The sequence below is a fragment of the Macaca nemestrina genome, chromosome 3 (genome assembly GCF_043159975.1).
Source record: "Macaca nemestrina isolate mMacNem1 chromosome 3, mMacNem.hap1, whole genome shotgun sequence".
Classification (NCBI taxonomy): domain Eukaryota; kingdom Metazoa; phylum Chordata; class Mammalia; order Primates; family Cercopithecidae; genus Macaca; species Macaca nemestrina.
The window spans coordinates 126,743,776-126,887,954 of record NC_092127.1 but is presented as its reverse complement, the minus strand read 5'-3'; the positions used below and the strand labels follow the sequence as shown (position 1 = coordinate 126,887,954).

General features: G+C 33.7%; 1 non-coding gene across 1 annotated transcript; it reads left to right on the top strand.

The window, feature by feature from the left end:
• Positions 1-91,622: 91,622 nt before the first annotated feature.
• Positions 91,623-91,729, top strand: LOC139362471 (U6 spliceosomal RNA). The gene has a single exon (XR_011621583.1). It is a non-coding gene; the product is annotated as a U6 spliceosomal RNA (small nuclear RNA).
• The last annotated feature ends 52,450 nt before the right edge of the window (positions 91,730-144,179 follow it).

Genomic DNA, 144,179 nt, shown 5'->3' with positions numbered 1-144,179 from the left:
AAAGTAGCTAATTTTAAGGGATCTGAAATTATCTAGATTATTTAGCTAATTAGGGAGTTACAAAAATTAAATGGTAAAAATGAGGCAATTTTTTACTACAATTTTTTTTGGGGGGAGTTAAGCCATATATATATATATATATATATATATATACACACACACACACACACACACACATATATATGTATGTATATCTGTGAGAAATATTCAAAATAAAGCAATCAAATGATAAATTTAGAGTACCAAGAAAGGGAATTTGGGAAGTAAATAAAAGAAAGAGAAATACCAAATACCAAGGTAAAATGTTGTCAAATTATTATTTATTTTCCAAGTTATGTAATGATTGGCATATCAAACTATTGCTCTAGGATAAAAAATCAAAATCACATTCTCTGCATTAATTTTTCTTAATAGTGTCATATGAAAATAATTTAATTTTGACATTTTGGAGCGTCTGATCCATTTGTAAGATAGTCCAACAACAAAACATAATTAAGGCAACACAGGCAAAAATCATCTGTGTAGAGTTTAGCAGATACCAGAAAAGATAGGCTCATCCTCCAAAAACAGCTAAAACTGATATAGGAGGCTTGTATCACAGCGATTGTGAGGTCCATCGTATGCATTTAGAAAATGGCATGGAGAACATGGAATCAAGTTGCTGAATATTAAAAACCTAGTATTTAGCATGGATAAATGTAAGAAACTTGAATTTTTGATTCATTTTATAGATGAATCCAGGATGATTTGCTGATGTATTAAATGCAAGGAAGAATGATAATTTTAAATAAAAGTAAAGTATAGCTTTGAATATTTTTGTCTTTCATATATATAAGGAGAAATCTGTTTACTAAGATGAACTATATGAGATTTGCAGGATGTAGGGGCATGTGGAAATGGAGTTTATTTTTAGACACATTTACTTTGTAATGCCTAATACACAAAAATATTTGATGATTAGATAACAACAAATATACAAATTTTGGAACTATCAGCATAAACATGGTAAATAAAAGCACACAACTGATGAGATCATTTCTAAATTGAGCAAAGGCAATTGAGTGGAGAAAATGAAGATAAGAGTTTGAAGGCTTACCCTTGAGCCTTCCCATCATTTTGAGAAATAACCAGCAAAATGGTTGAAAGTGATGTCCTGTGAAGGACATGAACAAGAAATCTTCATGGATTCTAAAGACAGATTTCTAAAAGAATGTAATTACAAAGAGTATCAAATGCTGATGATATATTGTGAGAATAAATTACCCATAAAATTTTCTTATGTGGAAGTCAAATTAAGACATATATACACAATGTCACTGGATTGAAGGAAGCAAATTTTTTATTGCAGGGGAGTCAATGGGAAGAACAAGTGCAGACAGGCATTATAGCAACCCTTTAAAAGAGTAATGCAGAAAAAAAAAAAAAAGAAGAAGAAGAGAAGAGAATGGAGTGGAAGTAATTGCTTGAAATAAGTGAGTGGAGAAACAAGATTTTTTAATGGCAATGTAAATGATCTAAAGGAGAGGGAAAAAATAATGATGTTCACAAGAACATGTATAAATACACAAGTAATTCACTTGGAATCTCTATATTTTCACTTTTTAAAAATCCGTATGCTTTTCTGCAATAATTATAAATTATTATCTGCCCACTTAAATGCAAGAATTTGAAATACATCTGTTGCACAATATGTTTGTAATAGATTTGTGCAGGTGAAAAAATCTGAACAGTTTATTTAAAATAACAAGCCTTAATAATACTTGGCAATGGAACTGGCACGGAGTGTGCATTTTAAAACAAGCTGCAAGATGAAAATTCATTAGAGAAATAAGTAACCTAGTATGGCAGAGTTTCTCAAGATGTAGCTCATTGCACGAGGCCTTAATAAACACTTTAGATAATTCTACATAAACAGGTTTGGAATAAACCATTATTCATACTTTGAGTTTAAAATTCATATTTGAATGCCTCAGCCTAAAATTTTGTTGGTTAAGTTTCAAAGCAAACTCTTTCTATGTTGAGAAATATACTAGATACATGATTATGAGTATACATTTATTGATTGATTTAGAAATTCATAACGAAATAGAACTAGCCACAACTTTACACAGAACATTTTAGTAATTATTTTGTATTAGATATTTCTGTTTTCTCAACCTCATAAAATATCATTTATCTAAAAGATGACCTTACATAAAATGTTTATAAAAACCTGTGCAAACCTTATGTAAACCTCATCTAAATTTTTTTTTGTTTTATTCTATTTTTGTTTTGTTTTAAAATATTACCTAAAGAATATAAGGTTTTGGTTAGAGCAAGCCAGTTGTTGATGAAGTTTGGTGTAGGCTTCCTCAACTGTCTTTAATACATTGCTCATTAGCATTTAATACGTAGCTCATCAGCACCTGCTCCTGAATGTATGAAATTATCTCTGTCACCCTGAACCGTTAAGGTCACATGGTTACAAGCACCGCTTGTCCTTTCATGTCACTTCCTTCCCCCTTTGTTTTTTGTTATCTGCTTTCTAATATTAAGAAAACACTTTTTTTCAAGACGGAAAACTAAAATTTATCTTTAAAACTTGTGAATATCCGTTGAAATTCCTTCTCCCTTCTTTTTAATTTTCTGATGTATGCAAGCATTCGTTCATTTAATGGGTATTTAGTGATGCTTAGATGAAGACGTGCTGGTATTTTAGAGTCTGCCAGACTTAGAAATTCCTCTACTGTCTGACTAGGACAATATTTTCATCCCTCTATCCTGTGATTCAAATTTGAAAATACTGAATGAGAGCGGCAATCAGTTTCACATTATCTGTATTTTCTTAAACTCAGAACACATATAATATCTAAATCATTTGCATTCTTTTAATTCTCTGACTTAAGTTGGAAATTGTCAATAGTTTGAATGGTTCTGAACCACAAAATGAATGTAACTTGCTTGGTTATACCAGAGGTAAATGGCTGTAATTTGGATCAAGGACTTACATACCCAGGCCTCATCTTCCTGTATGGTAGATAGGTAGCTAGCTGTCTTATAGAAAGTTGTACATCAATGCTGACCTATTTTGTGAAAAAGCTATTGTTTTCATAATAAAGAAAACTATCTTTACTGGGCTAGAGACTTTAGATTTTAAAAGGGAGATTTTTTTGACCCATAGCCAAGAAATGCAGGTACAAATTAGCCTTAGGGAATAATGATTAAAATATAGTTCTTGGTACGAATCTTTTTAATTTAATAGGTTGAGAAGATGTAAATACGTAATTAACAACAGACCTTTCTGAATATTAAAACAGATATATGTATATATCTAAAATTAGAGATGTTGTACTTCACAAGTTTCATGATAATTAAGTTAGACTTGAAGTTAGTCAATATTTATTAAGAAACAGGATAAAGGATGCTATTAAATACAAGGAAAGAGTTGGCTTGTTCAAATATCCAAGAGATAGTCAGGGGAGGTCTTGATGAATGCAAGCAAGAGTAGTGGAACAGCTACTAACTGCAGGTGAAAAGTTTGAGTGTGGGCTATGTTATCAGAGACAAAAGGAGATGAAATACTACTTAACTAGAAGGATTTTAAGATCTTCAGACAGTCAAAAGGAAGATTCTTTTTTTGCATCAGATTATAAACATGTTTATTTTGAAATATAACACACATACATAAAGGTATATAACATTAAAATGTATAATACACCAAACAAATAAAAAACATTCATATGTCCACCACTGAGGTCAGGAAATAAAACATTGTCAGAAGCCATCACCATCTCTTTGGTAAACATGACCTCTTCCATCAAGAGATAATCAATATCTTGAATTTGATGACAATCATATGCTTGTCTTTCTGTTTAATTTTATCATCTATGTATATATTCTTAAATTTCTTAAATAGAATGGTTTAATTTACACTTTTTCACATTTTATGTACATTAAATTACATGTATTTTCGTCTTGCTGTTTTAATATTTTATTTTTCTGTTAGCATTGTCCACATGTTGTAACAAACTCTGTTTTACTCCTGGTTTTTTTTTTTTTTTTTGAGTTGGAGTCTCACTCTGTCTCCCAGGCTGGAGTGCAGTGGCCGGATCTCAGCTCACTGCAAGCTCCGCCTCCCGGGTTCACACCATTCTCCTGCCTCAGCCTCCCAAGTAGCTGGGTAGTTGGGACTACAGGTGTCTGCCACCATGCCCGGCTAGTTTTTTTTGTATTTTTTTAGTAGAGACGGGGTTTCACCGTGTTAGCCAGGATGGTCTCGATCTCCTGACCTCGTGATCCACCCGTCTCGGCCTCCCAAAGTGCTGAGATTACAGGCTTGAGCCACCGCGCCCAGCCTTTTTTTTTTTTTTTTTTTTTTTTTTTTGGCTGTGTAACATTTTATTGTTTGAGTACACCACAATTTAATCAGCCATTCCACTTCTGATGGACAGCTGGTTTCCACTACAGGATATATGATGCTGCTTTGAATATTCTTTTATGTGTATCCATGTACATATGTGAGCAAATTATTTGGGTTTATGGATACAGAAATGCAATTTCGGGGTCATGCATTATAAGTTTATTTGATTTTAATATAAGGGAATGTTTTTCCTAGTTTACATTACTATATAAAATTGAAATAGAGTTAACTTTTTATAATAGTATTAGACATTTCTTTTTTTTCTCATTGTGGTTTTTAATTGGCTTTTTGGTGATGTTTAGACATATTGGGCATTTTTTCATATATATCTGTTGGCCATTAGTATTTCTTAAGAAATGTCTATTTTGATCCTTTGCTCATTTTTATTTTTGTTTTAAATTATACTTTAAGTTCTGGGGCACGTGTGCAGGATGTGCAATTTTATTACATAGGTATACACATGCCTTGGTAGTTTGTTGAACCCATCAAACCATCACCTACATTAGGTATTTCTCCTAATGCTATCCCTCTTCTAGTCCCCCACCCCCCAATAGGCCCCAGGGTGTGATGTTCCCCTCCCTGTGCCCATGTGTTTTCATTGCTCAACTCCCATTTATGAGTGAGAACATGCAGTGTTTGATTTTCCGTTCTTGTGATAGTTTGCTGAGAATGATGGTTCCCAGCTTCATCCATGTGCCTGCAAAGGACACAAACTCATTCTTTTTTATGGCTGTGTAGTATTCCATGGTGTATATGTGCCACATTTTCTTTATCCAGTCTGTCATTGATGGACATTTGGGTCAGTTCCAAGTCTTTGCTATTGTGAATAGCACCACCATAAACATACGTGTGCATGTGTTTTTATAGTAGAATGATGTATAATCCTCTGGGTGTACACCCAGTAATGGGATTGCTGAGTCAAATGATATTTCCAGTTCTAGTTCCTTGAGAAATTGCCACACTGTCTTCCACAAGGGTTGAACTAATTTACACTCCCACCAACACCATAAAAACATTCCTATTTCTCCACATTCTCTCCAACATCAGTTGTTTCCTGACTTGATGATCGCCATTCTAACTGGCATGAGATGGAGGAATATTTACCAAGCAAATGGAAAGCAGAAAAGCTGGAGTTGCAATCCTAATCTCTGATAAAAACAGACTTTAAATCAACAAAGATCAAAAGAGACAAAGAAGCGCATTACATAATGGTAAAGGTATCAATGCAGCAAGAAGAGCTAACTATCCTAAGTAGATATGCACCCAATACTGGAGCACCCAGATTCATAAAGCAAGTTCTTAGAGACCTACAAAGAGCCTTAGACTGCCACACAATAATATTGGGAGATTTTAACACCCTACTGCCAATATTAGACAGATCAACGAGACAGAAAGTTAACAAAGATATTCAGGACTTGAACTGAGCTCTGGACCAAGTGGACCTAATAGACATCTACAGAACTCTCCACCCCAAATCAACAGAATGTACATTATTCTCAGCACCTCATTACACTTATTCTAAAATTGACCACATAATTGGAAGTAAAACACTCCTCAGTAAATGCAAAGAATAGAAATCATAACAGTCTCTCAGACCATAGTGCAATCAAATTAGAACTCAGAATTAATAAATTCACTCCAAACCACACAACTACATGGAAACTGAACTACATGGAAGCTGAACAACCTGCTCTCAAATGACTGCTGGGTAAATAATGAAATGAAAGCAGAAATAAGAGTGTTCTTTGAAACCAATGAGAACAATGACACAACGTACCAGAATCTCTGGGACACATTTAAAGCAATATTTAGAGGGAAATTTATAGTACTAAATGCCCACAAGAAAAAGCAGGAAAGATCTAAAATTGATTTCCTAACATCAAAATTATAAGAACTAGAGAAGCAACAGCAAACAAATTCAAAAACTAGCAGAAGACAAGAAATAACTAAGATCAGAGCAGAACTGAAGGAGACAGAGATACAAAAATGTCCTTCAAAAAATTAATGAATCGAGGAGCTCTTTTTTTGAAAAGAGCAACAAAATAGACCACTATCCAGATTAATGAAGAAGAAAAGAGAGAAGAATCAAATAGACACAATAAAAAAATTATAAAGGGGATATCACCACTGATCCCACAGAAATACAAACCACCATCAGAGAATACTATAAACACCTCCACGCAAATAAACTAGAAAATTTAGAAGAACTGGATAAATTCCTGGACACTTATACTCTCCCGTGTCTAAACCAGGAGAAGTCGAATCCCTGAACAGACCAATAATAAGTTTTGTTTTTTTTTTTTATACTTTAAGTTCTAGGGTACATGTGCACAACATGCAGGTTTGTTACATATGTATACATGTGCCATGTTGGTGTGCTGCACCTTGAAATTGAGTCAGTAATTAATAGCCTACCAACCAAATCAAGTCCAGGACCAGACGGATTCACAGCCGAATTCTACCAGAGGCACAAAGAGGAGCTGGTGCCATTCCTTCTGAAACTATTGTCAGACATTTCAGTTGTTTCTCTGTAATTGTCTAATCATTCCTCAAATTGCTATATGTATTTGCCTTTCCTGATTACTGATGGAATTGAAACCATTTTTGTTTATATCAATGATTTGTTGACCATTTAAATTTTATGAGATGAATATAAAAGTTCTTTGTCCATTTCTATTTTGGGTTTTATGTATTTTTAGTAATTACTTAAATAATGTTTTATAAATTCTGAATATTAATATTTTATTGGTTATATATATTGTACTAGCTTTTTTCGCTTTATGTATTTTATTTTTCTACTTCTTTCACAGCTTTCACAAGCAGATGTTCTTTATTTTAATATTGGCAAATTAACTGAGAATTTCCGTTACAAATAATTTTATTTAGTGCTTGAAAATAAAATAAACTGTATCATAGCTATTTTAGAAAATGTCTAAAGTATAGGAAGGGTAATGAAAATCCTCAGGATCACATATCTAGAGCACAAATTTGAGTCTGCTTTGTTCACTACGTCCTAGATACATATGTGTTTCTATATGTTACCTCTTTCATGGTTTAAAAAAATGTCAAAGTAATCATCATTAAATCCACTTTATTATATCACAAAAACTATGCTCAGATCTAATAACTTTTGTAAGCTCATGTGGTATTAGATATTATCTTAGTCCATTCAGATTGCATTAAGATACACTAAACTGGGTGGCTTACAAACAAATTTTTTTCTTACAGTTTTAGAGGCCAGAAAGTTCAAGATGAAGGTCCCATCAGGTTCTGTGTCTGATGAATGTTCACTCACTGCTTCACAGATAGTGCCTTCCTGCTCTGTTCTCTCATGGTAGAAAGGGGAATAAGCTTCCCGGTACCACTTTTATATGGGAACTCATCTCGTTCATGAGGACTCCATCCCGTGACCTAATCACCTTCTAAAGGCCTTGTCTCTCAATATTATTGCATTGAGGATTACATTTTGACGAAAGAATTTTGGGGGGACACAAATATTTAGACCATAGGAGTATGTTATAATATTAGATATATAGTAGTAGTATAATCATAACTTTTGTAAGTGCTATATTAAGCGTTTTGTGAAGTGCCATATTAGTAGTGTAACCATGGTGACCATAAGTTAATTCAACTTTGTTGAGCACCAAACAGTTAAAAAGTATTCCATTAAAGGTCATTTCTGGGGCACACTACCACTTTCTAATATTTTACTGAGCATCCAAATAAAATCATGAAGGGAGACATTTTATTATGTATCTTTCCAGAACAGTAACTTCTACATATATTTTATCCAAATTTTTAACCCAGCAGGTACTCAATAAGCATTTAGTGAATAAATGAATGAACAACTCTGCTTTGTATAAAGGATCAGGACTGGATTGGAACAATAGGAGACAAGATGGCAATTCACATTTTTTTAAATGACATGCTGAATTACTCTTGGGTGAGTTTGCTGTTGCACATTATTCATCTGTAAAACTACAATATACTGTGATCTCTTAAAGAAAATAGCTTGAGATAACTCTTAGAAATAAAGCATTCTCTCATGAATACAGTGTGCTGTTTCTGCTTTATTTTCATGTTTTAAATACGTTGGAAAAATGCATAGCCTTTCATAGCATAGCAGTAAAATAAATATTGAGGAGGATAAACTCTTAATTCAACTTTGTATTTCAGTGAAAATATACAATTTATACTACTAAACACTGAATATTTAAAAATAATATAAATTGGTTGGGATTGTCTATTCCTAAGAAAATCTCAAAATGAAGGTTACTTTTAAGGATTTGAGAAACTCATTAAATTGATTATTAAATTTATCTCCACATATCTTATTAACAAACCAAGGAAAATCTTGTACAGAAAGACATAAGTATACTTTGCAGATCAATCATAATTGAATTTTTAGCTTTGTAAGTTTCAGTATTTGATGAATGCAAACATTTAAAAATATTGAGCAAAATTTGAGTTTTACTTTTATGCTAGATATATGTGTCCCCAATGAGTGTCTGAAGAATACCTTATCTTTGATCTTGCCAAAAACAAGTAGTTAAAACTACAATGTCTTTTCTATTTAGAGAGTCTGTATCCATGGAAACGCAACACTATATGAGTTTGTGTTATTCTGATATTTTCCTATAAGAAATAAAATACACACAAAAAATGCGTGTGTAGGATTGTAAGTCAATGCATAACTAATTTCAATCTCATTTATTGTAGTTTTACATCTATATTAAAAATATGCCTATTCCTCCATTGAACATTTATTATTAACAGATATTTAGCATAAGTAGGCACTTGCCTATGTATTCATGATAAAATAGTGAACATTACTGACAACATGCACTGCTCTCATAGTTGACATTATAGTGTTATATTTATGTTGTTATACTATGTATATATAAATATATACAAATAGAATTTTATTATATTTATAGTATATGTATATAAGATTATTTATGTTAAGAGGCTGAGGTGGGAAGACATCAATAAACAAATACTAAAGTATTTATTGTGCAATATATTAGTTCCTTAAAGGAGAAATCTCCACACAAGGAGTGTGTGCCAATCAGTAAAATATTTTATGCTCTCACTCTTTCTTCATACTAATATTTATGCAGTGCAACCCTAACCTGCTCTAGCAAGCTGAAATTTGAAGGGAGAAGAAGAATCTTAAGGAGAATGAATGACGTAGTCGAGAAATTGAAATCATACTCCCATTACAGAGTTTTCAACCTGAAACATTCCAAGTCAGGGAAGGGCAAAATGTTAAACCATGTTCAGAGATTTAACTGTTGAACTGTCCTGAATATTTTAATTGCTAAAGTGAGGCAATTACTGAAACTAAATTGGGTAGAACTTTATAACCAGAAAAATCATAGGGTCCTCTTTAAATGTCAACAAAGGAGTGAATAATTACTGTGTCTCATGGTAAGAGACAAATAAAATTGTTTTCTGCTTACTTGCTACATGGCCCACCTATTCAATGTAAAGCTAATGGGTGAAAATTAATATAGAGGATTTGATCGTACAAACTATGACTGTCCAAGTAAAAATAATGATAAGAAACATAGAAAATCATCTGAATAAAAGTCATAAAAGGCAGAAAAATTAAAAGAATATATGAAACTTGTAGAAAGTGTAAAACCACAAAAAGAGTTAAAAACAGTAAGTAGTGGTGGAGTACAGTGTTTGGTAAAGTAACATATTCATTCTAAATTGTTGCCAGAGTCCACATTTTAGTCCAGTGAGCCTAGGTGTGCAGTGTGGTCATTGGGTTATTTGTCATATCGACCAAGTAATTTCAGATAGGGGTTCCAACAGTTAGACCTACTATAATATCTGATCATCTAATATGGCAGATAAATCAGAGTGGGGCTACGCTGGTCTGTATACACTCAAAAAAATAAAGGTATTGTTGGGGGTTTCTCTACTTGCATTTATAATGCACATAATGGTTATATTCTGCATTAAGCAGGATAGTCAAGGTAGGTAGAGAACAAAAGATATGGTTTTATTAATAAGCAGAAGGGATACCATATATACCCTAAATAAAGGAAATAGTATATCACAATCAAATCAGAGCAAAAGACAGCGGAAATCATATGGCTAAAATAAACATTGAGATGCTGCAGTTGAGTAAACAGTTTCTCACACTAAAACATGCATGTTATATAACAGGAGTCAGTGTTGTGGAAACAAGCAAGAAAAAAATAGAAAACAATTTATGGCAAAAATGAGAAAGATACTACACATATATATGTGTATATTTACATACATACATGGAAATCTGTGAATTCTGTGGAAAAGTAATGTAATTATAATAAATTTTAAATCACAAAATAAATGCAGATATTCTGATGTCCATCAAAGTTACTTAAAATGAAGTTATCTTCAATTCTATCTTTTTATGTGTTTCCAGCCATTTATGTCCTGGAAAATAATTGACAATAGAAGAGAAAAACCTCACTGATGAAGAACATATCAAATTTATGTTTATATTAAATGATTAATTACATATATTAATATTTCTGAATACTTATGGTATTTTTAAAACACCATTCAGTTTTTAAAAAGATGGAATTCCTGCCTTTTGTGACAACACGGATGAATCTGGAGAACACTTGCTAAATAAAACAAGCCAGTCACAGAAGGGCAAATCTGCAGTATTCCAATTACATGAGGTGTCTGTAAGTGTCAAACTCATAGAAGCAGAGAGTACAACAGTGGTTTCCAGGGTTTGGAATCTAGGAAAAATGAAGAATTGTTATTCAAAGGCTATAAAGTTTCAGTTATGCTGGATGAATAAGTTATAGAGATCTGTCTGACAGCACAATGTCTACAGCTTATAACACAGCATGGTCACTTCGACATTTGTTAAGAGAGTTAACCTAATGTTAAGTGTTCTTAGTACACACACACATAGAAAATGAGACAAAAGCATACTTTGGGAGGTATTGGGTATATCTACTACCTTGATTGTGGTGTATATATGGTATCCTGGATATTTGCATTTGTCCAAATTCATCAGATTTTACAAATTAAATAAATGTAGATTTTGTATATCAAATATGAAAGCTGATAAAAATAAATTAAAGTGTTAAAAATATGGTGGATTAATAAAAATGACTGAATGAAGTAAAATAAATATAGTACTTATGGAAGGAGCAGGATTAAAAAAGAAAAAATACAAACAAGACTCATAGTCTTAGAATAGAAAAATAGATATTTAGGAATAGCATTTATATGACTATCTGAATTTCTTGTCAAAGTGCCTTCTAAAAATAATTACTATATGCAGAATAAAGCAGTTTTTTGAGATGAGTCATTTCTTATAATTAGAGAATATCTTTCTTTTGAACAGCTCAGTGGGATACGCAATTTGTAAATTCATATAAATTTAAAATTAGGAGAATTATTAATATGAAAAATGACTTTAGTAATGCTAAATAAACTCTTTAAACAATGGAAAATTATTTACTGCTATTTTCTAAAGTAGTACATTATTCTTATAAAGGCTGCATGCAATGATAGAGCAAATTTACTGGCTGTTATGAGACTCAGGTACCAGATATGTTTATGTCACCATCAACTGAATTCTCTGCACTACATTTTCCCTGTCTATAAAAGTATGAACTGTATAATACTTAATTTCTTCATGATTCTGACATTCAAATACCAGTCAGCTGAAAATAACTCTGATTATTTCTTTTACATGGATTATTATTCAATAATATTTAAAACCTATGCCTCTTTTCCAATAATATTTAAATGCATATTTTTAGTGCTACAGATTAACTAAATTCCAGTTAATTACTTAAATCAGTTAAAAAAAAAAAGCTGAATTTTATTAAATCCAAGTGGTATTTTTACTGAATTATTTTGATTAAAGAACTAATTCTCATATTTTATTAGATTTGTTAAATATTGTGGTTTTCATAGTTGACTACTAGGTAGTAGTTGCAAATATAATGTAATTCTGTTTAATTTCATTAAGTCTACAATATTAATACAGTTATTGATCTCAAATAACTCTACATTCTTTATTCATAAATTTTGCCAATTAAGCAATGTCCAGTGTTTTATATTTTTGGTAAGATATTCTAGATTTAGTTTTCCTTTAATTTAACTTTATATTCATAACCTGAATAATCATGTTTTGCTAAAACATGTAACCATAGGTGGCAATATCTGTAGTAGCTAAGGTTTTACATCTTCCAATTGATTTCTTCAAAAACAATATTTGGGTGGAGCATGGTGGCTCATGCCTATAATCCCAGCACTTTGAGAGGCCAAGAGGGAGAATCACTTGAAGTCAAAATTTCAGGGCCAGCCTGGGCCACGTGGCAAGACCCTGTCTCTAAAACACAAAACAAAACAAAATGCCACATGTGTGGTGGTGTGCACCTGTAGTCTTGGCTACCTGGGAGTCTGTGGCAAGAGGATCACTTGATCCCAGGAGTTTAAGGCTGTAGTGAGCTGTAATCATGCCACTACATGTTAGCCTGAGGAACTGAGTAAGACTCTGTCTCTAAAATATAATAATAATGTTTTTAACTTTTATTTTAAGTTTAGGGGTACATGTGCAGGATGTGCTTGTTTGTTACATAGGTAAATGTGTGCCATGGGGTTTGTTGTAAAGATCATTTCATTACCCAGGGATTATACCTAGTATCCATTAGTTATTTTTCCTGATCCTCTCCCTCCTCTCAACCACCACTCTTCAAAAGGCTTCAGTGTGTGTTTGTCTCCTCTATGTGTCCATGAGTTCTCTTCATTGAGCTCCCATTTATAAGTGAGAACAGACAGCACCTAGTTTTCTGTTCCTGTGTTAGCTTGCTAAAGATAATGGCTTCCAGATCCCTCCATGCCCCTGCAAAGGACATGATCTTGTTCATTTTTATAGCTGCATAGTATTCCATGGTGTATATGTACCACATTTTCTTTATCCAGTCTCTCATTGATGGGCATTTAGATTGATGTTAGGTCTTTGCTATTGTGAATAGTGCTGAAATGAACATATGTGTGCATGTATCTTTATAATAGAATGATTTGTATTCCTTTGGGTACATACCCAGTAATGAGATTGCTGAGTCGAATGGTATTTTTGCCTCTAGATCTTTGAGGAATCACCACACTGTCTTTCACAATGGTTGAACAATTTACACTCTCACTAACAGTGTAAAATGTTCCTTTTTTTCTCTGCAACCTCACCAGTATCTGTCATTTTTTGGCTTTATAATAACAACTATTCTGACTGGTATGAGTTAGTATTTCATTGTGGTTTTGATTTACATTTCTCTAATGATCAGTAATGTTGAGCTTGGACAAACCTGACAAAACAAGGAATGGTTAAAAAAAATTTTGGTGCGGTGGCTCACGCCTGTAATCCCAACACTTTGGGAGGCTGAGGCGGGTGGAACACTAGGTCAAGAGATTGAGACAATTCTGGCTAACATGGTGAAAAACCGTCTCTAGTAAAAATACAAAAAATTAGCCTGGTATGGTGGCGGGCGCCTGTAGCCCCAGCTACTCGGGAGGCTGAGGCAGGAGAATGGCGTGAACCCAGGAGGTGGAGCTTGCAGTGAGCTGAAATCGCGCCACTGCACTCCAGCCTGGGTAATGGAGCCAGACTCAAACTCAAAATAATAAAAAAAAAAATTATCTATTCAATAAGTGGTGCCGGGAAAACTGACTAGCCCTACACAGAAAATTGAAAGTGGACTCCTTTCTTACACCATACACAAAAATTAACTCAAGATGGATTGAAGACTTTAGTGTAAAACTATAAAAATCCTGGAAGACAACCTAGGCAGTACCATTTAAAACATAGGCACAGGTAAAGATTTCAAGACAAATATGCCAAAGGCAATTGCAACAAAAACCAAAAGTGACAAGTGAGATCTAATTAAATGAAGTAACTTCTGCACAGCAAAAGAGAAACTATCAACAGAGTAAATAGACAATCTACAGAAAGGGAGAAAAGTTTTACAAACTATGTATCTTACAAAAGTCTAATATCCAGGATCTATAAAGAACTTAAACAAATTTACAAGAATAAAACAACCCCATTAAAAAGTGGGCATACCATGGACATAAGTGCGGCCAATAAGTATATGAAAAAATAATTATTAATAATAACATTGGACAGAGTGACGTCAGAAGGATTGCAGTGGCAGAGTAGGAATCCATATATACTCTTTCCCTACCATAAACACAGTGATGTAACAAAACAATCATGTAAAAATACCTTTTGTGAGGAATCCAGAAATGAGTCAAGAGGCTGCGACACCCTGAGTGAATGCAAAAGTACCCACATTGAAAGCAGGAGGAAAACGTAAGACTATTTTTGCTACAATCGTTACCCCATATATAGTGCCATATTATCAGGTAGAAATCTTCAGCTCTAGCTTTTCCCTGGGGGAGAGAAGGTGTACCTCTTATCCAATGACTCAACACTTCCAGGGCCTACCTAGAATACTAGCTTCTGTATAGTCTGTCTTGGAATGCTGACAGGACTCAGCATAATGTATTCACCTGGACAAGTGAGAACATGGATTGCAGTTTCAGTTGACAGTAGTCAGAACTCCTCTCCCAGGTCATTAAAGAGAAAATTAATAAAAATCCCCAGCTTCCATCTTCTCCCAATGTAAGGAGAGATGTACTCTGTGTCCAAAATTCCGACTTTTCCAGGGGCTAGCCCTATGATTGGATTCTGTCTAGCTTGTCTTGGAGTGCTGATAGGACCTGGAATAATCTAGCCAACTGGGTTCTAGTGACAACAGGGGCAGTGGTTGATATAACATGCAACAATTCCCTGGAAATCCCTCCACCTTGCTCAGCACAGGCTGATAGGCCAAAAACAATGAGATCTGTGCTTCTCCATGTAAAGGAAAAGAGCCTTACAGAAAAACCAATAATATCAATTTTCTCAAGACTGGTTGGGGAAATGGCTTCAGTCTCGCTTGTGAGTGTTTTCTGATGTGACTTGGCACACAATAGACCCAGGGTTTCTAAAGATAAAGTGAGTCGAAGCACTAAGTTTGAAGAGGTCCCCATAATTTTTGACTGTGCGGATTAGTAAGAATCTTTTCATAAATAAGGCAAGCTCATAAAGACTGGAAGAGGTCTTTGGATGGAAGAGGAAGAGGTGGAAGAGGTGGATGTTCTGTCAGTTGATCTGACATTAACACAGAGATTCAAGAAAAATAAAGAAATTGTACAATATATTCTAAACAAAGGAATAAGGTAAAACTTTAGGAAATTACCCTAATTAAATCGAGTTTTATGACTTATGTGACAGAGAATTCAAAATAAACCTCATATAGTTCTTGTTTGCTGAGATAAGAAGAACAATGCATACATAAACAGAAAACATAAATAAAGAGAGAAAATATTTTAAGGTACCAAACAGAAATCATGGAGTCGAAGAAGAATATAATAACTGAGAAAAAAAATCACTAAAGGGTCTAACGGGAGCCTAGATCTGCAAAGCAGGAGAGAATGACAAACTTCAAAAATAGGTAACTGACAGGGAGCAGTGGCTCACACCTGTAATCCCAGCACTTTGGGAGGCCGAGGCAGGCGGATCACAAGGTCAGGAGATCGAGACCATCCAGGTTAACACGGTGAAACCCCGTTTCTGCTAAAAATACAAACAATTAGCCAGGCATAGTGGCGGGCACCTGTAGTCCCAGCTACTAGGGAGGCTGAAGCAAGAGAATGGCATGAATCTGGGAGGCAGAGATTGCAGTGAGCCGAGATCTCACCACTGCAGTCCAGTCTGGGCGACAGTGTGAGACTCCGTGTCGAAAGAAAAAAAAAAAAAGTTTGTTTGGGTTAGTAAATCAATAACTAATTTCTCAGTATTATTTTGAGATTATATAACTAATCTGCAAAAATTTCTCCCTTTACTTTTGCCATTATTTGATGATTTTCTAATTCTACTAATCTGCTACATTCGTCAAGAAACAACCTATTGTAAACAAGAATTGTATTTTCTCTATTTACATGTTTATTGAGTTGTGTATTATTGTATGAATTTATAAATCTTTATTTAATAAACCATATATTTTTCATTTTTTTAATGTTTTGATTTTCTCTGACTTGGCAAGTACATGTCAGATGGCTATCTATGCTTTTCATGTTCTTTCACTCTTTGAGTAATTTCCTATTTTACTCTTTTTTTCTCTCTGTCTCTGTCACATGCATACACACAGAAACACACATATGTACACCAAAATAATACATATGTATCTAAATATAAACAGATATACATATATACATATATTTATGTATATTTTTATAGTGTATCTTTGTCTTTGTAGCTGTATCTATATCATATCTATACATGCATATATACACACTCTCTATTTTTATTATTTATTTATATATTTACCTTTCTATATCAATGACCAGCATTCCATAATTGTGTAGTGCAATTCTAATAGCTCAGGGTCTATTCTAGCTTCCATTACTTCTAATTCTGTAGTTCCCTCATAGTCAGATAGTGAACTCATATTTTCCTCAAAATTCTACTCATGTGCTCATGACAAAAGATATTGAAAGCAGTTTCAAAAATGCTAACAGGACTGAGTGGAGTAGTACATGCCTGTAGTCCCAGTTATTTGGGAGTCTGAGGTGAGAGGATCACTTGAGCCCAAGATTTAGAAGCTACAGTGAGCTATGATGATCCCACTGCACTTCAGCGTGGATGACAGAGAAAGACCCTGTTTTAAAAAGAAAAAAAATGCAAATGCACAACATTGTGAATATGTGACGTCAGTTTATAGGTCTTTGTTTACAAAGCTATAAACACATACAGTGACATTCAATAATCTTGAGTGTACAATTTCAATTACATTTTGTTTATCTCCTTTTCCAGTGAATTCCCAGCCTCATGAACTCCTCTACAGTATTTTCCCAATTTTTATATCACTGATTATTTTTCACCATTGTAGATTTCATGTACGTGATATCATACTATATGCACTCTTTTGTGTTCATTTTCCTTAAAACTTCAGTATGATATCTGTGATAAATATGTTGTAATATCTATCAGTTGATCATTTTTATTCATGACCAATTATTATCTTCTTGGTGTGACGACATAACATTTGCTTATTTATTCTTCTGTTGATGAACATTTAGGTTGCTTCTAGTTTTTCTCTCTTATGAATTAAGATGACCTAAGTATTATTATAGGTTTTGGTAAATATCTATGCTAAATTGCTGCTTTCTAGAATGAATGTATATTTAACATTGTAAGAAATTGTCAGATTATAATTTGTTCTCCTACTAGAAATGTATAAGAGTTCCAATAGATTGATTTCCTCATCAAGATTTTATTTTGATGGTTTCATAAAAATTTTGTAACTATTTTAGCAACTATGTACTGATATATCATTGTTTAAATCTGCATTTCCTTAATGACTAATATGGAACATTTTTTAAATGTCCTTACTGGCCATTTACACTTTTGTTTTGTTTTGTTTTGTTTTGACAAGTGTTCAATTGGCCTAATTTTCAAAGATACTTTGTGTTTTTTATTGAGTGTAGAAGTTTCTTATCTTTTAAAATAGATCTTAGATCTTTTGTCAGAAATATTCATATATACATATATATATATTTCACTTATATATACACACATATACGAATATTATATACGCATGCATACAAATACATGACAAAAAAATTCTCTTAATCTGTTGATTGCCTGCTTTCTTATTTAATGATGATGAATTCTAATACACTACTTGTTTTTTTTTGTGTGACATCCTATCCAAGAAACAAGACCTTACCACTAGGTTTCAAAACAATTCTTCTAGATTTTTGTATAAATTTAAGAACATTTATACTTTTATTTTCTCCTTTTTTTTTGAGTCGGAGTGCTGTGGCACGATCTCGACTCCCTGCAACCACTGCCTTCAGAGGTCAAGTGGAGATTCTCCTGCCCAAGCCTCCGAAATAGCTGGGACAACAGGCGTGCACCATCACGCCCGACTTATTTTTGTATTTTTTAGTAGAGACGGGGTTTCTCCATGTTGGCCAGGCTGTTCTCAAACTCCCGACTTCAAGTGATCCTCTCACCTCGGTCTGCCAAACTGCTGGTTTTACAGATGTGAGCCACCACACCCAAACCTTTCTCCATTTCTGTATTTAAAGCCTTCAGCAAATTTATGAGTAGAGTATGAAATCAAATTTAATGTTCATTATTTCTACATTTTTTCCAGTTGGTTAGTGACTCTTACTTTAATAGCCTTTTCTTTTCACAATGAATTATATGGTATTTTTTTTGAAAACGGAATTATCAATGTATTGTTTCAGTATGGTTATACTCCTGAAACATCTATTATGTCTTATTAATCTATTTTCTAAGCATTTTGAGTATCACAAGGTATTGATATCTTTAGTTTTTATTTTTATAGTAAGAATTGAAGTCAAGTAATGTAAGTCTTTGAACTTTACACCTTTCTAAGATTGTTTTGATTATTCATGTCAATTAATATTCATATGCCCTGGAGATAAATCTGAAAGATTTTGGGCTTAAAATAAGATAGGAACTATCATTTAGCTTAGTGTGCTATTTTTGAATTGCATACTATAGTTATCTTAGTTACAACAGAACTGGTTTGTTTATTTGTTACTGTAAAAGGAGAATATTACTTTAAGATATACTTCCAAAAAACCATTTCTGGATTTTCTCCAAGGAATCACCTGTCAACAGACTTTTACCCAATCTTACATTTTTATTCTTCCAATATTTTAACATACCTCAAATTATTCTACACAGTCATTTAATCTATAGCTTGAGGTAGATGATTCAGGAATGAGATTTACTGTCATCTCCTCTTCACTTTCCATTTACAGTAAGAACTAATAATTTATTTTTTCTTTAGAACATCTTAAAAGCATTGCCCAAATGCATTTCTTTAGGTTTGTGCATTTGATTTTAAAGGGTGTTCTTATTTTGATCAATATTTCATTTTTCTGAGACATATTTTATAGTATGCTTTACATTTAAAATGAGTAGTATTCCATATCAAGAAACTTCTCTGAGACATCATAGATATCCACTGCTGTTGGCTTAATTAGAATATATCTATACAACCATAAATTATATTTCTCTAGGAGCTGAATCATTTCCTACCCATTGTGACAACAGAAGTGAGAAAAGAAGCAAATTTACTCTAGAGAAAATAATAAAGGAAAAAATTAGCTTTTTAAATATAAAGTTTTAGTATGAAAAGTAATAATCTCCCTCAGATTTAGTTTATATTATATACTATTTGAGTATTTATATGATAATGTTAATCATTATGCAAATTACAGCTTGAATGATTATTATATAACATATAATATTCATCTGCTAATGAATTTCCAAGCATTACATTATTTTGAACCTGTTATGTGATAGAAATTGATACTCAATGCTAATGAAGAATATTATTTTTCCTCAATAGAAGTCATCAAGCTAGAAACTGTATTCTAACCTACTTTGAAGACATCAAATTTTCTCAGACTTTGTGTAGAATTACAAAGGCGATTTAGTCATAATAAATGTCAATGTTAAAATCATGTGATACTTGAAATCTGGAAAACCCAAGTTTGAATTTTACTTCTGCATACCCTTTCTGAGCCCTAATAATCACATTAAGAAGTAAATGGAGTATGGTATCCTTATCTTGGGAAAGTGAAAACTACCTGACATGAACTTGTCGATCAGAACTTTTTTCTCTTTCTCTTCCCTGTTTCAATTTGTTTGCAGAATCCACTCCTGTGTTCAATTATATTCAAAATGTAGAGCTCTCCTTGTTGTTCATAATCATTTGAAACTGAATGTATTAGTCAAGTTTTTTATTATAATAAATCACTTACTGAAAGGAATGTAAGAAAAATATCTATACAGCAAAGACTATACAGAAACTGAAATTACTTCACATCAATTTAGAATCAAGTAGTTATTTTTTTTCATTATGGATCATGATTTATTTCAGTACTGATTCCTCAACATGTTTAAACTAGCAACCTCAACTTCAAATGTCACATGTAAAATTCACAAATCAATGAAACAATTCCAAGAATTCTGTTGCTCTGTGTCCTGAGACAATCTTCCACTGAGTATACATGGCTAAGAAATTTCAGTAACTTCTTTAAAAAGCTCTGGCCACCTGTCTGGTCTTGTATCCGTGAACTTGATACATTTCACTCACATAAGCTGGGAAGGAGAATGGGTGGTTTCCACAACAGAAGCAGATTCAGTTAACAGAAGAAGGAACAATGCAGGCTTACAATAAACAGAAAAAAAAAAATCTTCAAAACCAAGTTTATAATCAGCTTAGTTGTTGAGAATGAGATTTGGTAATATATTTTCTCTGAAAATTTAACAGATATTTTCTTGAACCCATGTTTTATCTTCAAACATTTTGACTCTTTCCCAGACATGTGGAAATTGAATACTTTCAGCTCCGAATATCAGAAAATATTGATTACCCTTTCTTTGTATTTTTTATAAAACATACTACCATCTAAATTTTCTATGTTTTTAAAAAAAAATTCAGTTAACTCTTACTCCTCTCTAGCTTATCTTTGCATTTTTCAAATACGTTTTATTTTGAAATAGAACGTATTAAAGCAATTCTTATAATTTTAGAATATAGGGGTATTTCTTTACCATCATCATTTTTTTTTTTTTTTGTGGAGATCTCTTTTTATTACGCTTCATTTCTGCACTTGTGATACAAAAGGTTTAAGATCACAGTTATTTAATTTTATTTATGACTACATTAAAAATTGGAAAATTTATTTATTCTCTAATGTACATTCTCAGAAACTTTACTCTTGGCTTTTAAGGATGACAGATTCTTATTTTTGTAGTTAAAGTCCAGGATGTAGAGCAGAAAAATTCTAGTTGTATATAAAGAAGGGATTTAACATAACAAAATAAATACAAAATTATCAGAAAAGACTACATGAACGGAAGCAAGGGTTGGAAGAAGAAGAAGTAGATTTCTACATCAAAAATAACCTCACTGGCCTTCCAATCTAGAAGTAAGAAATATGCAACAATGAAAAAAGGCCTAAGCAGTCAAAGCAATCCTAAGCAAAGAGAGTAAAGCCAGAGACATCATATTACCTGACTTCAAAAAATACTACACGGCTATAATAAGCAAAACATCATAGTACTGGTATAAAAACAGACACATAAAACAAAGGAATAGAATATAGAACCCAGAAATGAAAACACGTACCTACAGCCAACTGACTTTTGACAGAGTTGACAAAAACATACACTGGAAAAGGACATCTTATTCAATAAAGGGTGCTTAGAAAATTGGATTTCTACATGCAGAAGAATGAAACTGTTTCCTTGCCTCTTACCACATACAAAAAATAACACAAAATGTATTAAAGACTTAAGTGTAAAAGTTGAGACTATAAAAATTTTTGGAAAAAAACTAAGGAAATCATTTCTGGACATTGGTCTAGGCAAAGAATTAATGACTAAGATCACAGAAGCAAACAAAACAAAAACAAAAAACAGACAAATGGGACTTATTTAAACAAAAAGGCTTCAGTGCAGCAAAATAAATATTAAAGCAAACAGACAACCTGCAGAATGGAGAAAATATTTGCTAGCTATGTGCCTGACAAAGGACTAATATCTAAATCTACAAGAAAATCAAACAACAACAACAACAACACAATGCCATACAAAAGTAGGCAAAAGGAGCCACAAGAATGGTCCACAAGCATATGAAAAAAAAATTCCCAACATCACTAATCATCAGAGAAATGCAAAATAAAACTGCAATGAGATACTATGTTACACTAATTAGAACTGCTATTACTAAAAATTAAAAAAAAAAAAAAAAACGTATTTGGTGAGGATGTGAAGGAAATACAACCACTGCATACTTTTGGTAGGAATGTACATTAGTGCAACCTTTATGAAAAACAACATGACAATTTCTTGAAGAACTTAAAATAGATCTACATATAAAATGGAATACTACTCAGCCATGAAAAAGAATGAAATAATATCTTTTGAAGCAAAATGGATGGAACTGTAGGGTATCATCTTAAATGTAATAGCTTAGGAAGAGAAAGTCAAATACTGCACGTTCTCACTTATAAATGGGAGCTTAAAAGTGTGTACAATCGGACATGGATGGTAGAATAACAGACATTGGAAACTTATAAGCCTAGTGAGGAGGGATAATAAATTACTTAACAGGTACAATGTGCATTATTTGGGCAATGGCTATACTAGAAGCCCATGCTTCACCACTACACAATATATCCATGTAACAAAATGACACTTGTACCTCCTAAATCTATGAAAATAAAAATTAAAAAAGAAACAGCTGTCACATCCCATTACCTTATTGTTTCTACCATAGCAACTCTTTGCTCTTGAAGCTTGTAAGTGAATAGTGTAATGTAAGGCTGGCTTGCTTCAAACACTCATGCACATCAACATTTTAGCATGGTATCATTTTTATTTTCTGCTTATTTGTACCTTCCAAAATAATATAAGTATTTTTCATTACAGAACCTACAGAAAAGCCGTTTCTTCACTTCAAAGATGTCTGGAAAATGAAATATTTTATTTTTAAGCCCATGAGATATGGGAGAGGACAGTTGGAGCATAGAAGGAAGTAAGGAAGGAAGCGGAGTACCAATAGAAGAATCTAGCACAGAAAGGTTTGAAAGTCATTGTGCAAGGCAACCAGAAACACAGGTTAAGATGAATTCCAAAACCTTGAGCATACTAAATAGTAAACACAGTCTGTAGAATCATATTACAGAGTGAGTTCTCAGGCATTTACAAACTGTATCATTGCTTCCATGAAAGATACATATTAAATTGACATCCAAGGATAAACAGATGAAATTCAACAGCAGAACCAATTATCTCAAATAGTGTGTGAAATTTTCTGTTAATATTTACAGGCACTTTTTTACTTCAAGTAATAAATTTAATAAATAACATAAAGTATACTAAGATCACACAAAAGTTTAAGAACAATTGAAAGAGAAAGAATTAAAATTTCAGCCAAAATTTGCATGCAATGTTGCAGGCAAAATAAATAATGCTTGTAATAATTAACTGGTGACTCTCTATTAATGGCACATATATGTTGCAATCATTTTCTGTTGGGACATATTGCTGCAGGAAGTCAGGGACCCCCAACGGAGGGACCGACTGAAGCCATGGTAGAAGAACATAAATTCTGAAGATTTCATGGATATTTATTAGTTCCCCAAATTAATACTTTTATAATTTCTTACACCTGTCTTTACTGCAATCTCTGAACATCAATTGTGAAGATTTCATGGACACTTATCACTTCCCCAATCAATATCCTGGTGATTTCCTATGCCTGTCTTTAATATCTTAATCCTGTCATCTTCTTCATACACTGAGGAGGATGAATGTCACCTCAGGACCCTGTGAGGATTGTGTCAACTGCACAAATCATTTGTAGAGCATGTGTGTTTGAACAATATGAAATCTGGGCATCTTAAAAAAAGAACAGGATAACAGTGATGTTCGGGGAACAAGGGAGATAACTTTGAACTGGACGTCAGTGAGCCGGATGGAACAGAGCCATATTTCTCCACTTTCAAAAGCAATTAGGAGAAATATCCCTGAATTATTTTTCTCAGCAAGGAACACCCCAGAGAAAGAGAATGTGCCCTGAGGGTAGGCCTATGAATGGCCCCCTTAGAAGCGTGTGCCGTCTTTCATGGTGGAAGCCAAAGGGATGAAATAAGCCCCGGTCTCCTGTAGCACTCCCAGGCTTATTAGGATGAGGAAAATTCCCGCCTAATAAATTTTGGTCAGACAGGTTGTCTGCTCTCAAACCCGGTTTCCTGATAAGATGTTATCAATGACAATGAGTGCCTGAAACTTCATTAGCAATTTTAATTTCACCCCATCCTGTGGTTCTGATCTCGCCCTGCCTCCATTTGCTTTTGATATTTTATTACCTTGTGAAGTATGTGATCTCTGTGACCCACACCCTATTCGTGCACTCCCTCCCCTTTTGAAAATCGCTAATAAAAACTTGTTGGTTTTCCAATCCTGCCGACATGTGATGTCTCCCCCAGACACCCAGCTTTAAATGCATCTCTCTTGTGCTCTTTCCCTTTATTTCTCAACCCAACTGAGACACTTAGGAAATAGAAAAGAACCCACGTTAAACATGGAGAGCGGGTTCTCCCAATAACATATGCTACCTTTCTAGAGTATGTTTCAAAGAAATTATAAGGAAACTATAAAAAATGATGTTATTCGTTGCCTATTGAACAACTAGACTCATGTCTTTCTTGCTCACAGTGTCTGACTCCTCTAAATACAGAAAATGGAGCAACCCTTTCTGCGTAGGAATAAGTATTTACCTAAATTTTTCCTAGAGACCTAAGAATGGTTTCAATAAGTTGATTTAAAACAAACACAAAATATATAATTATAATACCCCTCCTATCTTTGGATGAAATCATCTAGGAATGTGAAGTATGTGAAATCACCTATCTGTGGCCAGAATTAGTAAATACTGGGTGTAATTTTATATACCAAAGAAGGCACACTGAGTTTGACTCCTGCTTTCTATATGGTGGAAATCATTTCTGGAATCACCCAATCTCTAGATCCCCTTTCATGTGAACTAGCAAATACATTCTTAATTTAAGCCCTTTCAAATTGTGTCTTTTACTAATTTTAGAAAAATCCTTGTAATTGATAAACTGAAATCTCTAGGAATGACTTACGTAGTCACCAGAAGCCTGTAATATAACTACAATTCCCAGAATTTTATTGCAAAAAGCTGAAATATTTGAGGTTAAATATATTCTCTTTTCTCACAGCTAGCAATTATTATTTCATTAAATACAAGGTGTAGAATGAGAACAGTTAATTGCGCATTAATTGTCTAAAAATAATATTTTGTTTTTTGCTGGATCATGACACATAGCATTAAAATAATGAAATACTAGGGAGATTCACATATGATATATATTTTGTTCCTAATCATAACAGTATTAATGAAAATGAAGTAACAAATGTAATCAAGTGAGTGTGCTAATGGAATTTCAGATAATAAAGGGAAATACTTAGAAATATATTTAATGACAGAGAGGTAAAAACGACAGATAGGTGGCAGGACTAACTTGCAGCTCTCACTCGGATGGACAGAACAGCATGTGGAGACACATGATGAACTTTTGCTCCAAGAACTACCACATGTACATACCAGGAAAGCTGAGAGGACCCACAGACCCTTTGAAGGAGGTGGATTGCCACTGTAGGCTCTGTGGGAAAGCTGACGAGCTATGAGTCAGCTTGCTTTCTCAACTGGGAGGCTTGTAGCCTGGGGAAAGTTCTCAGCTCTGCTTACCTGCTACCTGGAAATAAACTCAGTGCTATTGGGTGGGGCACATGGTGGGAGTGAGACCAGCCTTTTGGGCTGCATGGAAACTGGGTAAGGCTTGTGGCTTCCAGTTTTCTCTTACTTCTCTGGAGACCTGTGTGATACAGCAGATGAAGCTATCATGCCCTGGAAACATAACTCCATTGGCATGGGGCCCATATCCCCATCCCCCACAGCAGTTGCAGCAAGACTTATCCAAGGAGAGTCTGAACTCAAGCACACTTAACCCTGCCCCCACTTGATGGTTCTTCTCTACCTGTCCTGGCAGCCAAAGACAAAGGACATAATCTCTTGGGAGCTCTATGGCCTCATCCACTACTTGACCACACGGCAAGCTTGCATCCCCTCTATACTATTGTAACTTATATGTTCTTTAAAGTGCCACCTCCTAGCTGGAGGCAAACTGACACAAAATCAGTGTACTTAACAAAAACACAACCAAGATCCCTCAGAGTCCACTTCACTTCCCTGCTACCTCAACTGGAGCAGGTGTTGGTATCCAGGGCTGAGAGGTCTGAAGATGGATCACATCACAGGACTCTTTTCAGATACTCCTCAGTACTGGCCTGAAGCCCAGTAACTCTGCTGGGTGTCTCAATGCAGAAAAGAAGTAACAATCACTGCAGTTTGGATATCTGGAAGCCCCATCTCTAGGGGAAGAGGAGAGCATCAAATCAAGGGAATACACTGTGGGACACAAGAGTCTGAACAGTAGTCCTTGAGCCCCAGATCTTCCCACTGACACAGTCTACCCAAGTGAGAGGAACCAGAAAAACAATTCTGGTAATATGACTAAATAAGGTTCTTTAATGCCCTCAAAATGTCACACTATCTCACCAGCAATAGATCAAAACAAAATCAAAACTCTCTGAATTGCCAGAAAAAGAATTCAGAAGGTGTATTATTAACCTAATAAAGGAGTCACCAGAGAAAGGTGAAGTCCAGCTTAAAGATTTTTTTTAAATGATACAAGATATGAATGGAAAAATCTCCAGTGAAATAGATAGCATAAATAAAAATCACAATTTCTGGAAATGAAGGACACACTTAGAGAAATGAAAAATGCACTGGAAAGTCTCAGCAATAGAATTGAACAAGTAGAAGAAAGAACTTAAGAGTTCAAGTATAAGGATTTTGAATTAACCCAATAAAAGACAAAAAAATAATAATTGAAAAAAAATGAACAAAGCCTCCAAGAAGTTTGGGATTATGTTAAATGACCAAATCTAAGAATAATTGGTGTTTCTGTGGAAGAGGAGAAATCTAAAAGCTTGGAGAACATATTTGAGGAACTAATCAAATAAACTTCCCCAGTCTTGCTAGAGATCTAGACATCTGAGTATAAGAAAGCTCAAAGAACACATGGGAAATGTATCACAAAAAGATAATCATTTTGGCACATCATCATCAGGTTCTTTAAAATATAGACGAAGAGAAGAATCTTAAGAGCTGTGAGGTAAAAGCATCAGATAACTTATAAAGGAAAATCTACCAGATTTACAGTGGATTTCTTAGCAGTTTTTTTTTTTTTTTTTTTGTCTTTTTCAGACAATGCTAAGAGAATTTGCCACTACGAAGCCAGCACTACAGGAACTGTTAAAAGGAGCTCTAAATCTTGAAACAAATCCTCAACATACAGCAAAACAGAATATCCTTAAAGGATAAATCTCACAAGACCTGTAAGACAATAGCACAATAAAAAAGATATTCAGGCAACAAATAGCATGTCAATAGAATAATACCTCATATCTCAATACTAACACTTAATGTAAATGGCCTAAATCTTCCACTTTAAAGATACAGATGGCAGAATGGATAAAAGTTTATGAACCAAGTATCTGCTGTCTTCAAGAGACTTACTTGACACATAAGAGCTCACATAAACTTAAGGTAAAGGGGTGGGAAAAGACATTTCATGCAAACGGACACCAAAATCAAGCATGAGTAGCTGTTCTTATATCAGACAAAACAAACTTTAAATCAACAACAGTTAACAAAGACAAAGAGGGACATTATAGGATGATAAAAAGACTTGTCCAACAGGAAAATATGAAAATTCTAAGTATATATGCATCAAATTTTTAAAACAATTACTACTAGGTCTAAGAAATGCAATAGACAATAACACGATAATATTGGGGGACTTCAACACTTTACTGACAGTACTAGACAGGTCATTAATACAGAAAGTCCAAAAGTGGGCTAATGACATGAATAGAAAATTCAAAAAGAAGATATACAAATGGCCAAAAAACATATGAAAAATTCTCAACATCACTAATGATCAGAGAAATGCAAATCAAAACCACAATCCAATACCTCCTTACTCCTGCAAGAATGAAATAATAAAACATAAATAGATGTTCCTGTGGATATGGTGAAAAGAAAACACTTTTACACTGTTGGTGGGAATGTAAACTAGTACAACCACTGTGGATAACAGTGTGAAATTCCTTAAAGAAGTAAAAGTATATCTACCATTTGATCCAGCAATCTCACTCCTGGGTATCTACCCAGAGGAAAATAAGTCATTATATGAAAAAGATACTTTCACACACGTGTTTATAGCAGCAAAATTCTCAGTTGCAAAGATAAGGAACCAGTCCAAATGCCCATCAATCAATAAGTATACATAGAAAATGTGATATGTATACACACACATTATATATATATAATGGAACACTACTCAGCCATAAAAATGAACATAAAAATGGTATTAATGGTATTTGCAGCAGCCAGGATGAAATTGAAGACCATTATTCTAAGTGAAGTAACTCAGGATTAGAAATCAAACATTATATGTTCTCACTCATATGTGATAGCTAAGCTATGAGGATGCCAATGCATAAGAATGATAAAATGAACTGGGAACTCAGGGGAAAATGTGGGGATGGGGATAAAAGACTACACATGGGGTACAGTGTACACTGCTCAGATGATGGGTGTACCAAAAGTTTAAAAATCGCCACTAAATAACTTATTCATGTACAGGAAAAAATATATAAATAAAATAAAGAAATAAAAGAAACTGCTAAACTATCTTCCAAAGTGTCCATACCATGTTGCATTCCCAGTAGCAATAAATGAGAGTCCTTCTTGTTCCAAAAAAAAAAAAAAGATAAAGATGTATTTTTATACAAACACTATTTTTTCTCAATGAAGACTAAAATAAGCCTAGAATGAGTGATTTGATTTTCCCATTTTCAACTTTTATTTATTAAAACTTCATTTTACTGGTATAACAATAATGAACTCATAATTATGATTTTACTATAAAAATTATTTTGTATTATTATACCAAAAAGGAGAAATTCACAGATTTATTTTTAATTGCTGAAATATGCTTATATTGCTTAACTGGCTTTATGTTAATATGTGCATTAAAGTAATTTTCCAGATTAGTGAAAAAAAAAAATTTGATGACAAATGACATGGTAAATGCAGAAATGCAAAAATCTATATGAAGATCCTTCCAAATTTGAAGAAAAAGATAAAAACATAGAAACATGAGAGCAGTAGGTATTCTGTTTCTATGCATAAAGTTGTATGATAAAAGGCATACATAACAACCTCTTGAAATATTAATATAAAAATGCTAATGTGATAATGTGATTCTAATTTTCATCTGGTTCTTTGGTACTTAAAATTGAAACACACAAAAAAGATGTAAAGTAAATATGGGAATTCAAGAAGTCATATATTCCAAGTGATACAGTCACTCTGGGCTAAATTCTGACCAAAAATGCCAATTGTTTGTGGCATGCCTGTGTTAAGAACTTTTGAGAAAATGGCCAAGTGAGTACTTTGCTCAAGAAAGAGAATGATTAGGGCAGGAATGTTTGTAATTGAGAGTTTGAAAAGCAAATTTTAAGACTTTTAGATAAAGGAACTGACAATCTAAAGAACCAGATCTGTTGCCAAAATGCCAGAGGGTCAGTCTGGGCCCCTTGCTCACCACACAGAAGGCCAATCAGTTAGACAACCAACATTGTCATGGAAGAAGTCTTATTCAGGTGCTGAAGCTCAAGAGAAAGGGAGATAAGTCACAGAATGCTCTGTCCCAACTAAAAATGAAGGTTCATATAGCTGGGAAGAAATATAACTAAATGAAGGAAAATAGGAATTAGGGAGAGGCAAGGAAGGAATCATAAGGAATAAGAGTTCTAGGATTTCATCATCTGGATGTGGTGATCTAGTAATTTTCAGTCTCTTACCTGAGTGTTGGCTTTCTGTTAAATAATTCAGATAAGACAAACATAAGTTTCAAATTTTAAGTGTAAGATGTTCAATTTCTATGTGTATTAAAAAAAAAAAAAAGACCTGTAAATATTAGTTCTATGAAGAAATTGGGCTGGTTTCAGATTTGTTAAGAAGGATATATCAATAAAATGGTAGAGTCTAAAAATAAAATGCTAATAACACAAGATAGTTATCTGTATGAGTTCAAATTTCATCTATATTTAGAGAATTTAATGATGTCACTTTGACTATATACAGAAAATGGTAGGAAGTCAATAATTTGATTTGTATTTTATAAATTTGTGATTTGAACCAGAGAGAATGGTACTAGGAAAATATTTCAAGAATATATTTATTCAGGGGATATAACAAACATATAAAATTATTCTTTTTAGTGCTATATTCACAGAAATGGAGGGAAATATAGTTCACCATTTGGTAAAAATGACATGTCAAAGGTGCAAGACAAAAAAACACCAGTATCACTTGATTATATTTACAGAATAGAGTGGTAAAATGATGAAATTAGATGGTTTATAAAAGTACTATTTAGAAGAAATTAAAGTTCTTGTCAGGGAGAAACAACTTCAAAAGCATTTTATTCAAATGAAGATAAATTCCTTCCTGGGTCTGCAGTTATTTCAGACCTCTTATAGAGGTAAGATGCATGAAGGCTTCACTAGTGATCCTTTGTTTATGCTTATCCTTTCACACTTACTAATTCTGGGTCTTGGTAAAGTTACTTATGCTTTTTAAACATGAATTTCTTTGTGAAAAAATGAATGAAAAGCACTTAGCCTAGTATGTGACAAATGGCAAGTGATTGTTTATTGCTTTCAGTAAATGTCATTCATTTAGAAGTCAAATAAAATTGAGCCGTGCTGGGAGACTGTATAAAAAAGACATAGGCTCTGCCCTCTGAGTTTATGGTGCAAAGAGACTGACAAACAATAAATTTCACAGTGTGTCAAGTGCTATAAAACATGAAATAGAGAGCAATGCCAGTTGGCTTGGTAGTCTTCTATCAGAGTAAGCTGTCTTCAGAAACCGATGTCTATGTTGAGGACATGAAGTGAACAGGAGTTGTCTAGAAGAAGCTGTGGTCAGAAAGGGTGTTGGTAGTTCAGGCAGAAGGTATTGGTTATTTGTAATCCTGAATGTCAGGCCTCTGAGCCCAAGCCAAGCCATCGCATCCCCTGTAACTTGCAGGGATATGCCCAGATGGCCTGAAGTAACTGAAGAATCACAAAAGAAGTGAAAATGCCCTGCCCGGCCTTAACTGATGACATTCCACCACAAAATAAGTGAAAATGATTGGTTCTTGCCTTAAATGATGACATTACCTTGTGAAAGTCTTTTTCCTGGCTCATCCTTGCTCAAAAATCTCCCCCACTGAGCACCATGTGACCCCCACTGCTGCCCACCAGAGGACAACCCCCCTTTGACTGTAATTTTCCTTTACCTACCCAAATCCTATAAAACGGCCCCACCCTTATCTCCCTTCACTGACTCTCTTTTCGGCCTCAGCCCGCCTGCACCCAGGTGATTAAAAAGCTTTATTGCTCACACAAAGCCTGTTTGGTTGTCTCTTCACATGGACGCACATGATATTTTGGTGCCGTCACTCGGATCAGGGGACCTCCCTTGGGAGATCAATCCCCTGTCCTCCTGCTCTTTGCTCCCTAAGAAAGATCCACCTATGACCTTGGGTCCTTAGACCCACCAGCACGAGGAACACCTAACCAATTTTAAATTGAGTAAGCGGCCCCATTTTACTCTCTTCTCCAACCTCTCTCACTATCCCTCAACCTCTTTCTCCTTTCAATCTTGGCGCCACCCTTCAATCTCTCCCTTCTCTTAATTTCAATTCCTTTCATTTTCTGGTAGAGACAAAGGAGACATATTTTATGTGTGGACCCCAAACTCCGGGGCCAGTCACAGACTCGGGAAGGCAGCCTTCCCTTGGTGTTTAATCATTGCAGGGATGCCTCTTTGACTACTCACCCACATTTCAGAGGTGTCTGACCATGCTTCAGTGATGCCTGCCTGGATCCTTCACCTCTAGCGGCAAGTCCTGCTTTTCTGGGGGAGGAACAAGAACCCCAACCACTTCTGTCCCTGTCTCTACCCCTTCTCTGCTTTTCTGGGGTAGGGGCAAGAATCCCGACCCCTTCTCTCTCTGTCTCTACCCCTTCTCTGCTTTTCCGGGGGGCAAGAACCTCCCGACCCCTTATTTCCATGCCCTGACCTCTTATTTTTGCACCCCGACCCCTTATTTCCATGCCCTGACCTCTTATTTTTGTCTCCCATCCCCTTATTTCCGTACCCTGATCTCTTATTTTTGCACTCCAATCCCCTATTTCCATGTCCCGACCTCTTATTTTTGCGCCCCAACCCCTTATTTCTACTCCTTGACCCCTTTTCCACTTTTCTGGAGGGCAGGAACCCCTGAACTCCTTCTCTCCGTGTCTCTCTCTTTTTTCTGGGCTTGCCTCCTGCACTATGGGCTACCTTCCACCCTCCATTCCTCCTTCTTCTCCCTTAGCCTGTGTTATCAAGAACTTAAAACCTCTTCAACTCACACCTGACCTAAACCCTAAATGCCTTATTTTCTTCTACAATGCCACTTGACCCTAATACAAACTCGACAGTAGTTCCAAATAGCCAGAAAATGGCACTTTTGATTTTTCCATCTAAATAATTCTTGTCATAAAATGGGCAAACAGTCTGAGGTGCCTGACATCCAGGCTTTCTTTTACACATCGGTCCCTCCCTAGTCTCTGTTCCCAAGCAACTCGTCCCAAATCTTCCTTCTTTCCCTCCCACCTGTCCCCTCAGTCCTAACCCCAAGAATTGCTGAGTCTTTCCAGTCTTCCTTTTCTACAGACCCATCTGACCTCTCCCCACCTCGCCAGGCCGAGCTAGGTCCCAATTTTTCCTCAGCTTCCACTCCCCCACGCTATAATCCTTTTATCACCTCCCCTCCTCACACCTGGTCTGGCTTACAGTTTCGTTCCTCGACTAGCTCTCCCCCACCTGCCCAGCAATTTCCTCTTAAAAAAGTGGCTACAGCTAAAGGCATAGTCAAGGTTAATACTGCTTTTTCTTTATCTGACCTCTCCCAAATCAGTTAGTGTTTAGGCTCTTTTTCATCAAATATGAAAAACCCAGCCCAGTTCATGCCCATTTAGCAGCAACCCTGAGACGCTTTTCAGCCCTAGACCCTGAAAGGTCAGAAGGCCGTCTTATTCTCAATATGCATTTTATTTTATTACCCAATCTGCTCCTGACATTAAATAAAACCCCCAAAATTAAATTCCAGCCCTCAAATCCCACAACAGGACTTAATGAACCTCACCTTCAAGGTGTACAATAATACAGTAGAGGCAGCTAAGTAGCAACTTATTTCTGAGTTTCAATTCCTTGCCTCCACTGTGAGACAAAACCCAGCCACATCTCCAGCACACAACTCCAAACGCCTGAACTGCAGCTGTCAGGGGTTCCTCCAGAACCTCCTCCCCCAGGAGCTTGCTACAAGTGCCGGAAATCTGGCCACTGGGCCAAGGAATGCCCGCAGCCTGGGATTTCTCCTAAGCCATGTCCTATCTGTGTGGGACCCCACTGGAAATTGGACTATCCAACTTGCCCAGCAGCCACTCCCAGAGCCCCTGAAGCTCAGGCCCAAGACTCTCTGACTGACTACTTCCCACACCTTCTCAGCTTAGCGGTTGAAGATTGACGCTGCCCCATTACCTTGGAAGCCTCCTGGACCATCACAGACACTTTGGGTAACTCTTACAGTGGAGGGTAAGTCTGTCCGTTTCTTAATCAATATGGAGGCTACCCATTCCACATTACCTTCTTTTCAAGGGCCTGTTTCCCTTGCCTCCATAATTGTTGTGGATATTGATGACCAGGCTTCTAAACCTCTTAAAACTTCCCAACTCTTGTGCCAACTTGGACAACATTCTTTTATGCACTCCTTTTTAGTTATCCCCACCTGCCTAGTTCACTTATTAGGCCAAGGCACTTTAACTAAATTATCTGCTTCCCTGACTATTCCTAGGCTACAGCCACACCTCATTGTTGCCTTTTCCCCCAGTTCAAAGCCTCCTTCACAGCTTCCCCTCGTATCCCCCCACCTTAACCCACAACTATAGGATACCTCTACTCCCTCCTTGGCGACTGATCATGCATCCCATTTCCCCATATTTCCTTCTTCCCTGCTCCTCACCCTGATCACATTTAGTTTATTAGTGGCAGTTCCACCAGGCCTAATTGCCACTCACCAGCAAAGGCAGACTATGCAGTAGTATCTTCCAAATCTATCATTGAGGCTACTGCTCTGCCATCTTCCACTACCTCTCAGCAAGTCAAACTAGTTGCCTTAACACAGACCCTCACTCTTTCAAAAGGACTACACATCAATGTTTATACTGACTCTAAATATGACTTCCATATTCTGCACCACCATGCTGTTATATGGACTGAAAAAGATTTCCACACTATGCAAAAGGCCTCCATCATTAATGCCTCTTTAGTAAAAATGCTTCTCAAAGCCGCTTTGCTTCCAAAGGAAGCTAGAGTCATTCACTGCAAGCAGCCATCAAAAGGCATCAGATCCCATCACTCAGGATAATGCTTATGCTGATAAGTTAGCTAAAAAAAAAGTTAGTCTTCCAACTTCTATCCCTCACGGCAGTTTTCCTCCTTCACATCAGTCACTCCCACCTACTCCCCCACTGAAACTTCCACCTATCAATCTCTTCCCACACAAGGCAAATGGTTCTTAGACCAAGGAAAATATCTCCTTCCAGCCTCACAGGCCCATTCCATTCTGTCGTCATTTCATAATCTCTTCCATGTAGGTTACAAGCCGCTAGCCCGCCTCTTAGAACCTCTCATTTCCTTTCCATCATGGAAATCTATCCTCAAGGAGATCACTTCTCAGTGTTCCATCTGCTATTCTACTACCCCTCAGGGATTGTTCAGGCCCCCTCCCTTCCCGACACATCAAGCTGGAAGTTTTGCCCCTGCCCAGGATGGACAAATTGACTTTACTCACATGCCTCCAGTCAGGAAACTAAAATATCTCTTAGTCTGGGTAGACACTTTCACTGGATGGGTAGAGGCCTTTCCCACAGGGTCTGAGAAGGCCACCACGGTCATTTCTTCCCTTCTGTCAGACATAATTCCTCACTTTGGCCTTCACGCCTCTATACAATCTGATAATGGACCAGCCTTTATTAGTCAAATCACCCAAACAGTTTCTCAGGCTCTTGGTATTCAGTGAAACCTTTATATCTTTACGGTCCTCAATCTTCAGGAAAGCCTTAACGGACTAATGGTCTTTTAAAAATGCACCTCACCAAGCTCAGTCACCAACTTAAAAAGGACTAGATTTACCAATTTCCCTTCTCAGAATTCAGGCCTGTTCTCAGAATGTTACAGGTTCCAGCCCATTTGAGCTCCTGTGTGGACACTCCTTTTTATTAGGTCCCAGTCTCATTCCAGACACCAGACAAGCTTGGACTGCCTCCCAAAAAACTTGTCATCCCTACTATCTTCTGTCTAGTCATACTCCTATTCACCGTTCTCAACTACTCACAAATGCCCTGCTCATGTTTACACTGCCAGTTTACTGTTTCTCCAAGGCATCACAACTGATATCTCCTGGTGCTATCCCAAACCGCCACTCACAATTCCTTCTTAAAGTAAATAATCTTTGCTGGAAAGGCTATGCTGAGCCTCCTTAGGCATTCTCTAATTAAATGTCCTAGGTCTTCCCAATTCTTAGTCCTTTAATACCTGTTTTTTTTCTCCTTCTTTTATTCGTACCTCGTATCTTCCATTTAGTTTCTCAATTCATCCAAAGCCGTATCCAGGCCATCACCAATCATTCTATACGACAAATGTTTCTTCTAACAACCCCACAATATCACCACTTACCGCAAGGTCTCCCTTCAGCTTAATCTCTCTCACTCTAGGTTCCCACAACACCCTTAATCCCGCTCGAAGCAGCCCTGAGAAACATCGCTCATTCTCTCTCCATACCAGCCCCCCAAAATTTTCCCCGCCCCAACACTTCAACACTATTTTGTTTTATTTCCTTATTAATGTAAGAAGGCAGGAATGTCAGGCCTCTGAGCCCAAGCCAAGCCATCGCATCCCCTGTGAATTGCACATCTGCATCCCCTGTAACTTGCATGTATACGTCCAGATGGCCTGAAGTAACTGCGAATCACTAAAGAAGTGAAAATGCCCTGCCCCGTCTTAACTGATGACATTCCACCACAAAAGAAGTGAAAATGGCCTGTCCTTGCCTTAAGTGATGACATTACCTTGTGAAAGTCCTTTTCCTGGCTCACCTTGGCTCAAAAAGTTCCCCCACTGAGCACCTTGTGACCCCCACTCCTGCCCACCAGAGAAAAACTCCCCTTTGACTGTAATTTTCCTTTACCTACCCAAATCCTATAAAACGGCCCTACCCTTATCTCCCTTCACTGACTCTCTTTTCGGCCTCGGCCCGCCTGCACCCAGGTGATTAAAAAGCTTTATTGCTCACACAAGGACTGTTTGGTGGTCTCTTCACACAGACGCGCATGACACTGAAGACACAAAAAATCAAACGTAGGATGTCAGATGGGAAATGGCAAATGTGAGCTGTACAGACAGACAAATAAATTGGTTCATTATAAGTTACATAAAAGAGTTTTTACTTTATCCTAGAGTCGATGAAAGCCCATAGAGTATTTCAAGCAAGTCAATGACCAATTAGATGCAACAAGGAGCAAAGAAAATCTGGAGTCAAGAACTCCCACCAAGATGTGCCTACAGTAATCTGGGTAGAGGAGGGTAACACTGCATCAGAGCACTGTCTTTGATAATTAGGAAAAATGGATAGATGCATTTCATATATGCTTAGGAAACAAACACAAGATTCTCATTTGAATGTGAAAGATGAAAAATGACAAAGGAATTGAGTAAGAAATTTCTGTTTTGAAATGCAAGTAGAGACATTGCCCTATATATTGTTGTCTCAGCAACCAGGTATGCATAATCAGAAAAATTACCCAGCTTATCTGACCATCAGTGAACTTATCAATGGGATAAAATAGAAACTATGATCTTCCATTTTTATAAATTTCTATGCTTTTTCAGTGTAATGAATGTGTATATTTATTATTCATTTTATCCAGACACTGCGATAAGTACTACTGGGAAGCAGAGGAACATAACAAAAGCCTTACCTTTCAAAAGTTGTCATGTAAGTAACTAAATGTAAGATTTAGAATGAATTGCTGCACCAATCCACACAATTTAACATGGGAGCACAGGAGAATAAATTTTCTCTAGTGTGAAATTTTTGGAAGGATTCCAAGAAGCAGTAGCATTAAAGATATATTATGAGTGAAAACTTGGGTTGAAAGGCAGCTTTTCCTCCTTAGGTGTATGTCCTTGAAAATTAGAATCTCAAAATTGTATTAGTACATATATCAAATAATTTTTCACTTTAATACAGTGATTCAAACTGTGGACGATTTTGCACTGATCTCCCTCACTCAATGCCTTCAGGGAACATTTGACAAGGTACAGGGGATACGCTCTTTGGCACATAAATAATTATCTGGTCTAAATGTTAAAAGTGCTGAGGTTAAAAAAACACTGCTGTAAAGTTACTGTAATGATGCTAAAATAAAATTTCAAATTTAGTAAAACAGCTGGCCTCGGTTCATTCTACTCTCTCACTTTATCAAGTTCTTCCTATAGTGCTGCAAATATTTTCCTCCAGCACTTTCATAATTGTTTTACTTTCTTTACTTTAGTAGACTAACAAATTAGTTCTAATATTTTAGCCTAACAGTTAAAACCTTTCAAACATAATATAGTAACATTCATTTTCTCTTCCAATGTTTATAATTGCCCATATGGATTGATAGACAGCAAATAAGTAAACAGAGAGATAAGTTTGGTAAGTGGTTTTTGTTTGGTTAATATTCTCTGTGCTACTTCACACACATTGAAACATCATTTTAAATATCGCAGTTTTATACTCCATCTATATGTAGTTTATTGAATCCAACAATTTACATTGTTCAATTATATATGATACTGAATATTTCTGGTAATCAAAGTGCTACTAGTGAAAAGTAAATAACATGTATGTTAAAAATTTAAAACTCCAGTTAGTTGACTTTATAATGAAATTATTTACTTATATATTTTGCTCTCTTCATACTTACTGAATCCAGTTATTTTCCACTTAAATTGTTGTGTTTTTATTAACAATTTACCAGCTGTGCTTATTGACAATATTTTTTATTAATTGTCCTTCAGGGAACTCATTTACTTCTGAAAGAACAGATGTTGCTCCATTAATAAAAGCCACTCTGAGCCTCACAGAAAATGAATGATGTTATGAGCCTTAAGAAATGAATTAGGTGAATGTATTTATGTTACTAGATCATTGTTTGCCAAAAAAATCCAAATTTATTTTATTTTGAAAAATAACTAACAAACTTTGATAGACTATGTTTAAATCACAAGCTTAAAATAAAAGTGGACAATTTAAGTCAAAATCATATATTTATATTTTCTTTCAATATATAGTTTTATCATTTTCAAACATTTTTATACCCTCACCTTTATGTGACTAACATAGATATTTTGCATTACCAGGAATGAGACTACATATTTATTTCTTTGTTTTATTCATTAATTCAAGCAACTACCAAGTTTGATTGGACCCCTTTAGTAAAGATCTATTTATTTTTAGTGTTCAAACACAAGAAATTTAATGTAACTTCTCCCAAATCTATAGACAAATATCGACTGTTTCATGAAATATACATTCTTAGGCTTAGACAGCAAATAAACAAAATAAATGAGTATCTATCGTAATATATTAGTGTATCAGTCAAAATAGGACAGGCCATATTGACACTGCTAGCCAAATTCCAAATGCCAGTGGCTTAATGCAACACCAGTTTGTTTCTGGTCATTGGTAGACATTCAGCTTGGCTCTTCTGAGGGGCGCTGCTCATTCTAGCCACTTACATAATCATTAGAAAATCATTTAGTATTTGCTTCCTCAATCACCACATCAAGGGGAAGACAGTGTTGAGAATTCTGCTTAGCTATTTAATATTAAAGTTTCTATGTAGGAGTGATATATATTAATTTAGTTCATATTTTGTTGATTTATGCTAGTATGTATAAGTTTAAATTCGATCAAAATGTAAAATCTTTTTCTGGGAAAATAATAGAATCACATTTTTAATAATTATAATGGCTATTGTAATCTGCCACTCTAGTCATCAAATATTTAATTAACTATTCTTTTCTGATACAAAATACACATATGATATTTTCAGAGAGACAACTCAAAGTCCTGTCCATTTTGGACACTGAGCCTTTAATCTGTGGTTCAGGATCTGTACATGAATCACATTTGTTTGCTTTTCTACTAGTCTTTAACCAGTGATAATACACAATACATTATTTCAAACTGTGGTTACCTTGGTTATATAGATCTATGGACTTAAAATACGAGTTGTCATAATGAAATAGTCAGTATTAATAAACATGGGCAAAATAACTGCAAAGAAAACTCTATTTCAGAAGAACAAAGAATAGAAGATACAAAACAAACATAGATTTCTAGTAATGGTAAAATTCGGTTTAATATATATTTTGAGGTCTCCTATCCTAGGAGTGGGGAATATTCTTTGGCACTGGTACTGCCTCTTGCTTATTGTACAGCATCACTCCTAGTTCTACCTTCAGAGTTTCTATCATTTTCCATTTGGTAACATCTGAAGTAGGGATTTGGGGATTTTCCAACTTGGGATACATGTACATTGCTTATCACAGTTTCTACATTAAAATCCAGCAAGCCCAAACTTATCTGTCTCAAAGAGTCATGAATGACTTTAATTCAGACAAGTGGTTGCAGTGGCAATGGAACTTCCTTAAAGTCTTAACAAATTTTTGTTTACTTGTTACCATTTACTTTCATAAGCTGTGTTTTTTTTGTTTGTTTGTTTTGCTTTTCTTTGTCAGTATCTTGTATTTTATCCTTAACTATTTCTTGGCACCTTGATATTATCAATTAGGAAGGTAATAAAGAAGAATATGATTTGCTGATTTGGGAAGTGGGTACGTTGTTATTTTAAGAGTCATTGTTCAGAGAAGGTCTCACTATTTGAAACACTATGTGAAGGAATAATTCTGTCAATATGAATAGCCAATTCAAGGGCATCGACCCAGGCAAGTGTTCAAGAATGAGAAAGAACCAGTTCAGTTAAGAGGTGCGAGCAAGAAGAAACTAGTCAGAGGTGAGTCAAATGAAAATAGGGGCCAGATTGTGCAGGGCTTTGTCAGTGATTATAAGAACTTTTAATTTTATTTAGAGTAAAATTAAAAATTAATACAGGTTTTGAACAGAGAGTATCTGGACCTAACTTTTGTTTGTTTATTTATTTATTTATTTTCCCCCAGCTTTATTGAGGTATATTTAACCAAAAAAAGACGAATAAAAATATATATATATTTAATATGTACAACATTATTTTTTATACATGTATGCATTTTGAACCGGTTACTACAGTCAAACTAATCGACATGTCTACCACCTCACACGGTTACCTTTTTCTGTGTGTGTGGTAAGAACATTTAAGGTCTACTCTTAGTAAATTTCGAGTGTATAATTCACTGTTATTAACTATAGCCACTATGCTCTACATTAGAATTTTGGGATTTATTCATCATGCTTAAGTAAAGCTTTATATTAAAACATCTCTTTGTTGAAATTGAGAACTTTATTGGGGAAAAGATGAGAAGTCACATATAGATTTTTGAAAGCAATTCCAACAATCTCTGTGACAGATGATGATGATGGTTATGAGTGCTCATAGGTTGAAGATATTTTAAGATAAATTTAACAAGATTGGGTTGGATATAGAAAAGTCAAAATTAGGTAGGTTGAAGACAAATGAAACTTTTCTGTTTCTGTTGTTCTTGCTGCTTTTTTTTTTTTTTATTTGCTTGCTTTTTGTTTGTTACAAAAAAAAAAAAATGGACTTTCAATTTACTGAAAATCAAAAGACAACAGCCAGAGAAAGTTTGGGAGGAAATATGAGAAGTTAATATATGGCTATATTATATTATTTGCTTATTAAAATATCAGGAGGAGTTGCTGTTTAAGCAATTGAATACATAATAATGGAGACTGGGTGATATCTGAGCAGGAGATATGACCTTGGGAGGCAAGAACTAAAGGTGTATTTAAACTTGTGAAACTGAACGAGACCTCCTCAGTAGTAATTATAAGCAGATTAGTCCAATTACCAAGTCCTGGGTCAGGCAGATTCTAACACACCTGGGAAAAAAAGAACATTTAGCTAAAGAGATTAAGGAGGATAATATAGTTATTGAAAAAGGAAGAAAAATATATTAAAGTCCTAAGATCCAAACGAACATTATTTATCAAAGAAGGAATCATCATGTATGCTAACAAAAAGCCATTGATTGTGGCTTGATTACTATTTTGGTTAAAGACTGAGGTATGATTATGAAATTTAGCATGCTAGGCCGGGCGCGGTGGCTCAAGCCTGTAATCCCAGCACTTTGGGAGGCCGAGACGGGCGGATCACGAGGTCAGGAGATCGAGACCATCCTGGCTAACACGGTGAAACCCCATCTCTACTAAAAAATACAAAAAAACTAGCCAGGCGAGGTGGCGGGTGCCTGTAGTCCCAGCTACTCGGGAGGCTGAGACAGGAGAATGGCGTAAACCCGGGAGGCGGAGCTTGCAGTGAGCCGAGATCGCGCCACCGCACTCCAGCCTGGGTGACAGAGCCAGACTCCGTCTCAAAAAAAAAAAAAAAAAAAAAAAAAAAAAAGAAATTTAGCATGCTAAAGGTTATTATTAAATATTCTTATTCCAAATTTTCCACTTGTTAACCTGACACCTCTGTAATAGTTAACAAATTATTTTTGATCATCTCAGTAGATGCAGAAAGAAGCATTTGATAAAAATTAATCATTCTGTCATGATACAACTTTCAAGCAAATTAGCTATAGAAATTTCACTTTGACACAATAAATATCATCTGTAACAAGCTCAAAGTTGACTTCATACTCAATAGTAAAAAGTTGAAAGCTTTTCCTCTAAGATAAATAACAAGACAATTATGCCCAATCTTGTCACTTCCATTAAATGTAGTACTGGAAGTTAGAAACGAAGAAATGAGGCAAGAAAAAGAATACAGAAAGTATCCAAAAAAGGAAAGAAAGAAGTAAAATTGTTTAATGATGTGATCTTACACATAGAAAACCCTAAGCAATTCCATCAAAAATAAATTACTAGAACTGACAAATGAATTCTGTAAAGTTGCAGGATACAAAATCAATATATTAAAATCAGGAGAGGTACATTAACAATAAACAATTTGAAAATAAATCATTTACAATAGCATATAAAAATAAAGTAGTTAGGAGTAAATTCAACCAAGGAAGTGAAAGACATATACTGAAACTATAAAACAATGATGAGAATAGGAACAGCTCCAGTCTCCAGCTCCCAGCACGAGCGACACAGAAGACAGGTGATTTCTGCATTATCAACTGAGGTACTGGGTTCATCTCACTGGGGAGTGCTGGACAATTGGTGCTGGTCAGCTACTGCAGCCCGACCAGCGAGAGCTGAAGCAGGGCGAGGCATCGCCTCACCTGGGAAGCGCAAGGGGGAAGGGAATCCCTTTTCCTAGCCAGGGGAACTGAGACACACAACACCTGGAAAATCGAGTAACTCCCACCCCAATACTGCGCTTTAAGCAAACGGGCACACCAGGAGATTATATCCCACACCTGGCCGGGAGGGTCCCACGCCCACGGAGCCTTCCTCATTGCTAGCACAGTAGTCTGCAATCTAACCACAAGGCAGCAGTCAGGCTGGGGGAGGGGCGCCCCCCATTGCTGAGGCTTAAGTAGGTAAACAAAGCCTTGGGAAGATCGAACTGGGTGGAGCTCACAGCAGTTCAAGGAGACCTGCCAGTCTCTGTAGACTCCACCTCTGGAGACAGGGTGCAGCTAAACAACAACAACAACAACAAAAAGCAGCAGAAACCTCTGCAGATGCAAGTGACTCTGTCTGACAGCTTTGAAGAGAGCGGTGGATCTCCCAACACGGAGGTTGAGATCTGAGAACGGACAGACTGCCTGCTCAAGTGGGTCCCTGACCCCTGAGTAGCCTGACTGGGAGACATCCTCCACTAGGGGCAGACTGACACCCCACACCTCACACGGTGGAGTACACCCCTGAGAGGAAGCTTCCAAAGCAAGAATCAGACAGGTACACTCGCTGAGCAGCAGTATTCTATCTTCTGCAGCCTCTGCTGCTGACACCCAGGCAAACAGGGTCTGGAGTGGACCTCAAGCAACCTCCAACAGACCTACAGCTGAGGGTCCTGACTGTTAGAAGGAAAACTATCAAACAGGAAGGACACCCACACCAAAACCCCATCAGTACATCACCATCATCAAAGACCAGAGGCAGATAAAACCACAAAGATGGGGAAAAAGCAGGGCAGAAAAGCTGGAAATTCAAAAAATAAGAGTGCATCTCCCCCAGCAAAGGAGCGCAGCTCATCACCAGCAACGGATCAAAGCTGGATGGAGAATGACTTTGAGGAGATGAGAGAAGAAGGTTTCAGTCCATCAAACTTCTCAGAGCTAAAGGAGGAATTCCGTACCCAGCTCAAAGAAACTAAAAAGCTTGAAAAAAGAGTGGAAGAATTGATAACCAGAATAATTAATGCAGAGAAGGCCATAAACGAACGGGCAGGGATGAAAACCATGACACGAGAAATATGTGACAAATGCACAAGCTTCAGTAACCGAATCGATCAACTGGAAGAAAGAGTATCAGCGATTGAGCATCAAATGAATGAAATGAAGGGAGAAGGGAAACCTAAAGAAAAAAGAAGAGGCCGGGCGCGGTGGCTCAAGCCTATAATCCCAGCACTTTGGGAGGCCGAGACGGGCGGATCACGAGTTCAGGAGATCGAGACCATCCTGGCTAACACGGTGAAACCCTGTCTCTAAAAAAATACAAAAAAAAATTAGCCGGGCGAGGTGGCGGGCTCCTGTACTCCCAGCTACTCGGGAGGCTGAGGCAGGAGAATGGCGTGAACCTGGGAGGCGGGGCTTGCAGTGAGCTGAGATCCGGCCACTGCATTCCAGCCTGGGCAACAGAGCTAGACTCCGTCTCAAAAAAAAAAAAAAAAAAAAAGAAAAAAGAAGAAAAAGAAATGAACAAAGCCTGCACGAAGTATGGGATTATGTAAAAAGACGTCTGATTGGGGTACCTGAAAGTGAGGGGGAAAATGGAACCAAGTTGGAAAACACTCTTCAGGATATCATCCAGGAGAACTTCCCCAACCTAGTAGGGCAGGCCAACATTCAAATTCAGGAAATACAGAGAACGCCACAAAGATACTCCTCGAGAAGAGCAACTCCAAGACACATAATTGCCAGATTCACCAAAGTTGAAATGAAGGAAAAAATCTTAAGGGTAGCCAGAGAGAAAGGTCGGGTTACCCACAAAGGGAAGCCCATCAGACTAACAGCAGATCTCTCAGCAGAAACTCTACAAGCCAGAAGAGAGTGGGGGCCAATATTCAACATTCTTAAAGAAAAGAATTTTAAACCCAGAATTTCATATCCAGCCAAACTAAGCTTCATAAGTCAAGGAGAAATAAAATCCTTTACAGACAAGCAAATGCTTAGAGATTTTGTCACCACCAGGCCTGCCTTACAAGAGGCCCTGAGGGAAGCACTAAACATGGAAAGGAACAACCGGTACCAGCCATTGCAAAAACATGCCAAAAGGTAAAGACCATCAAGGCTAGGAAGAAACTGCATCAACTAACGAGCAAAATAACCAGTTAATATCATAATGGCAGGATCAAGTTCACACATAACAATACTAACCTTAAATGTAAATGGACTAAATGCTCCAATTAAAAGACACAGACTGGCAAACTGGATAAAGAGACAAGACCCATCATTCTGCTGTATTCAGGAGACCCATCTCACATGCAGAGACATACATAGGCTCAAAATAAAGGGATGGAAGAAGGTCTACCAAGCAAATGGAGAACATAAAAAAGCAGGGGTTGCAATACTAGTCTCTGATAAAACAGACTTTAAACCATCAAAGATCAAAAGAGATAAAGAAGGCCATTATATAATGGTAAAGGGATCAATTCAACAGGAAGAGCTAACTATCCTAAATATATATGCACCCAATACAGGAGCACCCAAATTCATAAAGCAAGTCCTTAGACACTTACAAAGAGACTTAGACTCCCATACAATAATAATGGGAGACTTTAACGCCCCACTGTCAACATTAGACAGATCAACGAGACAGAAAGTTAACAAGGATATACAGGAATTGAACTCAGCTCTGCACCAAGTGGACCTAATAGACATCTACAGAACTCTCCACCCCAAATCAACAGAATATACATTCTTCTCAGCACCACATCACACTTATTCCAAAATTGATCACATAGTTGGAAGTAAAGCACTCCTCAGCAAATGTAAAAGAACAGAAATTATAACAAACTGTCTCTCAGACCACAGTGCAATCAAACTAGAACTCAGAATTAAGAAACTCACTCAGAACCACTCAACTACATGGACACAGAACAACCTGCTCCTGAATGACTACTGGGTACATAACGAAGTGAAGGCAGAAATAAAGATGTTCTTTGAAACCAAAGCGAATAAAGAAACAACATAGCAGAATCTCTGGGACACATTTAAAGCAGTGTGTAGAGGGAAATTTATAGCACTAAATGCCCACAAGAGAAATTAGGAAAGATCTAAAACTGCCACTCTAAAATCACAATTAAAAGAACTAGACAAGCAAGAGCCAACACATTCAAAAGGTATCAGAAGACAAGAAATACCTAAGATCAGAGCATAACTGAAGGAGATAGAAATACAAAAAACCCTCCAAAAAATCAATGAATCCAGGAGCTGGTTTTTTGAAAAGATCAACAAAATTGATAGAACTCTAGAAAGACTAATAAAGAAAAAAAAAGAGAAGAATCAAATAGACACAATAAAAATTATAAAGGGGCTATCACCACCAATCCTAAAGAAATACAAACTACCATCAGAGAATACTATAAACACCTCTATGCAAATAAACTAGAAAATATAGAAGAAATGGATAAATTCCTGGACACATACACCTTCCCAAGACTAAACAAGTAAGTAGTTGAATCCTTGAATAGATCAATAACAGGCTCTGAAATTGAGGCAATAATTAATAGCCTACCACCCCAAAAAAGTCTAGGACCAGATGGATTCACAACAAAATTCTACCAGAGGTACAAGGAGGAACTGGTACCATTCCTTCTGAAACGATTCCAATCAATAGAAAAAGAGGGAATCCTCCCTAACTCATTTTATGAGGCCAGCATCTTCCTGATACCAAAGCTGGGCAGAGATACAATTAAAAAAGGGAATCTCAGACCAATATCCCTGATGAATATTGATGCAAAAATCTGCAATAAAATACTGGCAAACCGAATCCAGCAGCACATCAAAAAGCTTATCCACCATGAACAAGTGGGCTTCATCCCTGGGATGCAAGACTGGTTCAACATATACAAATCAATACACGTAATCCAGCATATAAACAGAACCAAAGACAAAAACCACATGATTATCTCAATAGATGCAGAAAAGGCCTTTGACAATATTCAACAGCACTTCATGCTAAAAACTCTCAATAAATTAGGTATTGATGGGACGTATCTCAAAATAAGAAGAGCTATTTATGACAAACCCACAGTCAATATCATACTAAATGGCAAAAACTGGAAGCATTCCCTTTGAAAACTGGCAGAAGACAGGGATGCCCGCTCTCACCACTCTTATTCAACATAGTGTTGGAAGTTCTCGCCAGGGCAATCAGGCAGGAGAAAGAAACAAAAGGTATTCAATTAGGAAAAGAGGAGGACAAATTGTCCCTGTTTGCAGCTGACATTATTGTATATTTGGAAGACCCTAACGTCTCAGCCCCAAATCTCCTTAAACTGATAAGCAACTTCAGCAAAGTCTCAGGATACAAAATTAATGTGCAAAAATCACAAGCATTCTTATACACTAATAACAGACTAACAGAGAGCCAAATCATGAATGAACTCCCATTCACAATTGCTTCAAAGAGAATAAAATACCTAGAAATCCAACTTACAAGAGATGTAAAGGACCTCTTCAAGGAGAAGTATAAACCACTGCTCAACGAAATAAAAGAGGACACAAGCAAATGGAAGAACATTCCATGCTCATGGATAGGAAGAACCAATATCGTGAAAAAGCCATACTGCTCAAGGTAATTTATAGATTCAATGCCATCCCCATCAAGCTACCAATGACTTTCTTCAAATAACTGGAAAAAAAGACTTTAAAGTTCATATGAAACCAAAAAAGAGCTCACATTGCCAAGACAATCCTAAGCTAAAAGAACAAACCTGGAGGCATCATGCTACCTGACTTCAAACTATACTACAAGGCTACAGTAACCAAAACAGCATGGTACTAGTACCAAAACAGAGATATAGACCAATGGAACAGAACAGAGCCCTCAGAAATAATACCACACATCTACAACTGTCTGATCTTTGATAAACCTGACAAAAAAAAGAAATGGGGAAAGGATTCCTTATTTAATAAATCATGCGGGAAAATTGGCTAGCCATTGGTAGAAAGCTGAAACTGGATCCCTTCCTTACACCTTATACTAAAATTAATTCAAGATGGATTAAAAAACTTAAATGTTAGACCTAAAACCATAAAAACCCTAGAAGAAAACCTAGGCAATATCATTCAGGACATAGGCATGGGCAAGGACTTCATGTTTAAAACACTAAAAGCAATGGCAACAAAAGCCAAAATTGACAAATGGGATCTAAGTAAACTAAAGAGCTTCTGCACAGCAAAAGAAACTACCATGAGAGTGAACAGGCAACCTATAGAATGGGAGAAAGTTTTTGCAATCTACTCATCTTACAAAGGGATAATATCCAGAATCTACAAAGAACTTAAACAAATTTACCAGAAAAAATCAACCCCATCAAAAAGTGGGTCAAGGATATGAACAGACTCTTCTCAAAAGAAGACATTTATGCAACAAACAGAAACGTGAAAAAATGCTCATCATCACTGGCCATGAGAGAAATGCAAATCAAAACCACAGTAAGATACCATCTCACAGCAGTTAGAATAGCAATCATTAAAAAGTCAGGAAACAACAGGTGCTGGAGAGGATGTGGAGAAATAGGAACACTTTTACACTGTTGGTGGGATTATAAAGTAGTTCAACCATTATGGAAAACAGTATGGCGATTCCTCAAGGATCTAGAACTAGAAATACCATTTGACCCAGCCATCCCATTACTGGGTATATACCCAAAGGATTATAAATCATGCTGCTATAAAGACACATGCACACGTATGTTCATTGCAGCACTATTCACAATAGCAAAGACTTGGAATCAACCCAAATGTCCATCAGTGACAGACTGGATTAAGAAAATGTGGCACACATACACCATGGAATACTATGCAGCCATAAAAAAGGATGAGTTTGTGTCCTTTGTAGGGACATGGATGCAGCTGGAAACCATCATTCTCAGCAAACTATCGCAAGAACAGAAAACCAAACACCACATGTTCTCACTCACAGGTGGGAACTGAACAATGAGATCACTTGGACTTGGGAAGGGGAACGTCACACACCGGGGCCTGTCATGGGGAGGGGGGAGGGGGGAGGGATTGCATTGGGAGTTATACCTGATGTAAATGACGAGTTGATGGGTGCTGACGAGTTGATGGGTGCAGCACAGCAACATGGCACAAGTATACATATGTAACAAACCTGCATGTTATGCACATGTACCCTAGAATTTAAAGTATAATTTTTTTTAAAAAAGTGAGGAAAAAAAATGATGAAATAAAATGAGTAAGTCACAAATAAACACAAAGATATCCTGTGTTCATGGATTGGAAGAATTAATATTGTTAAAATGTCTGTATTGTCCAAAGCATTCTACAGATGCAATGCGATTTTTATGAAAATTCCAAAATATTTTCCACAGTAATAGAATAAAACAATTCAAAAATGTGTAAAATCACAAAAATTTCTGAATGGTCAAAGCAATCTTGACCAGAAAGAACAAAGCTGAAGGCATAATTCTCCCTAACTTACAAATATATTATTACAAAGCTGTTGTAGTCAAAGTAACATGGCACTGGCAAAAAAGCGGACACCATAACCAAGGAAACAGACTAGAAAGCCATGAAATAAACCCACACATTTACAATAAATCGACTTTCTACAAAGGTACCAAGAACATGCAATGAGTAAAATTTACAAAATTGTAACTTATTGTAATTGGTTCCAAAATTGGAATCCAAAATTTGGATCCAATTACAATACATTGTAAAGGATCCAAACTTACACCATGTATCAAACTTACACCATTTGGATCCTAACTTACACCATGTACAAAAATCAATTCAAAATTGATTCAAGATAGACTTCAGACCTCAAACTGTAAAACTGCAAGGAGAAAGCATGGGAAAACTCCACAACAGTGGTCTGAGCAATGATTTCTTGGATAGGACCCCAAAAGAAAACAAAAATAGACACACTGGATATTGCATCAAACCAACTTCTTCAAAGTAAGGAAATGTTTAACAGAGTAAAAAAACACTCATAGATTAGGAGAAAATATTTCTATACCCTATAACTGATAAGAAGCAAGTGTCCAAAATACAGAAGGAACACAAACAACTAAATGGCAAGGAAACTAATAGCCTGGTTAAAAAATGGGCAAAAATCTAAACAGACATGTCTCAAAAGAAGCAATACAAATGGAGAACAGATATACGAAAAAAATCAACATCTTTAATCCTTAGGGAAATGCCGATTAAAACCTCAATAATATGTCATATCTGTTAGAATGGCAATGCATCAAATAAGACAGACGAGTATAAATGAGAATGTGGCAAAAAAGGAACACTGATGCTCTGTCGGTGGATATATATATATACAACAGCCTTTAAAAGGATGAAAATTCAGTCATTGTGACAACATGGATGAACCTGGAAGACATCGTGCTAAGTGAAATAAGCTAGGCACAAAAAGACAAATACTACACTATCTCATTTATATGAGGAATCTAAAAAAGTTGAACTCACAGGAGAGAGTAAAATGGTGGTTACCAGAGGCTGTGGGTCTGGGCATGGAGAATGAGGAGTTGCTGGCCAAAAGCTACAAAGTTTTAGGTAGAAAGAATAGGTTTTAGTGATCTATTGCATAGCATGGTTACCATAGTTAATAATAATGCATTGTATATTACAAAACTGCTAAAGGAGGCCACTTTAAATGGCGAAGTGCCATATATATTAATTATCTTGATTTAATCTTTCTACAGTGTATACATTGTACCCCATAAACATATAAAATTAATTAAAAATAAATAATAGGTAAATAAAATAACTCCTATAATTCCCTAACTCTTTGAATCATCATTTTTCTCTTTCATGTACCTTCCCTACATTCACACACTGTAAAATTTCTAACAAGTTAATAAGACTAATGATTGTCTCCACACCACTTTCCCATCACCATCCGTTTTGAGTAATTTTAAGCGAAACACAACTAAAGTTAATTTTCTTTTCACTCATGCCTTTTTCACTCTTCCTATTGTGTCCGAGGCCTTCTCCAAAATGTTGGCTTCCAAATACACTGAAATTGTTATCAACATCAATTATTGAATTCTTAAAAAGCAGCTCAAAATTAAGTGCTGAATCTCATGATGGACATAAGTATTAAAGCAAAATATTCAAATGGTATTCATGACACCTAACAGAAATTTATTTTTTTCTATTTGTTCATTTTAGTCTGTAATAATGTTTCTTTTTTTTTTTTTTTTTTTTTTTTTTTTTTTGAGACGGAGTCTCGGTCTGTCGCCCAGGCTGGAGTGCAGTGGCCGGATCTCAGCTCACTGCAAGCTCCGCCTCCCGGGTTCACGCCATTCTCCTGCCTCAGCCTCCCGAGTAGCTGGGACTACAGGCGCCTGCCGCCTCGCCCGGCTAGTTTTTTGTATTTTTTAGTAGAGACGGGGTTTCATTTTGTTAGCCAGGATGGTCTCGATCTCCTGACCTCGTGATCCGCCGGTCTCGGCCTCCCAAAGTGCTGGGATTACAGGCTTGAGCCACCGCGCCCGGCCAATAATGTTTCATTTAAATAAAATTATCTATACACCATACAACATAAAGACCAGTAAAATCATATTTGTAAATACATCATAGAAATGCTTTCAATATGCATTTATATATACATATATGTGTGTGTATATCCATGTATATATAGTCATCATAACATTTAGATTTCTCAATAATAAAATAATGTTTTCTTAGATAGAAAACAAATTGATAATTAAAATATTATATATTGATATGTTACATGTATGTTTGATTGTTTGTTTAATGAATGATTCTTCCTATTCTAGAATGTAAGTGTTATGAGAGCAGGATATATCCCCTAGCTTATAAGAGTATCTGGTGTATACTACAAATTAATCAAATATCTTTGGAATAAATAATACATTTCAAATTTATTGAGTTATGCTTTGCAATACACTTGCTTTATATAATAATTATTTTTATTTCTTTGCAGGTTAGGTTTGATAACTACATGGTTAAGACTTTCTACCTATCTGTTCATCAATCAATTTTATTTTCTTTTAAAATACATTAAATATATTAAAAAGTCAACCTAAATTGGCAACAACAAAACACAAAGTAACTGCGTAAAGTATCTTGAGGACACACGTCTTATAAGACATTATATGAGGAAAAAATGGTTCATAAAATTAGATGTGAAGTTTATACATACAGACACACATATATGTATATAAATACATACGCACAGACATACATACACACACATATATTCAATTCCTAAATAATGTCATAAAACACTATATGAAACGAGAAAAATAAATATAGGTTAATATATTTAATTTATAGTATAAAGAGAATATTTAAAAGATTAACCATAACAAATCTTTAAAAATGTGTATGTTTTCAAAAGTGATAATAGAGTGTAGTTCTCATAAATATCCTAATGAAAATCTTAATTTTCCTCTAAATTCCAAACTTGAGTTTATTTAATAATATTTGTGTTTTTCTTTTTTCTTCTAGTTATTCTTTCTTAATTGCTAACCTTCAGAACATTCTATCTGCATTTGCAATAACACACCATTGGCATCATGGCAAATATTACAAAGTAATGCTTTGCAGTAAGATGAGTTAATTGTTTTATCAATTGATCTTCAAATACTGTTGTATTTAAACAGGACCTATTTAGCACTCCTTCTTTTGTACTAAGATTTTATACAGAGCTCTATGTGGTCTTGGATGCTGCCATAGCCCTCCTCTACTCATCTCTACCTGTGACTGATCCTAAATATTTCATAATAACTGATGGACAGTGTTTTATAAGAAGACATCACAAAAAATCACATTATATAGTTAATTTATTTACTTTATATGTAAACATATACTTTATATGTATACCTTTCTTTATCACCCATATCATTTTCCTTTTATGTCTATACATCTAATTTGGTATCATTATTTATTGTTGCCATAGTTTAGAATTTGTCATCCACATAGTTTCCTATTCTATCTACCTTTATCTGAATGCTCCTGTTGCTTTCATGCAGTCACTTGAACCCAATTTCTAATAATGATACTCCCTATAGAGCTCAATTAAATGTTAGTTTTGTTATTTCTCTGATTACCACATGCTTTCTGTAGTTCCAAAAGTAAAATACACATTTTAATATTTAATATTTAACTAGCTGGCACTTGTAGAACATTGTTCTTCATCCCCTGTAAGTATATGGCTTCTTTGAAATACAAACCATCACATTATATAACCAACTATATCCTACTTTAATTATATTCTAAACACTCATCATGCCTCCTAATTCACTAAATATTTTAGTATCTAGATCACTGATATTTTTCTTCTAAATCCATGTCATAAATATTATAGCGTCCAGGTCCACATAGTTAATTCCCACAACATTGAGATTGTTTCACTTTCTTTTTTTTTTTTTTTTTTTGAGACGGAGTCTCGCTCTGTCGCCCAGGCTGGAGTACAGTGGCGCGATCTCGGCTCACTGTCGCCCAGGCTGGAGTGCAGTGGCGCGATCTCGGCTCACTGCAAGCTCCGCCTCCCGGGTTCATGCCATTCTCCTGCCTCAACCTCCCGAGTAGCTGGGACTACAGGTGCCCACAACCGTGCCCGGCTAATTTTTTGTATTTTTAGTAGAGACGGGGTTTCACCGTGGTCTCGATCTCCTGACCTTGTGATCCGCCCGCCTCGGCCTCCCAAAGTGCTGGGATTACAGGCGTGAGCCACCGCGCCCGGCGATTGTTTCACTTTCAATAATATTTTGGTATATTTACTCTTTGAATCTATATTGGTAGCAAAGAGCAATGAGACTGGATATTACTTGATAAGCTTCATTACTGGTACTAGCTAGATATCAGTTCTTCTCAAGGTCCTATTCTAGTTCTTGACATTGCTAGTAATTACATAATTTTCAAAATTGTGATGGCAAGCACCCCAAGGTGAGGACCAAATCCTGATTTTAAAGTTTACCTATTTTAATCTCTTAGTCCTAAATATTTGCAACCATAGCAAGACAAACTGCTCATTGCTTCTACTGCTCACTGCTTATCTTTAATATTCTAACTTGAATTATTTCAAGGGTTCAAGTTTCCAGCATTGTAGTAATTTCCCTGAAATAACCTCAATTCCTATAACACTTATCCTTTAATCATACTTGTTTGTGAAGACTCAAATTTTGCTGAAATATAACTTACTACACTCAAATTAGATGAGTTAAAAGCAAAAAATGAAGTAAGATAAAACTAGCAAATGGAAGGCATTATGACTGCTTGAGGGGCTATAACATTTCATTTGATTAAGGAGCGACATTTGAAAATTACAAAGTGGTTAATTAACTTAGGAATCATAAATTCTTAAATATCCTAATAAAGAAGTTCAAGTTACATGAAACAAATCTGAAAAAAAAAAAAGTAAGTAACTTCCATAGTATGGTTGGGGATTTCAACACTTCCCTCAGTTACTGAGAGAACAGGTAAAAAAAAAAAAAAAAAAAAGAAAAAAGAAAAAAAATGAGAACACAGAAGGCTTACACAATATTAGCAATGAGGTTAACATAATTAACATTTAGAAATACTATATCCAAAACCTTTGTTTATGTTTGAAATGCATATGGAATGTTGACCAAAATATGTCATATGTTAGGCCATAAATGCATCTACATTAATTTTAAATAACATAAATCATTCTAACTTATCTGACAAAGATGTAATTAAATTAGAAATCAATGACAGAAACTTATATGTAAAGTCCCCAGAACTGAATCTTAACAAACCACTATCAATAAGATATAAGCGCAAAGAAAAAAATTCACAAGAAAAAAAAAATTCTAAATAGCATGAAAATGAGAACCCAGCATAAGAAAACGTGGAAGATATAATCCCACGTTTAAGGCTTAGAGAAAATTTTATGTTTAAATGCATACGAATTAAAAGTTGAAATCGAAGTTGAAAGCAACTATTCTATCTTAAATAGCTCGGAAAAATTTAAAAAAGGAGAGCATATTAAATCCAAAGTAAAAGAAGAAAGATGATGATAAAGGCAAGAGCAGAAATCAGTGAAATTCATACCAGATACATAACAGGAACAAATAAATCAACTTCCCACTATTTTATAAAATAGATCAAGAAATTAATAAATATCCAGAGAGATTTTATGTACAATCATTTTAAGAGTACAACATTTTGGCCTGGTGCTGTGGCTCACACCTGTAATCCCAGCACTTTGGGAGGCTGAGGTGGGCAGGTCACATTATGCCAGGAGTTTGTAAGCAACCTGACCAACATGGTGAAACCCCATCTCTACCAAAAATATAAAAATTACCTGGGCCTGGTGGCAGGTGCCTGTAATCCCAGCTACTCAGGAGGCTGGGGCAGGAGGATCACCTGAACCTAGAATGTAGTGGTTGCAGTGAGCAGTGATCACACCACTGCACTCCAGCCTGGGGGACAGAGCAAGACTCCGTCTCAGAAAAAAAAAAAAAAAAAAAAAAAAAAAAAAAAAAAAAAATGAGTGTGCAACATCTTATGATAGAAATTATGTGAAATTACACAACCATGCAGACAAAAATGAAAAAAAAAGAAGGTTGTAAATTAAGAAAAAAACAGTCAGAAATTATTTAAACATTAACACTTAAGGGATTGGGGAAATTATAAGATAGACACAATTGATAGAAAAGCAGATACAGATATCAACTTTGCAAGCTAATGGGGACATTTGTTCTGAGCAGCAGTGGTTTAATGTTGGAAAGGAACATGATGCTTTTTTAATTTAAATTTTTATTCAACCAGGAAAAGAATGAGGCAGTTAAAACCCTCATTAGCTATTATTTAATGAGGTAGGCTGTGATGAAGAAAGATGTTATTATTTATAGCTATAGAAAATATAGTTACCAGGAAATATGCAGAAACTACCAGTCAAGGATAATTAGCAGTTAAAATTAATATATCTTTGAAATGTGTTGTTATTTCAAATCTCTGAAATACAAAGTTAAAGAAACATCAATAAAATTGAAAGAAACTAATTATAAAAGACACACATTTCTGGTACAGGGATGGAGGGATTTAAAAGGGCAGAAGGAAACTTCTGGTTGTGATGAACATATATCCCTATGTTCACTATCTGGATCATGATGATGGCTTCATGAGTGAATATATATGTCAACACCTATTAAGTTGTACATAAAAAAAGAAACACAAAGGATGACAACAATATAGTTTCTACATAGACCAAAGAAAAATTAAATATGTATAAAAATTTCACACCAATAAATTTGATAGACAAAATGGAAAAATTATTTTGAAAGTAAAGATTACCAAAGATGTCTAATAAATGAATGAAACATTTGATAACCCTATATCTTTTAAAAACAGGAAATATGCGATGGCAAACAAAATTATTCACACAAAGAAAACTTCTTTGCATTATATAAAAGTTAGATAACTTTACTGGTGAATTCTAAGAAATATTGATAAAAAATAGCATTTCTATGAATAAGTCTCTTAGAAAGCATTTTATAAGATCACCTTTAACCAAGAAAATACATTAAAAAGTTTAAAAGGCTAAAAGCAATATTTTATGCATGAGCATAGACATAAAACATATTTACGAAAATATCTGAATGTATTGAATCAAGAAGCATATAAAACAAATATGCATTCTGATCAAAGGGGGAGTTATCTCAAGAGTTTAAAGTTGTTTAAAGTTTAAAAATAAAACAAATCTAGACATAGACTTTAAGCACTTCACAAAAATTAACTCAAAAGTCACCATAAACCTAAATGTTAAATTGAAAACAGTAAAACGCATAGCACACAGCATAGGAGTAAATGTAGGTGACTTTGGTTATGACAATGACTTCTTAGTTACATCATCAATGGCACAATTCATAAAAGCAAAAATCGATATGCTGAATTTCCTTAAAATTATTATAATAATTATTTTTTTTTTTTTGAGAAGGAGTTTCACTCTTGTTGCCTAGGCTGAAGTGCAATGGCACAATCTTGGCTCATGGCAACCTCCACCTCCTGGGTTCAAGCAATTCTCCTACTTCAGCCTCTCAAGTATCTGGGATTACATGCATAGGCCACCACGCCTGACTAATTTGATTTTCTTTTTCTTTTTTTTTTTTTGTACTTAGTAGAGACCGGGTTTCACCATGTTAGTTAGGCTGGTCTCGAACTCCTGACCTCATGTGATTCACCCGCCTCGGCCTCCCAAATTGCTGGGATTACAGGCGTGAGCCACTGTGCCCGGCCTAAAATTAAAAACTTTTGCTCCGCAAAAGATACTGTCAAGGAAATAAAAAGCAAAGCCACAGACAGTGAAAAATATATTTACCAAAGGCATCTACTAAAGGACTGTTATCCAAAATATACAAAGAGTACTTAAAACTCATCAATAAGAAAATGAACAAGTTAATTAATTTGGAAAAAAAGTTCTTCACAGACACCATACCAAAGAAGATATACAGATAGAAAATAGGCGTATAAAAATATGTCTTCAGGGAAGTATAAATTAAAATAACAATGAGGTACCACTATGCACCTATTGGAATGGCCAGAATCCAAAGTACAGAAATCACTAAATGCTGCTGAGAAGGTAGAGCAACAGGCACTCTCATTCATGGATGAAAATAATGCAAAATATTAAGCAATTTTGAAAGACAGTTTGTTAATTTCTTGCAAAGTTAAACATCCTCTTACCATATAATCCAGCAATCATGTTTCTTAGCATTTAATCAAATGAGTTGAAAACTTACTTTCACATAAAAACCTGCATGTGAATATGTATAGCAGTTTTAATCATAAATACCCAAACATAATGCAACCAAGATATTCTCCAGAAAATGAATGGATAAATAAAATGCGATACATCTAGACAATGAAATATTACCCCACATTAAAAGGAAATGAGTTATCAAGCCATGAAAAGATGTGGAGGGAGCCGGGTGCGGTGGTTGTTCACGCCTGTAATCCCAGCACTTTCTGAGGCCGAGGCGGGCGGATCACGAGGTGAGGAGATTGAGACGATCCTGGCTAACACGGTGAAACTCCGTCTCCACTACAAAAACAAAAATTAGCCGGGCATAGTGGCGGGCACCTGTAGTCCAAGCTACTCACAAGGCTGAGCCTGAACCCGGGAGGCGGAGCTTGCAGTGAGCCGAGATCGCGCCACTGCACTCCAGCCTGGGCGACAGAGCGACACCCCGTCACAAAAATAAATAAATAAATAAATAAATAAAGATGTGAAGGAACCTTAAATGTGTATTACCAAGTGAAAGAAGTTAATCTGAAAAGGCTACATACTATTAGATTTCAACTCTATGACATTCTGGAAAAAGGAAAACCTTGGAGATAGAAAAAAAAATTCAGGGGTTATTGGAGAGGGAGGAATAAATAGAGCACAGATAATTACAGAGCAGTGAAACTATTCTGTACAATACTCTAATGTGTCATACAGAATGGTGAATACACGCCATTATACACTTGTCAAACCCCATAAAATGTACACCATCAAGAATGAACTCTACTGTGAACTATGGACTTCACATAACAATGATATATTAATGTAGGTTTATCAATTCTAATAAATGTCTAATATGGGATGTTGATAGTGGGCAGGACGGCACGTGTGTAGGGACAGAAGGTATGTCAAAAATCCTTGCACCTTCTGCTCAAATTTTTTTGTGACTGTAAAACTGTCTAATAAAGAAAGTCGGCTGGGCACAATGATCCACTCCTGTAATCTCAGCATTTTGGGAAGACAAAGGGAGAGGATTAAATGAGCCCAGGAGTTTAAGACCTGCCTAGGCAACATAGTGAGACCCTCATCTCTACAAAAAACTAGAAAAATTAGCTAGGTATAATGGTGCATGCCTGTGGTCCCAGCTACTCAGAAGGTTGAGGCAGGAGGATTGCTTAAGCATAGGAATTTGAGTTAACAGTGAACTACGATAGTACCACTACACTCCACCCAGGACGACAGAGCAAGATTCCATCTCTAAAATAAATAAATAAATAAATAAATAAATAAATAAATAAATAAATAAATATAAGTTATTATGTTAACAGTATCAACAAGAAAACCATGTCATTATCATAATGGATGCAGAAAATATTTAAATAAAGCCCTTAAAAGATTAAAATTTTTTACACACCATTAGTTGTAGGAAATATTTTTATTCTCATTAAGCCCTTTTCCAAAAAAAAAAAAGCCTACAGTTAGTAGAGAACTTAGGATTTAGATATTGAATTGTATAAATGTTCAGCATAGAAAATCACAAAGATGACCACTTTTATCATCTCTAACTCATAGTGGAAACAAGAGTTGCTGGTTTGGGGAGACGGGCAAATGGGAATAAGAAAGTAAAAACTTATTCATTAGAACAGGAAATCAAAACTCTTCATATTAATAGAGGACTAAGATCTAAGAATTTGAGCTTGTTTTCCGAAAAAAAGTAATAAAACAGATCACTAGTTATATTAACAAAGAAGAGAATATTCAAATAAACACAATCAGATATGAAAAGGAAGATGTTACTACTGACCCCACAAAAATACTAACAACCGTCAGAGAACAGCATAAACACCTCTATCTACATAATCCAGAAAATCTAGAATAAATGGAAAAATTCCTGCACATACACTCCCTCCCAAGTTTAAATCAGGAAGAAATTTAATTGCTAAACAAACTAATAACAAGTTCTGAAATTCGGGCAGTAATATATGGCCTACAAACCCCAAAAAGTCCAGGACCAGATAGATTAACAGCTTAATTCTACCAGATGCATATGGAAGAGCTGGTAGCATTCCTACTGAAAGTAATCCAAAAAAAATGAGGAGGAATGCCCCACTAACTCATTACATGAGGTCAGCATCATCCTGATACCAGAACCTGGCAGTGACACAAGATAAAAATGTTGGCAAATAAAATCCAGCAGCACATCAAAAAGCTTATCCACCAGGATCAAGTAGGCTTCACCTCTGGGATGCAGGGTTTGTTCAACATATGCAAATCAATACATGCGATTCATCACATAAACAGAACTAAAGACAAAAAACATGATAATCTCAATAGATGCACAAAAGGCTTTTGATAAAATTCAACATTCCTTTATGTTAAAAACTCTCAATGAATTTGGGAATTCAGAAAAATACCTCAGAAAAATAAGTTCCATGTATGACAAACCCACTGCCAACATCATACTGAATGAGCAAAACTTAGAAGATTTCCCCTTCAAACTGGCACAAGACAAAGATGCTCTCTCTCACTGCTCCTATTCAACATAGTATTGTAAGTCCTGACCAGGGCAATCAGGAACAAGAAAGAAAGAAAGGGCCTCCAATTAGGAAGAGAGGAAGTCAAACTATTTATTTATTTTCAGAAAACATTATTTTACATCTAGAAAACCCCATAATCTCAGTCCAAAAGGTTTTTTTAGCTGACAACTTCGGCAAAGTCTCAGGGTACGAAATTAATGTGCAAAAATCACTAGCATTTTTACACACTAACAACAGTCAAGCTGAGAGTGAAATCAGGAACATACTCCCATTCACAACTGCCACAAAAAGAACAAAATACCCAGGAATGCAGCTAACCAGGGAGGTGGAAGATCTCTACAAGGAGAACTACAAAACCCTGCTCAAAAAAATCAGAGATGACACACATAAAAATGGAAAAACTTTCCATGCTCATGGGTAGGAAGAATCAATATTGTTAAAATGGCTGTACTGCCAAAACAATTTATAGATTCAATGCTATTCTTGTTAAACTACCATTGACATTCTTAATAAAACTAGAAAAAATATTTTAAAATTCACTTGGAACCAAAATAGAGCCTGAATAGTCCAAGGTAATCCTAAGCAAAAAGAGCAAAGCTGGAGGCATTGTGCTACCCAGGTTCAATCTATACTATAGGGCTACAGTAACCAACACAACATGGTACTGGTATAAAAACAGATGTGTTGACCAATGGAACAGAATATAGAACCAAGAAATAAGGCTGAACACTACAACTATCTGTTCTTTCACAAATCTGACAAAACAAAGTAATGGGGAAAGAATCCTCTATTTAATGCATGTTGCTCAAATAAATGGCTAGCCATATGCAAAAGATTAGAACTGGACTCCTTCCTTGCGCTATATACAAAAATTAACTCAAGATGTATCAAATACTTAAATTGAAAACTAAAAACTATAAAAACCCTGGAAGACAGTCTAGGCAATACCATTCAAGACATAGGCACAGGCTCAGCTTTTATCATGCAGATGCCAAAAACAATTGCAACAAAACCAAAAATTGACAATGGGATCTAACTAAACTTAAGAATTTCTGCACAGGAAAAGAAACTATCAACAGAGTAAGCAAAAATTCCACAGAATGTGGGAGAATTTGTGCAAGCTATGAGTCTGACCAAGGTCTAATATTCAGCATTTATTAGGAACTTACACAAATCTACAAGAAAAACAAACAGCCCATTTAAAAAATGTGCAGAGGACATGAACAGACACTTTTCAAGACATACATGCAGCAAAAACTCATGTGAAAAAAAAGTCAGTAGAAAAAACACCAATCATTAGAGAAATGCAAATCAAAACACAGTGACATACTACCTCAAACCAGTCAGAATGGCTATTAATAAAAAGTCAAAAAATAGCAGATGCTGGCAAGCTTGTGCAGAAAAGGGAATCCTTCTACACTGTTGGTTAGAGTGTAAATTAGTTCAATCATTGTGGAAGACAGTGTGGTGGTTCCTCAAAGACCTAAAGACAGAAATACCATTCAACCCAGCAATCCCATCATTGGATACATATTCTCCAAAATATAAATAATTCTACCAAAAAGACACATCCATGAATATGTTCATTGCAGCACTATTCACAATAACAAATCCATGGTATCAGCCTAAATGCCCATCAATGATATATTAGACAAAGAAACTGTGGTACATATATACCATGAAATTCTATGCAGCCTTAAAAAATAATGATATCATGTCCTTTGCAGGGGCCTGTATAGAGCTGGACACCATTATCCTTAGCAAACTAATGTAAGATCAGAAAACCAAATAGCACATATTCTCACTTATAAGTAGGAGCTAAATAATGAGAACACATGGACACATAGAGGGGAACAACACACACTGGGGCCTATCAGAGTGTGGAACATGGGAGGAGAAAGACAATCAGGAAAAATAACTAATAGACACTAGTTCTAATACCTGGGTGATGAAATAACCTGTACAACAAACTCCCGTGAAAGACATTTACCTATGTTACAAACTTGTACCCCTGAACTCAAAATAAAAGTTAAAGAAAAGTATAATCATGCCAGGATATGCTATTTGTCTAAGGAACAAAGTAAGGAATGTATACATATACCTTTACATTTATGGAGAATATTTTGATAGATACACTAGTGCAATTCATTACGCAGTTTTTTTTTTTTTTTTTTTTAAATACATGATATTGAAAAGCCTGTGTGTCCATTTAGGAAAACATAAACTTAATCTTTACCTCACACTGAATGCAAAAATTAACTCAAAATGGATCTTAGACATAATACAAAAAGTTAAAACTATAAATCTTTTGAAATTATAGGAAAATATCTTTATGACATTGAGTAGACAAATATACACTTTATTGAACAAAATAAGCACAGATAATAAAAGAAAATAATGATAAATTGGACTTTACCAAAATTAAGGAATTCCTGCTCTTTGAAAACCCTATTCAAAAAATGAAAAGACAACCCACAGTTTAAACAAATAGGTTTAGAATGCATCTATGTGAAAAACGATTTTAGACTATGTAATAAGTATAGTCTTCTAATCAAAATATATTAGCAACAAATTAACATTTACAAAAATACACAAATATGCAATAAACATAATATTTTTATATGACTAACCTTCAGTAAGATTAAAAATAAAACTACAATTAGGCTATTGCACATACACTAGAATGGCTGAAACGACTAAGACTGAAAGCTTTCACTATTAACTGGATATAACTCATCTGGAGCGCTCATACATTGTAAATGGAACTGTAAAACATTACAACCATCTTGGAAAATATTCTGTCAGTTCCTTATGAAGTTAAGCATATGTATCTATCATGTATTTTAGAAACTGCACTTTTAGAATTTGTGTAAGATAAATGTAAATGTAAGTCTATATAAATGTTGTATATAAATGTATATAACAACTTTATTAATAAGCCTCATATCTTGAAGCAACATGTATAGCCATTAAGATATGAATAGGGTAACAAATTGTGGTATAGTTGTATGATCAAATACTACTTTTTATTAAATAAAACCATCTACTTGAACATGTAACAAATTGGATAAATACCAAAAATATCACCCTTTGCAAAGGAAACCAGACACAAATGATACTTACATATAACACTGATGTAAACATATATATATATATGTGTGTGTGTGTGTGTGTTTATATATATATACCTGTTCTTTAGTTACAAACGGCAAATAGATGGTTCCCTGGATTACATTATGGAAGGTATGATTGACATGGAGAAATTTTTAAGATGATACAACTTATCTTAATCTTAAATGTGTATCTTATATATATCTATATATATATCTTAAATATGTAGGTATTTATACAGGTGAATTTCTATCATTACATTTATCTGGAAATAAAATTAAAATATTTCACGTTACTTATTTATTTATTTTAAATTATAGCTCAGTGTTTCAACATAGTATATTTTAAATAGAAAAAAAGTTTCAAAGAATGAACATTACAAAAGCTGCATTCCCACTATTTCACAGGAGCCACCTCAGCTAATAACATCTATATTCCTGGTGGAGAAGTCAATACCAAAATTTGATTTTATTAATTAAAAAAGAAGATAGACAAATTGAAAACCAGAGAAATTCCAAATAGTTACTTAGCAGTTACAGCATTTCATGCAATATTTTTAGAGGATATATACTAAAACTTTACCATTTTGTATTTTTAATAAGATTTTGTCCTCAAACAAAAATGTTATCTTTAATTTTGTGAGTTGTAATGAATTATAAATAAACATAGACGTTTCATTTTGCTCTTTTAGTCTAACAAACACACTAAGAAAGGGCTGAAATGTGTCCTTGGACTGTTTTCACTATGTTTCTTTTCCCAAGATATTACTCCCTACTTGTTAGTAAAAAAAACACAAATTTTTGTAAAAGTGTTTCGAAGGTCATAGGAAGAAACAGGAAAATAATATCTATCTAAAAACTTATTTGGTCATTTTTATTTTGAAATATTTTATTTTTGAGATTTCCCTAAAGGTGTTGTTGTACCCTAAGTCTCCAGGTTTAGCAGCAAAGAATGAACAACAACAAATGAACAACAAATAGCCATTTATATTATTTACAATATTACTGTTATGGCTTTTATTTTGGTGATCTAATATTAGAGGAGCCCTGATATTTATTTTTTATGTTCCTATTCTTGGAAAGCATTTTAGTGGCATGGAAGATTGAGAGAAAACTCTAGGTAAGAAAAATCCATAGGGCACTATTTGCACAATATTTCAACAACTGCACTGCATGGCCCTAGAGTCACTTGGAAGAGTTACAAAAGATATTAGAACCAAATGAATTGCAAAGACATGGATAGGGACAATTTATGGAAATATTGTTAACCTCAAGTGTAGAGACCTGACAGGCATATGATCAGAACATGTTGATATGTACAAATACAGACATAATCAGAAACCCACCAAATCCTGATGTTGGCACCACATTCCATGCCTTGATGAGAAAAAGAGGCTAAGAATACTGAACTTAGTTAAAGTCTGAACTTGCTAAATTGAAAACAAACAAAAAACACACAGAAATATTTGGATGCATATTTTTTACTAAGAACTGACTTATCATTTGTTTTCACCAATAGGATTGTAGACTTGTGTTTAAAATAATTTGTTATAGAAAATTTGCTACAGAAAATTTCTTATATACCAATGTTTTACATTCCAAACATCTTACCCTCTACATTATTACTTAATAATGTTATATATTAAACAATATTATAATTGTTTCTTTATTATAGTGATATTATTAGTGACATACACTTCAGTTAGCTAAGTAGTCCTAAAGGATGATTTGATCATGATGTTCTCCTGATTGCCAAACTCGAATCAATGGCTTTCATGTCTAATAGAAAAACACAAGTGGCCACTCAACACACTCTAATTTTGCACCCTAAGACCTTCTTGCATGCACGTTTACCACTAACCTAACTTAGTGTTTTGGTTTTTTTTGCTAAACCTGGAGTGGTCTGTACCATATATCTACTTATTCAAATTATCTCTGTTACTGAAGAACCATGCTAATGTTAATTTGTATCACCATGTGTTTATCACCCTGACCATACATGATTTGTAAAATTATAACCCAGTTATGATTAATAATCATTCTAAATGTTTACCTCTCCTATGAACATTTGCAAATTCTACTCCATGCTTGTTATAATGCAGAGGCCAATTACATAAACATTGTATTTATTTTAAAAAACAAAGAGAGATGCATATATAGTTGCATAATTTTATGTGTATACATCTGATAAACACATACATATACACATTTTGTACATATATATTTATATATGCATACATTAACATGGTGGTGTTTTCAACATAATATATTCCTAATAAACATTTATGAAACTAAATTTATATTACTTCTATTTTCTTTTATTTAAGGTAAACTCTGGACCATATCATATTGGCTTGAAGATAAGGTAAAGGAAGAACTTCATTTCTTATTACCATAGTATTTCTACTCATGAAAATGCATAGTTAGTTGTAATATTTATCACAACTTATAAATGCTTGAATATATTTATAAATAACATGGTGTAGGTTATATGCAAATATTTACTAAACTAAAAATAAGCAAATGAATAAAAAAAGAAATACACGCTGTAAAGTATCTACACTCATTTTCTTCATGACAAATTAAGTAAGTAACCAATATTTCTGCAAACTAATAATTTAAAAACTTGTATGAACAACCACTAACATTCTCAAATTCAATTTCTTAAACACTGTGCATCATTTAGTAAATTAAATCTCTGCTGCATATAACTTCGTATTATAAAGAATACACCAATGAAAACACATACTAAGACAAATAAACTAACATGATGCATATCAGAATTTCAAATCAAGTAAAATCGAAATGCCTAATTCAATTAAGTAGCACTGAATAGAAAAAGGTATAACAAATTTTAAAGAGGCTAAGTAATTTGCTCTTCTTATGTGCATGTTCTATAACATTATTCTACAGGAAATGAAATTAAATAAAACATGGATTCATTACATAATAAGTTTGCTGTTAACTAAACCTAATAGTTAGAAATTTGATATTTTACAGCATTCTCTACGTATATTTATAACTTAGAAATCCCTCAAGGTAGCTCAAGAGCCAATGAAAAGCTTACAAATCACTATGAACATTTTTTTTTTCATTTTTAGTAAATTTCCCCAAGGGTATAAATGCTGCTTTGAAATTTGGGATTTTTAATCCTACGTTCACCTGGGGAGAGATATATATATATATCTTCTGAGTGTTGTGTGTGCATATCTATTCAGGAATTTGGATTTGGCAGGGGAAACTAATATTATAGGAAGTTGTCACTTCTTCCTTTTTTTTTTTTTTTTTTTTTCTGTGACATTATATTGTCAAGGTTTTGTTCAATCTTTTATCTTCAGTTTTTTTCAACCTTTAACTAAAGACAATTCCATGTATGTAAAATTCAACTTAATATTTTAGGAATCAATACCTTTGGAGCAATTAAGGTTATAGCCTTAGGCAACTACTTCTATGCCCCAAACAGAAAATGACCGATATGTTATCTACTTGAAAAGCAGCGGTGAAATTATCATTATTATCTGCTACCAAAATTTATTTTATCAAAATTTACTTTTATTAAAATTTATGTACTATAAAAACAAGAGTAGAAGAACAGAACAAAAGTTAGATGCCAATTTGCTTAGTTATTGGAAACAGGTCCACCCAAATTTGGCCATAAACTGGCCCCAAAACTGGCTATAAACAAAATCTCTGCAGCACTGTGACATGATCGTGATGACCATGACTCCCACGCTGGAAGGTGTGGGTTTACCGGAAAGACAGCAAGGAATACCTGGCCCACCCAGGGCGGAAAACCACTTAAAGCCATTCTTCAACCACAAACAATACCACCAGCGATCTGTACCTTAAGGACATTCTCCTGCGGCAGATAACTAGCCAGAGCCCATCCCTTTATTTTGGACCATCACTTTGTTGCCCATAAGGAATACTTTTAGTTAATCTATAATCTATAGAAACAATGCTTATCACTGGTTTGCTGTCATTGAATACGTGGGTAAATCTCTGTTCAAGGCTCTCAGCTCTGAAGGCTGTGAGACTCCTGATTTCCCACTCCACACCTCTATATTTCTGTGTGTGTGTTTTTAATTCCTCTAGCACAGCTGGGTTAGGGTCTCCCTGACTGAGCTGGTCTCAGCACTTAGCGTTTACTATTCTTTAAAAGTTTAACTGAGCAGCATTTAGAGACATATCATTTACTATTCTGACTATATATATGAAGCTAATAAACTATTACCAACCTTTAGGAATTATAAGAGATGCTTTTAGTAATTTAGGAGAGTCTCCAGGGTAGACAAGTAAATCCAGCAATAAATAAGAAAGTGTAAGATAAGTTCTGCAAATCCTATAAAACCTCTGAGCATAGTCACTGCAGGCTAAACATTCATCTAAAATAATTCATCCAACTGCCTGCTCAAATAGAGATGTGCTTCAGCTAGAGTGTCAAAATTCCATACATGTTATGAAATAAAGCAGTTTTTAAGCATCATATTTTTAAAAGTTCAATTAAGTTTAGAAATACAAATTTGTCTTATATCAATGAATTAGAATATGTTTTTCCACACAACTTGCAGGTAATATGCTAGATATTATATAGATCTATGTACTTATATATACTTATAATCATAGGTATATGTGTAGCAGTTGTAAATTAGTACAAGTTGCAATACAGAACAGTGTGGAGAGTCTTTTCAATATATCATGGTAAAATAACTTAATAGAAATATGAAAAAATAAATTGACTTTACCTGTATGCTGAATTGTAAATCAAAACCCTACTTCATTTGGGTTGGACACCTATATTAAAAAGGCAAAACTGTATGATTTCTAGTAAAAATTATAGAATATTTTTAAGATTATGTGAGGTGGAATGAAAAATTGTCAATAGAATACAAATATAATAAGCACAACAGAATCTATTTTACAACACAAAAATTAGGAATCATGTTTATCTCAAGACCTTCTTATGAAAGTGAGCACACAAGCCACAAAATTGCAGGAGGTATTTTTAATAATCATAACTGACAAAGGGATTGGATACATATATATATATGTACACAAACACACACTAATTATATTTAATATATATTAAATATAATGAGAAATATACTAAGACAAATAAACTATCATGCTGTGTACCAGAATTTCAAGTCAAGTAAAAATTAAATATCTAATCCAATTAACTACCACCGCATAGACAAAGGTACAACACATTTTAAAGAATGCAAGTAATTTGAGCTTCTTATGTGCATGTTGTATAACATTATTCTACAGGAAATAAAATTAAATAGAACATATATATATCCTATATCTAAATATGTAAATGAAAGAGTTAACTATGAAGTCTGGCATAAGTTCTTTGTGAAAGAAGAAAGGAAGAAGGCAATGATTAGGGAGGGGGTGGGTGGGTGCCATCTTAGATAGTTGGTATGGTCCTTTCCTTATTTGGATGGGGCTTACATGAAAGAACCTTTTGTGAAAATGAATTGGGCTTTGTACTTTTGTTTTGCAAAGTTTTCTGTATGTGTGCCATATTTCAAAACAAAAATCATTTAAAAATTTAAATTAACAATAACCAGCTATTCTTAAAAAATGCATTTGCCCACATAAGCGTTCTCATTAAATGTAATTTACTTACAATTTTCAAATGGGTATATATTTTTACATGTTAATAGTATTGCAACATAATGACCATATAAATAAAGCAGAAGTATCTTATGGAAACACCTCTGTCCCCATGCCATCCGCCACAACCCCCAAAACCATGAGGGATACCTCTCGTTCTTCCCCAAACAGTAATTACTGTTAATATATTGGTAAATATTTTGTGTTTATATAGCTATTTTTGTCTTGTGTATGTGTTTGTATAAACGGCATAACACTATATACATTGTTTTGAATATTTCTTTTTAAAAATGAAGTGAATTAGATGCAGTGGCATTGGAAATGTGCTGCTAGAAAATCCTTTATGTCTACATGCTGTGGGAAGTATAGTTGACAGACAGCCTGTAGCTGCTGTCCCTTTAGTATCCTCTGCCTTAATCAGGAGAAAGCCATCTTCTATCTGGAATACTCTCAGCCAACGACAATCACAGCAGGGGTACAAGAACTGGACCATATCTGCCCAACATGGGTTAGATCTTAGAGGACACATTTGTTCTAGTTCTGTCCTCAGCCTAGTTGAGATTTTTCCAAAACTGCACTATTGTTTGAGGTTCTTATTACCCAAACTTTCCCTTTTTCCTTCCACAATTGTCAGATCTGAATCAAAATTTGCAGACTCCTTCTGCCTAGTCCTGTTCCCTCCCATTTACCCTTTGTGGGCTCTTATTCAATAAAATTTTTGCATGTCTAATGCTCTCTTGGTATCTGCCTATTGAAAAACACAAACTTAATTATTTTAAAACTGATTATAGTAATATATAATATAAATATAATGCAGTTTTTATTGCTATTTTCCTATTAATTTTTATTTTAATCTTTAAATAGTCATTTTTATGAACAATGCTGCAAGGAAAAATTTTGCTCATGCCTAGTCTGTAGACAAGTGCATGCCTTTTTCTAAATGAACATAGAGAAGTAAAATTTCTAGGTCAAGAGTGCATACATTTTTAACTTTAATATATTTCTCCAAAAAGAAATCAATCATCATACCACAAATTAGGAGTACCTATTTCTTTATATACTACATCATCTCAATATTGAATATCTATCTATCTGTCTATCTCTAATACAGCTGTGGTTAAGACCTTGGCCATTAATATAACCTCCAAAGGGGAAGTGTACAAAAAAACCTACGAAGAATTCTGAAAACAACCATGTTCAAAAAGATGAAGAAGTTCAAAAGAAGAAGAAAGAAAATCTATACAATTCATTAAATGCCAAAAGTAAAGAACTGAACAAAAGTGTTAAATATTCTCAAATCTATTAAAATCTCATAATAAATGAAATAGAAGCACTGTTAGAAGAATTAAATTATTGTTGACTTTTGTGACAATTTCTAGTAGAGCAGCATCAGAATGTAGACTCTTTAGAATTCATTTTGTACAATCTTCCAGTCGTATCATCCATCTCTGCCACCACAACTGTGTGCCTTTTTGAGAGGACTGGTATAGTCAACAACACAGATGACTGGGATCATCTGGCTACATCATCATGTCTGTTTTATTAAATGTCTCTCACGGTGTCTTCTCTATGGTGTGGGACAAGGTGCCACAAAAAAAATCTTCACACTTTCTGTTGCCAATAGTAGGATTGTGGGGAAAAGAAAGAGATCAGCCTGTTATTGTGTCTATATAGAAAGAAGTAGACATGAGACTCCATTTTGTTCTGTATTTGTGATGCTGTTAATCTGTGACCCTACCCCCAGTCTTGTCCTTGCAAGAGACATGTGCTGTGGTAACTCAAGGTTTAATGGATTTTGGGCGTGCAGGGTGTGTCTTTGTTCCTAGAAAAGCTAGGTATTGTCCAAGGTTTATCCCCATGTGATAGGATGAAACAATGTTGCTAAAAGGTTTATCTCAAGGCACAGGATTTTCCTTTAAACTTATTCATGTCACAGAGATCCTTGTTCTTATGTCTTACTGCTAATTTCCTCCCTAAAAACGATCCTATTGTCCTGCCACTCCCTTATCTTTAAGACGGTAAAGATAATTATCTATAAATACTAAGGGAACTCAGAGGCCGGTGCCGGCGTGGGTCCTCTGTAAGCTGAGCACCGGTTCCCTGGGCCCCCGCTTTTCTTTCTCTACACTTTGTGTCTTATTTCTTTTCTCAAGTCTCTCGTTCCACCTAACGAGAAACACCCGCAGGTGTGGAGGGACAGGCCACCCCTTCATAGGATGAGTCATTTATCTCCTCATTATCTTCAATCTTTCAATCTGTACTTTTTCAGATCTCTAGCCAGCCTGATTAGTCATTCGCTCCTGTCATGGATAGCTTTAATTCAGATAATTCCCTTTTCCACAAAATCTTAATGTCTATTTTCATGTCCATGACTCTGATAACAGGAAGAATTTCTTGTCTGGAATATTTTGTCTTCTGTAAGCAATTCAGAAGAAACCCTCTATGAGACCAGAGGTGTGAGTTGACTTTAAAGCATGAGTGCAACAATAGTAGGTGACATTGGGTTCAGTGCCACATTCTCATGTAAGACAAGCATTAAGGTACACATGATTTATTGAGAGTGTATCCCTAAGGGAAATTTCTTAAGGGATCAAACAATGATGTAGAAAAAGTGAGAGGGAAAAAAAAAAAAAAAAAAAAAAAAAAAACAGAATGTTTTTCCAAACATCTAGCCATAGGGAGACAAAGAGGATGTCATGGACATGAAAATGTTGTAGATCATTTTTGAGATGCTGGATAAATTCCCTGATTACCAGACTGAATCCAATTGAGGCCAATTTTATGAAAGGGCACAGCTGTGAGCTCTTAATCACCAGTAATCGTAACAATTGGTAATAGATGTGGAAGCCTGGTTAAGGAAATCTGAGCAATTCTGCCATTTCTGGTAGAGCAGCATCAGAATGTAAAATGTTTAGAACCTAATTTTTATAATATTTGAGTTGTAGTATTCGTCTCTGCCACCATGACTGTGTGCCTTTTTGAGAGCATTGATTTATTCAGCAACATAGATGACTAGTTTTCATCTGGCTGAATCATCGTGTCTATTTTATTAAGTGCATTGGCCATAATGACCCCTGCACACTTATGGTTTTAGTATTTATAAAAGGTTCATGACCATATCATGCCACTTCTCTGAATTCACAATTTATATATGCACTTATATATAATTATAAGTGCCTACCTCATATCTCTTTACAGATACATCAATGACACCTCAAACCCATCATAATCAATATTGTGCTCTCAACTTCTCTTGATAGATGGTTTGGTGTTTTTTTTTTTTTTTTTTAATTTATTTATTTATTTATTTTTTAGCAAAAGGCACCTATATCTATCCAGCCATTCAAATTACAAATCTTGAAGCCAGGATTCAAATTACAAATCTTGAAGCCAGGTTTGATATCTCCCTCTCCCACCACATCTGTATCCAGGCCACAGTTGTATTAGATATTGTTGCATACCTGTCCATTGAACCATGGTTCTTACCATTCTTGTTCCTCTCTCAACCACCTACTGAAAGTGCTTGTGACTTTTCTTTATTTCCCTAGTGCGCTCAGCTGACATAATAGGCATGTTGGAACTAATAGGAAATGAATAATTTTAAAGCAACATCAGTCAATAGTGGTTGGAATATGGAAGATTAATTTCCAAGCATCCTTAACTCTTGCATGGGACATTCATGAAAAATTCTCTTCATGGTCTTCTGAAGACCTCCAACAAAAATGAGATCCTAAGGCCCACACTGGAAAACTTTTCATTAGTACACTGAAGACCTGGTTCCCATTTCTTTCATATATTGCTTTCTACCTCACTGACTAGTGCTTCCTTCAGCTACATCCAGAAAAGTACTTGAACTTACATCTGTGACTAAGAATCTACTCCAGAGGTTAGGCCGGGCGTGGTGGCTCAAGCCTGTAATCCCAGCACTTTGGGAGGCCGAGACGGGCGGATCACGAGGTCAGGAGATCGAGACCATCCTGGCTGACACGGTGAAACACTGTCTCTACTAAAAAATACAAAAAACTAGCTGGGCCAGGTGGCGGGCGACTGTAGTCCCAGCTACTCGGGAGGCTGAGGCAGGAGAATGGCGTGAACCCGGGAGGCGGAGCTTGCAGTGAGCTGAGATCTGGCCACTGCACTCCAGCCCGGGCGACAGAGTGAGACTCCGTCTCAAAAAAAAAAAAAAAAAAAAAAAAAGAATCTACTCCAGAGGAAACCAAACTAATAAATTTAAAAGTCTTAAAATTGTATTCCCTCAATGCTTAATTTTTTTGTGGTTAATTCTATCTGCATGGCCATACCATAAGCCCAGTTTACCACTATTTCTCAGCTTGATCAACACTGCAGTAGCTTCCAAACTATTTTTTTCATCTTTCATTCTACATCTCTTTAAGCATCTTTCTTACTGTAAAGCCTGAGATTTCCAAAATGCTAATCGGTTTATATATTAAAATTATTTAATAAATTGCATGGCCAACATATTTTACGTAGCATTCCTGTATATTGTTATTTAACAGCTATTCTCACCCACATTCATGCACCACTCTGAATTGCGATGAATGATTCTAAACACTACATTTTCACGATTCATTAGCAATCGGGCATAACATATAAATTATATTCTGCCAGTGAGATGTGTTTTCATAAATCTCAAAGTAGATTTTAAGGTAAAATATGTTAATACAGCCGAATGTATAATGTTGACACACAAGTATGAAAGACAGTGTTTGTGGTGGCTGGACTAAGCGTTTTATATTTACACATGTGTTTAAGTTGAGGTGATGATACCAGCAGCAGAGGCAATAGCAAACTTCTGATCTTTGGAAAGCTGTTGTCAAGGTGATCTGTACAGCCATGTAGCAGTATATCTAACTCACACTCCTGTTGTGATTCCAAGAACACTGAAAGCTCTTAATTTACTGTGTTAACTCTCTTCCTGTTTGAGATACTTAGGATAGTTTTGTCTCAAACACTAAAATGTGATGATAAAAATAAGTCAGCATTTAGTTGGTTTGAATATAGTTTCTCAACTCCAATATCAACAAATCTCTTTATTTTTCCGGATTCTAGTCATCCTGAACTTATTATTATTGTTTGTCTTATCTGTTACGCCTCCTACAGATATAGTGTTACTTCTTTCTTGGACATCCACTTTGTCCTGAAACCATTTCAACAATGACTATTCTCCATTGTCATCAGAGAAAATCGGTTCTTCAGGGAAGCCTCTCTGCAGTCCTACTTCATTAAATCATTTATTAAATTATCTCATAAAACAAAGAATTTTTATAGAAATATATTTGATAATGTTCATTTTCAGTGTGATTATTTGAAGAATATATTACTCATTAAACCAAGTAATATGTTTCGTAGCTAAGAGTAACTCTACTGACTCTCACATTCCTTGTCCCTAGCCCACTGCCTAGTCAAGTGTAGAAATTCAAGAGTTTCTGATGAAGTCTCACTGTTGATGAGAGATTTATAAAAGAGAGAAATCACAATAAATGAAATGAGATTTATGAAGAAGAGCCTAGAAATGAGATCCAAACCTTGAGCTGGCATTTTATGTTAAAGCACCTGTCCCGTTAAAATAGAACACAAAAAGGAAAGGTAAACACAAACTTTTAAAATTGATTAACAGTATGTCAGAAATTAAAACACTCATATTCTCCATGAAGTAGAAGGCTAAGGAGTCTGTTGGCCTAACTGGAGTTGTAATTGGGAAGTGATTCAAATGGATGGAAACATACTGGAAACAGCTACATTCTTAATGGGAAAGAAAGTTGACCAGGGAAATGAAAGACCTAGGGGAATTTTAAAGACCTATTTCAGAACAGAAACAAAATATCTGTAGAAACACCATTCCACACATTTGAATGAACAAACAGTCACCTAGTTGCAATGAATAGGAACAATTTAATTGATCCAGGATCTAGATGTTAAAGTATGTCTGTGGTAGAATAATAATAGATCTCGAGATACATGAACATAAAATCAGAGTATAAAAAATTGAAGCTAAAATTTCAAAATTTCTTAGAGTGAAAGAGACTTCACATTTTTTAATAGTTTCCCTTAAGCCTCAGTTACTTTGGCATGAATTGGGTCACTTGCTTTACACCGATCCATCTATTGTGACTGATTCATTCTAGACTCAGGGCCACTCCTGCTTAATTGAGGATAGGTTGTGATCCCATCCCAAAAAGAAGATATTTTCTCACACAAATACCAGAGTTTATAGTATCAGATGAGAGGAAATTGAAAGCTGGTTGGTCTTTAGATATAATAAACCATGTTTTAAATTGATTTTACCTACATACTCTCAGGAACATAGCATAGACTCTGTCCTTGAATATAGCACTGAACAAAAAGGTAATGTGAAGTCAGAAGTTGAAAATCAGCAGGAGGTGATTACTTTTCGGAATACATAAAATAAGGTTAGTATTTGAGGCCAGGAGTGGTGGCTCACACCTATAATCCCAGCACTGTGGGAGACCGAGGCGGGTGGATCACTTGAGGCCAGGAGTTCAAACTCAGCCTGGCCAACATGGCAAAACCCTGTCTCTACTAAAAATACAAAAATCAGCCGAGCATGGTGGTGCATGCCTATAATCCCAGATACTTGAACTTGAACAAATCACTTGAACCGGGGAAGTAGAGGTTGCAGTGAGCTGAGATTGCACCACTGCACTCCAGCCTGGATGACAGAGCGAGATGCTGTCTCAAATAAATAAATAAATAAATAAATAAATAAATAAATAGATAGATAGATAGATAAAGTTTAGGATTTGATTTATTCAATAAGTTTTTACTCCTCACCTATTGTGCTCCAGGAACTCTACATGGAATGAATTGAAGTATATGACAGATAAATATTTTCTGGTCACATGGGAATTAAATTTTAGTATGAGATTAAAAAATGACAACATAATAAACAGGTAGATTTTATAGTAGTTTATAATGGTATGGTTGCTGTAGAAAAACAGTGATGGTTTACAAGGAATGGAGACTGCTTGTCCAGTGCCAAGTGGCATAGTACATTTTTAAGTAAGGTGCTCAGAGTATGCTTTATTGAAAAGAGACTCCTACTAATGGAAGGAGGTAGGGGAGGTCGCAATGTGAATGTCTGGGAGAAACCTCATTCTACTTAAAGAAGACATCCAGTGAAAAGGTTCTGAGTTTGACTCTGTGCAGTGTTTTCACTAAATAGTAAACGATATGGTGTTTGTGACTGGAGCAGAGTGTTCAAGAAAGAATTGTGGATTAAAAAATATCAGTGAGTTAATGATACCAGGTCACTAGGACTTTATAAAGCAAGAAAGGACTTTGTTTTTACTCTGAGTAAAATAAAGAGACTTACAAGGTTTTGAAATTAGGAGTAATTTGATCTGACTGTGTTTTGAAATGATTCTTTAGCTGATGTTTTGAGAATAGATTATTAACAGGCTTACGAGTGACTTGGAATATGGTGACATTCATTTGTTTTAGTTCAAGAAAATAGTGTCATACCAGCCTTACCTGTTTCAATGAGCTGAGTTTCAGAAAACTTTCCAAGAGCAACTCTTGCTGTCATCAAAAGGCAGTGTCTAAGCCCATTGACTTTCTTCAGAAAAGTCCATCATTTTACAGGTATCTTTACAGTTACCTTGCTTACAATGACACTAGGGATACACTTGCCCCAAGAAATAAATGATTTATTGCTAAAGTGTCTTGTTACTATAAAAAGATTCAGTGCTTTTTTCTGATAAGATGTGTCTGGTTCCAGCTACACAGTGGGAGTCAAAAGCAGCTATCCATCTAAAGGCTCAGTTGATGGAGGGATCTTATCTACCAAGAGCTTATCTACCAAGGCAAATAAGCCTGCTTCATAGAAAGAAGGTCTTAGATGAGTAGATGATGTAGGACATTTAATCCTGTACCACCTGCAGCAAGTATAAAAATCCAGTGTTCTCTCATACGCAATGGCATAATAAGATGGAAATGGGTTTAGAGAGACAAAAGTTTTGTGGCTTGTTTCTTTTTTGTGTTTTAGCTTCAGTTTCTAATAATAAAAACAATGTAAAAAAAAAAAAAGAAAATTGTTCTCTGATAAAATAGATTATTAAAACAAAGAAAATGGAAAAAGATAGAAAAGATACTTAAATATAAAACTTCACTTATTATCACATCATCTTAATAAGCAAGCTATGGAAGCATATTGCTTTATTTTGTATTAGGCCATTTCTTGCATTGCTGTAGAGAAATACCTGAGGCTGGGCAATCTATAAAGAAAAGAGGTTTAATTGGCTCACAGTTCTGCAGGCTGTACAAGCATGGCACTAGCATCTGCATGACTTCTGAGAAGGTCTCAGGTAGCTTTTACTCATAGTAGAAGTTGAAATGGGATTAGACACATGACAGACTGAAAGCAGGAACAAGGGAGAGAGAAGGGATGGAGGTGCCACACTTTACAACAATACGATCTTGAGGAAACTCACTCACTATGGCATGGGCAGCACCAAAATATGAAGGATCTACCACCATGACTCAATCACCTCGCACCAGGCCCCAGCCCAACACTGGGGATTACATTTCAACATGAGATTTGGGCACAGACAAATACACAAACTACATCAATTATCTGGCAATATTTAGCATATGTGTCTTTATATATTTAAAATGCATTGTTACAATTCTGAGTCCTGATTTTTTTCATAGTTAATTGGTTATATGCACTTTATAGGTTGCTACATTATCTTTTACAATAGATTTTTAATAGCTATATGATATTCAACTAAGTAGGTATAACATAGTTGGACTTTTATTATTACTGGAAATAAAAAACTCTAAAAAGTCACAATTCAATAGCATTTTGCACATTAGTAAGTTATTAATAATTTATTATGAACACAATAAACCCAAACCCCCTCTCTTTCCATTCCTCATTTGTATATCTGGGTTTTAGTATAAAAATAGTAAAATCAATGTGGTAAAGGGTTGGCAATGGTTATTTTAATTAATTTAAATTATTTCAAATCAATGTCTATCTATCTTTCCCTAATAATACTCGTTGACTCTTTTTCTCTAAGTAATATAATTGGCTTTTTGAAAATACATGAATAGATCTTGGATCAGTTTGGCTGTGGACAGTACATGTGTCAATCTTCAAGCCATTGTGTCAGCTCCAAGGTATTTCATTCTTTGTTTTTATAAATCAGTTTGTATCATATGCAAGTAGGAAGGCACAGCAAAATGTAGATTTGGACTCAAGAAAATTGGAAAAAATAAAAATTTGCTAAGACAGATGACTATTCATTAGCTTTGTGAAACAACTATGTCAGTCAACCAGTTCATAATAGTTTACATATTAACTCCAAATATGCATTGGTGTATATATATATCAATGTATACAGAGGGCTTGGTTTAAAAATGGAAGAATTAAGTAAAGAGAAGTTTTGAAAAATGTTTGTAAAAAAATTAATTTTAGCAGTATTAAGAGAGAGATTTAATATAATTTGATCAAAAGACCAGATGTAGAGTAGGAAGCAAAGGGATTCTAGTGTGATAATTGTAATTATTTTCGTATTTTTTTATATTGAGTGTATACATAATATACACATGAATAATAAGTTATATTTCAAATTCTATAGGAAAAGGAATTTCCTTACCTTTAAACATTCCAGTGTTTTTTCAACTAATATTTATATAATTAGAATGTATGATATTTACTTCTTCCATTGCTTTTTATAAGTATTATTACTTTATCTAGTGATAGGCAATATTTAATAACTTACTAGTTACAGAGATTTTCAAATGGTCTGATCTTAGAAATTTCTAAATAAGTACACATTTAGTCGTCTTATGTTATTTATTGGGCAGCATGCATGTACAAGATGTTTTATTGTGTAATTCAATCAAATACCTATATTCAAATAGCTACCCTGGAAAATCTTCACATACTCTCATATATAAACACAAATGACACATAATTCTTGACGGATAGTTTAGAAGAGAGGAAAAATGAAAGGCACAGATAAGTATGATAAAATATATGTTATATAAAAATGTAAAGCATAGGATAGAAATAAAGATAAGTAAATTATTAGCTCAAACTTCATAGTTTTAAGGGTGTTACAGTAAAAAATGCATAATAAATGTTTCTTGACCAATGAGCAGAAATATTTTGGATAAAAAACCAGGAAATAATGTTCAGACATATAATAGTATAATAGTTTGGTATAATATTTCAAAATGTATGTTCATGTACTTTATGCTCATATGTGGCAGGGTTTTTATCTATTGCAGTGCTTAGCTGAAAATAATGGAAGCAGATATTGATTAACTCAAATGGGAAGACATCTGATATCTCACAGAACCAATGAGGAGTCAAGAGAATCAGTTTCATAAACCAAGCCAGAAATAAGTACAAATACCAAAAAAAAAATTTAGCTAGTTATGGTATTACCTGGGGCACCACCGTAACTTGATATTTAATCCCCCATTGTACCTAGAATTCTGTTATTATTGCCATTGTTGAACTTTCCTGTTACTTTGCTTAATTTCTTTAAGATTCAGACAGTTGATAGCAACACTTGATTAACAAACTGTTGAACATAAATATCTATGGAAACAAGAAAGAAATTTTTGACACCTTTGGGGTGCCCAATGTGAAATAGGTAACCGACACAAAGAAAATGTCCTCTATGTGAAAGAGAGTAAGGATGAGTTTCAAACAGACATAATACTGGGTAGAAAGTTGTATGCTATTACACAAAAATTAGACTTTTGTTTTAGGCAGTAAGAAGGCATGATTGCATCTTAGGCAGAATAATTCATCTTACCAGAATTGCATTTTAGAAATAACTTTAGTAACAATTTGGATGAACATACTGTAACTATGAGGGTCTATTGAAATAGAATTCAGGAGACTCATGATATCCCTGGAGACAGATAAGTGTCTTTATTAGCACAATGGTACTGGTGCTGGTGAGAATAAAAATAAAGAATGGATGTAACAGTTATTTTGAAAGCAGAATATGGAGAGCTTAGTAACCTACTGAATATGAGCGATAATGGAGAGAAATGAATGAGAGACAACGTACAGTTGCCTAAATTGGTTAATTGGATAGTTGTGATATTATTGAATGGCAATTAATTTAGTTTTGGACTTATCATATTTGAAATACATTGAACATTCAAGAATTTGAAAATATTAGTCCACAGTTTGGAACCGTAGTATTGACAGTCTTTAACATAGGCAGCACTAAAACTCCAAATATACATGCAGAAAGATGAACTAGTAAAAAAATGAAGAAAAAAAAAAGGTAAGTGTTTTAATGGAAGTCAAGGAAATAGGCTTCCAAGATTTAACAGGAAGGCAGCTGGGTTATATGATTTTGAAATCAAAGAGAAAAGGAAGTGAAAATATGTTAGAAGTTTAGATACTAGATAGTTACTGATATCCTTGACAGGGAGGTTTCTTTCAAATGGTAGAGAGAATTTCAAGGGTTAAATAATGAATTTGTGGTTTAAAAAATCTAGAACGTTTTGTTTAACAATATATTTTTAGAATAAAAAATAAATAAATCCTGGGCACCATAGTGAGACCCCCATCTCAACATAACAAACTGAAAAGAAATAGCTGGGCCTGTTGACTCTTGCTGGTAGTCCCAGCTACTGGGGGTAGGGAGGACAATGAGGTGGGAGGATCCCTTGAGACTGGGAGGTGGATGGTAACTTAAAAAATAGGTTGGTAAAAGGAAAGGATTATTTAAAACATAACTTACAAGGCAGTATTCTTATAATGTAGAAAATAGATTCACTATTTTAGTCCTAGTTTAGTCTAATATGATTTATTTCTTTTATTAAGTAGATGAATTTAATGTGATTTGAATTATGCACTGTTTAAGAATTCGTACATTTATTGCATACTTATTTAGGGTATGTTAATGTTATTGATTATAGCAATCTTAAATATTTATTTTTAACTACTTAATATACAATAACTTAGAAAATTATACTTATGGGATAGGTCCTGAATTTTATAAATGTTTGCTTAAAAAAGCACAATATAAATAAATCAATTCGTTTGAAAGGTAAAGGTTTGAAATAGACTAAGATTGAAACTGTCACAAGTGCCAAGAACATAAAATTTATTTTAGAATCATTGTAGGTATTAAACATTGTTTAATATGTTGAAAAATATATTTAAATAAAAAGGAGAGGTAAAAAAGATAAAACTAAGAGAAGATATTATATTTAACCTCTGTAAAGGACACTAGGAGACAAATATCTCGCTTTATTTTATCAATTTTTAGTTGATTCTGGAATCCTAATCAATAAGCTCGCAAAAAAAGAAAGTAATAGAAACTCTGCAATACAAAACGTATTTGCAATGCTCTGAAGAATAACTGAAATATTCGTAAAACAGTATGTCTTCAAATAACTTGGAGGTCCTCCCCAAGGTGTGGCAAATTGGTGTACAAGTTATGAGCTGCCAGTGTCCCTGGGTACTGACTGCTTCAGCATTTGAGACACTGGCCCCTTAGGCTGGCTGCTTTTAGACTCGAGAAGTCTAGTTTAACCTAATATTTCTGCAAAACATTATACTTTGTGTGTATCATGATGTAAAAAGTTTGTGAATCATTGCTTTAATCACTAAAGTTTTTGATAAGTACTATCAGTTCAATACGTTTTTCCCCTGAAAACAAAGGAATGAAAATGAAATGTCAGCTACTTTACTATATTTTTTCTTACAATGAAACCATGCATGATCATGATGGCAAATGTATACAAACAATCATAGAACACAAAGAAAATCACCCATTACTCCTCAGTCTAAACGTATGTGTTGTAAACATTTTGAGACATTTTGTTCAAGAGGTGTGCGTGTATGTGTGTGTGTGTGCGTGTTTAAAAAATAAACATCTCTATATTTGTTGAATTAATTCATGCTTATGGTGAAAAGTCAAAATAAAGGCATAGAAAATTTGGAATTTAAATTTGGATTCTAAAATTTGTATTATAATAGTACCAGTACTGAAGAGGGTGAAAACAGTGTACCATTGATGGAAAAGGGTTTTGTGAAATGCCCATGAAATGGGGATTGTGTCGAAGCTTCATTCTTTTCAGGAGCAGCACAAACTGTATGGCTCAAAGAAAATCATTTAATTTAGGCTGCCATTTAAATAATAAAATTTATATAAAAAACTGTTATAGCAGGTATTCTTTTTTTGGCATTTTCCTTTTAATTATATCAGAGATACAGGTTACATCATTATAGAATCATAGTCTGTAAAACTGTACTATTAACTATTATATTCAGGAATAGTTTTTGAAAATTAACTTTCATCAGTGAATGTATTTATGTCCAGCAAAAGAATAGGTTTATTTCCATATGACTGTTGTTAGTCTAATATCTTTATTACATATACACATTTCAGGAGTTGTTTGTGTGCATAGGCATGTCTTCTAGTCTCTTGGGAAAATACTCAATGTAAGTTATTAGTTCCCGTGCCCTACTTGTATATATACTTTTCATTTTTCTGTCATCTAATGAATCCTCTGAAGATGGCATTTGGTTTGATATTAATGTATTTCATGGTATCTTAATTTTAGTAAATCTGATTGACATTTGGATTTTTTTATAATGGAAATAGCATTTTTATGTTTTTATAAAGGAAAATTAGGCATGTGTTTCATAAGATGATAGTAGGTGGATTATTCTTTCTTAAGAATTTTTGATTTTGCAACAGTTCAGCTTACAATATTACTCCAAATATATTGTTTCTTCTTTGTTTGTTAATTCTTTAAGTATGCAGAATTAAGTTGATTGAATTCTTCAGTTAATGATACACTATGTTCATGGGTTAATGTAAGACCCTTATTTGGTGTCATTTTTTATTAGTATTATTGTATTTCTCATCAATAATGTTATCAATATGAAGATAAGGCCGCTGTTATATATATGCTGTGACCTAGGCATACCTAATTAAGTGAATCAATAAACTCATACCACTCCAGAAGAAAGAGGTTAAATAACATCATATGATTTACTTTACGAGAAATAAGTTAAGTGTATATGACAAATCACTAAGGTACAGAAAAACTTTAATCAGTCTTATGCTACACAAAACTATAAAATAGATTATAAATAGATATGAAAAAATGTTACTGAGAAATAAATACTTATATGAAGCATTTTTATTTTTCATTTTACTGCCTTTTCCTTCTTAAATCCAGAATTCAAAATTGAATACACTAGGAATAAAGAAATTTTCTCCACATTACTGTGCCTCAAACTGATATTCCAACATAATCATACACACCCATACACACATGTTCATAGTTAAAAACTCTAAGATGAAAGGCTATACCAAAACTTTAATCTGTAAGTCTATTTGTGCACAAAAGTAAAGAGGAACATACACATGTGTGTATCAAAAATTCTTGCTGTATATATGCTTGGAGTGAGAGTGAGTGAGACATTTATATTAACACAAGCCAGACAGTGGGTGATGAGGAAAATAGATAAATCAATGAAGAATCCTAGATATCCAGCTTGATTAACTGAATAAATAATGTTTTCATGAAGAAAGACAAATTTCATGTTGTACTGGAAAATGGATTCTATTTTGGAATTAAGTTTGACCTGCACGTGAAACATTAATGGCACCCTGTAGGCAACTGGCTAAATTAATTAAAAGTTCAGGGAGAGATCTTGATTAGAGATAAATATTTGGAAATTACCTGCATGTAAATGTATTTAAAACCATGGACATAAATGACTCATTTAGTGAGAAGCATTATCTAAAGAAATAGGGGTACAACGGGTCAGTAATTTCAGAGAGTAGGAGTATAGATGGATAAATGTGTCTAATCTTATTCTCCCTGGATAGGAGAAAAACAAACATTTGATGCAATCATTACAACTAAGCAGTAGTATTGAATCTACCTGATAGAAATTTAAAATAAATTCAATACTTTAGGTTGGGTAATTAAAAAAAAAAAAAAACACACACAAAAACAAAAAAACAAAAAAAAACCCTACAGTTGATTAGATACAGAAGGGAGAAAATTGATATTTGAATTGAAACATTATTATTATTTTGTTAGATAAGTAAGATGAGATAACACAGAGAAAAGGACATTGATATTAAAGCTGATTGTAAAGAGGTGTTTAAAACTGTAATCATGTGATCTCAGATGAGCAACAACAGAAGTTAAAACATTGTGCAGGTCTATAGATTAGAATGTTAATGAGATTGAAGAATTTGTTGAGGGATATATTTGAATAAATGAGCCAGAGAAAGAGAAGTGGAGTTTAAATAGTGAGATGCTTGTTAACAGGACTAAATGTAGCATAGTTGCTAGTGTAGGATGTATCCGTGGAATTGGGTTACAAAGGTTCAATGCGTGTAAATGAGGGCTATGTGTTTGAGGAGAAAGAAAGATGCAAATGACCTATACTTCTGCTATGAAAATAATTAAGAGGCAGAAATGAAAATTAATTTAAAAAATTAAATTTTATTCCATTCAGTTAAGTTGACCTGTATCCATTTAGTAACTGAAGCACCAAAAACTCAAAATAATTGTTTAATCCATTCTTCCTTTGGAATATATCCCATCTTCACCAAATTCTTTAGGCACTACCTACATAAAATCTGGATTCTAATCATTTATTGCCACTTCTACTGCTACTGCTTCCACCAGTGCCGTTCAGTAAATAATTCTTTCAGAAGCAATCACACTTATATTTTCAAAATCCAACCAATAGATTTTTCTTCTTAAAACTTATCTGTATCCTACTCTGCATAGGAATCAAAGTAATTACAAAGGTCATTACCCCTTTCTTCATCTCCAGTTGCTCTCTCCCTAACCACTGCCACAGAAGACTGGCTCCTGGCTATTCCCAAATATCACCAGGCACATTCTTGCCTCATGAGATGTTAATTTGCTAATTTCTCATTCTGGTACTCTGAACTGCCTAAATCTGCTGGATTCATGCTCTCATGTCATTTCAGTATTCACTTAAATATCACCTTCTCAGTTAAATTTTGTCCACTTAACTTAAAACTGAAACATACAGTCTCTACTGCTATTCTTTTTGTCTGCTTTATTTTTCTTCAGAGCAATTAAACAGAATTAATAAATTCAATAATATTTTATTATATGTTAGTTCACTTACATATAATAAAGTTAACTGTTATATTAAAGTATTAATAGAATTAATAAATTAAATATTTTATTTTATACTCAAAATTAGTATAAAATAAAACATTATTTAGTAAATTAATTATATTTACTATCTTTTTATCCACACTAGAATCTACATTCAAGAAGGGAATTGCTTTTTAATTAAAATTTTAATATTTCCTTTACTACTTTTCACCAGAATTTAGAATGTCATCATAAAATTGGATTTCAATATGGATTTATTATATTAATGGATGGATAGTTTTATTGAGGAATACCAGATGTATGTAAGTTTAGCATACTTTCTAATAAGTATTGTATTTATATTTATTAATGACATTTGTTTTCATATCTTGAGCATTGAAAATAAAAATTGCCCAATACCCTAATTAATTAACAGGGGAGACATTTTTGTAAAAAAGTAATTATCTTTTCCCTTTGATTTTCATAAAATAGATAGATGGTGATAACTTGAACTACACTGGTTTTCAATTCTGACCTTAACATTTCGAAAAATATTTTTTAAAGCTTAGTTGTCTGAAAATATTCTGCTAAAATATTTGTATAGCTATGCAAATATTAACATGTCAAGCTTTAGAAGTCTTAAGTAAATCTAACAAGTGATGCCTACTTTTATCAGTTGTGATTTGGGTGTTTTTGTACACCATGAAATTACTCAAAGCAAATCGGAAGCCAATTTTATTCTGACAAATGAACTTTTTTCAATTAATATTTTGAGTAAATGATGTATGTCTCAGAAAATTCCCAAAATGCCATGAATGAATGCACATGCTCATGGTTTACATTCAGTTGGCATTTCTCTTGGAAACCACATCTTAATTTCATAATCAAGGTCTCCCACAGAAGATTCCTCTCACATTGGATACATGCCTGATTTATCTAGATGCAAGCCAACTAATTGCTGAGACAACAGATGGGTCTATTCAATCGATGTGCATATCTGCCAAATAAGGCTAAAAATGTCTCAAACTAAAATAAAATATCCCCCCAAATCAGTGCTTGATCAAATTGAGCATACAAATATATAGAATTTGTATTCTTATTTTCATCTTTCTCAATGATAGGAAATTAGAAAAAGAAAACTATCTGAGTTGGGATAAAATTCTGCAAAAATCCCACTATGATGAAGAATATTAAAGATCTACCTATTGAAAATAAATTAACCTAAGTCATCAATGCCAATAGTAATTAAATAACTGTCAGGCTAGCTAATGTTGTTTTATGGTTTTGTTTGTAATTTAAACTCTTATGGAGGTATGATGGCCAATGAATAGATCATAGTGGTCCTAATAGTATCTGACTCTTAATAATGTTGTTGCTGCTTTTTATTTTTGGAGACTCTTAACATCTTATAAAAAACCTGGATAATATCTTATCAAAATGCTACCACTCTCCAATTTGTGTATTTGTTCATGAACTCTTAAGTGGGTAAAGAGGTCTGTGACATTCATTCAATTGTCCTTGAATCTCAATCAGGAACGATTAGTTATCCACTAGAGCCCCAAATTCACAAAGATGAATTCTGTGGTATATTCTTGGGGTTCAATCTTCATTTATTGATGATCACCACAGTTAGTTTCAGTGGGGCAGTTCTCTAAATTTGTCCAGGCTTCTTCACATTAGCAGACTGGGTTTGTAATCAGGAAAGATCTAAAAAATCTAACAAACAACCTAAAAATCCCTAAAAACTCATCTATGTTTATTGTTGAATCATCAGGAGTAGGTTTTAATACCTGTTATAATTTATGTCAATTATACATGGATATCTATGAACCCTTTGCTCTATACCCCCTTTGCAAAAAAAAAAAAAAAAAAAATGCTAATTTGTGTTAATTTCTGTGCAATCAGAATCAACACCTCATAGTGCTACATGGAACATGGATTCATTACAATCCATAAACATATTAAGAGTTATCTGCTTACTACTGGGTAAGTATTTATAATATATGCTGTTATGGCTTATATGGATTGTCGAAAACAAACACAAATAACTACTTAATTGTTATTATAAGTCATACCAGTATTTGATGATGAATAATACCTGCAAATATTTGTACTTTTTACAAATATAATATTTTACAGTTTTATGTTTGTCACTGCCTATTGTTTTTATTTGTTATTGGCCACCCTTTAAAAGGTAAATTGTTGAATAACTATGACACAATAGTTTATTTCCTATTCATATTTCTGCTTATTCATAAATTTTACTAGAGGAAAACCTTATTGCTTCATAAAAACAGAAAATAAATGAGATACTAAGAAAATAATGTTGTTTACAACAGATTTTAAATTAAAAAATGTTTTATACAAAGTAAGTATAATTGAACTATATGAATTCTTCAGTTACTGACAGAGATACAGTTACATTCTTGCCCATGTTTCTTAATTTAAGGGAACAGTGATTTACTTTAATTGGAATCTATTTCTTCAATGTTTCTTTGTTGGTGTATAAAGAATCATAGCAGGTATGACTGTAGATGCATAATGGGAAAAACTCTTTCTAATAGACTCCAGTCTTAATGCTGAATTAAATAATTGCAAATACTTTCTTTCTTTTTATTATTATTATTATACTTTTAGTTCTAGGGTACAAGATTTGTTACATACGTATACATGTGCCATGTTAGTGTGCTACACCCATTAACTGGTCATTTACATTAGGCATATCTCCTAATGCTATCCCTCCCCCATTCCCCCTCCCCACAATAGGCTCTCGTGTGTGATCTTCCCCTTCCTGTGTCCAAATGTTCTCATTGTTCAATTCCCACCTATGACTGAGAACATGCAGTGTTTGGTTTTCTGTTCTTGCGATAGTTTGCTGAGAATAATGGTTTCCAGCTGCATCCATGTCCCTACAAAGGACACGAACTCATCCTTTTTTATGGCTGCATAGTATTCCATGGTGTACATGTGTCACATTTTCTTAATCCAGTCTGTCACTGATGGACATTTGGGTTGATTTCAAGTCTGCTATTGTGAATAGTGTTGCAATAAACATACGTGTTCATGTGTCTTTATAGCAGCATGATTTATAATCCTTTGGGTATATACCCAGTAATGGGATGTCTGGGTCAAATGGTATTTCTAGTTCTAGATCCTTGAGGAATCGCCACACTCTTTTCCACAATGGTTGAACTAGTTTACAGTCCCACCAACAGTGTAAAAGTGTTCCTATTTCTCCACATCCTCTCCAGCACCTGTTGTTTCCTGATTTTTTAATGATTGCCATTCTAACTGGTGTGAGATGGTATCTCATGGTGGTTTACATAAACTATATGTGTAATTTTTTTTTTTTTTTTAATTTCCCTACCCTCTCACTACTGCCATCAGGTATATATAATCTTTTATCAAGACTGGTCGGCATTTTGATGTATTGTAAAAAAACACTTTCAATAATTTTATGGATATTAAAAATAGTTTTGAATTTTTATTTTCAGATAAATGGCAATGCTTAGAAGACTTGCTCCTTGGATCCTAGGTACACTCTTTCAGAGCTATGATAACAACAACAATAATAATAGCTAAAATTTGTTCAGCACTTCGTGTGTGTCAGGAACTGTGCTAAATACTACTGATATATGAGAAGTTAATATTTGTAGGTATGAAGTGAGGTTTTTGCCAAACAGCTACCTTATTTTAATCATCCAGAATTCTAGGGGAAGAATGATGCACTAAAAATCAGATAAGGTATTTTTGCATTTCAAAAACTTACTTTTGTGTTTTGTTATTTCAGGTTTGTTGCTGTTGTTCTTAATCTACTGTAGAAGGGCACAGGACATTAATTTTTTGCCTTTAGCAACAGGTTATGAAGAGTGGATGTAAAGAAACCATCTCATTTTTCCTTCAAATTAGATATAATAAAGGGATTAAGGGAAGAAGAACTAACAAACACATTGAGTGAGTGTAAGAATAAAAGTATCAGAACTGGAAGAATAATATTATAGAAATGGAGTCAGCAGAGGCATGCTCTACCCAGGTCCTAGGCTCTATTTTCCTTAGACAAGAGTGGACACATGAAGGCCATCTAGAGTCAAACAGGAGATACTGCATTTATAACCAGGGTGAAAATCTGCAGTGTATTTCTTTCCATATGGTCTCAGATGAGAATTTCCCATTAAAGTCAACTTTCATACATTTCATGATGAATCTAGAACAAAAATCAAATTCAAACTGAGGTTCTTGTATCACCACAACTACAAAAAAATGGAAGAAATTGAGGATAAATAAAAAATGTAAAGCTCTAGATATTGTGTTATGGAGGCACTTGAGGCTTAGCTGAAGACTGTAACTTTAAAGGAAGAAAGAAAACTCAAATCGCAAAATATTTTACTTTAAAGTGGAGTTCTTTTTAACACCTGTAAACTACATGCTGTAAATATACTTAATCACCATTTAAATAGAATTCATATGCCTGAGTAAGGGAGGTTGTCCATGGTTGTATTTCTTCTATATTAAATTTAATACTTTGAAACCTAATACACAATAATGATAGTATTTAATAATGATCCGAGTAACTAACCATGAAACTTAATCATAATTAAGAAGTAGCTATATGTGTTGCTGCAGCAGTAAGGAGTTAGAAAATTCAAACATTTAATTACATTGTCAAATTCCTTTATGTGTCCAACAATGACAGTGGTATAATTAAATATATGTCATTTTATGTGATTTTAATAAAATAAATTATTCTGAAATTTCTTTATGAAGATACATTCAAATGAAAAAGTTAAAAATTCACTTAATAATTCTGACATTTAGTAATCTAACATTTCTAATCTTGGAATCTGTTCTGCAAACTTAGCTATGGTTAAAAATAAAAGAGATATGCAGTTAAATAAGAATGCCAATAAAAAGAGCTCATCATTCTTATTAAGTTTAAACAACATATTTTATGCAATTTTATTAATGTAATATTATATTATCAGTGCTTTATTAAGAATGATACTATAAAATAGGTAAATTGATAGTGAAATTTCATGGGAGAATCTTGCTGAGTTTGGGGGATTTTTTGCTTATTTTTAGAAATTATTTTTTTCTTTCTTTCTTTTTTTTTTTTTCTATTTTAAAACCTAATATTGAGGACAGACTTAAAAGTCCAAGAATAACATGATTTATACCATATGCCTTGTGGAAGTTTGTAATATAGCCATAAAAATCTTTATTAATTTTAAATATTACCTATATATTTATTTCTATGAAATAAACCCACAAATATTTTAAATACTTTAATTAAACTTATAGGCTAGAAAGAATGAAAGGTGGAGATGAGGAAAAAAAAACAACAATCCCATTAACAACTAGTGAACTCTTTCAGTTTGTCTGTAAAAATCACATGGAAATACAGGACTGTGTCATGAAACAATTTTGTTAGATACATTCATGAGTTATTTATACTTATGTGGATATGACTTACGAAATAGATCTCATGAAATATTAAATGAATGATTTAAAAGTATTAATATTAAGTTCTTTCTATTATTATCAGTAAGTATAAACATGAACATGTTTGAGATACTTTCTAGCATATATTAAAATATGCTAGAATGATTAAGAACATAGGCTTTGGAATAAAGCATTTCTAGATTAAAATGTGCATCTCAAACTCTGTTCAATTTCTAGCCTTTGTAAACCACATTTACTTCTTAAAAAAGCCTAAGTTTCTTGTTGAAGGCTACTATATAATTTTTTTAAATGAGCAAAAGCTAGTTTAAACTTAGAGTTTCAATACATGGTTGTTATGTTATCATTTAATAAGAGGTGAGACAAATTATGCATAAAAATATTAAAATTAAAATTTGAACTACCATATGATCCAATCATCCCACTTCTGTGTATATAGCTAAAAAAATAAAATCGAGGTATCAAAGAGATATCTGCACCTCCATGTTTATTACAATATTATTCACAATAACCAAGAATGGAAACAACCTAGGCATCTGCCCATAGATAAACTGAGAATGAAAATGTGTATATATACATAATAAGATAATTTTTATCCATAGAAATAAAAAAAACGTCATTTGTGGTAACATGCATGATCCCGGAGGACATCATGCTAAGTGAAATAAGCCAGATGTAAAAAGACAAATACAGTGGGATATCACTATGTGTAGGATCTAAAAATGTTAAACTCATAGAAACAGAGAGTAGAACAATGATTGTCAGAAACTGGGGCATGAGGAAAATGGGAAGATGATGGTCAAAGGGTGTAAACTTACAGTTGTAAGATGTCTACATTTTGGAGATCTAATGGACAAATGATCACAATCATAATACTGTATTATTTACTTGAAATTTACTAAGAAGGTAGATCTTGTCTTCTTACAACACACACGTGCAAAGAGTAATTGCAATGTTGAATATGTTGGTTATTTCAATTGTAATAATAGTTATACGAAGCATAAGTATATAAAATCATCTTGTTGTACATCTTGAGTATATACAATTTTTGTCAATTACACCTTAATATAACCAGATCTAAACAAAAGGATGTCAAAGAGTCACAAGCTTTTAGGATAAACTAACTTTTAAAAATAAAAATAAATAGAATTTGTCGTGCTCACTTCGGCAGCACATATACTAAAATTGGAACGATACAGAGAAGATTAGCATGGCCCCTGCGCAAGGATGACACGCAAATTCGTGAAGCGTTCCATATTAAAAAAAAAAAAAAAAAAAAAAAAAAAAAAAAAAAAAAAAGAATTTGTCTAAGTTTATTAGAATATCTGCAATTGTGAAATTTAAGAGAGAGGGTAACAAGAAATAAGTCTGCATAAACAAAAATAATTCAATGCATTTGAAGGCCATAAAAGTCCTGAGTAAGTTAAGAGTGATCCACAGGTATAGGATAGTGCCTGCTTCGTGGTACACTTTTTCTAAATCTTGAAATGCAGCAATAAATAAAAGTTATATTCTAATGAAGACAGCCAGGAACAAAAAGTGAACAAATAAACACATTTGAAGTCATAGAAACTACAAGTAGTAAGTATAGAGGTGCAATTAGAAAAAGGGTTATGGGGAATAATATTATTTTACATTGATTAGGCAGAAAAGATAGTGTCATAAGTTGGTATTTAAGGAAACACTGGAAAAAGTGAGGGGACTGTCCACATGTTTGTGAGGAAAAAATATTTCCACTAAAGTAAATTGATTGGTCATTTTGAGGAAATGCAAGAAAACGAAACCAACTAAAGCAGTGTTAACAAATGGAACTGTGATGAAAGACAAAAAATCATTGTTAGCATACAAATGGGGTATTAATTATGGCCAATTAGGCCATGGCAAATCTCTGCATGAGATGAAAAGCCATAACATGTCTTGAGTGGAAGAACTGTATACTTTTACTTAGGTTTTCAATATATCTTAATGGCTGCTTATTGAGATGGGCTTATGTAGAGCACATGGAAGCAGACAGAGCCATTCTAAGCCTCTTGTGGTCTACGGATATGGTGACCTAAATTAGAGTTTGATAAGAAAGGGATAAAAACAATCATAAGGTTATAACTGTATTTAAAAGTAGAACATTGAAGATTTTCTGAATATTTTGAGATGTGAAAACAAGAGAAAAAGATGAATGCATTTATTTGGTCTAAACAAGTGAAATTATAAAGTTATCATTATTTGATATGAAAAAGATGGATAGCAGAGGAAATTTGATAATACTAGTGGGAGAAAATAGAATTTGGTTTGTAATAAGTTAAATGTATAGACATTCAAGTGAATAAGCAAAGTTAAGAGTTGTATATGAATGGGGCCGGGCGCGGTGGCTCAAGCCTGTAATCCCAGCACTTTGGGAGGCCGAGACGGGCAGATCACGAGGTCAGGAGATCGAGACCATCCTGGCTAACACAATGAAACCCCGTCTCCACTAAAAATACAAAAAAATTAGCCGGGCGCGGTGGCGGGCGCCTGTAGTCCCAGCTACTCGGGAGGCTGAGGCAGGAGAATGGCGTGAACCCGGGAGGCGGAGCTTGCAGTGAGCCGAGATCGCGCCACTGCACTCCAGCCTGGGCGACAGAGCGAGACTCCGCCTCAAAAAAAAAAAAAAAAAAAAAAAAAAAAAAAAAAAAAAAAAAAAAAAAAAGAGTTGTATATGAACATCTGAGTCTCAGGAAAGAAGATGAGGCTAGAAATAAAAAGATTAAAATCTTTATGTGTATACAACATATAAAGCTATTAGAACAATGTATTTTCAAACCTTTTGGTTACCAATTGCAAAACTTGAAGTTAGTATAGAAGCATGATCATGTTAAAATGTAATAGAAAACATAAGTTAGGGAAGGCTGGGTTTGAATAAAAATATATAAATAGAATAAAAGTACATCCATATTTTGTGAAACTACTTTCAGGCTGGAATAATATATGTTATATATTTTATACTATGGGTCATTAAAAAAATATATTGAAAGTCAATGTCTGGTCTCAGAAAACTGTAGGAGAATTCTCTGAGAATGCTGTGTAATGATGAAACAGAGAATGGTAAGTTAACCCACTGCAGCTAAGAAATAGGATTTCAGGCTGCTAAACTCAGAGGTAAATGTGGATCAGAATAGAAAGACAAATCTGGGACCGCTGGAGGGAAGAACTATACATACTAGGGCAGGAGTGGGAGTGAGGAGGAGTAGGAGACTATCCTGGACTACAGCAAAGAAACAAGTAGAGTTGTCCTGAAACACAATGTGAACTATTGATCCCTGTAATGATAAAGGAGGAGAAAGTTATTCTAAGCCTTTCATAGTCATAGACAGGGACTGAAAGGATTGTTGGTTAGAGTGTTGAAAATATGGTTTAAAATAAAAATGAAAAGAAATATTTTAAAAATTTGACGTTTAGGGAGAAAAAAATGATATATTTGAAATAAAATAGTTCTGGCAAAAGGTAGATTACACAGTGAAATATTTAATTAATTCTGCTATTCTGTCTCTTCTAAGTGTTTCCAGCAATCTGACAAGTAGCAATTTTGGAAAATATACAACTATTGAAGATATATCAACTACAGTTGGATATGTACCTAAATAATCATCAAAATACAGAGTAGAAATATGAAAAAATGCAGAGTAGAAATATGAGAAAGGCTTTAAGACACCTGCAGGATAGAATGAGATACTCTCTGGATATCAGAAGGAGGAAATGGGGGAAAAAGTAAGAAAGAAATTATTTAAAGAGATAATTGTTGTGGAATTTTTTAGAACTCATAAAGCAAGAGTTCACTAATTTTGGAAGTGCAGAGTATTCTAAACAAAATCAGTATAAAGAAATCCATGCCCAGAAATGTTTAATGAAACTAAGGAACACTGATAACAAAGACAAAAATCTTAAAGGTAACCAATGGAAAAGGAGGGGTTGCATATATATATAAAAAAAAAAAAAAAGAAAGAATAACAGATCTTCCAACAAAAATAATGGAAAACAGAAAAACAGTAGAGAATAACTATAAATTTTGAGAGAAAGAGTTGTCAGCACATATGAACAAAACTATCATTTAGGAGCAAATTTAAGTCTCAACATTTATAGATAAAAATCGAGAACATTTATACCAAAGTCTTCTTCCCTAAAGTGAAGTCTAAAAGAGGGACTTTGGGAAGTAATAAATATTTACAAAGTCTTGCTGGGATATAATGAAAAATATTTTAAAAAATCAAATAGAAGTATCCAAACATTTTATAAAATAATAAAATAAAAATTATTATGTGATTAGGCAATCTTGAAAGATTTGACATCAATCATACAAGTTGTCTTCTAGGCTTGCTCCCTGAGGAGTTCATCCTCCTGGTTTGGGATTAAAGAGAATTGATGGTGGTCAAATTTAGAAATAATAACAGCTATTGTTTACTGAAACCCTGGGGTGCCAGTGATTGTTGAAGTTATTAAGAATTTAATTGTAATTCTTATGATAAAAAATGGTAAGTTTAAATCTATTAATCAGAAATGTAGAGCATAGTGAGCTTGAGAAGATTCTGAGTGCTTAAAGGGATCTATATATGCAAATAAAGGGCAGAATTATCTGACTACTAGAATAGAACTTAATTGTAAAATTTCAGAAATTCTGAAAGGGCTGTTAGGGGTGTTTTTTTTTTTTTTTTTTTTTTTTTTTTTTCCAGCCCATATATTTCAAGCAATATATATAATGGACACTGGTTTAGATGATTGGTCAAGAGCCTAGAAGTACCATTAGAAGATGAGACATTGGGAAGTCTCAGAGAGAAGTATGTGGAGAGATTCAGATATATACACATAAAGTGTGAGCATCTTCATATTCCGCCAAGAACACCAACTCCTTCAGTGGCAATATCAAACTGTGTTGACAGAATAACTCAGTGAATAGAAGTTAGTCTAACTGAAACTTTAGTCAACACTCTGCTTTTGTAATAGGATGATTATTATAGAAAACAAGTTTATTAAAAATGATGATTGCCCTTGAGCCCGAAAATAAGAGTTCTCTTTCACCAAGCTAGATCTAGCTATTGTTGCTGCTGAATGTCCAACTGGTAACCAGCGGAGACCTAAGAGGCCAACCAGCCACTTGATGACAAGTTGACTACATAAGACCTTTACTAACATTGAAAGAAAAATATTTTATTCTGCTCAGAATTGACACACATGTTGGGAATATGTTTTCCTTTGGGACTGTAATATCACAGTCAGTAACACTATTCAAGGGTTCAGAGAATGTCCGATCTGCTGACATGAATCCTACATGACTTTGCTTCAGATTAACTGTGCTGTATTACAGAAATGGTGATTCAGCAGTGTACTCATGATCACAGATCTACTGTTCTTTACCAAAGATGCTTAAACAAATAGCCTTTTAAAGTACAACTGAGTTATCGTTTTGTAGATGGCAATTCAAGGTCATCGATAGAAACATAATGGGGAAGAGGAGGAATGTGCTTGAGACCTAAGTAACCAAATGGAATGACTCTTTTTACTCTTATGTGTAGTTGCAACTGAAAATGGACAAGTGCAGCAATCACAGCCTGATAAGGGCATGGGAGCCAGGTCTCAGAACTCTCAACAGTGCAGGTCTGGTTCACACTACAAGGTCAACCTCTAGACAAGAAGTGCTGCTTTCCCAGATGGAGAAGAGTCTAAAATTTGGGATGGAGGAAAAGTGTCAGTTGTCCTAACTAACGGTAGCAGTGGTCTGCAACCAACAACAGCAGTGAAATATTTAATTAGATCTGCTATCCTGTCTCTTCTAAGCATTTCCAGCAATCTAACCAACAACAATTTTGGAAAATATGCAACTAGATGGATTATGAATATGAAGAATAAGTTCAGTTAAACAGATCTTAGTGTATGCACTCAGTTATTTATCTTGATTTTCTTTACTGTCAGTTGTACCTACCTACGAGGTACTAATAGTGATACCTTCTAATGATTTTCTTTCTTTTGCTGCACACTTCTCTTAGCACTGTTCTAAGTTAAAAGGGCCAGCTCCCTTGAGTTTATGCTGTCACATCTCCAAAGAGGCAACAGGCAGACTTTGACAAACTGTTATGAAGTTACAAAATGTTAGTTTCCTTGGATTAAAAAGTGGGATTAGGCTATACATAGTGTCTCACGCCTGTAATCCCAGCACTTTGGAAGGTCAAAGTGGGTGGGTTACCTGAAGTCTGGAATTCAAGACCAGCCTGGCCAACATGGTGAAACCCTGTCTTCCCCCTCTCTCCCGCAAAAAAAAAAAAATACAAAAATTAGCTAGGCATGGCGGTAGGTGCCTGTAGTCCCACCTATTCAGGAGGGTGAGGCAGGAGAATTGCTTGAACCCAGGAAACGGAGGTGGCAGTGAGCCAAGATTGCACCACTACACTTTAGCCTGGGCAATGGAATGAAACTCCATCTCAAAGAAAAAAAAAAAAAAAAAGAAAGAAAGAAAGAAAGTGAGATCGACTCAGAGATATAAATTCCAGAGTGCTCCAAGGTATCAGACACTTGCTAGAAGGCCACCTTTGTTTAGTCTTTTTCTAAGATTCTATTCTGCTTCTCTCATTTATTTTTATGGCAAGCATTCATTCAAATAATAAACAAAACAAAAACAGAAGCAAAACTCCTTTTATAACAGTTTCTAGAAAACTCAGATTAAGATGTGCTTTTCTCTAAAACTTGCTATAGGATGCACATTTCAAATACAAAGACATAAACAAAGAGATGCAGAAATCAGAGAAATGATCCAAAGGGAGAGATGAAAACGCTAGTTTTTCTGTACTCGAAGTATGTGGAGAATCAATGGAGATTTTGGAAAAAGTGGCAAAGATAATAAAGGTGACACTGAAACAGATTCAAAGTCTCTGTCATAGTAGTTTGACTTACTATTACAAAATACCATGGATTGAAGAGTTTATAAAAAACAGAAACGTATTTCTCATAGAAATGGAGGCTGAAAGTCTGAGATTAGAGGGCCAACGTGGTCAAATTCTGGTGAGAGCTTTCTTCTGTGTTGCAGACTGTTCTCTTCTCATTTTATCCTCACTAGGTGGAAAGGGAACAAGCTAGCCCGCTGGGGTCCCTTGTAGGAGAGCACTAATCCCATTCATGAGGGTTCCATCTTAATTTCAACATATGAATTTCAGGGGAATATCAACTTTCAGACCATTGCAGACTTCAAATTAGACCTTTATAATTTATCTTTTCATATTTAAAATTTCATCTTTAAGGGCTGAAACTGACAATTCTTGATGCATTTGAATGTACCAATAAAAAGTAGCAGTAAATCCCAAATTGAAAGTGTACTAAATATGCATAAAGGTAATCACATTTTTGAAAAATGTGGTTACTGATTAACTTCAGGAAAAATCAAAAGTCATGTAGGTATGAAAAATTATATATAATATGTAATAGCATAGGAAAATGTAACAGTCAAACCTTTGTGTTATAAACTGTTTACCTTTAAATTCATTTAGTAAAAAACTCCATTTTTAATCTGGAAATGTAATCATTTTATGTTTTTAAAAATTATTTCACACATTTTTAATGGAATTCTATATAGATGATTATAATTCCTCTCTTTGAAAATAATCTTCACTGGTTCTGGGTTCTAGTGATAAAAGTAAATTTTTACTGATAAATTAGTACTGATAAAAGTAACCTTTTACAGTTTTTAAGTAAAATAGTACCTAGGTTTATATTTTTTTCATTATCTTAGAATTTGATGTGCTTTATGTATCTAACAGTATGTTTCTTAACTATTTTATTATATAAAAAAAAACACTGTGATAATATTATTCTCTCCTGGAAATTTTTCTGTGTTAATGTCGGTCTTTCTCCAAATATCTTCCAAATATCTGTACTCTTTCTTCATAATTTTCATCTCTGTTTCTCTGCATTGCATTTTGTTTAATTTCTTCAGGTCTGTTATCTTCTGCACTACTTTTCTCCTTCAACAGTGGCAAATTGGCTGCTTAAACTCACTAATTTTAATTTTAAATATTATCATTATTTGCAAATTATCATCTGAACTTGAGAGTTTTGGGACTTTGTTATCATTTTTAAATATGTCTGATCATTTTAAATGGTATTATGATAACTAAAATTTTAATTTCTTTTAAATATCAACTATAGTGATATAATAGTCTATAATGTAAGATTTTTGTTTTTGAAGTCTTAAATTCTGATATTATTTTGTACAAATTTTTGTCTACTGTTAAGAAAATTTGTATGATGTTTTGTGTTTCTTAACAAATGTTTCATTAGAAATAGTCATTAAATTCTCAATTTAGAATATTTTAATCTTACAGAGATTGGCTTGTGTCCTTGCCATATGTCTAAAGCAGTTAAAATAGAGTAGACACTTCAAAAGAAGACATACACACAGAAAACAAGCATGTGAAAAAAATGCTTAACACCAATAATAATTAGATAAATGCAAATAAAAACCACAATGAGATACTATCTAACAAGGATCAGAATAGGTATTATTAAAAAGTCAAAAAAATAACAAATACTGGTGAGGTTGCAGAGAAAAGGCAACACATACACATCTAGTCAGTATGTAAATTATGTCAGCCACTGTGGACGGCAGTTTAGAGAATCCTAGAAAACCTTTAAATGAATTACCATTCAACCTAGCAACCTCATTATTGGGTATATACCCTAAAGAAAATAAATCATTATGCTATAAAGACACATGCATGTGTATGTTCATCACAGCAATATTCAGAATAGTAAAGACATGGAATCAACCTAAATGTTCATCAACAGTAGACTGGATAAAAAAAATGAGGTACGTATACATCATGGAATACTAGGCAGTCATAAAAAAAAAGATCATGTCCATCACAGCAACATGGATAAAACTGGAGGACATTATCCTAAGCAAACTAACGCAGTAGTAGAAAACCAAATACCATATGTTCTCACTTATAAGTGAGAGCTAAATATTGAGTACACACAGACACAAAGAAAGGAACAACAGATGCGAGGGCCTACTTAATGGGGGAGGGGGGTGGAAGGATGAGGATCTAAAAACTACCTATCAGATATTATGATAATTACCTGGATGATGAAATGTTCTGTACACTAAGCCCTAAAACATACAAATTACCTGTCTAACATACAAATTAACTGTCTAACAAACCTGCACATGTACCACTAAACTTAAAATAAAAACAAAATAGAGCAGTATAATTTACATTTGTGTGTGTGTGTGTGTGTGTGTGTTTGCAGAGAATGTGAGTATGAACTCAGGTCCCAAATCCAAGTGAAACCCAGCTGATGGCTACAAAGTCACAGGGACATGTTTTTCTCCTTTTATTCAGATCAAATTTGATCCAAACAAATATTCTTATTTTTTACTCTGTTGGGCAGTATTTTTATTATAGTTTTGTTATTCAGTTTATTCAATTTCTCTTAGCATGATGCCCAATCTGTGGGTGTCATGTGGAATATGGTCATCTCAACCAACTCACCATTTGGCAAAAGCTTTGCTTATGGATTCCTGTGTGTTGTTTGGATAAAGTTTTAATATAGACTAAAACCAACATTCTCCCTATATATTTGCACTTGCTTCTTTCTTGCTTTCTGAAGATTTATTTTAATTCTTGCAAAATTAGCTTGAACTTGTTCATTATTAAAATATAGATTCAACAAGAATTTTAATGGGTTTTGTAACAGAAGAATTTCAACTTATTTATTAAAATATCAGAAAATTTGGCTATCAATGTAAATTTTGTTAAAGTTTTATAAGAGATAGGGATAATTTATATTATTAATTATCTTTTAACATTGTCTTTCCATTCTGTCATATAGTTCCCTTTTAACTGACGTGCCTCACTCTGAATTCCATCTTGGCAGTTTCTATTTATCTTCAGACTGACCTTTCCACAGACTTTTCAAACTCAGCATTTTCTTATGCAGGAAAATCTCTTTCTCAACTTCTTTCTCACGTTTGTATGACTTCTTCAAATTCATGCTCCGTTTCTCACTTTCAAAAATAATGAGGAATCAGATATGGGAAAAATTAAAGAAAGCAAATATATCCAGCCAAGAAAGAAACAAACAAAAATGTTGAAAATAAATTTAAAAGTTTTAAATATTGAATTACATACAATAAATTCATAGCTATAAATATCTAAAATTTGCACTATTGATACTTTGTCCTAATCTCTAGAATCAACTTGTGATATTTTAAAAGCCACTTTAAATATTACTAAGAGTTACACTAAATAAAAAAAAATACTTAAAATATTGTTTTGGCAATATTTAGATTTATCTTTTATTTACATTTTTTTTTTTTTTTTTTTTTTTGGTCAGGGAGTAATAATTGTAATTTTCTATGTAGCTTTGGACATATTTTGTGTTTTTTAGTTTTTTTTTTTCTTAATTGTTTCTTTCACTGCTACATTGCAAACACCTCATCCTTCTTTTATTTCTTTTCTTTTATTTTTTTATTTATTTTTTATTTTTTGAGTTGGAGTCGCCCAGGTTGGAGTGCAGTGGCACGATCTTGGCTCACTTCAACCTCTTCCTTCTGGTTTCAAGCAATTCTTCTGCCTCACCCTCCTGAGTAGCTGGGACCATAGGCACGCACCACCACGCTCGGCTATGTTTTGTATTTTTAGTAGAGACGGAGTTTCACCATGTTGACCAGACTGGTCTCAAACTCCTGACCTCGTAATCTGCCTGCCTTGGCCTCTCAAAGTGCTGGGATTACAGGCATGAGCCACTGCCCAGTCCCTTCGTTTATTTCTAAAGATTCAATCTCAATCCTCCCTTGGATTTTATTTTTTTCCATTAACTGCTTTCCATTTGAATGGCTTTCTATCAACTTGTATATGCCTGATATCTATCAATAAACTAAGTTTCAGTCTACTATGGTTTCATTTGTTATGAATTGTCTGACCACCTATTTTAAGTTATGTTTTCATTATTGCCAGTCTTTTTCATGTCTCTCTATTCTGTTCACATCACTTACCAGAATAGAATAGTGCCTGTCACATAGTAGATGCTAAGTAAATATGTTTAATAAAATAAAGATACAGAGCAGTATCTTCCAAGCTTTTATGACACTTTTGAAAGAGAGCTATTGATTTTTGTAAAATCTCTTCCCCCAAAATACTTTTAAAACTATCACCTGAATAGTTTTGTGGGTAGCGTATGACACTGATAGATTTTTTAAAACCAGGGAGAATAGCATTCTCCAGTAACTATCTAACTGTGGATAATAAATCTTTACATATAATTCATTTCTATTGTCAAAACCTGGAAGATTAACTGCAGTTAAGAAGTAGAGAGAACAAAAGTAATCAAATGAGAAAGAGCTACTACTTGTTTTATAGGCTTTTGGACTTTACAGAGGATATAAAAAATTGAGTAAGGCACAATCTAAGAACAGAGTTAAAAGTCAGAAGTGTCATTGATTGATTTCTGAAGACTATGCACATCAGTTCAAAGAACCAGACTAAGTTAAAGTTGTCTTTCTACAGTTCATAAAGTTACCTAAATATTGTGAATCGGAATTCATTAACACAGTTGCACAAATATTTTTAGAAGAACATTCTTTGTTCTTTTTCAGACTTCATCATTTCTTAGTCACTAATACTGTAAATATAAGCAATCTGGTATTTTGTGTTATCTATACATGTACAGAAACAACAAAAAGGCTGCATTTTCTAATTTCTTACATAACGTGTAACAAGTAAATATAACCACGGATTTCAATATTTATTTTTGAACTATAATTAAATAAAAATGTGTCTGTATCTCATTCATTAAGATTAAATTTCCTTCCACAAGGTATTTGAAAATCTGTCGCTTTTGCAAGATTATTTTACATATATATTTACAAAATCAGAATTTAAAGGTAAAAATCAAATTGCTTTTGTTTATTTAATTCTTATGAATCCCAACCCATGGGTCATGCAATTTGCTCTTTTTCAATAACTAAAAAATGTGAAATGTGAAAGTTTTAATTCAATACTTTAATATAGTAAATGTGGGCCATTTTGTATAAATTACTTGTTTTCCAAATGCAGTTTTCTGTTTTTATATTACTTATGCAGAAAACAAAACCCAAGCCAGTACAGAGATACATCTAGAACACTGTTATATAGTTAATAAGGTCACCACAAATGGTAGAACTCCCACTATAAGTCTGGCATTTTTATTTTCCTCTCTTTTACCTTCTGTCTTCCTTTATTTCACCATTTCTCGTCAGTTAGACTCGATACTGAAGTAAAAACTGCCACAGGTAGAAAGAAATGTTTACAGATTGGTTCCTGTATTTTAGAGGCATGTGTACAAATCATGGCGAAGACAAGAAAAATGTCATAAAAAATATATTTTAAATCATGCAGATAAAGAAAATAAAAGTGTCTACATTATTGTTAGAAAACCCTTTAGTGAAAAGAATATGAGCGATATTCTTGCTTCTGGAAGGCTATCCGCAAGAACCCCCGGGAAAAAGGTATAAATGTTAGAAAAGAGTGGCTTTGGCCGGGTGCAGTGACGCCTGTAATCCCAGCACTCTGGGAGGCTGTGGCGGATGGATTACTAGAGATCAGGAGTTCAAGCCCAGAATGCCCAACATGGTGAAATCCCCTTCTCTACTAAAGATACAAAAATTAGTTGGGCATGGTGGCGTGAGCCTGGGAGGAGACTGAGGCAGGAGAATCGCTTGAACCTAGGAAGCAGAAGTGTCAGTGAGCCGAGATTGCACCATTGCACTCCAGCCCAGGCAAAAAGAATGAAACTTCGTCCCAAAAAAAAAAAAAAAAAAAAAAAAAAACCAGTGGCTTTTCACAGACAAAAACTTGTCCCCCAGGAGACATTCGGCTATGTCTATAGACATGTTTGGTTGTCACAGCTGAGGTAGGTATTCTTAGAATTTAGTATGTAGAAGACAAGAGTTAAGCATCGTGCGTGCATAGGGTAGCCTCCTGCAACAAAGAATTTTCCAACTTCAATGGTAAATAGTATCAAGATTGAGAAAATGTATTCTAGAAAATTTAAGTAGAACTATATTCCACAAATGTTATCATTTCTTCATGAATTTCACCACTATAGGAGCATTCTTATTGTTGCAATTTGGGAATTTGAAGAAAAGTAAATAGATACAATGTTAATGTGTAATTTAGAACTCAATAAATAAAACTAATTAAAATTATAATATCTTGTTTGCAGTATTTAATAGTTATGCTAATCACTTTTTTAACATTCACACTATAATTGTCTTCACTATTCTTACAACATGAATTCAGTTTACACCTAGATCATACAGTATATATATTAAAAATGTGGACAGTTCCTTGCTTTGCTCATCAGGATGCCTGTGATTCTCTACTGGACTTCCTTTGTATTTTCTTCTCCATGGTTCCTGCCTTTGATCTGTGAGAGAGCCTTGCTTGCTCATTATCCTCAATACCCGAGTGTGAAGTTGATGTTTGAGTGTAAGCTTCCTTATTGACCAGTTTCCTTAGACTACTTTCTGCTGATGCATGGTGGCCAACAAGTGTTGCTTTAGGGACTGGGAAAAAGGCTTTCACAGAATGGGTTTTTTTGTTTGTTTGTTTGTTTTCTTTGATAATAGCATTGTCTCAATAAAACAGTAAGTTTGAAGTCCGTTTTCCTAATACACTTGCAAGTGGAACTAATCGTACCCACAGATCCCTTCTTGAGTACATCTGTCTTCTGACTCTTGTTTATTTACTGCTGTGTCTGATCCATCCATTTATTTTTCATTTAAATTGTGGCAACCTTAAGGCTATAAAAATTGTAAGATTGGATGTTAATCCGAAATGAAAATTTTGCTATTTGGCTGGACCCCACTATCTAACCAAGACTATTTAATAGAAAGTTATTTAAGGAGATTCTTACTCAAAACATTTTATTGTCTTAATCTGGAAACTAATTTCATTGACTGCTTCACTCTGTTAATTTAGATTACAGACCTAGCAAAAATGTTTGCTGTTGGGAGAACTCTATTTTTCTTTTTCTTTCTTTTCTTTTTTTTTTCTCCTGCCTCAGCCTCCCGAGTAGCTGGGACTACAGGTGCCCGCCACTATGCCCGGCTAATTTTTGTTTTTGTAGTAGAGACAGGATTTCACCATGTTGGCCAGGACAGTCTCGATCTCCTGACCTCGTGATCCGCTCGCCTCGGCCTCCCAAAGTTCTGGGATTACAGGTGTGAACCACCGTGCCCGGCCGGAGAACTCTATTTTTCAATTATTTCTTGTGTGCTTGTTTCTCTTCACTAGTCAATCTATTTCAGTAGGTACTTGCTAAAAATGAAAAAATCAAAACACACATATGTGCATCAATAATTTGAATCTTTCTACCATTTGCTTTGGAATTATAGACTTGGTAGATATATGATATGTCTTTCAAGTTGTCATATGATTTGCAATAGAATAACAGGAGAGAAGCCTGGAATTTTTTTTTTTTTTTTTTTTTTTTTTTTTTTTTTTTTTTTTTTTTGCTTGCTATAGCTTGAATGCAAAATCATGCCATTTTGTTTAGTTTACTTGGTGACAGCACTCTACTTCTAAGTATAAATTAATATATTTTAAAGATATATGCTACATTTATTTAACAATGAGATTCCCAAATCAAGTGGCTCAAACAAAACTGTAGCTTATTTATTTATTTCCTAGCAGTCCAGTAATAGTACAAGGTCAAAGGCAGAGAGCTTGCTCTAGTCTGCAAAGCCAAATGGGTTTAGGTGCCCTTCTTTGTAGCTTCCATCTTATTACTTGGTCATCTCTAGACTTTGCCTGTCATCCACACTGCTACACCTGCCCAAATCACATCCTCTGTCACATGACAAGGTGCAAAGTTAGAAAATGGAAGTCAAGCAATTATTTAAACATAAAGCAAAAATTCACAGTTTGTATATATCCCTTCTATACATATCTGATTGTAAAAATCCTAGTCACATAGATGTAGTTAACTGAGGGAAGTGAAAAAGGATTCAAAAAAGGCCATACCACTAGCTAAATCTTGAAGGTGGTATTGTATAGAGAAAGGTAGAGGAATTGAATAATGGTAGATAAGCAGTAATCTCTGCTAAAATATATTTCTACAGAACTTTAAAGGGGAGGGAAGGCCATTGAGAGGTTTGATGTGTAATCACTGGTTTGTAGCCAGGTTCATTATATATAGTGATGTAACAAAAGCAAGTTGCCAACTGATGCTAATGTGATTATATTTTAGTAAAATGAGCAAACAAAATAATTTTGTTCCATGGAAAGGTAAATATCAGACTCAGTAATATTGGCAAAGGAGACACGCAGTGAAATAAGGAGGTGAAGGATGGAAAGACATGATTAGTTTGGCTTTTATACATTTTTTACTACGTTGTTTCATGTGATGGCATAATACTTTATAACAGTTTTAATGTCAAAAATAACAAACCAAAAAGGTTCCTAGAGCATCTTACTAGAAACTATTTTGAATTTGAAAAATTTTGTCATTAGATGTCATTATTCCAATAATTGACTATGCTTTTCTTATTTCACCAAAGAATTTATCAGTACTTGTTATATTCAAGGAGGCTATAGAAAAGGATGAGGATGCAACCATAATTAATTTAGAAATTATTCTTGACTTTATGAAACTTACACTTCAGTGGTATATATAGAGAAATAATGAAGAATTTAAATGTAGGGCGATCCATTCTCTGATAAGTCAAGTACTGCAGCATACGCTATGAGAGCTCTTGAAAGAGTAACCTAACTGAAATTTGAGGGACAGAAGATGTACCCCAGTGATGTAGCACTGAGATGAAAGCCAAAAGATCTATAAGAATCATCTAAGGGGGGCTGAGCAAGGTGGCTCACGCCTGTAATCTCAACACTTTGGGAGGCCGAGGCAGGCAGATCAGCTAAGATTAGGAGTTCAAGATCAGCCCGGCCAACATGGTGAAACCCTGTCTCTACTAAAAACATAAAAATTAGCCTTGCATGGTGGCAAATGACTGTAATCCCCCCTATTTGTGAGGCTGAGGCAGGAGAATCGCTTGAACCTGGGAGGCAGAGGTTGCAGTGAGTCGAGATGGAGGCACTGCACTCCAGCCTGGGTGACAAGCATGAGACTTCATCTCCAAAAAAAAAAAAAAAAAAAAAAAAAAATTATCCAAATAGCAGGATGAGAAATACCACTGAGTCCAGGTTTAAAAAAAAAAAAAAAAATCTAAGAGTTTTCTATAAGAAGATATATTATTTTTTAATTTGGTTACAAAGGCAATTTTAAAAGTTTATAAAGCAATTCTGGAGAGATGGCTTTCCAAATGTGCATTGCTGCCTTGTTCTCTTAAATTCCCTTGAAAAAAGACATACAGAGTTATGGAGGCTATGTAGTGTAGAGGAAGAACCAGAGAGTATGCATATGAGATTTTAAGTTCTTTGGAAATCTCCAGAAGAAAATAACTATAAATGTGAACACTGATAGACAAGCAGCAAATATAACATTTTTCAATTTCTTGAAGACGAGGGCATTTGAAGGTGGATTTCAAGGCCTGAGATGAACAAGACTGTAAATCGAAGTGTGTAACCTGAACGTGTCTTCTTCTTCCCACCTGTTATTTGAAATCTTTGGAAGACTTAAAAAATTCTCTTATTCCACTATAATAGGGACTATACTAGTGGACTATAACATGTTTTTTTATTGTTTGCAAAAGAGGGACAGCTTCTCTTCTACTTATACTCTAAGAGTTTGGAGACCTGAGAGGCCTCTAGAGCTAACAGCTTTAGCAAATGGGCTGAAATATGTCCTTTTCCCGCTTCTTTTTCATTTCTTAATTGGTTAACCAAATGGAAAAGTCCAGTGTTTTCAACCACAGCAGATTGTCTACACAGGGAGACTGCTGCTGTCCTACTACATAGATGCCACGGGAAGATACAATACAATTACAGGGAGGCAAAATAAATTACAGACTGTTTCAGGACACTCAATAGTGATAAAAAAGAAAATAAATATTTCATTGTTTAAACAGGACAGATAGCACCTTGAGACATAATGAAAATAGCGATCTTCTTGAAATATAGTTTTTTTAATGACAAATGATAGTGTGATCTGTAGAGAAGATTCAATCGTAAAAAGCTCTCCCATGTCCATATTTTTTAAATAAGCAATTGAAAATAATAGTAGAAATATGTAAAAAAAAAAAAAAACTACTGATAACCAAATGATTATATATGATAATTAATCATAGTAAAGACCATCAGAAAACTCTGAAAACACCACACTAAATGATAAACTGTTTAAATTGAAGAAGAAAGAATGCTGACTACCTCAAATCTCTTTAATATTAGTTTAGAGGCTTTAGCTATTGTGATAAAAAATTAAAGTAAAATGATATAAAAATCAGTATAATTAAATGTGTTATCCATGAAACTCAATAGATGCTATAAAATGTCATGTTATAAATAATAATTATATACACACGTCTGGGTATTGTACCACCTACGTTCTTCTAAAACACTGAAAAGAATTTAAAACAAAACTAATGATAAAAGCCAACACTAGAAAACAGAAATGTAGAGGGGAAATTAGCAGATAAATTATTTCAACACATTTGGAAGTACAAAGCTAATTGTAGAGTTACAACCATTGTCACAAAGTAGTCTCAAAAAGACCAAGTTGCGTATCAATAGTAAGAGATAGATGATGAAAGTTTTAAGAGGTGATATTTTAGAAAATATTAGGGATCCCTGGCAGAGCAGAAGGTCATAATAACAGGCAAGGGAGAAAATGAAAAAATAGTCTTAAAATTTATATTGCAAAAAAATGCATATATGTACAGAAGATCATTTTTCCAAAAACAGAACACAATGAAGAAAAAAATAGCTTAAAATGCTCAGTAAGAATCAAAGCTTATTCTTTGGAAAATTAAATTTGAGACTGTTGAGAAAATCACTTTTCCTCCCTAAAAGGAAACAAAATAAAACAATAATTTGCCACTTCCCAGGCAGGAGATATAATTTTTTCTAGAGAAACTGAAGCTGCCAAATTTTCTGTTTAGAGGGTTGCCTAATGGCCACCTTGAATAATGTCTTTTCAATGACAATGACTGAATTCTAGATGTTTTTTAAAGTACTTTGTGTATTCTTTTTTTTTTTTTTTTTTTTGAGACGCAGTTTCTGTCGCCCAGGCTGGAGTGCAGTGGCGCTATCTCGGCTCACTGCAAGCTCCGCCTCCCGGGTTTACGCCATTCTCCTGCCTCAGCCTCCCGAGTAGCTGGGACTACAGGCGCCCGCCACCTCGCCCGGCTAATTTTTTTTTTTTGTATTTTTAGTAGAGACGGGGTTTCATTGTGTTAGCCAGGATGGTCTCGATCTCCTGACCTCGTGATCCGCCCGTCTCGGCCTCCCAAAGTGCTGGGATTACAGGCTTGAGCCACCGCGCCCGGCCACTTTGTGTATTCTTAAAATAATTTTTTATTTGCATTTCAAATGTATGCAGGAAGCCTTGTCTTAAATGTAAGGGAACTGCTATGGTTTGAATGTTGTCCCCTCCTAAACTCATGTTGAAATTTAATTGTCATCGTAACCGTATTAACAGCTGAATCTTTTATAAGGTGACTAAGTCATGAGAGTTCTTCCCTTGTGGCTGAATCAACATCATTATCGTGAGAGATGGCTAGTTACTCTAGAAGTGGGTTTCTGAGAAAAAGATAAGTTTGACCCCTGTTGTGTCTCTGTCTCGTGTACTCACTTCTGCCTTCTACTCTTCTGCCATGGGATGACTCTCATCAGATGCGGGTGCCACGCTCTTGTTAAATAAATTTCTGCTCATTATAAACTACCTAGTCTCACTTGTTCTGTCAAGGAAGCACAAAACAAACTAGGATAGAAAATGGGTACTGATAATGGTGTTGTTGCCATAACAAACACTTGGAAATGTGGTATTGCAGCAGAAAAATGGAGCAAGACAACCACAAAATGTCAAAACAGACTAAAAAGATTAATGCAAAAACAGGAAAACATTAGAAAACATTATCACAGGGAAGTTTGGCTAAATATTATGCAAAAAATAACGTATATGCTTTGACTTTCAGAAGTGCAACCTGTAGGATTATATTTTAATTTACTTTCTAAAGTATTGAGAGCTACCCAGCTTTAGCAGGCATCACTCTTGTACTTGAACTTTTTTATATGCCCTAAAGCTATTTCCAAAGCGGCTGGAGTCAAACCAGCTACAAAATAAAAATGTCATAACAACACAGATTATATTAATACTATTTAAAATTCCAAGTGATGGAGTAGGATAGTATAAGCACCATGTTTTACATGTATCATACAAAAGACAGAACAGTATACCATTTTAACAAAATGTAGTTGCTTCAATTCTGAATCACTAAAAATATAAACTTTTAGTGAATTTTCTTGGCTTAAATGACCAGAACAGGCCAATTAAAATTCTGGTTAAGTTTTTCAGAGTCTAATACATGAATCAATAGTCATGTAAAATGTGATATACAATGAGATGTAATATTACGGATTGTAAATGAAAACCATCCTTTAAACGAAAACAGAAACAAAATTTAACGAACACTCGGTTGACATGCTTTAGTGAACAGATATGTGCTCACTTATTTTAGTCATTTACTTTCAGATTAAATTGCAGAAAGAGCCAATTTAATTTATACTAGACAATTTAATGTTTAATAAGACATTAATATTAAATAATTTTTGAAGATTTTGAATTGGTAAGATTGTTCTGTGTCAAGCTTTTTTTTCAAGAATAATTTTCGAAGTTACTTAATTTCAAAATAAATGCATAACAGCCTTAGCTTTTTATCCCGCATTGCAGGAGATTGTGCATATTTGAGAATTATATGCTCAAAATGAAATTATTTAATGTAACAGGTTATAGAAGTAAAATAAAAAATCACATGATTTAAAAAGAATTCAAAGTATGAATTATTAGCAAAAATGTTTAAAACTCTCAAAATTCATTTAGACTTGTTTATTCCTTTATACTTGGCAAAAAAGTAAAGTAGCATGCTATATTTAATTTCCAAATAGTAATAGGCTTTTTAGCTCATTAATTTTTTAAAATGTAATTTTATATTTACTGCAAAATGACCACCTATGGAGAACAAAGCAAAACTAAATATATATGCTCTTCAAATTATGATGAGGTCACATTCTGATAAACGTATCTAAGTTGAATATATCATAAGTCAAGACTCCTTTTTAAGCATACTACATTTTAAAATACAATCGTTTTATCTACACATAACCCCATTGTAAGTCGATGAATGTATTGAATGTATATTGCTTTTGCATCATCATTAAAAAAAATGTTAGGTGAAACCATCATAAATCAGAGATTATTTGTGTGTGGCAGCTATACTCAAAGGAAGAAGGGAAGATGTGAAGATATTCTACAAAGATACTCAAATGAGTGTTTCAAGAAAAAACCTGCTTAAAACATTGTTTGATAGTATTTTTATGTTGTTATACTATTTTGTAATAATTATTTGGAAAGGGATAAAATGTACTTTTAAAAAACTTTCTATATTTTAAATCCAGAGAAGTGAGACAAAAAATATTAGCCACCTAGCTTCTTCTTTTTGTCTTAGCCAGTCAGTCACTCAGCCTGCCATCATCTTTCACTATTCTTTGATTCCAAACATGTTGGTCCTTCAATTAAAATGTCCTTTTCCCATTATCCACACTGACCTTTTACATATTCTCCAATAGCTATTCAGGTATCACTCACCTCCTCTGTTAAATCCTCCAGACTTCTCCTGAGATGTACAGATGCCATCAGACATTTATAACCACAATCTCCTCCTAGATCTTCAGATTCCTGGTGGCAGAAGATGAGTTTTATTTAATCTTTTTAAAAGCCAGAAGCCCCCAGTGCTTAGCAGAAGAAATGACACATAAATATTCATTTTTCCTTTTTAAATGTAATCATGCCTGCAATTCACATGTGAGAAAATAGCATATATCACCTTAAATTATTGCTTATTTCTTTATGAGCTATTTAAATCTTCATTGCTATGTCAGAGAGTGGTAAGTACTAATGGAGAGAAGAAATAAATTTAGTTGAGTGAAGTGGAGAATGATGAGAGGGCATTTTCTAGAGCACGATCAATAGACACTTGACTGAGAGACACAACTGATAAAATATTTGAACAGGTACTTGAGGGAAGTTAGGAGAAGAGCTATTCTGGCATCTTTGGAAAGAGCATTCCAAGGAGAGAGAACAATAAATAAAAAGCCAGAGGGCACACAGATACAAAAACTAGCCCATTCTTAGAAAGTCCAGGAGGCCATTGTCTGTGGAGCAGAGCCCAGGGATGGGTGAGGACATGAAGAAGAAAAGATGATTAGGTCAGAAATACAGTAGAAGATGCCATTATTGGTGGCCTTATTGAACATAATAGACTTTTATTTTTATTATAGTAAATATGAGAAGGATCTACAAGTTTTGAGGAGTAACAGGAATCTGATATGCATTCAAAGGAACAATATGATTACTTTGTGAAAAATATAAATATAAGGGCAGATAGTTGGAGGTGAGTTAGGAGAGAGTTGAATAATTTTGTTATGAGACGGTGGTGGCTTGGACCCATGTGGGAGAGGAAGGGAGATTAGAAGTGACAAGACACCAAATGTATTTCAATGGTGGTGACAATAGGATTTAGGATCTATATTGATTTTCTAAGGCTGCTATACCACACACTGGATGATGTAAGCAAAAGAAATTATTCTCTCAGAGTTCTGGAGGCTAGAAGTCCAAAATCAAGATGCTGGTAAGGTTGATTCCTTCTGAAGGCTTGAGAATAGGCTCTGTTCCAGGCCTCTCTCTTTGGCTTATAGATGACCATCTTCTTGTGTCTGTTCACATTGTCTTCATATGGTATTCACATGTCTGTTTTTACATTTTCTCTTTTCATAAGGACTCCAATCATATTGGATTAAGGCCTAATCTAATGATCTCATTTTAAGTGATTACCTCTATAAAGACCTTGTCTTTTAATAAAGTCACATCTGAGGTTCTGGGAATTATGATTTCAACATATGAATTTTGAGGGTATTCAATTTATACCATAACACAGTACATGAGAAAAGGGAGAGTTTGACCTTTGCAAACAGAGAAATAGAGCAGCTGGTTATCTTGAATACTTTTAGCGTATCCATTCATTCAATATTCAACAAATAATTAACTTTTTTTTGATGTTTGAACGTCAGTCTTAGGACAGTGAACAAGATACCCAAACACGTGAACCACATATACTCAACATTATAATGGAACATTCCTTACGTATGCAATTATTCACTCCTGAAAGACTTTCAATTCCCCTAGTACTTCAGTAAAAATACTTCCTAAATTCTTGAAGAGAAGTAACAGGTAAGATCAGCATTTCTCTTCTTGGATGGTAACAACAGATTTTACTTGTAAGTTTTGGCAGGTAAGTTGCTTCTTTGAAATGTTGTTTCCTCTCTATGAAATGGGGAAGATATATTGACCTCATAAGATCATAGAATTAAATAAAATATCAAATACCAAAGATAGTCCAGGGCATAATCATTCAAAAAATGTGAAAATGTAGAAATCTTGATGCTGGACATCATCACAGACATCTGATCTTAATACTAAATGATTAGCGTGTTTCCAATTGATCTGAGATTGAGTTATGTCTGTATTCATGAAGAAAAGATTTAATAGAGAAAGTCACCTCTCATCTTGGAGGTACTCATAGCTGATAAAAAGGGTCAAAGAAAAAAAATCTTTTTTGTATCCTTAAAGCCTGACACAAAGACAGAACACACTTTCATTATTACACACAAAATTGCTTGTAGGAGAGGCGTTGGTGTCTCATCCATGTCCATATCCCTTCCCTGTGCCTCGCTGAGGACTAATGCAAAGCAACTGCTCAAAATTATTTGCAAATTAAGCATTCAGAACACTGACAGTACAGTAAAATATGAAAAGCAGGATCTAATTGAATGACACATTTGTTTTTCACTGGCAAAGAATCTTATGAAAATTCAGAGACAGGAGAAAAGGCTGTGCTAGAATCAGGATAGGAGGCTTGTGAGATGCATGGAATGCTGAGATATTCCCTTATTCATGTAGCAAACACTGAGTAATGCATGAGGCTGCACCCAACTCAGAATGTAAAGGTAAGTAATATTGGATTCTTAATTGTTTCACATATTCTGATTGCAGAGACAGTATACAGTAATAATAAACAGCACTTATGACCCCTCAATATGTGACAGGCATTGTTCTAAGTTATTGGCATAGATTAATTATTTTAATCCTCACAATAATGCTATGAGAGATGGAGGCACTAAGAACTTAGGAAGTGTGCCAATGTCACATAGCTAGTAAATGGTGGAGCTGAGATTTGAATTCCAAGCAGTCAAGCTCTGAAGACTGTACTTTAAACCACCATGCCTTTTTGTAAAGCTAGTTCTCTTGCAGTTTAGTAAGTAAAATGATAGATTCATAAATAAACATATATATTTAATAAAAAGGATAGAAGTGATGATAATGCCTTATACCAGGTAGGATAGCAGTTATAAAAAAAAGTTAACAAACTATAAGGAGAACGTGGAGAAAAGAAAACATTTGTACACCATCTACAAAAATGAAAATTGGTGCAGCCATTATGGAAAACAGTCTGCAGATTCCTCAACAAATTAAAAATTGAATTACCATATGATCCAGCAATCTCACCTCTGTATATATAACCAAATTTAATGTCACAAAGTATGTCATTGAGTAGTGATATGTGGCCATCAAAGAAGCTGAATCAGTAAATATTTAAGTAAAATATGTCTCTGAATATGAACATTTTAATGAATACATTGACCAGTTTATTTTCCTATTAACATATGCACAAGATTAATAGATAATTATATATATATATACACACACATATATATATATATATATATATAGAGAGAGAGAGAGAGAGAGAGCCTATTTTCCTAAAGTATAAAATAGAATGTTTAAGTGACGGCAAAGTTATACATTATAGTTAACTGTAAGCTCTTTTTATCACTCTTAGTAATATATGAACTAATGGTATGTCTTATATTTAATGATGTCTTAAATTTAATAAAACTGGGTAAGTAATATGTCAGATAATAATAATAATGTGCTATGAACAAAAGTAAAATTAGGCAAAGCAGGTTTTAGAAGAGCAGATGATAGGGATTACTATTTTATACAAGTCATGTAAAAACACCTCTGCTAGTATGTGCTTTGGGCTGTGGATTATTTTAGGTTGATAGAGCAACAACATTTGGGGCAGGAATGTGAATGGCCAGGTGATGCAAGAAATAAACCTTTGCAGAGAGTAATTACAGGGGAATGTTGTAACAGATGAAATTTAAGAATTAGTGGGTATGCAAATATATATACATATATATATACACACACATATATACATATACACATACATACACATATATGTAAGGCTTCTTTTCTAAAGTATCAAATAGAATGTTTAAGTGATGACATACTGTATATACAAATTAGAATTGAAAGACTTTGCTGATAAATGAATGTAGAATATATAAGAAATAGAGGAAATCAGTATGAACCCAAGGTTTTGGCAATAAATTAGACTAAGATTTTGCCCTAAAAATTAGACCAAGATAAGTTGAAGAAATTAGGAAGATTTCATGAAGGACATAGTTGGAGATGGTATATCAAGAGTACAGTTTTTCCTTTATTTAATTATAAGCACTTTCTTGAGAAGAAATTGATTTCTCAAAATGTATCATTTTATATATATATATGTATAATTATATATATATATATATATAATTTGTGGACTAGACACTCAAGATTCAAATCGTTAGTTGTAATAAACACAAAGACACAGACAAACACACATACATGGCACAGAACTTCAGGTCAAATATTAGATGTCATGATCTACATTTGGACGAACATACAATTGTCAAGTTATTAATTTAGGTGAGAGTATCTCATTCACGCATTTTAAAATCACTGCTTCTCAGAATCTCACAGTTTTCTGGAATGCTAACTGCACCAGATGGTCTTACAACTTGGCTGCACAGTGAGATGATATGTTGAAAAGAGAGGTTGGCATAATGTGTGAGAACCGAATGCAAGACAAAGCGAAATGCTGGCCTCTTACACACAATCAAGTTCTCTGGGGGAAAGAAATGCACAGAATGATAAGCTTTCATTTCTGCTTATGGCATATTTTTCTTTCCAGTTACTCAGTGTGGGTAAAATCAGCCAATCTTCTAAACGCAAATGAGTCACTTAATTTCCCTTTTCACATGACAAAAAGCTACTTACTAAGATACCTTGCACTGGGATTCCATTTTAAAGATCAACTGATTGATATGTGACTGTACTGATAGAACTTAGAACTAACCTTATATGTGACAATTTCCCTTCAGTATGCTAAAAAATGAAGTCAAAAATTACTAGGACATTTCATTAGAGTGTATATATATATGTGTGTGTATATATATATATGTATATGTGAGTGTGAGTGTCTGTGTGTGTGTGTGTATCTCAGCAAATTCTTTTATATAAATTTTAGGACGGGAATTTTAACAACTTTTAAATTATGCATGTAATTATATTTGAAAATATAGGTGTGGCATGACCACTAATTATAAGTTAATTAGATGGCTTTTTTTCTTCCCAGAATTTTTTGGTTTTGCCCCTAGAGACTATTATCAGAACACCCATGAGGTTAATAAAGCCAGTACCTGGCACGGTGCCTATAGCAAATAAGGCTTAAATTTCTGAAGCTGAGCTTATTGAGTAGAATTCAATATAGCACTCAAATTACTGAATGTCCGTTAACTTTTTGTCCTAAAAATTAATAATATTTTTAGGCAACATCTTATTTAATATTAAATACACATATGTGTTAAATATTGGAATAATATTATAAAATTTTAATTAGAGATTTTTAAGCAATTCAATGGCTTTTATTGTATATATTTGAGATATACAACATGTTTTGATATGCATATAATAGTTAAGTGATTACAATCCACAAAATTGAGTTATCCATCACCTCACATACTTACCTTTAAAAAAAATTATGGTAAGATCACCTATAATCTCTACTTCAGCAAAATTTCAGAATATAATATAATATTATTAACTATAGTCCTTATGTTATACATCTTTAGACTTATCCTAATATAACTGCAATTTTGTATGCTATGACTTACATCTCCTCATTTCTCCCCATCCCTCCACTGATGATCACCTTTTTACTTTGTTTGTATGTATTGAGCTTTGTTCAGATTTTACATATAAATGCAAATTTGCAGCATTTTTCTTTCTGTGTGTGGCTTACTTCACTTAACATAATGTCTTCTAGATTCATCTGTGATATCAAAGATTGTGTGTGTGTGTGTGTGTGTGTGTATACATACACTAAAGTCTAAAGTTTATTCATCCATTTACCCATCAATGGGCACCTAGGTTGATTCTACATCTTGTCTATTTTTTTTTTCTTTGAAATGGAACCTCTCTCTGTCATCCAGGCTGGAATGCAGTGGCGTGGTCTCAGCTCACTGAAACCTCAGTCTCCCAGGTTCAAGTGATTCTCCTGCTTCAGCCTCCCAAGTAGCTGGGAACACAGGCATGCACCACCACCTCCAGATAATTTTGGTAGTTTTAGTAGAGACAAGGTTTTGTCATGTTGGCCAGGCTGGTCTTGAGCTCCTGACCTGAGGTGATCCATCCTTCTTGGCCTCCCAAAGTGCTGGTATTACAATCATGAGCCACCACACTTGTCTATTGTAAATAAAGCTATAATGAACATGGGACCATGGATATCTCTGAGGTGCTGATTCAATTCCTATTGGTATATCCCTAGAAAAGAGATTGCTGAATCATATGTAACACTATTTCAATTTTCCCCAAAATCTCTATATTGCTTTCCATAATGGCTATAACAATTTAGATTCCCACAGTGTACAAGTGTTCCTTTTTCTCCACAACCTGGACAACACTTGTTATCTTTTTGTTAATAGCCATCCTAACAGGTGAGAGATGACATCTCATTGTGGCTTTGATTTTCATTTTCCTGATGACTAGTGATGTTGCGAACCTTTCTATAAACCTGTTGACAATTTTTACACCTTTTTTGAAGAACTGTTTGCTCAGGCCTTTTGCCTATTTTTTAATTGTCTGTCTGATTTTTTGTTTTGTTTTTATTTGCTTTTTAGTTGTATGAGTTCCTCATATATATGGAAATTAACTCCTTATCAGACATATAGTTTGAAAATATTTTTTCCAGTCCATTATCTTTTCATTTTTGTTGATTATTTTTTTCTTAAAGTAAAATTTTTATCCATTTGCAAATGACATGATCCTATATGTAGAAAAACCTAAAGACTTAATGAATAGCTGTTAAACTAATGAATGAATTCAGTAAAGTTACTCAATAAAAGATTAACATAAAAAATTAGTTATATTTCTTAACACCAAAACAATTTATGTGAAAAAGAAATCAAGAAAAAAAAAGCCATTTATGATAGCATAAAAAAGGATAAAATACCTGGGAATAAATTTAATCAATGAGATAAAAGATTTACTGAATACTGTAAGACATAAATAAAAGAAATTGGAAAAGTCACAAATAAATAAGAAAATACCTCATGTTCATGAATTAAATGAATTAGTATTGTTAAAATGTTCATATCACCCAAAATGATATATAAATTCAGCAAAATCCCTATCAAAATTCCAATTGCATTTTTCACAAAAATATTTAATAAAATCTCAAAATTTGTATGAAACTACCGAAGATTCCAATAGCTAAAGGAATCTTGAAAGAAAGAAAGAAAGAAAGAAAGAAAGAAAGAAAGAAAGAAAGAAAGAAAGAAAGAAAGAGAGAAAGAAAGAAAAAGAGAACAGAGCTGGAGGCATCATACTTTCTGATTTCAAATTATCTTACATAGTTATAGTAATCAAAACATTATGATGCTCACATAAAAATAGAAACATAGATTAATGGTATATAATAGAAAACCCAGAAACAAGCCTATGCATATACAGTCAACTAATTCTTGAACAAGGCACCAAGAAAACACAGTGAAAAAAATGATAATATTTTCAATAAATCACATTTTTAAAAAACTGAGTATTCATTTGCAAAAGACTAAAGTTAGATTCCTATCTTTTGCTACAGGCAAAAATCATCCAAAATGGAAACAAAATGTAATCACAAGATCTGAATCTATAAATATTCTAACAGAAAACATAGGCAAAAAACTCCTTGAAATTGGCCTTAGCAATGATATTTTAGATATCACATTCAAAGTTCAGAAACAAAAGCAAAAATAGATAAGTGAAATACCATTAAACTAAAAATCATCTAACATTTACCTGCAGTTTTGCCTTAGATTTATTTTTTCTCAATAAAATAAATTTCATTTTGAGTGTATAATTGTTATTTTAACAATTTGTAAACTAACGATCAAACATAAGTTTTTTACACCTTCATGTAAGAGTCCTGTTTCTCCATGAGGATGACGCATTCTCTTTAAAAGTTTTTAAATGAGTGCATGTTTCTCCAAAAAAAAAAAAAAAAAACAAGAACAGACTTATATTTCTGGAAGACAAAGTAGACATTCCTTTTCCTATTCCTGTCGCTAAGTGCAACCCCAAACCTTGGACCTTATACAGAAAACAGACATAATATTTTGAAAGGTGAAAGGCAGAGGGAAGTGAACTATGGACCCCAGACCTCAAGACTTGAGGAGCACCATGATTGTGAATTTCCTGGAATTTCTTTTTGGCTCATATAACAGAGACTGTTTTCTAAGGAAACCAGTAACATAGATGGAGTGATAGACTTATTGATCCAGGGAACAGAACAGAGAACTTATAAACAGATTCACACAAAAATGCCTAACTTATGTTTGACAAATGTTTAAAAGCAACTCAATGGAGGGAAATAATCACCCACCTTTTCAAAAAAGAAATTAGATATTCATATGTTAAAATTTTCACTTCAATCTAAATCTTGTTCCTTATACAAAAAATCATTCAAAAGTTATAATGAGAGACTTTAATTTAGAAGGTAGAACTATAAAACTTCCAGGAAAAATCTTTAGGATACAGGGCAAGGAAAATAGTACTTACATTTGATACCAAAACACAGCTCATAAAAGGGAAGACTGCTAAGCAAATTTTGTGAAAATATAACACTTTTGTTATATTTTTATTCTGTAATAGACCCTTATGAGGTAGAAAGTAAAAGCTACAGGGTGAGAGGAAATATTAACAAATCACATATTTGACAACATTTTAAAATCTAGAACATAAAACAAGCTCTCAAAACTCAGTAGTAAAGACAAATATACAAACAAATCTAGTTAGAAAATGAATAAAAGACATAAAGTGACACTTCTTGAGGACATATAGATGGTAAATAAATAATGTATGAAAATATCTTCAATATCATTAAACATTAGAGAAATGCAAATTAAACCATGATGATACATCCCAGCAGACTCATTCAAAAATACAATTTAAAATGACACTAAATGCTGGCAAGAATTGGAAGAATCTGTATTACTTTTAAATTGCTGGTGGAATTTAAAATGGTACAACCACTCTAGCACAATTTTGAAGCATCTTACAAACTAAACAGGGAAATACCATATAATCCAGAAATCACACTATAATGACACATCCATGTATACTAGAATTTGTCTCTGAGAAATAAAAATGTATGCTCACAAAGACACCTGTGTATGAATGTCTATATAGCAACTGTATTCATCATAGCCTAAAACTAGAATTCTAGGTATCTATCGAAAGGTAAAGGATGGTTAAAACTGGTGCATCCAATACTTCAGCAATACAAACACATTGACATGCAATAATCTAGAGGAATCTCCAAGACATTATGTTCAGTGAGACAAATCCCACCTGAAAAGTTTGAATACTGTATCATTTCATTTATATAAAATTGTTGAAATGACTTATTTTTGAAAAATATTGATTCTGAGTTCAATTTTTTGTGGAAATCTCAAATATTGATTAATGCAGAAGAAATTTTTAGAGTTTAAAGTTTCTGGTGTCAATTATAGAGTCACCATTATAACTGAATCAAAATATGATTTAGGCAAGTATTGCTTAGATATCAATTCAGATATCAATACATTCATAGACATAAGCATAAGTTTTTATGCAATTAAGATGACCACAGGTAAGGACAGATTTTATTAGGCATCATATGTACGACCATACCATTAAAAAAAAGTTCAATGGATTCTGTAAATGGACTATTTGAAACTCCTATTGGTACCTTTTTTAAATTTATACTTGAAAACCAAACCTGGATTTTCTTTTCATGAATCTTTAAGTTCAAAGCAGATAATGTGCAAAATATATTCATTTCTTAAGCATGTTCACAAAAATAAATTTTACTTGGTCGAATTTTAATTTTATTTTGGAAATGAAAAAGCAGGAATAAAATATTCCACATAGATAAAATTGTTTTAATTTATAATTAATTTTGAAAGTATTGGTTCATTTTTACTGTTTCCCCAAATAAAACTCATTAAAATTACAAAAAAAAAAAAAATACATTCATGCTATATAAGCATGTTCATGTGTCTCTGGCCTATGCTTGTGCATTTTTGTGTGTCACTGTGAGCATTGTAAGTGATGAGTTGTGTGTGTGCGCACGTGTGTATGTGTGTAAGAAAGATAAAGAATATGAAGATGCACAAAGCTTTCCCTTAACTCTCTTCATTTTGACTGGGAATAAAGGATAATATCTATTTTAACTGCACAACTCATCATCACAGTAGGGGATTGTGCTTCTAATTTCAGGAGTAAAGGAAATATGATGAGAAATTACACATGAAAATGTGGTCTTTTAGACTTTCCTTTTGAAATTTTTACTTTCACTTAAAAATATCTCTCCTTTGGCTAAAGCAGTAAAACAGGAGGGAATGTTGTCTCCATCTACTTGAGAGGAGATGTTTTGTTATTTAGAAAAAGACAAAATCAAAAATGTGCAAGCATTATAGGTCCTCTTCTATTATTGGCATAAAATGGCTTCCAGTGGTTCATCTCAGCTCTGCAGAAGAGAAAACTAGAAAAGGTTATAGGGCTATACTAGATCATTGATGGTCAGGATAGCCTTTATTCCACATACTATCCTGAAAATCAGAAAGAACCCTAGGACTTTACTTAACTAGAGTCTCTTGTTAGTGAGCGACTAGATTAGACTGGCCACTAATAAGCAGTACCTGAACAATTAATAAAAAGCAGAAACAAAGAAGAAGAAATTACTTTCTGGTGGCAGGCAGACCTGTGGGTGTAGGGTACATATGCATTTTGTAATGGATTGGGAGAGGTCCTGTGTCTCACCCATTTTGAAGATATAAGCAGCTGAGATTTCTATAAACTAACCCCAAAGTTAGTAGAAGAAAATAAATAGCTACAATCAGAGCAATACTGAATGAAATTGAAACACCCAAATCCACACAAAGGATCAGCAAACCACAAAGTTGCTTCTTTGACAAGACAAACATTATGAATAGAAAGCTAGCCAGGGCCGGGCGCAGTGGCTCAAGCCTGTAATTCCAGCACTTTGGGAGGCCGAGATGGGTGGATCACGAGGTCAGGAGATCGAGACCATCCTGGCTAACATGGTGAAACACCATCTCTACTAAAAAATACAAAAAAACTAGCCGGGCCAGGTGGCGGGCGCCTGTAGTCCCAGCTACTCGGGAGGCTGAGGCAGGAGAATGGCGGGAACCCTGGAGGCGGAGCTTGCAGTGAGCTGAGATCCGGCCACTGCACCCCAACCTGGGCGACAGAGCAAGACTACGTCTCAAAAAAAAAAAAAAAAAAAAAAAAAAAAAAAAAAAAAAAAGAAAGCTAGCCAGATTAACAAAAACAAGAGAGATTCAAGATCCAAATAAACACAATCAGAAATGGCAAAGGTGACACATTTCAACTGATCCCGCAGAGATACAAGAGATCCTCATAGACTATTATGATCACCTCTATGCACACGAACTAGAAAATCTAGAGGAAATGGACAAATTCCTGGAAACACTCAACTTCCAAAGATTGCATCAGGAAAAACTTGAAACCCTGAACACACCATTACTGAGTTCTGAATCAAGAATAAAAAGCCTACCAACCAAAAAAAAAAAAAAAAAAAAAAAAAAAAAAAAAAAAAAAAATCTGTGGAACAGATGGATTTCACAGCCAAATTCTACCAAACACACAAAGAAGAGCTAATACCAATTCTATTGAAAACGTTCCAAAAAGAGAGAGAGAGGGACTTCCCTCTAACTTATTCTTCAAAGCCAGCATCACCCTGATACCAAAATCTGGCAAAGACACAACAACAAAGGAGGGAAAACTACAGTCCAATATTCCTGATAAACATAGATACAAAATCTTCAACAAAATACTAGGAAATAGAATCCAGCAACACATCACAAAGTTAATTCACCATGATCAAGTAGGCTTTATTCCTGGGATGCTAGGTTTGCTTAACATATGAAAATCCATAAATGTAATTCACCATATAAAAAGCAAAAACAAACAAACAAACAAACAAAAACTCAATAGATGCAGGAAAGGCTTTCAATAATATCTAACATCCTTTCTTGATTAAAAAAAAAAAAAAAAAAAAGCCCTCAATAAACTAGATACTGAAGGGACATACCTCAAAATAATGAAATACAACTATGACAAACCCACGCCAGACATACCGAGTGGGGAAGAGCTGGAGACACTCTCTTTAAGTAAAGGTGAAAACAAGACAAGGCAACATGCCCACTCTCATGACTCCTATTCAACATAGTCGTCTCAGCAAGAGCAATCAGTCAAGAGAAAGAAATAAAAGACACCCAAATAGAAAAAAAGGTGGAGTCAAATTATCCCTCTTCACTAACAATATGATTCTATACTTAGAAAACCCAAGAGACACTGCCAAACAGCTTCTAGAACTGATAAATTATTCTCAGTAAAGTTTCAGGTTACAATATCAGTGTACAAAAATCAGTAGCCTTTCTACACACCAATAATATTCAAGTTGAGAGTCTAATTAAAAACGCAATCCCATTTACAGTAGTCACACACACACATACGCAAAATTTACCTTGGAATGCATGTAATCAAGAAAGAGAAAGAACTCTACAAGGAGAACGACAAAACACTGCTAAAATAAATCATCAATTTGCATAGACACAATACTTTCCCATTTGTTTCTCTAGAGAAATAAATATCACAGTACCCTGTGTTTGATTAACTACCACCTCTTGCACTTCTATTTACTTTCTTTTTATCTGTCACTTCCTTTTCCTTTATCATCTTGTCTCCCACTTAATTCTTCCATCAATTCTTGTTTGCAAGCTTTTGTTTTTCCTTTGTCTTACTTTTAGCTCATTAAAATTAACCAGGAGGATTCTGTGTCACATAACATACATGCTATATTTTTAGTACCAACTGTTGTGCATCTCTAAATATTTTTGTGCATCACTACAAATCAAAATCTTTTAAAATATTAATACAAGACAAAATGCACTTGGAAAAAGAAAAAAGACATGATTAATTAATTTTAAGAGTTTTGAAGAAAAATATGATACAACAAAAAACACATTTGGTTTTCCCTTTTGTTATCTACTCTTCTCCTCAAATGAAACTTAAAACATTGGTGGCTCTTGGGGTAATTTTTATTCTCTATTATTTAATATTAAATTTACAATAAAAGTTTTGTATTGTATACTTCTCAATGTATTACATTGATGAAGGTGTCATATAGCTTGGTTGTAATCTAAATGTGAGATATAAAATCCTAAAATTTCCAGAAGATACTATAGTATTATGTCTTTATGATTTTAGAACAGGCAAAGATTTCTTCAATAGATGACACAAAATGGTTGGTGATTATTAAAATGAATAAATTCTATTAATCAAAATTCCCCAGTAAGAGAAAAATATCAATTTGCTGAGTGATTGTGATATATTCATTATTATAACTAATGAAGTATTTAAAATATATCCTATATATCAATAAGAAATTGAAAGAGTCACAATTTAAAAATACACAAAGGCTTAAACAGGAAAATTACAAAAAAGGATACTTCACTATGTAAAAGCATTTAAGTTTTCAATTTTAATCTAAATTATAACAAAATCACATTTGCACAACTAGCCTAAAACAGAAGTTACTAAAAAAAACTGATCGCCTTCATTATCACTGAAGATAAAAATATCCTATGTATAATTCAGTGATTTTGCATCTTGGTATATATTCAACAGAAGTGTTTGATTGTATTTATTTAAAAAAGTAAAAAATATTAATGCATTATTTACAATAGTCAAAGACTTTTTAAAAAGCTAAAGAATTATTAATAGTAGATGGGTAAATAACTTGTTGTATATTCATGAGATAAGATTCTACCTAACAATGACAATGAACTTGGGATTGTTTTATGTAACTAAGTGGAAAAATCTTACGTCTATAATATTGAGCAACGATGCCAAACAAAGTAATACCTGCTATCTGATTCTATTTATACGATGTTTACAAGTCAGCAAAAATAATCTGTGATATCTGATGTCAGAGTAATGTTTATTTTGGCAAAGAAGAAAAGGATTTTGGGGAGCAGAGTACTGTAATATTTTGTAGATCTTGGTAATGATTATATTAGTTATATATTTATATGTGTACTAAATATTTAATTTAACATTATCAAATATATTAATCTTTATTATAATTATAATATATCTGTTTTCCTTCTATAATTTGTCTAGAAATGATCGACATTTTTGCTGAAGCTAAATATTTCATGTTACTATGATAAAATAAATATAGTGAATTTAAAAATCTAAAAGTATCTCCTTCTGCATAATATTTATGCATTTTCAACATTCATGATAAATCAGTTTCTCCAGTTACATACTTTATACTGGAAATGGAAAGCTGTCATATCCTAAGTTATATTTTCTTCAATATTGTGATCATCACAGATTCATTCTTTACATTAAAATATGACTAATACTGATTAATCACCAAGTCAAATATTTCCCACCTCAGTGTTATTCAGAATTAAGTAGTCTCAACTGGCCACACTGACAGCTCACTTAAGTTCATAAATAGTGGTGACAAAAAGGAATGAGTTATCAGCCAACACAGAGAGAATACAGTCTCTAAGATCTTTGGGTAAACTTGCTAAAAACCTTGACTAGGCCTCATTCTGTAAGGTGATGTATTTATCAAAAGTAAGATAGCTGTGAACCCTTTAAAAAAATCTTTACTGCAATCCCAGCACTTTGGGAGGCTGAAGCGGGCAGATGACGAGGTCAGGAGATCGAGACCATTCTGGCTAACACAGTAAAACCCCGTCTCTACTAAAAATAGTGGCAAGTGCCTGTAGTCCCAGCTACTCGGGAGACTGAGGCAGGAGAATGGAGTGAACCCGAGAGGTGGAGCTTACAGTGAGCCAAGATCGCGCCACTGCACTCCAGCCTGGGCAACAGAGTGAGACTCTGTATCAACATAAATAAATAAATAAATAAATAAATAAATAAATAAATAAATAATAATAATAATTTAGCATTTACTTACTGACTAGTACATGATCATTGAACAAACTTAGAATTTAACGTCATGAGGCACAGCTTATTGGAGAACAAAAATTAGAAATACAATAACTTTCTACCTGTCTGTTTAAAACCAGGAAGCACTTAAAACCTAAACAGCTGCTTCTGAAAACCATGTTCCTTATACATACTGGTGTATATATGTATATATATAAATATATATATGTATATATATAATTATATATTAGATATAAAATATAAATTATATATATATATAAATTTTATATGTAATATATTTTATAATTATTATTATGTATATATAATATATAATATATACAAAATATACATTTTATATATAAAAATATAAATTATATATAAATTAAATATATAAATTATATTTATATAGATACATACATATATTTTAACATAATAGTTCAATATGAGAAAATAGGGCTATTATGAAGCACTATATAAAGAACTAGGCTTCTTTGCAAAGAAATACTCTTGGTGTCTGTATCTCATTTTATTCCAAAAACAATGAGTAAAATTTGGTGTGGGGGGAGACCAGTGTTTTTTTTTTTTAGTTGTTTTGACATTTTCAAACTTTACGATAAGATAGTAACCTAAGTTGAGACACTATATCATTTTCTCAAATGGCTATATACATTTTAATGCCTAAATATTTAGAGTATAGAACTGTTTGACAATTAACATCATAACAAATATTGTATCCACATCTCTCTTCAAATTATAATACTTTGCTAGATTTAAAATTAGATTTTTAGGCTAAACTGAAAGCCACACAAAAATTAATTCTTTAATTTTAATATGCACGTTATCAAATTTTTAAGAAGCCTCCTCATAGTCTTTTTCAAATGTTATATATTCTAGAATTAGTTTCAAAAAGTGTTATTATATCTAAGTAACAAATCATATTATATCATATTACATAGATATAATATATTGAATCATATATATTTATATATAACTTTTTGTAAATGTTACTTTAACAAAATGCCTCTCACATCTAGACAGGTAAGTAATTATTGATTTCATTGGAGAATGGTAAAAATAATAATTTATTGACATCAAACGAGCTCTTCATTTTTAAATCTCAGTGTATTGGGATGTAAAACTTTTCGGCCGGGCGTGGTGGCTCTCGCCTGCAATCCCAGCACCTTGGGAGGCTGAGGCGGGTAGATCACCTGAGGTCAGGAGTTTGAGACCAGCCTGGCCAACCTGGTGAAACCCCGTCTCTACTAAAAATAGGAAAATCAGCTGGTCGTAGTGGCGGGCTCCTGTAATTCCAACTTCTCCGGAGACTGAGACCGGAGAATCACTTGAACACGGGAGGCGGAGCTTGCAGTGAGCCAAGATCTCGCCATTGCACTCCAGCCTGGGTGACAGAGCGAGACTCCATCTCAAAAAACAAAACAAAACAAAACAAAAAAACCCAAACAACAACAACAACAAAAACTTTTCAGTGGCTTTTCAAAACTTTTTATGACAGCTGCTGTCTGAGACTATTTTTAAAAATGTATTTTATGTAGCAAATAGCCATGGAAAATAAAGATTAAGATAGTACAGAGGCAAATTACTTTTCTAATCAGGAAAATAAAGTTAATGTCTCCCTTAGGGACAAGGTTTTGGCAGGTATGTTAGCAGTTTCTTTATAAGATCGGGGTTGCCTAAGCTTAGAGTTCCTCAGCCAAACTGTGTGTACAAATCCCCATGGACTAATCTGCATTTCCAACATGGAACTTACGGGAGAAGGGGAACAACACAATCCTTTAACTCATGTTACTGCTGTATAATACATAATAGAATCCTTAGTCTTTGACAGAAGTTTCCTGTGTATTCTTCCAGCACCTATGAAACTGTAGTAGGCTACCTTGCAAGTAGAATAAAGTTGCATATTCTTCAAATTTTTGATACAGTACTGTTGTATTTTATGTAGAAATAATATTCACTAAGTTATGAGGTTGTTTTGTGATTTGATATTAGGTTGGAATTAAAACAACTTTGTAAAGTACTCTATAAAATAGATTCATCATTTATTGATAAAATGTTATAAAATGTAAATGATTAAATTTATTAAAATAATAAAGTATGTTTATAATTTACATTAAAGATGATAACAGTATAATTTATTTATTATGTATAGTTATTAAAAAGAGTATGCCCTAACTTTGGTATCAGATTAAAGTCATTTTTCTAATATCTTCTCTTTTACAAAATTATTAGAACTGACTTTTGAGGGACACACTTGTAACTTAGATCAAGGCAATAGTCTTATATAACATTATACATTTTGTTGCTACTGCTGCTCAAATTTATCTAACTTTATATTGTCACTTAGTCACAAAACTCAAACTAAAAGGATACGTATTATAATTCTCAGCCACATACTAAAATGTTGAATATTTTAAAACATCATTTAAAACAGAAAACAGTATGTTCTAAAATGTATAATGTTTCTCTGCTATTTTGGAATAAAAATGTGTTTTACTTCCTCTATAGAAACATAGTATTTATCATATCCACAATTCTAGGAATGATATTTGAATTGATAATTATATCTATCTCTATTTTTCCTGTTCCATAGTTATATTATACAAACTGGAGCTCAATTTCATTGTTTACAATATTTTTTGTAAGAAGGCATTAAATATCATCTCCATAATATAAACGAGACATCACCAAAACTCTCATCTCTGAATGACATTATTTAAAATGTCATTTATGACAAAACCATTTTACATATGAATAAAATACTTGTATAAGAATGTTGGTTATAATGTATAAAGACTACTATTACTTTAAATTCATACAATTATGAACTATCTGAGGTTTACAATTCATCTAACAATGTAAGCAATTAAATGTGAGCCACTAACTTGCTGCTTGATAAATGTAAGTCAATTTGACCTGCTAAAGGCTGTAAACCTGGAGAGTAGTAGCGAAATAAGAACATTAGGGTTATTTGATTTAAATGCAATAAAGTTTTCTTTCTTTTAAATCTGTGTTTATTCATAATACCTTATTTATATGAAGAGAATAAAATACATCGACAAAGTATTGTTCTATTATTAAATAATTTGTTGTTCCTTTGTCTTCACATCATGGAGATAGAGTAAAATAATTAGATGGACTACTTACAAAATTGTCTAGGAAAAGCCTATTATGTTTAGGCTTTCTTTTTTTTTTTTTTTTTGTCTTTTTGTTTGTTTGTTTGTTTTGTTTTGATTTTTTGAGATACAGCCTGGCTTTGTTGCCCAGGCTGGAGTGCAGTGGCACGATCTCGGCTCACTGCAACCTCCACCTCCTGAGTTCAAGTGATTCTCATGCTTCAGCCTCCCAAGTAGCTGGAATTACAGGCGCATGCCACCATGCACAGCTAATTTTTGTATTTTTAGTAGAGACGGAGCTTCACCACGTTGGCCAGCCTGGTTTTGAACTCTTAACCACAAATGATCGGACTGCCTTGGGCTCCCAAAGATGATAGAAATGAGCCACTGCACCCAGCCTTTTTTGTCCTTAATAGAATATGGCAGAATGTTGACACTGTCACATCAGTCTCAGAACCTTAGTCACTGAAAGATAGTCTTTGTTTTAAAAGAGCATTCTTTTGCAATTGTGTATTTTGCTGCTGATTTTATATATTTGATTGAGATATGAGCTAGCCAGAGGATCATAATTTCTCTCATTTGGATCTTAAATAATTTTCACAGTACATATTTAAATTATACAATTAAAGAACATTTTGTTTGTCTATCATTTGCTGTGGTGTTTAAGATTGTGTATTTCCCACATTTTTCTCAATACCTTATTTTGCACTTCAAATTGACTCTGTGAAATTAAATCAAGGGGATACTTACATTTTATAATATCTATTGCTGTGTGATATTTAGATGTCAAATAATAATGATAATAGGCACTGTGACTTTTGGACATTGTGAACTGCTTTAGCAAAAAGAAAAATTACTTCACTATTACATCTCTTAAGTATTTAAGGAAATTTAGAATTTTTTTGTATCTCAATTTTCTTGTTTAATTTGGGGGAACATAGGTTAGTTAAAATTGAGTAAATAAAAAAAGTTTAAAAATTAAAACAACACTTTAATCTTCTATGATTTATAAATATACCAAGGAACTTGTCATGTAAGTACATAAAATTAATTGAAAATAGCAGACATTTGACCTAATGAAAAGCTACATTCATCATACTCTATTGATACAGATAGAAACATATAGATGAATAAATACATATATTTAAATATATAATGTGTTTGCATGTGTGTGTATTACACACTAGGTTCAACTGGGTGTGTTATAATGTGCAGGAAATTTGATGGAGGTGCTAGCGCTTCAAATTGTTATTCCTTCAGTTTTTTTTTTTTAAATTAAATTTAAATTAAATTAAATTTTACTCTACACATGTGCAGAATGTGCAGGTTTGTTACATAGATATACATGTACCATGGTGGTTTGCTGTACCCATCAAATTCCCATCTAGGTTTTAAGCCCCACATGTATTTATTATTTGTCCTAATACTCTTCCTCCCCTTGCCTCCCATCCTCCTGACAGACCCAGGTGTGTGATGTTTCCCTCCCTGTGTCCATGTGTTCTCATTGTTCACCTCCTACTTATGAGTGAAAACATGCAGTGTTTGGTTTTCTGTTCATGTATTAGTTTGCTAAGAATAATGGTTTCCAGCTTCATCCATGTCCCTGAAAAGGACATGAACTTATTCTTTTATATGGCTGCATAATATTCTCTGGTGTATATGTGTCATATTTTCTTTATCCAGTCTGTCATTGATGGGCATTTGGGTTGGTTCCAAGTCTTGGCTATTGTAAATAGTGCTGCAATAAACATATGTGTGCATATGTCTGTATAGGAGAATGATTTATAATCCTTTGGGTATATACCAGTAATGGGATTACTGGGTCAAGTGGTATTTCTGGTTTTAGATCCTTGAGGAATGACTGCACTGTTTTCCACAATGGTTGAACTAATTTACACCCCCATCAACAGTGTAAAAACTTTCCTATTTCTCCACATCTTCGCCAGCATCTATTGTTTCCTGACTTTCTAATAATTGTCATTCTAACTGGCATGAGAGGGTATCTCATTGTGGTTTTGATTTGCATTTCTCTATTGACCAGTAAAGATGAGCTTTTTTTCATATGTTTGTTGGCTGCATAAATGTCTTCTTTTGATAAGTGTCTGTTCATATCCTTTACTCACTTTTTAATGGGGTAGTTTGCTTTTTCTTGTAAATTTGATTAAGTTCTTTGTAGATTCTGGATATTAGACCTTTGTCAGATGGACAGATTGCAAAAATTTTCTCCCATTCTGTAGGTTGCCTGTTCACTCTGATGATAGTTACTTTTCCTGTGCAGAAGCTCTTTAGTTTGATTAGATCTCATTTGTCAAATTTGGCTCTCTTTGCAAATGCTTTTTGTGTTTTAGTCATGAAGCTTTTGCCCATGCCTATGTTCTGAATGACATTGCTTAGATTTTCTTCGAGAGTTTTTTATGGTTTTAGGTTTTATGTTTAAGTCTTTAATCCATCTTGAGTTAATTTTTGTATAAGGTGTAAGGAAAGGGTCCAGTTTCAGTTTTCTGCATATGGCTAGACAGTTTTCCCAGCACCATTTATTAAATAAGGAATCCTTTCTCCATTGCTTTTTTGTCAGGTTTTTCAAAGATCAGATCAGTGTAGATGTATGGTGTTATTTCTGAGGCCCCTGTTCTGTTCCATTGGTCTATATATCTGTTTTGGTACCATGCTGTTTTGATTACTGTAGCCTTGTAATATAGTTTGAAGTCAAGTTGTGTGATGCCTCTAGCTTATTCTTTCAGTTTTTATGTTGTCCATGATATCATTACAATCCCTAGGTGGATGATAAATGTACACAGAAAATTTATAAAACTTACATGTTTATTATTGATTACAGAAAAAATATATAAATTCAATAATTATTTTTTAAACATGCATACTGGTATATTTTGGTCAATGTTGGGAATATGGTTTATTTAAAATTTTACAAGGAATTACCAACAGTAAACTACCTACGTTTATGCTATATTCATATTCATATATATGACGCAAGAATATTCCAACTCAAAAAAATTGTCAGCAGCACTTATTTACTCTCTATTTCCTACACAAGTTCAACATCCACCAAGTCCATGATTTTGCATATTTCCCATTTTCAACACCAGCTGGAAGCCAGAGAGTTTCAAGCATGTCAGTCTGTGATATGGGAATGAGCAAGGTAAAGCTGGTTTGTATTCCCAGTTCCTGGTAGTGGCAGCTGTATCAAATACTTCTTCCAATACCTCCTGTGAAGAAAAGGAGTTTATTGTCCGTAGCGATTTGTTTTAAACTCATTCTATTTTATCAGAGAGTTAAAGAAAAAAAAAGAGATTAGTTGCCTCTGGCAGTATTTACAACATAAATGTGTTAAAATGAATACCCTGCTTCCTACCTGTGTGCATAATACTGGATACAGTTATGGAAAATGTGTTGATATCAAGCAGAGGCCTACAAAATACATCTAAGATTATTTTAATCAAATATTAATAAATTTTCTTCATTTAAAAGTCATCTATTCAGATCAAATGTTCTACCACAAAACATGATAAAATAAGCGTAAAGTAAGACTTTCACTGACAAATAGGTCAAGTAGTCACTCTAGGGATGTTGAAGGTGAAATAAAGCAAATGTGGCTACAACAGGAGTTAGGGGGAGAAAGTGGAGAAGAGGAAGAGAAGAATAATTGGTAATGAGCTCATCATGCAAAAACAAATTGCAGTGCATTTGTGGTTATCATAACAAAAAAGGGAAACCTTTGAATGATTCCAGTGACATAATTAGATTAATTTTTGGAAATATAGATTTTGGCTTCTGATAACAGAAGTTACTAGAATAAGGTCAGAGTGCTAGGAAATCTATTGCAAAATTATCTATCTATCGTATACTGTATAAATGTGTGTGGGGTGTTATAAATATGAAATAACAGGTAGGCAAATGGATAGAATATAGTTATGGATATTAACTTATTGTTCTAGATTGACAGGATGAAATACAAAGATTATCTAAACAAATGCAGTTTATTCCATGTTATTACATGAACTGGAAATATAGATAAGAAAGAGGTCGTGTTGGCCTTTAGATGCCTGCTAGAATGTCAGGAAATAGTCTTCTAGGAGATAGGGATTTAGTGATTATTTTATGTGTGAGCATAAAATGCTAGATTTTATGTTTTAAAAAGATTAATAGATTTGAAGCAACATTTGAAGCAAAGAAACCAGTATGAAGGCGACTGACAAGGTTTGAGTGAGAGATGACACAGGCTAAGATAATAATGAGTATGGAGGTATCCTAAGGTATATCTAATTGAAACTGAGAAACAAAAATAATGCAATTTCTCCAGAAGCTAACTAGGGAATGTTTTAGCTACAGAAAAGTTTTATATTTGTAACATTGTAAATGCATAACACTTTATGATACATTTGTAAGATTTTAAGTGCACAACTCTTCAAAACCCAGATTTTAAGATTGGTATGCAATTACAATACAAAAATAAAGTATATATTTTCACAGAACTAATAGGTTACAAAACTTATGCTTCAGATGTGCAAAATATATTTTTAAATGCATAACTTACAGAATTAATACTAGGATGTAATATCTGAGAGGAAATGCAGGAATGATATGAAGCTCACTTATTTTTCCCCAGAACAGACATAAATTGCACTTGCCCTTTTATTGATGCAGACACTGATAAAGGCAAATCGTATTAGCAGGACTAGTGATTTGGAGTGTCTGAAACTAACAGATGCAGAATGTACTGAGCAATTCTCCATGTGATGATTAAAAATTCAGTAAAGTAATATGCCTGTCACATTTAAAAGAAGGCAGTATTTAAGATAAACAGATTTACATGCGTATCTGTAGTATTTTTCTTCTCTTAAAGAAGGACTGGAGCCACAGAATCTTCACATTAAAGTAAATACATTTCAGTGAAAATTCACACTATGACCATAAACCAAACTTTTGACCTACATGCCAACTTGTGTAGCTTTTGGAAAGTCTGTGGTGCTTAAATAGGCAAAATATAATTAGAATGCTGAAAAATATCCAATTTAATTAGCCCAAAAATTTGGAACTGCTAACTTCAATTAGGTTTTTCAATATAATTTTATCTGATATGAAAAGTTCTGGGAATCACACTTTAACTGGAACATAAAACAAAGTTTAAAGTTTTTCTAAACTGATGAAAGTGCAGAATGTGGTCATATAATAAAGCTGAGAAAAACTTCACTATTTTTTTTTGCAAATAAGAGATTCTGTAGTTGTTTTCAAATATACAAATATTAGCCACTTGGCTAAGATATTCAATTTACTCTCTATCAATTTAAAGTACTAGTATTAAATGGAAAGTTTCAGGATGACTTTAGTTAAAAATAAGCAAAAAGTTTCAAAATCTCAGTGATATCCAAGTATGGAGCTATTATCAGCAAGAGACTGAATTTCAACCACGTAATGATTATGATTATTAAAAGAACCAATCTACTCTTTTTTAATCACTTCATTCAAATAAGTGGAAGACCATGTGTCTGAAAACATAGGCTTGAATTTTTAATTACCCCTGGATAATGCAATTGTGAAAAATATGGGATATTTTTATCAGGTAAAAGGCTGAGTCTAGAAATTTCCTTACTTTCAGGAATAATTATTTTACTTTGGGTGTCTAGAAATCAATTTGTATTTGGCAATAGAACTACTACTGACTTCCTGGATTTGATGCAATACATTTCAAATAAAGGGCATAGGGATTCTTCTGGTTACCGAAGTTTTGACAATGAATGCAATGTTTATAAAAAGTATTAGAGAGTTTATTCTCAAATATGGTTAATCTTATTAGGAAGCTAAAAATCAAATATGGTTTCCCTCTCTTAAGCATTTTTTGTTGTTTAGAGGACTGCAGCTCATTTGTGAATGAGACGAGGGCAGTGCTGGGCTAAAACCCCTCAATTATACTTCTCTTTACTTCATTTATACTGACCAGAGATCTTTAACATTAACTCTAATCATGAACATTTTTATGTCTTTGCATTTTAAGTAATACTATGTTTCTTTTCTATACAGAAAAACAAAACAACTAGGTATACAAAGGCACACAGATTTTATATATTTTTTTTTCTGTAATAATATACTGCAATTTGTAAAATAAACTTTTTTGTTAACGGCATTCAATGTTCCTGTTACAGGGTGTGTGCCTAACAAACAATTATGGAATATATAAATATTGTATAGTACACATTGTCTCATGGTAGTTTTTGTGAAAATTGTTGAATTTAATTACATTTATGTAAGGTATTAAAAAACTTACTGTAACCAATAAAATTTAGTCCAAAAATTATTAAACTCATAAAACATTTATAAGATTTAAAGATTAATAAAAATGAAATTCTATGATGTGGGATATTATCAGAAATGACTCTTTGAAAGATCATCAAATCTTTTCTAATTGTATTTATTTTAATGTAATTATTATAAATGATAAAATAAAATAAATTATAATATACAACCGAACTATGGTTTTGTTTCAGCTTTATAAATGTAAAAATTAGATTTTGTTTTTATAAAAAAGGACTCATTTGAAAAGTTCACATAAATAAACATGTATTTATGTATATATAGCATTTGAACTGCCCAAATGTGGGTACAACTTACACATTTATCAGCTACATGTTTTAATAAACTCAATTTTGGGTCAAAGATTCACTGACATCACTTTGTGAAGGAAAATATTTCACTAATTAGCCGGGCGCGGTGGCTCAAGCCTGTAATCCCAGCACTTTGGGAGGCCGAGACGGGCGGATCACGACGTCAGGAGATCGAGACCATCCTGTCTAACACGGTGAAACCCCGTCTCTACTAAAAAACACAAAAAACTAGCCGGGCGAGGTGGCGGGCGTCTGTAGTCCCAGCTACTCGGGAGGCTGAGGCAGGAGAATGGCCTGAACCCAGGAGGCGGAGCTTGCAGTGAGCTGAGATCCGGCCACTGCACTCCACCCTGGGTGACAGCGCGAGACTCTGTCTCAAAAAAAAAAAAAAAAAAAAAAAAAAAAAAAAAAAAATTTCACTAATGAAAGATATTACCTACTGTAATCTTTTATAAGGGTCTTTTGAATCTCTTCACTATTAGGTGAAGAATAGTGAGAAAATACACACACATGAAATGCTTAAAGCAAAGCATGTCATGAGGTAGCCATCTACAAAATAAAGTCAATTAGTTTTTAAATTGTCAATTAGTATTTTAAATAAATTAGACTTTTAAATAAAGTCAATTAGTGTTTTAAAAATAAAGTCAATTAGTTTTTAAATGCTTGCCTCTTGTGTAATTTTAATAACATTATTGTTCCTTGATTAAAAAATATATTTTTAAATAGATTTTAATTTTTAGAGCAGTTTTAAGATCATGTCAAAATTGAGTAGAAGAAAGTATGGAATTCTCACATACCCCCTTCCTCCACATAAGCACAGCCTTCTAATATCTTGCACCAAAATGGTATTTGTTACAGTCAATGAGCCTATATTGACATGTTATTATCACTCAAATAACACAGTATACTAGAGTTCACTCATGGTAGAAAGCATGCTGTGAGTTTTAACCAAAATAGAAGTGAATATATCCACCATTATACTTTCATACAGAAGAGATTCACTGCCCTAAAAATCCTTTGTAATCTGCGTATTCATCCCTTCCTCCCTTCAACTCCTGAAAATCACTGATCTTTTTTATTGTCTCCAGGGTTTTACCTCACACAAATTTTCATATACTTGGAATCATAGGTTATGCAGACTTTCAAGATTGGCTTTTTCACTTAGTAACGTCTTTTTTCACTTAGTAATATGCATTTAAGTTTTTTGTATGTATTTTCATTACTTTATAGCTACTATATTGTTATTGCTGAATAATATTCTGTTTTGTGGTTATATACTAATTTGAACATTCACCTATTGAAAGACATTTTGATTACTTTCAAGTGTTAGTAATTATGAATAAAACTGCTATAAACATCTTTGTGCAGGTTTGTTGTGGCCATCAGTTTTAAATAACTTTGGGTAACTTCCAAGGTTCACAATTGGTGGATCATATGCTAAGAGTATGTTTAGATTGGTAGAAACTGTCAATCTTTATTTCAAACTGGCTGTATAGTTTTGCACTCTCACCAGCAATGAATGAGAGTTCTTGTTACTCCATCCCTTTGCCAACATTTTTCCTTATTATTATTACAGATTTTGGCCTTTCTAATGTGTGTAGTGGTACCTCATTATTGTTTTAATTTTCATTTCCCTGAGACTCCGATGTGGTACAGCTTTCATATGCTTACTTGGAATCTAAATATTTTCTATAGTGAGATATCAATTAAGTTCATAGGCCCCCCCTTTTTTTTAAATCTGGTTCTTAAATTTTCCTATTATTTAGTTGTAAGAAATCATTGCATATATTATATAATAGACTTTTATCAGATGTGTGTTTTGCAAATATTTTCTCTCAGTCTGGCTTGTCTTCTCATACTGTTGATAGACTTAAGTTCTAAATCTTCTCTTTCTTAACTTGGGGGATTAATATGGTTCAGTAATAATGTGTTACCCAGTGCGCTGATTAATGTTTTTCTTTTCATAGAAAGAGTTGAGGAAGACTAAATGAAAATAGGTAACAAACTAAAGGCCAAGATGTCTGTGTACTATACAGTTCAAGGGATAATATTTACATAAACTCTTATTTTAGAGGTCTGTGGCATGCTACACAGATCCCTGAACCTGTGTAGTATAGTTTCACATAAATCAATCCTCTACCTGTTTCATGAATTCTACTATAAAATACCTTGCCTACATAATGTGAGAGATTAAGTTTTCAATATAATAGCTATTGTAGTAACCATGTGAACATATTTGATCTTCAATTTTAAAAGGGATTAGGGAGGAAGTTAAAATGTAAACATTGTGGTAAATTCTATAATCAAATAAAAAACAGACAAATAGAGGGAAAAAATGTCTAGAATACCATAAAAGTAAATAAAAATTTTGGGAGAAGCATACAAAGATGAAATAAATAATGTACATATCACAAAGTACAACATAGACGTGCAAAACATATTGATATATGAAGCCTGGAAAATGACTGTGAGCTTAAAACTTTGAAGACAATTATTTAGAATTTATAGCCCAGCCTTTAATAGTGATAGTGTCAAAATAAAACTTTGAAGTATCTTTTATGCTTGGTGAATATGATAAAAAATACCAATTTTGAAATAAATTTATGACTATGCAGCATTTCTGATATATCTTCCCATTTAATGTTTCCTTGGATTCAATGTTATTTTAAAAACTCTCAACTAAAGGCCCATAAATTGATAAAAATGTCAAATGTTTTTCTGAACAAACATTTCTAAAAAGAAAATTTATATTTTGGATACAATCATTTACTTTTCAAAGTTATATTGTTATTTTGCATAAATAGTGTAAATCTTAATCCTCTTGAGTATCTGTTGCCTTCCATGCTCACTTTGGTTTTACTTATGTCTATTTCTAAAATATATTATTATAAAATCAAGTTTATAGTTTGATTTTGTAATAATCTAAATATTAAAGCTTTAGATTGCCCTAATACAATGTATTTTTATGAGTAATTAACAAAGTGAAAATATTTTAAAATGAATTAAGCTTTTATTTAATAACTGTAAACCAAAAAAGAAAGTGAATTACTTAAATATATATTTTATTCTTTCCCCAAATAAGATCTACTTGTCCGAATATTGTGATGTGAGGACAATTTAGTTAACAAGGCAATATTGAAATTCTTTTCTTTTTTTTAATAATGTACATTTTATGCAATTCCAAGTGAAACATTTAATCAAAACCTGGCTGATGATTTTTGGTAGAAGGTCAAAGAACAGGAATTAAGTTTCCTAAAACAGGGTGCCTTTTAAAAGTTCTATGACCTTAAGCTATTATTCACGATATATTAAGAAATGAAAATTCTATGATGTCATCTAATCTATTGAAATTATTTTTTATGTTTGACCATGTTATCAAATTTTGAGTAGCATATAGGTACTAAGTGGGGTGTGTGTGTGTGTGTGTGTGTGTATATATATATTTATATTTATATATATACTAAATATATATATATTTATATATATACACTTATATATATACTAAGTGGTGTATATGTATATAAAAAAATATATATATATATTTTTTTGAGACGGAATTTCACTCTGGTTGCCTAGGCTGGAGTTCAGTGGTGCAATCTCGGCTCACTGCAACCTCCGCCTCCTGGGTTCAAGCAATTCTCCTGCCTTAACCTCCTGAGTAGCTGAGATTGCAGGCACTTGCCACCATGCCTGGCTAATTTTTTGTTTAGTAGAGACAGGGTTTCACCAGGTTGGCCAGGCTGGTCTCGAACTCCTGACCTCAGGGTATCTCCCACCTTGGCCTCCCAAAGAGCTGGGATTACAGGCGTGAGCCACCACACCCGGTCAATGGTAATTTTTAATTTGTTCTGTTGTGTACTTCTTTCTAAGTAAAGTTTATGCCAGTATACTTAGAACATGGGCAGTCAGCTGGCATACACAGACATTAAAAAGTTAAACCTTACTGACAAAACAGTTTTGCTTCATTAAATATGATTGATAAAATTACTTTATTAATAATTTTATGATTATAAGGTCTTAATGTCAGTAATAAGGTAAAGGCTTTTTACAAGGTTTCCCACTATTTCTCCAATATATTTATTTTATTTTCACCTGCTAGGTGAAAATAAAAAACGTGACTACAATGGATGCATAGTAGAGGAAGATGCAAGGAAAGGGAGATTTCTTGTGTAATGATACAGTTGTTCTTTCTTCATTTATTTGATTCTGAAGTAATAAGCTTTTCTTTATTGGTAATTTATACATTGGTCTAAATACTGTTCCATTGTACTGTCCCTCTGCCCTTTGCTTGGTGGAACATTGTTAGATAATGGGCAAAATAGTTTAGTGGTTTAGACTGAAATATGGACTCTAGATCCAGTGTCCTGAGTATACATGCCAGCTCTGTGACTTGTCACTGTGAATTTTTGGGCAATGAACCACTTTGTGCCTCAGTTTCATCAGAATGATACATTTTTCATAAGACTCTTGTAAGGATTAAATATGCCCATCCCAGCCAGAGTAGGTGTTATATTATCTGTTTGCAATCATCATCACACCATCATCATGTCATCATCATCATCATTATCATCATATTAATTTCACACATCCTAAGATATTAAAAAAATGAAAATAAAAAAATGAAAAAAATACTTGATAACAATCAAACACACTGGAACATAATTTGAGTAATGGTACTATGCCATGATTAGAACACATATACCTAACAGAAGTTATACAATCTTTCAAAACTTTTTTGAGGTAAATCTTATATGCCATAATGTTACACATCTTGAGTGAATAATTTGATAAAGTTTGATTATGCATAAAGTTTTAAAACTACCATCACAATCAAGTTGCAGAACATCCCATTATTTTGAAGTGTTCCTTCATTCCCTTTGTGTCATTCTTCAACCAGCCCAAGCAACAATGGTCAAGAAATAATTCCATATAAATTTGATTATAACATGTGTAGTATTGTGTCATTCTTCTCTTTCCTAGTATAATAATTGATAGATTCATATTTTTTGTTACAATATATTCATTATGAGTACTAAAAAGTTTCCAGTTATATGCATAAACCATTTTTTGTTTACCATTCTTGAGTTGATCAACATTAGGCTTTACAGTTTGGAGCTATTCTTTTCCTAGTATCTGTAAGGATATGTATTCATTTAATTGGGTGGATATATAGAAATAAAATGTCCAGATTATATTGTAGGGTGTGTTTAACCTTGTGAAAATTTGACAAACTGTTTTCCACTGTGTCTCCAATATTTTGCATTTATCCAGCAATGAATAAGAGTGTTTAGTTGATTAAATCCTTACCAATCATTTGAAATAGCAGTTCTATTTGAATTCTGATATATGTGTTTCAATATATCATTGTGGATATACATATATGTCATTTTCTATTGACCAGTAAGATCCAAATTTCAAGTGCTTATTTTCCTTTAGATATTCTCTTTAGTGAGGTATTTGTTCAAATATTTTACTAGTTCTGTTTGCAGTTTGTGCTCTCTATCATTTTACACTTTCAACAATAATAATATTCTCAGTATGATAGCTTACAAAAGGTCTTAAGAACGGTAATGTCCTCCAATTTGTTCTTCAACATTTTCTTGTGTATGCTTTTCTCCTTATATTTCCATACAAATTTTTAAAAGTCTGTTTATAACAAAAAATGCTGAGATTTTATTGCAATGCTTTGAATCTATTATCTTTTAAGAAAAAAATAACTGCTGTATAATATTGAGTGTTTCATAACATGAGCATATCAATACTTCCATTTGTTTTGTTCTATGTTGATTTAAGTTAATAACGTATCTTTAGTTGTACAATAAGGCACACCAAAATGTACTGTCTTAAAATTATCACAATATATTTAGCCTATGTGTCAGAGACGTGTAGTCTTGACTGGGTTTACTCAGGCATTTGGGGTCAGCTAGTAAAAGATCTGTGGACCTGTTGACCTAAAATGGCCTCACCCGGATGTCATGTCTTTGATATACCTTTTCTTATGTTCCAGCACACTAACTCAAGCTTCTTCACATGGCATTTTCAGTCCAAGAGATACAGCAGATGTGTGCAAAAACTATTAATCACTATGTTTAGAAGAAACACTGTCACGTATAGTTCATCGAATTATCAAAATAAGGCCATTCCTGGTTGAAGAAGGAAGGAAGTAGATGCTACCTCTTGATGACAGAAGATGTAAATTACATTGCAAAGGACATGGATTTAAAGAAGGAAATAGTTACGACTACTTTTCCAACTGTATACTACACTTTATAATGTTAGAATTTTTAGTACTTTAAGATCATCTTTCCTCTTTTCATCTTTCAGGTAATTGCCATCTATTTTATTTCTACATTTATTTAACCCTAAAAGGCTTTACAATGATTGTTTAGAATCATCAACATTCATGTAGTTCATAGAAGTTTTATTTTAGTTGCTCTGTGTTTATTTCTATGCTCTCTTTGTTTTGTTTTGTTTGCTTTCCATTTTGTTTACAAATTTATTTTAGAATGTTGTTAGTACAAATCTAAAATGAAGACCTCTCTCACTTATGTTAAGCCTAAGAAATCTTTTGCCTTCATTTTTAATGTTAGTTTAACAGGATAAAAGTTGTAATTATTTTCCCTTATAATTTAAAATTCTCAATATTTTTTAAATTAATTTACTTCTGTCGACAAGTCAGATTCAATTCTTTTTCTTTTTTTTTTTTAAGAATTTTTAAATAAAATCACAGTAATGTGTTGCTTAACAATGAGGACATGTACTGATAAATGTGTCCTTCAGTGATTGTGTGTTGTGGGAACATCATAGAGTGCACTTACACAAACTTAGATGGTAGAGTCTACTATACAACTAGGTTACATGGGATAACTTCTTGCTCCTAGGCTGCAAATCTGTATTACATGTCACTGTACTCAATACTGTAGGCAATTGTAACACAGAAGTAAATATTTATGTATCTAAACATAGAAAAGGCACAGTAAATATTCAGTATTCTAATCTTACGGGAATACTGTAGTATATGTGGTCTGTTGCTAACTGAAACATCCTGTGGTTCAAGACTGTATTAAAAATTTGGATTAAATGGGATGTGGATAATTACAGTATTAAGAAATCAATCATTCATAAAGTCACTTATTCTGAGTTACTGTCAACAGAGAAATTTGTGTATTAACTACTTAATAATAAAAAAATTATAAATATAAAAAATTCAAGTCAATTTTATTGAGGTATAATTTACATATTAAGATGCACTCGTTTTACATGTACATTTGAAAACTTTTCACTTATTTACATCTTTAAGCAATATAATTGTGAGATTATCAATATAGGGAATTTTTACATCATCCTCAAATGTTACCTCTGTCCTTACTCTGAATTAATTTTCCATTCATCCCTGGTCCTAGGCATCCATTGATGTGCTGTCACAATATAATTGTCTTTTCCATATTTTAATATAATTGAAGTAATATATTGTATACTCTTTTATGTCTAGTTTATTTCACACAGCATAGAAATGTTGAAATACATTTATGTGCTACCTGTTTCATAGGTTGTTTACTATTGCTGAGTAGTATTCAATTTTATGGGTATACTATGATTTTTTTATTCATTCCCCTGTTAGTGGTCATTTTAATTATTTTTAGATTTTGGTTAATTTAAGTAAAGCTACAGTACTAGGACATTTTGCATACATATTTTTATGTAGAAATATGTTTTTATTTCTCTTACATAATATTTAAGAGCGAAGTGCTGAGTGTTGTGGTACAGTTTAACTTTATAAGACATTTGTGTTAAATTGAGTCAAATTATTTGTCTGCCTTTATAGAGAAAACCTTATGGGGTCTCTTCTTAAGTTTGTTAATATAGTAAAATACAATAATTGAATGTCAAATGATAAATATTCAACCCCTTGGCCCATGATGTATTGTCCTTTTTATACATTGCGGTGATAGAGAGAAATTCTCTCCAACTGATTAGGGGGTGGGACAAAGAGGGAAATAACTGCGAGCTTTTCCTGGGAACACAGAGAATTCTCCCTGATCACCCTCAAGTACATCAGGTCTGAGTATCTAAGAGTCTTCGAAAGGGTCAGTGCATAATTGGACATTAGGTGCCCTTAAGTGGTGAACTGGCTGTAATGATCACAGCCAGGGAATGCAACAGTCAGTTCCCTTGAAATTTTTTGAAAGCCCTTTGAAGAAGGCTGGGTAGAAACAAAGAGAGGCTGTGAAGATCAGAAAAAAATAACAAATTATTCATTGAGAAGACTCATCAACAAACATCCATAAGCATAAAGAACATTCAGGAAAATATGACCTCACCAAATAAAGACTAAATAAGGCCCTAGTGAGTGACACTGGAGTGAT